The sequence below is a fragment of the Podarcis cretensis genome (assembly GCF_951804945.1).
Source record: "Podarcis cretensis genome assembly, chromosome: 12".
NCBI lineage: Eukaryota > Metazoa > Chordata > Lepidosauria > Squamata > Lacertidae > Podarcis > Podarcis cretensis.
The window spans coordinates 37,724,350-37,848,284 of NC_137181.1; the positions used below are offsets into that span (position 1 = coordinate 37,724,350).

At 42.5% G+C, this 123,935-nt stretch overlaps 1 protein-coding gene across 1 annotated transcript; it reads right to left on the bottom strand.

Moving 5' to 3' along the window:
* Positions 1-45,096: 45,096 nt before the first annotated feature.
* On the bottom strand, positions 45,097-117,693 carry HIBADH (3-hydroxyisobutyrate dehydrogenase). The gene is made up of 8 exons (XM_079948086.1): positions 117,541-117,693; positions 112,223-112,383; positions 110,610-110,719; positions 107,928-108,049; positions 66,760-66,893; positions 64,074-64,150; positions 48,283-48,439; positions 45,097-45,982 (listed from the first exon to the last, which is right to left on the bottom strand). Exons 1-8 carry the CDS (start codon positions 117,620-117,622, stop codon positions 45,824-45,826), a joined length of 1,002 nt encoding a protein of 333 aa, XP_079804212.1. The 5' UTR covers positions 117,623-117,693; the 3' UTR covers positions 45,097-45,823.
* Positions 117,694-123,935: the final 6,242 nt, after the last annotated feature.

Sequence of the window (123,935 nt, forward strand, 5' to 3'; positions counted from 1 at the left end):
GCCAGAACTTACCACAAATGCCTCCTTTCAGGTGTGCCAACTTGAATAAAATATTGGGGGGGGGGCAAGATAAGCCCCAGACTGGATAATTTATCACATGATGCAGTGCATGAACACCATTTGAATGGTAATGCCCTTTAACTTGGGAAGGGGGCTGGCCCCCTCCAATATTTTATTGGGGGGGGGGAGAAGACCCCTTAGCTCCTAGGAGTTGGTTCCTATGCCTCCCTTGATCTTATAATGGCAATGGCGTCCACCTGAGAGGTGCTGGAACTGAGTTCCTGTGAGTTCCAGCCCTGGTACGAGGTATGATGGCTATATACTTCTGACAGGTTCAGAAGAACCATGTTTCAGAATACCATTGTTGAGGAACAACAACAGGTGAAGGCTCTTTTCATCAAGCATGTGAGCCTTCCATACGTTTGCCACAGGAGGCTGGACAAGACAGGTCTGTGGCTGAATCTGGCTCTTCTTGTTTTCCTCAGTCTGACGCCCTATCCTACGTTATATGATGTGTGACCTAAATCTGATTGTGGGCAGACATATGAATAAAAAACCAAACAACTGAACAGAGAACTGGTTTTATTGCTTCAAAGATTGTGTGGGTGAAAATGTGAGCTTCCGAAAGCAGTTTTTTCCTCAGCGTAAGCATACAGAACAAATTAGGATGGATTACAATATTGAGTTCAAATAGCTTAACGAGAAGATAAAATAGCTTACGCAAAAGTTAAATCCCCAGCAATGAAGTTAACTCGTGTGTGTGTGTTGAACTATGGTTTACATTCGCCAAGAGGATTTTGAAGCTCAAATGATACGATAGATAATGGCCTTGCCTTAGTCCTGATGTTGTAATTCCAAAGAGAAACTATATTTCTTATTCATTGCCTTGTCTCTGGAGGTGGTTTTGTAATTTCACCTTCAAGACATATTTATAATCTAATTAACAGTAGCTTTAACTAATTTCCTGACTAATCTAATTAATTAACATGAACTAATTTTCTGCTTCTTTGTTCTGAATACTGGCAGGTGTGATTAGGCAAAAACGTGTAACAATACAATGTTGGTCTGCTTTTCCTTTTAAAATAAATCATGTCAGAGATAAGTCCAAAGAAGAGCCCTGTGTCATCTCAAAGCGATCTTACAGTATTTTAAACCCATAAAACACAGACTCCAAGAAAGCTATATTTTCTTGCTCTGAAATTCCTTAAGATGTCCTTCAAAAAGGGTTATCTTGTTGTTGTGTTTGCTTGGAAAATTTTCAGACCATTCCACAAACACATTGTACTTACTTCTGAAACACCTGAGTTTCCAGGTGTCCTTACTCAGGACATCCAGAGCCACAAGTACAAAATTTCCTATGATTCCCAAACACTGCCACAGTTTCATACAGGGCCAAGACAGGAAACCTGACGTCCTTCAGAAGCTGCTGGACTCCAACTCCCAGCATCCTTGACCAGTGGCCATGCTGGTTAGGGCTGATGGGAGTTGAAGTCAGAGGCAGATTTAGAGCAGCACAAGTAGTGCAGCCACACTGGGCATGCAGCTGAGGAGGACGCCTTCTCAAACCCTGATAAGCACTTGCTCAGCATTGAAAAGGAGACATGAAGGCTCTAACAGGGTCCAAGAGTTCTCCTTAGGTAAAGGTAAAGGGACTGCTGACCATTAGGTCCAGTCGTGGCCGACTCTGGGGTTGCGGCGCTCATCTCGCTTTATTGGCAAGGGAGCCGGCGTACAGCTTCCGGGTCATGTGGCCAGCATGACTAAGCCGTTTCTGGTGAACCAGAGCGGCACACGGAAACACCGTTTACCTTCCTGCCGGAGCGGTACCTATTTATCTACTTGCACTGGTGTGCTTTCAAACTGCTAGGTTGGCAGGAGCAGGGACCGAGCAATGGGAGCTCACCCTGTCACGGGGATTCGAACCGCCAACCTTCTGATCAGCAAGTCCTAGGCTCTGTGGTTTAACCCACAGTGCCACCCACGTCCCTCAGAGTTCTCCTTACTCTTACCCAAAACCGGGCAAGTGCTTACTGGGCTTTGGCAAGGAGGTGGGAGGGCTCTAGGACCCTGCCAGAGCACCGTGACCCCTTGTCAGGGATTGGCTGGATGAGAAGAGTGGTGGGAGATGCCAGTCCAAGAACCTCTCCAGGGATGACACAGAGGAAGAAGACTTAGACTCAGGACAGTGGAGGTGGGGCACTGAGGACCAGTCTGTGGAAGCAACAAGCTGCGAGGTGATAGAAGCAGGAGGTTTGAGTGAACAGACAAAGCCGGTCAAGGACAGGGTGGGTGCTGAGGGTCTCAGAGTGGACTTTCTTTAGAAACAGCATCTTTCTCCATATAATTTTGCCCAAGGTTTGAGGTCAGCAAGGGAGGCCGCTCTGGCAGTGCCATTGTTGCTGAAGATAAGAAGATCTTCTCAGTACTGTAATACCAATCTGTTTATCAAACATCCATCACTTTGAACGTTGGCTGGCACCAACTTTGGTACTTTTATGGCAACAGCTGAAGACTCTCCCCTTTTGCCAGGGCTTCTGGGCGGGTTGCTATGTGCCCAAGAGGTACTTGGCTGTGTTAAAAGGTGGAGATTAAAAATATATATTTTATGGATGCTTTTATTTTATTTTTTATTGTACTTTAAATTTCTGTAGCTTGTGTGATGAAGGGCAGGATATAGACAGATGATAGATAGATAGATAGATAGATAGATAGATAGATAGATAGATAGACAGACAGACAGACAGACAGACAGACAGACAGACAGATGATAGATCTGGCTGCCAGCTTGACAGGTCCATACAATTGCTCATAATGTCTTTTCGGCTGCTCTGTATTTCTTTAAGTATATTAATAATGTCAATCAATAATCTGTAGATTCTTTGTCCAAGAGAAAATTAGTTGCCATTTTAGATGCAAGACCAAGTAGTGCAATCCTGTATTGATACAGAGAGAGAGAGAGAGAGAGAGGGAGAGAGAGATGGTAATTAGGGGTGCAAAATTAAAAATAATGGTTATAATTTAAGTAGAATGCAATGCATTTCAATGTACTGGGGAAGACTGTGACCCAGAGACTGAGTGTCTGCTCAGTCTGCTATCCAAGTGCTCACAGCCCCCTTTCATTTAGTTCTTTACTATTATCTATTGTTAGACTGAATTTGGTCTGACTGTTAGACCAAATTTAAATTAGACTGCTTTGCAAACAGAGGATCCCTTCAAACAGAGCACTGGCCTCTGCAGAGGAGGACACCCTCACACTATAACATTTCTGCTCTATGCCTGTTTTATTCATGCTCACTTCCACCACAACCTTAAGAAAGGAAACTCTTTGACATATGATTTTAGAAATCACATTTCATTTATTGCATGCTGATGAACACTGACAACCTTTCCCTGAATTGCAACGTCTTGTAATCATCTCTTGATAAATCAGTTGTCTTGTCCACATTATCCTTCAAATGCTGAGAAGTATTTTACCACTTTTCTGCAACTGACCAAGTCTAAGGATGTGGCGGGGATGACCTCACCTCTTGGTCAGCTTTCCAGTAGTTATATGAACATTCTAGCATCTTCCTTTTTCATAAAATGGTTCTTTGCATTTGCTCATTGTCTTGCCCAAGGTTTAAGGTAGGCATAGGGAAGCTTTAGCACACTAGATGTTGGTGAACTACAACTCCCACCAGACCCAGCAAGCATGGCCAGGGGCCAGGGGTGATGGGAGTTGTAGTTCACTAACATCTTAAGGGCCAAATGTTCCCCACACTTGATTGAAGACATGGACAAGGATCAAGTTCTCTGAAAACTAAGCTAAAAATCCATTTTCTTATTATTTGTATACCACTTAATAACAAAAACCTCTAAGATGCTTACATAAAATATAAAATTTACATTACAATTATGGATAAAGGCCAGAAGGTTGCCTATAAAATTATGTATTAAAATACGTGTCAGCTTTGCATATTTGGGTAGGCATGCCAAAACAAAAAAGACATTGTTAGCAGGTGCCAAAACCAGTACAGCAAAAGCACCTACGTAATGTCAATAGGCAGGGAGTTCCAGTGTGCACGTGCCACCGTGCTACTAGACTGATTACTTACAGCTGAACTGATATTAATTGGCATTTGTGAGTTCTGCAGACTGAAGTGGTTGAATGAGCATGTAGGAGGTAAGACAATCCTTCAAGTAAATGAGGTTTGGTTTGGGGATAGATAACTAGTAAGCAGTAATAAAAGTGTGCAGTCTATAGACCGTTAAGGGTGCATGGATAAGAATTCTCCTTCCAGCCATCTCATAAATGAAATGTGATTTGTGAAGTGCCAGGGGCTCCCTTTCCCAATTAAGAATATCTGTAGAACAAATGTGGTTGAATTAGGAATCACTTCAACCATTGAAATGTAACAACAATGAAATAAACAGCCACAAGCTTTAAATTCAAAAGAGCTTATTTACATTTTGGAGAAGTTGCCTTTTCAAAGGAAGACCTGTTCATTTAAAACGTGTAACATCATTATCTTCCCTTTGGCTGTTTCCCCCTTCTCCTTTTTTAATTGGTGATTGGAAAATTGCAGCTTTGCAATCCACAGAGCTTCATTCCCTTGTCCTTTCAGAAGAGAAGGCTGCAACTCAATTAATATATATTTAGGCAATGAGTGTTGTTGTTGTTGTTGCTGTTATTTTGCAGCCCAAGGCTTACAGCACTCTCATTTGCTTTCAGTGGTACTTCAGACCCAGTGACTGCCATCAGCAAAAGAATAAATTTTGCAAGCGTTACGGATGCATCCATTTGGGAAGCAAAAAAACCCTAAAAAACAAATATGCTGTAGACCCAGCTTTTGTCATAGATAAATAGTTCTTTATGTAGCAAGCCCAGGAGTATTTAGAGCATTGCTGCAAAGTCCAATGAAGTGTCAGCTTAAGACGGCAGTGTTATCATTTATTGTCAGCTAGGACCTTCATCACTTACAGCCATCATCGGAAATATTGCTGATGATTGATACTGATGGCAATGATGATTACTCTTGCAATAAGCTTAATTAAAATAATGAAGTACTGTTGCACATAAGTTGGTTGGTGCACAGTCAGGATAATGTATAAACAGCACAAGGAAGTCACAAGCTCATAGAGCGCTCATCTTTTAAAACTGACACGGCTGAGGAGCCAATAAGACGCCACACATTATTTCCATCCATTCCCCCATATGCATACATGTAAACATAATTGCAGAGAGAGGCACAGCAGCAGGAATCGCTTGGATATTAATCTTATGGCAACAAAGTCTATATTGCTGTGGACCTAGCGACAGTCTGCAGGTTCTCTGGAGAGTTCCTAAGTAGGTGTCATATTTGTGGCAGTTTAAAGGTAGGTTTATTTATTGCTGTTAGAAAACCAACTTGCAACAGTTGCCAGGCGCTTGTTTAAGAGATTGTTGTTGTTTTTTAAAAAAGTGCAGGTAAAGGACCCCTGGATGGTTAAGGCCAGTCAAAGGCGACTATGGGGTTGCGATGCTCATCTCACTTTCAGGCCGAGGGAGCCGGCGTTTGTCCACAGACAGCTTTCCAGGTCATGTGGCCAGCAGGACTAAACCACTTCTGGCACAATGGAACACCATGATGGAAACCAGAGCGCATGGAAATGCTGTTTACCCCCGCCATAACAGTACCTGTTTATCTATTTGCACTGGCGTGCTTTCGAACTGGATGCAATGCTAATTGTGCGAAAGCAATTAGCATGACATGTTTTTCCCAGTGTAAACATTGTTCTAGTAATGGTGCCAAGCACATCCAAGCAAGCCGCACTGCAAGTCAGTGGTTTGATTTAATATCCAGTTCAAAGAGAAGGGTGAGTTGTTGCAGATAGTTTGCTTCCCCTCTCCTCTGTTTTCTTCCTCATGCAAAGAGAGGGGTGGGCATTGCTCTCCTATCCAAAGAGGTCTGAAACACTTCTTACAAAATTACTGTATATGGCAGAGGGAGTGGAATTATAATGGCAAGCCCTGCCTCCCTAACACACACATGCTGAGTAGACTGCATGAGTCCTACAGGCATACAAACAGTATGTCTAGTTATTGATGGTGCATACTACTCTACTGAGCCTGTGTAGGACAGGGGCAAGGCTTGCGACCCACTCTTCCACCCGCACACCCCCAGACATGTTCGCTGTATACATGATGATCATGTGAAACGTGCTTAGCCACACTGGGAGATACTGTGTTTTGTCGCTATATCTGCCGTGCAGTGGTAATGGCTCCTGAATCTTTGGTTCCAGATGCATAGTCCAGGTGGTTCACACTCACAGCTTGGCTACATGTACATCATGCAACAACAACAACAACAACAACAACAATTTTATTATTTATTATATTTTTAGACCATAGCTTCAACCAAGTTTCACAGGCTGGTATATAAAGGGCAATAGTTTATAGAAATGAGTCTGCTGAAAAATAAATTAAACAAGAGTAGCTGAGCAATATTTCATTCTGTATTTATATACTTCATGATTTAAGCATGTGTCTTAAATCGCTTTTGTGCTTACATAATTTAGAGAATCTGAGCCAAGACATATGGTGGAAAAAGGATTTGTGGCCAATATGTATATTTACGTATAGCAGGCCATCAGCCTAAACAGCATCTGGTTACAAAAATCCATATGCTACACTTCGAAATTATGCACATTGGAGCATCATATAGGGGGCTATGAATCCAAGACTTGCATGTTTCAATTAACAAGATGTGCATGGATTTTGACAGCCATAGAAAATCTGGTAAAAGAACTGATGCAATAGCAATATTTAAACAGAAAAATACAATTAATGTACAAAACTGTAGACTTCTTGGCCTGATAGTTCTGTTAGGCTAAATAACGGAATAGCCAATATGAGAACTGACACAAATAATTAAGGGATTGAAATGCAATTAACGGCAATCAGCACGGCAACATGGCTGAATACGAATCAGACAGATTTATAATCTCAGAAAATAACATCTTATTTGATAGTTTCAAGCAAATAGATAATATGAACGTACAAAATTCATGGCATCATCTATCCTACCACCTGCTTGGCATTGATTCTCCAGGTTTCCAGGTAGAAGTCTTTAGGAGCTCTACCTGGAGATGCCAGTGTCAGGGACTGGACTGAGGGTGACGAGACTGAGGAGGAATGGTGGAGACCACCTCCCTCCTCCTGAACCTTCCAGAGAAGAGGAAGGCAGTATTGAATTACAGCAGGGGTTTGAGGAAGGTCACAGCTCAGAGACAGGTGAAGAGAAGAGTTGGGAGGTGTTGGGAGAAGAGAAGGGGAAGACAGAGACAGAGACAGAGCAGTCAGCTGACACGTTATCACTGGAGAGCATTTCTGACCCCCCTTCTCCCAGAACCCGGCATGCATTGAAAGTGGGAGAGCAAAGGACTTAGAGACAATTAGCCCCTGGCAGCCACAGTAAGGGGAAGGGCTATTGCTAGGAAGGGAGTGGGGGGAGCTCATTTGGAGCAACATAATTAATCTAAGAGGCAGTGTACATGAGCCTCTCGCTGTGAATTACTGAATACTCGGTAAGAGCTTCCTTTTCTACTTCCTTGACTGTCTGATGTGAGAGGGGGGAGGATCAGAATTCACTGAAGCCTGATGGCTGGGGAACCTTCTGATGCAAGCAATGCTCTACCACTGACCTATGGTCCTTTCTCATACTTTCTAATATTTAAATCATACTAAGGCAGGAGGGAGCGCAAACACTTTGTGGATTTCTTAATTCTTGTACTTGCCTTGTGGTAAATTAAAGTAAAGGTAAAGGGACCCCTGACCATTAGGTCCAGTCGTGACCGACTCTGGGGTTGTGGCACTCATCTCGCTTTATTGGCCGAGGGAGCCAGCGTACAGCTTCCGGGTCATGTGGCCAGCATGACTAAGCCGCTTCTGGCGAACCAGAGCAGCACACGGAAATGCCATTTACCTTCCCGCCGGAGCGGTACCTATTTATCTACTTGCACTTTGACGTGCTTTCAAACTGCTAGGTTGGCAGGAGCAGGGACCGAACAACGGGAGCTCACCTCGTTGCGGGTATTCGAACCGCTGACCTTCTGATCGGCAAGTCCTAGGCTCTGGGTTTAACCCACAGCGCCACCCGCATCCCTGTGGTAAATTAGGAACAAATAAATTCAAAGAGAGATTGATGAGCATGTAGCTGCCTCTCAATAGAGAGAATACATACAATGTTAAATCAGGGCTAGATGTTCCATTTCATGACTTGTAGCCAATAACGGGTTTTAAGAGCATTCCTGTCCACTTTTATTGGACTAATCAGAAGGCCAGAGAAAGAAGACAGTGTCTACATTACTGCAGCAGGATTCCTTCCTCCATGTGAGTTTTTTTTGTTGTTGTTGTGTCCTTAAAACTGCCGGGATCAGATCAAATCTATGGAAAGATCATTGAAGAGTTCAATCTCATTTTTGAAATATAGATTAGTCAGGAGAATAGCCTGAATTCAGCACTTCTAAGTAATGCTGTTTCATTGATTCTTTAGGCCAGCTGGACTTCATTTTAGACAGATACTTAAAAAACAAGTTTTAAAACTTTACTGGGTTTTTTTTTAACAACCCTTTTAAAAACCTGTCAGAAAATTAGGTAGGAGAGTTTTCCCCTCCCTTGGTATTAAGGAACAGGTTTCAGTGAGGGAGGGGGAATGTTTTTGCTAAAGAACAAACTTTTTTACACCACCCCGGAAAATAATTTTTTAATGTTATTGTTTTATTATGCTTTTATATGTGTAAGAAACCACCCAGAGTGGCTGGGGCAACCCAGCCAGATGGATGGTGTATAAATAATAAAATTATTAGTATTACATTATTATTATGAAGGGCATGGAAGGAATGCTTTAAAGGAATAAAAATGCACAAAATAAACTAGCTATGCAACCGGTGGCCCTCCAAGTATTGTAGGATTCCAGTTCTCATTAGCCCCGGCCAGCAGGGCCAACGATGATAGTTGCAGTACAGCAACATCTGTAAGGCCAGAGGCTGGCCACCTGTGCTACATGTAATCCAGTTCTGGAGAACATTCAGATCAACATTGCATCAAATATTAAGTGGGACAATATGCAGTAGTGTGTGTGGTCCACTGTTATGGAGAAGCACAACAAAACCAGATTTTGGTACTGAGCACAGATTTCAGCATTTGGTTAGTCCCAGAGTTTATTTTTTAAAAAAATTAATTTAAAAAATCACAAAGGCCTGAGGTATGGCTGTCATCTTGGACGGCTTTAAAAAGGGATAAGAGAGTGACTAGTAGCCTGACATGGACTGGCACGACAACAGGGAGGAGAAAGAGGATCCCGCTGCTGAGGGGTTCAGCCGTGACTGGGAGCCACTAGGGCAAGCTGGGGATGGGAAAGAAGAGGTTGGGGTTGTGGAAGGACAGACAGGATGGCAGAGGACGATGAGGGGATGGGGGTCAGTGTGCAGGGACCAGAAGACCAGGACCCCCATCAGAGCCAGAGAGGCCCCTGTCTCCATGAACAAGGCAGGTTCTGAGGCATAGGGAGCAGTGGGAGGTATGCTCTGGGACGCTGAAGCAGGCAAGGACCCACAACACAGGTGGGGCTTGTTAACTCAGGGAGGATGTGTTTGATTCTTCAGGGCATGGGACCCTCACCTCAGAACAGGTGAGGGTCACATGCCCTGTCAAGCCCAGATGCTGCAGTCAACATGCAAGGTATAAAAGCTGAGGTGCTGTGTCTGCTCAACTGCCCATGGTAAGGGACCTTGGCTTGAACGCTCCAGGACTGCTTTGGGTTTGACTCTGGACTGGGTTTCCTGTGTGTGTGTGTGAAATATTTTATTTATTTATATTACAGATACAAAATTATAACAAACCAAATGCATATTCATATATAGAGATTACGCTGAATCTCACAACTTCCCCCCACCCCTTCCACGGGTCTTATTCTCAACTTTTATAACTACATATTATTCCATAATCTATATTTTATATCAATCCATATTATCCATAGTATTTGTTACATTACAAGCAAGATTAAAATCCTGCTAATGTTTCCATCTGCTTGTAGTGGTCTCCTAAATAACTTATAAAATTTTCCCATTCTTTTTAAAAATCTTCTAGGTTCCTGAGTTTTCCAGTCAGCTTTGCCATTTCAGCATAGTTCATCAGCTTGACTTGCCATTCAGCTCTGGTAGGCACTTTTTTTTGACAAAGGTTATTTTAAACAATTTTTTCATTTCATTATATATCATCTCCCAGAAAGCTTTTATTACCTTACACAACCACCACATATGATAAAAGGTACTTATTTTTCTTTACATTTTCAGCACCTATTTGTTCTTGTTCTGTACATTTTTGCTAACTTACAGTGGTACCTCAGGTTGAGTACTTAATTCGTTCCGGAGGTCCGTTCTTAACCTGAAACTGTTCTTAACCTGAAGCACCACTTTAGCTAATGGGGCCTCCTGCTGCTGCCGCGCTGCCGGAGCCCGGTTTCTGTTCCTATCCTGAAGCAAAGTTCTTAACCTGAAGCACTATTTCTGGGTTAGCGGAGTGTGTAACCTGAAGCGTATGTAACCTGTTACCACTGTACTGTGTTTCCTGACTGCTGGGCTTTGGACTTTGCTTCTGTGGCTTGACCCCTGGACTGTTGAACTTTGGACTTGACATACTGTATAGTCAATGGGACTTGCTGCCGGGTAGGCCGGGGGTACAGGACATAGTCATGACAGCTATGTTCTTCTTCCACTGTTGGAGTCAATAAGTGTCTGAATACCAGATGCTGGAAATCATAAGTGGGGAGATCAGGTTCGGCTTGTGGGCCTCCCATGGCGATCTAATTGGCCACTGTGACAACAAGATGCTGGACCAGATGGGCCGTTGATCTGGTCTTCTTACAGTCTTATGCTCCACCTCAAACTATGGAAGGAGAAAACCATGTACACTGGAACCTTGGTTCTAGAACGGCTTAGTTGATGAACAAATAGGCTCCCAAACACCGAAAATCCAGAAGTAAGTGTTCTGTTTTTTGAATATTTTTCGGAAGCCAAACGTCCGACGCAGTTTCTGCTTGGCTGCAGGAAGCTCCTGCAGCCAATCAGAAGCCACACCTTGGTTTTAGAACATTTCGGAAGCCAAACAGACTTCAAGAACCAAGGTACCACTGTATACCACCTTGAGCTCCTTGGAGTAAAGATGGTCTATAAAACACTGAATCATATGTAATGTAAGGTAAAGGTAAAGGTACCCCTGCCCGTACGGGCCAGTCTTGACAGACTCTGGGGTTGTGCGCCCATCTCACTTAAGAGGCCAGGGGCCAGCGCTGTCCGGAGACACTTCCGGGTCACGTGGCCAGCGTGACATCGCTGCTCTGGCGAGCCAGAGCTGCACACGGAAACGCCATTTACCTTCCCGCTGGTAAGCGGTCCCTATTTATCTACTTGCACCCGGAGGTGCTTTCGAACTGCTAGGTTGGCAGGCGCTGGGACCGAGCAGCGGGAGCGCACCCCGCCGCAGGGATTCGAAACGCCGACCTTTCGATCGGCAAGTCCTAGGCGCTGAGGCTTTAACCCACAGCGCCACCTGCGTCCCCATATGTAATGTAACAATCCATAAATTAAATAAAATCTCAAATGAGAGTTAAGCACTGCTACCTTATGCATGCTGACTCAAAAGTAAGTGCCATTCTAATCCCAGGAAAATGTGCATCTGGGTTGCATCCTAAAGATCTTCATCAAGGTGACATTGAATAACCAGCTGAGAAAGATGTGAAGCTTAGAAAGCAACGTACAGTTTATGGTGGAGTGAAGGGCAGAGTGAATCCAAAGTGTGTCTGTCTCTTAAAAGATCAATATGTTTGTGCCACCAGACATGATACAGCACAGCCTGATTGAATAAAAACTGCAGGTCACAGGCAGCTGAATCTAAAATAAATGTGGATGGTGATGGGTTTAGCCTCGGGGATGCAGGAATTAAATTGTTTGCCTGGCTGCACTGGGATGGGAGGGGTGCTGGAAGCCATAGCTGTTCCTTACTTTCACAATAGTGAGTCACACACAGAGAGAGCAGGGGGTGGAGTGGGGAGGTCTAACACAGCCACTTGCCCCTTTGGTTTACCTTGCAGGAGGCTGACAAAAAATGCTTCATTGCCACTTCCTGCCCACCTGCCTAGTTCTTTCAGAAGCCAGAACTCCATTAAACCAGGAGGTATTCCCAGTCGGAAAATTTAGCCCTAATATAAGCCATTACAAAGTCATCTAGATTTCTCCCAGTCCTCCAGCCCCCCCAATAATAGGTGCAAACCATGACATTCTTCTACAATAAGTCACACTGATGGTGACCATAAATGCTGCTCTTTGCGGAGGAGGAAGGGCCACATTCACAAATGGTGCAAAGTGACATTGCTTTGATAAAGCCAGGTGGATTTCCTCCTTCTAAAGCTCTATTGTGCACGCTCTCTCTCTCTCTCTCTCTCTCTCTCTCTCTCTCTCTCTCATTGTGGCTTTAATAATTCATGTGCCTTGTTCGCCTTACAAGAGAGGCTGTGCTTTGCAAGTGGTACAGGGTGATTAAAGTACCTTTCAAGATCTTGTTGGCAAGATCTCCTGAAAGTGTTTAAATTTTAAAGAGATATTCTTAACCCAATATTGTTGCTGTGCATGATGGGAAATTGGCTTCCTTTCCCAGAGCCTATCTAGGCCAATGTCACTGAAGAATGGTTTAATTGGTTAATCATATAAATTACATTCACTTAATCATTTTAATCACCAGCAACCAATTATCGCAAAGTTATGGGAACTGAGATAACACTTATGCAAATGTTTGCTCCAACACAAGCTACTAAGAGCTTGGGGGGGGGGGGGGAATCAACTTGACAGTGACTGATTTTAAGAGGAACGCAAAGGAAAGCAATCATTTGTTGGCCAGGACCTTTGGTTTAATAAGCCCATTTAGCATTCTGTATTCTGAACTTTGATAAAAATGGGTGTGAAATTTAATAAACATGTTCAGCACACAATTCTATATTTTAAGGTCAAATACCACATCTCCTACCCCTTTTCTAAACGGGAGAAAGGAAATGCAAGGTTGTGTGGGCAAACCAGTTGTGCTCCCTTAAATCTGCCTCTGAGATGATGCACCCAAAGTTTTATGTTGAGTCTTGAATCCAGGTTTCCCCCAAATCTCAGCCCAACACTCCATTCAGACCAGTCTGAAAACAGTGAACAAGGTACTTGCTTTCCTGACTGCAACTCTTTGTGTTGCACCAGCCCACCAAACCTAAGATCATTTAATGCCTGATGCTTCCCTGTAGAATAGCCATACATATGCTATAAATATACTTTTACTACGAAGGGCATAAAGGGAATTATACATCATGTGGAAAGGAAGGGACTAGCGAGTTACCATTTTTGATAGCTCGCCTCCCAGTAACTGTGCTTACAGAGTCAAGTGCTGTTTAATTGGTGGGTAAATAAAGACAAAAATCACACTTGTGTTGCAGAAGAAAATTAGAAAGAGGAGTGATACAGTTCAATTAACAGGGGTGTTTTGTTGTTAAGACCTGGCAAAAAAGGAATACAAGACTGGCCTGGGCAATGAACGTTAAATGCTGCAATAAATAGGTAACGTTAAAAGTATGAAAGGACCATTATAAAACTTCTAATTTGGTTTTCTTAATAAAATGTGAAAGTTGTCATTGCCTTTAGCAGGGAACACATGAAAAGTTGGGCCTGTGTTAGTACAGGGGGTCTAGTGTGAATGAGGGAGCAGAGGTGAAACAAGAACCAAACCTGGAACAGACAGGTGTGATTTTCTGCACATGTTGAGTTTGACTTATTACTGTTTGCAATGAAAGGAAAGCAATGAACATTCTTCTTACAGCTAGTTCTTAATATAAGCCAGGGCTTCATTCAAGCTAACACACTAGCATCCTAGCTTTCTCACAACCGAGGGGCTTTTGATGCGGGGAGCATTCACACATGTAACCCACCCACTCCTGATGTGCAGATGAGCACACATGCATTCCGAATTAGCACAATTTTTACCATTGGTTCTCGAGAAACTATTTGCTGCTGATATTACTTATAGAACTGAAAGGCAAAAGAACATCACTCATGTAATAGGGTCCTGATGCAGTTGCAAATGCCGCACACATTCTGAATTTTCTTTTAAAGGAAATGGGACTAAACAAGAGATATTAGATAAGCACTGTATTGACAGTTTTGGTTCTTGGAAAACCTAGGATTTCCACAAATAAAAGATGACAAGGCCAGAGGTGGATTTAGGGCAATTCAACTGGTTCTGCCACACTGGGCACCGAGCCTAAGGGTGCTGCAGGGCGTTTAAACTATAAGGTAGTGATCTTAGCAGAATGGAAGGTGAGTGGTGGGGGCAGGGGTGCCAAATTTTGGCCTCGCACAGGGCACTGCTGGAATTTGAAAGACCAAAGTCCAACCTGATGGGGAAAAGCAAACCAAAAAATCTACAGTGGTACCCCGGGTTAAGAACTTAATTTGTTCCGGAGGTTCGTTCTTAATCTGAAACTGTTCTTAACCTGAAGCACCACTTTAGTTAATGGGGCCTCCTGCTGCTGCTGCCCCACCACTGTGCGATTTCTGTTCTCATCCTGAAGCAAAGTTCTTAACCCGAGGTACTATTTATGGGTTAGCAGAGTCTGTAACCTGAAGCATCTGTAACCTGAAGTGCCTGTAACCCAAGGTACCACAGTATTTCCCAGTCTTCTATCCATTGGCTGTTATTACTATTATTAAAAGATCAACTGTAGATCTGAGGTGGCTGGTTCAGGAGTCTAATGTACCCCTAAGCAATTTTCGTGACTGCCCCAAGACCCCGCCAATTTTGGAGATGGCAAAAGGGAGGGAAATCAAAGCAGACACAGTTGATGGAGCCCAAAAGTATGACCAGGATGAAAATCACTGCCTCCCTAGTCATCAGATTGATCATTGGATGAGTAGAGAGGTGGCAATAACTCCTCGGCTTAGTTGACCTGCATAGACCAGCTGGAGGGGGTGGGGCTGTGTACAGGCAAGGGTGTGTGATAGCCACAGCCATGGCTGACATGCATTCCCCGAGGGTTGGACATAACTGAATGCAGGTTAGCCACTCCTGTTCTAGATAACACTGGGCAACAATTTTTTACTTTTTAATGTTGTCTAAATTTCTACAACTGATTTAGGGTATTTTTGCACTGCTGAATCAGGAAATGGCATCCGCTTCTCTCCATCAGGTCAGGTTTACTGTAAACTGAATGGTGGGCATTGATAAAGGTAAGTACACGTAAATTGCATGTTGCTTCACCATTTTTCAAACTTCAGGGCTTGATCTTCCGTTTCTTGGAACTCCTGGAATGCTCAGCGGCAGGGAGGTCTCTCTTCAGAGTCCAACAGTAGTCAGCCATCATGACTGCGTCCCAGCGACCCTGATACCTGGTCTCCATCTCTTTCATGTCCTGATGGAATCTCTCCCCCTGCTCATCACTCATTGAACCCAGGTTCTCAGGAAACCGGTCCATATGTGAAAATAGGTAGTGCAACGCTCATGTTGCAGCCCAGGTTTCTGAAAGCACTCAGCATGTTGCTGACAAGTTCTGCGTAGTTTCTGGCCTTATTGTTGCCAAGAAAGTTCTTCACTACCAGAACAAATGCCTTCCACACTTCCAGTTCCACTTCGTTCATTGAGTTTCCGAACTCTGGATCTCTGATGAGCTGACGGATATGAGGACCGTCAAAGATGCCAGCTTTCAACTTCTCCATGGTCAATCCTGGAAAAGGCTGGCACAAGTAAGTGAAGCAGTCACCATCCTTGTCCAGAGCCTTGGTGAACTGCTTGATAAAGCCGAGCTTGATGTGCAGCGGTGGGAAGAGTATTCTGTCTCTGTCTACCAGAGGGTCGTTGATGACGTTCCTTTCTTTGCAAGGCACCAATTCCTCCCGCACAGGCCAGTCCTTCTTCGTGTAATGCTGAGCACGGTCCCTACTATCCCACATGCACAGAAAACATGGGTACTTGGTGAAGCCAGACTGTTGTCCCAACAAAAAGTTCACCATCTTCAGGTCAACACAAATAAACCACTTATGCTGATCATAACCAATTTTCTCCAGCACATACTTCACCGCTTCATAGTTCTCCTTCAGTGTAGTCGAGTGAGCCAGGGGTATAGAGGCAAACTGGTTGCCGTTGTGTAGCAGAACACATTTCAGTGATCGCTTGCTGCTGTCAATGAACAGTCTCCAATCTTTTGGTTCATCCTGTGGCACTCCAAGCTTAAGCAGAAGCTGCGTAATATCTGCACAGTACACCAAGTCCTTCTCTTCCGAGAAAAAACGGAAGTACTCTTGATGCCTGTTGCGGAAGAAGCTGATGCGAGCACTGTCAGAGAGGAGGTTTTTTTCCTTCAATCTGGATGCCAACAGTTCGGCAGAGTCCTTTGACAAGCTGAGGTCGCAAACTAGATCATTCAACTCCTTTTGGGAAAATGGATGTGGAGCATCATCTTCAAGAACCACTTCTTCTTCTTCATATCCTTCAACACTGGAGCATCTTCGTCACTAATGTCAGGAAGTTCTCCGAAGATAGGCACTGGAATTCCATCACAATGAGCTACAGGACAATGTGCTGATTGAAGATCAGGATACTTGAGGCTGCTCCGGTTCTTTCTGTTGATCCCAGCCGCACCAATTTATGGAAGATTTCGAGGTTTTATGACTTCAAACTGATCCCTTTTCGACATAATCACCCAGAACTATCGGACCTGAATACTTCTTGTCATTAAAATAATCATTTCCAATCAAAACAATTATTCGACATGGCATTTTACCCCCACCAACTTCTTCTAAAATGCTCCACACAAGCGTACATGTGAACAAAAACGTTAAAAAAAAGCATGTGGCCATAGCTCAAAAACTTGACCTAATTGAGCAAAACCAATGTCATTTTTGGATTCAGCACATCAGATTCGTCCTAAATCAACTGAAAAAATGCAGACAACAAATTTGTTGTTGACCAGTGTAATCAGGCATTCCAATGCGTATCAGACATTTAAGCTTATATGCCTAATATGCTTCTCTGATGTAGCAAACTGGGATTTCATATTTAGCAAGAAAGATGAAATACTCTAAGCCTCTTGGGGTGTGTGTGTGTGTGTGTGTGTGTGTGTGTGTGTAAGCTATAGGAGCTATGGAAATGAATGGGGATGCTAACCTTGCAAAATGGCTGAGTAGCAGTGGCAAAGGCAGTTCACACAGATAGCTGCCTTTCAGGTGAGTTAAGTAATTGTCTGGTCTCTCTTGCAAATTTCATTAGGCCATTTTTGGATTAATGCAAATGATTGGATTTGTTACCCACCAGGCTGGCCTCTGGGGATTCAGGGAAAGCTGCCGTTTCTTCCACAAGAATTGCTGCTTTCACTTTGGCAGCAGTGAATCCAGATTTATGGTATTCCATTACGGAGGAATGCATTAAACTCTGCAACTGTCACCGCCACCTTGATGTCAACGGAAGTGCACTGCCTAGCTTTGCTGACTTGATTGATGGGAAAAGAGTATATCACGCTAACCTCTCTCTCTCTCTCTCTCTCTCTCTCTCTCTCTCACACACACACACACACACACACACACACACACACACACACAGAGAGAGAGAGAGAGAGAGATAAGTAAGGCAAGTAGCCTGGACCCCAGCTCAAAGCAAGCTCAGTTTTGCACTCTTAGCTAATTTTCCTGCATTATTGGTCACCAGCCCCCAAAACCCCACGTCTGCAAACGAGTGTCTGGTTTGGAAATGCCAGCTTTTTTTTACATTGGTCCTGCTTGAGCAACAAACCATAACCTGGAACAATTTGGATCCAGTGGTAACGACAAATTTCAAGTCAACTGCCCATGCTACAATGTCCCATGCCATTATCCCAATGGCCATTTCTCCTTTCATTATTCATTCATCTTTCCCAGGCTAAAGGCAACAAACAACAACAACAATTTATTATGCCCTGCCCATCTGGCCGGGCCTCCTCAGCCACTTTGGACGGCTCCCAACAGAATATTAAAATACAATAGTCTATTAAACATTTAAAGCTTCCCTAAACAGGGCTGCCTTCAGATGTCTTCTAAAAGTCAGGTAGTTGTTTATTTCTTTGACATTTGATGATAGAGCGTTCCACAGGGCGGGTGCCACCACCGAGAAGGCCCTTTGCCTGGTTCCCTGTAACCTCACTTCCTGCAGTGAAGGAACCACCAGAAGGCCCTTGGCGCTGGACCTCAGTGTCCGGGCTGAACGATGGGAGTGGAAACACTCATTCAGGTATACTGAGCCGAGGCTGCTTAGGACTTTAAAGGTAAGCACCAACACTTTGAATTGTGCTCAGAAACATACTGGGAGCCAATGTAGGTCTTTCAGGAGCAGTGTTATGTGGTCTCGGCGGCCACTCCTAGTCACCAGTCTAGCTGCCGCATTCTGGATTAATTGTAGTTTTTGGGTCACCTTCAAAGGTAGCAGACAAAAACAATCAACCAGACAACAGTTTGGCAGTCTAGGAAAAAACATTCTCAATGGATGAACACACATGCTGCCTCCATTCAAGCTGATGGGGAAGCTATTGTGGATGGGGAGCTCTTTATTTACATGATGCATCACTTTTCTGTCTCATCAGAAAGAGAATTCACAATTCAACCTTCTTTGCAGTTGTTGCTTACCATTTATCTCAAAAGCCAGCCCCAAACTCTTGCTTTATACAGGCCTTTCCTGAAACAATTCATTCAGGCAGAGTGGGTGAGGGCATCTTATATTGCTAAGCACTCAGCTTTAAGGATCGTCCATAGGGAAGCAGCTCATGCACCTGTTTGGGGTAATAAAGGAGCCTTTGCTCCTGGGTCATCACTGTTCAGACTAGCTATCTCAAGCTGGTCCATCCATGGTCCTTGTCAGCTTGTGGACAAGGCAATAGGATTCTTTGTATGCCCTTGGTACAGATGCACATCATGATGGCATCTGTCCCTGAGAGCTAGTGTGATTAGTTGCCAGAGGGTTGAACAAGGAAGAACAGCCTTCAGAACCCTGCTCAGTTATGAAATGACAAATCACCATTTCTCAGTGTAGCCCACCTGACAAGGGGTGTGTGAGGGTGATGGGCAAACCTTGTGCATTCCACCCCATTCCACACCTTGGAGGATATAAAAAAAACCAAGAACATCTGAAGGAACTGCTTGCACAAAGTGTTCTATGAAGTCCACAGCATTCTTTTTCCATTTTTATTGGGGCATTGTCCTAGTAGACCAGGGGTCAGCAAACTTTTTCAGCGGGTGGCTGGTCCACTGTCCCTCAGACCTTGTGGGGGGCCGGACTATATTTTGGAAAAAAATATGAACGAATTCCTATGCCCCACAAATAACCCAGAGATGCATTTTAAATAAAAGCACACATTCTATGCATGTAAAAACACCATGCAGGCCTCACAAATAACTCAGAGATACATTTTAAATAAAAGGATACATTCTACTCATGTAAAAACACGCTGATTCCCGGACCTTAGTTTGCCTACCCATGACCTAATTCACAAGCCGTCACTAATAGGCTATCTGAAAATAGATGCAGTCAATGAACGAAGTGGTGGGAGATCGCTGTTCTCTTCCTGCATGTGTTTGGACAATAATGCATGTAGCATTGTTCACCCTGCGAAAAAAAAAGGTCTGGTTTGTGGCCATGGATCTATCAACTTTCCTTGAAAGAATAAAGCAGAAGCAAATACTTGACACTTCAGCTGTTTGTTTCTAAATAGTCTATACATTTTGCCTTCAGTTTCAATTTGTGTGAAGATTCCCATGAGCTCAGTGGTATCATTTGCTTGCTTGCTGCATGGAAAGATTAAATAATGGCTTTAGAAATAGAGATTAAGAGATAGAGCTGATGCACTGATGCTCCTCCAAATTCAACTATCTTACTAGAGAGGATTTGCCATGTGGAATGAATTTGCTTATCTAGTGAAGTATTTACATGGCACCTCACCATGATATCTGAGTGCCGGAGAGTCTGAAAACACTGGATTCGGTTGTCTGCAGGGTAAAATGTGCAGCAAAATGTGATTTGTAGTGCTGTTGTGTAATTGATAATTATTCTATAACAATGGGAAAGCCATTTTGGCTGGCAGGCTTCCCTACTGACTATGGGAAAATGGTGAGACAACAGTTTTCGGTGGATGGAGTAAGGAACCTAAAAAGTGAGCTGAAGTGTGGTTCTGTATTGCAAAATGAAGATTTCCCACACTGTCTCCATTGCTAGCAATCTACAAGACTGAGCTTAAATTCTAAAGTTGTCCTTTCACAAACTTATAGAAATTATAGATTAAAAAAACCTGCTGCATATTTCGTTATAAGCTGTCCCGAGGCACAGTTTGTAAATAAAACGTGCCTCCACTTTGCTCCAGCTTTTGTGCATTGAGAAAATACATAGATAGACCTCTTCCTCTTTGCAGAACTTGGCTTCTTTCCTTCTGAAGTCACTACACATTATCAGCACCATCTCTCACAGGAGAAGGGAACCTGTGGCCCTCCAACCATCTCATCCTCTGTTGTCCCCTTCTCCTTGTGCCCTCAATCTTCCCCAACATCAGGGTCTTTTCCAGGGAGTCTTCTCTTCTCATGAGGTGGCCACAGTATTGGAGCCTCAGCTTCAGGATCTGTTCTTCCAGTGCGCACTCAGGGATGATTTCCTTAAGAATGGATCGGTTTGATCTTCTTGCAGTCCATGGGACTCTCAAGAGTCTCCTCCAGCACCACAATTCAAAGCATCAATTCTTCGGCGATCAGCCTTCTTTATGGTCCTACTCTCACTTCCATACATCACTGCTGGGAAACTATAGCTTTAACTACATGGATTTTTGTCGGCAAGGTGATGTCTCTGCTTTTTAAGATGCCCGTCTAGGTTTGTCATTGCTTTTCTCCCAAGAAGCAGGCGTCTTTTAATTTTGTGGCTGCTCTCACCATCTGCAGTGATCATGGAGCCCAAGAAAGTAAAATCTCTCACTGCCTCCATTTCTTCCCCTTCTATTTGCCAGGAGGTGATGGGACCAGTGGCCATGATCTTAGTTTTTTTGATGTTGAGCTTCAGACCATATTCTGCACTCTCCTCTTTCACCCTCATTAATAGGCGTTAGTGTCCTACAACTTTCGGGGGGGGGCGGGCTCTGGTTCCCCATCCCTTATCTATCAAATCACCAAAGGCATGCCTTTATGAAGTGAATGGCAGTAAAAAGCAATTAAGGAATGTGCCAAAGATTTTCAAGAGACAGTTCGAGGTTTAAATCAGTCAGAAGATACCAAGTTTGTCAAGCTACAAAGCCTTGCTATGGAGGCAATCTGATCTGTGCAACTCCCACTGATTTCAGCAGGGCTTACAGGGGGAGAATAGGGACATAGGAAGCTACTTTAGATCAAGTCAGACCAGTAGTCCATCTATCTTGGTGTTGTCAATACTAACTGGCTGCAGCTCTCCAGGCTAGAGTTTCGGACAGAGGACATTCCCATCTGTTATCTGGAGATGCCAGGGATTGAATCTGGGACCTTATGTACACAAAACATATACTCTACTATTGAACTACCACTGCTTTCTGGGTTTTTCTCATTATCTTCCTATATAATTATATTCATAGTGAAGAGTCCATATAATCTGGGGTGGGGGCTTATACTCAGCATGGTGGGGGTGGGGTGGAGGATGCACAGCTTACCTAGCTTCTCAACGTTGTGGGGTCACTGCCTGTTACCAAGAGGGAGAGGCAGTAGGTGGTGGGGAGGTCAGCGTGGTGAGAGCATTAAGGTGGAACCAATCCAGCATTCCTGCTGCTGCACCTGCACTGCACCAGCCTCCTTGCTGCCTCGCCCCTCTCAGAAACAGGCAGGCACTCTAATATTGGGAAGTCAGGTAAGCAGTGTCTTGAGCACCAGCCGCCATGGCTTCCAACTGTGCCCTGATCTATATCAAATCTAGCACAGCTTGAAGCCTTGTGTTCCCAGGACCAAAGCTATATCAGTTACCCCTTTGGAGCAATGCAGTTGCGATTAATCCTTTCATTATAACAATGTGATAACAGAAAGATACTAAAACAGAGAGCGTTTCCTTCAGATAGAAAGGGACCTCCAAGAGGATTTTTCCAAACTGGGTGAGTGAGCATGACAATTGAAAATGCAGTTCAATGCAAGCAAGTGTATTGTAAACCACAAATATGTTAATGACGTCTGCATTGACTGATCAGGAAAATGATCTTGAGTTGTGGTGGACAGTTCAATGGAGATGTTGACCCATCACATGGTAAATTGCATGCTAGGGATCATTAGGAAAGGGATTTAAAATAAAACTGCCAATAATGCCGTTATACAAATCTGTGGTGTGACCACACTTGAAATACCGTGTGCAGTTCTTGTCAGTGCACCTCCATGTTTTTTTCCTGAGAGCTGGAAAATGTACAGAAAAGGGCAACTAAAATCTTCAAGGAGCTTGAGCAACATCCCTGTGAGGAAAGGTTATACATTTGGGGCATTTTAGTTAAGAAAAACAGTGAGTAAGGGGGTATGTGATAGAAGTTTATAAAATCATGCACAGGGCGAAGAAAAGGAATAGAGAGATTTATGCTTTAAATGTATGGTGTGGATGTTCTTGTACCACTTTAAACTGTCATGGCCTCTCTGATAGAATCCTGGGAATTGTAGTTTGAGAAGAGTGCTGAGAATTGTTAGGAGACTCCTATTCCCCTCCCAGACTTACTCACTAGAGTAAGTCTCACCTTGTCGTGGTGAGTGGGCTTGCATGTTCCTCTGATCCTTGTGAGTGAAGCCGTCGGGAGTGTCGTACTCCCAGCAGGGTCACCCAATGCGGTAAGGTCAAGGGGGAGGAGCTTGAAAAAGAATGATCCAAGAAGTCCTCAATGGCAGAACAGGCGGAAGATAACAAGTGGTATGTTTCAATAGCTGTGAAGGCGGATGAAGGCTGCAGCAGATAAGAATCTACTGTTCGTCATGATACTCATGCCATTGGAATATAGCCTTACTGTGAAGACTGTGCATTGGTCAATGTGCACTAATCTACACACATAAAACAAATCCATGCACTGGCGTCTACCCAAACCCAAACCCAAGAAAGTCCCATGGCAATCAACAAATGGTAATAGGAGCAGGACCATGAAATCTGGAAGCCCTTAGTCATGAACTGGTATATGGGCGGTGGATACAGATTCAGTCATTTTGACTCAAGGAATGAGGCAGTTGAGTAGCTTGGCAGCTGTACCCATGACTGAGCAGTCCTATTCAGGATCCACTCTGCTCAATCTTGAAAAGGGGGAGGGGCTAGAAAAGGTGCCCTAAAGATAGCCTGCCTTCCTTTTTCCCTGACTGGATTACCTCACCCAGTGGGGTTACCATCCAGTGGTCGTAAAAGACTATTGAACATCCCCTCCCAGAGCTACCATTTCCAGAGTGCTCTCACAATCAATCCCACTTCAGAGGTAACTCTGGAGATTGTAGCTCTCTGAGGCATATCATTGTGCTTTAAATGTTTAGTGTCAGTGTGAACATAGAGGTGCGAGGCACTGAACCTTTGGTATGCACCCCTTGAGCTACTACATCATTCATCGCATGGCTTCAGCTGAAAATATTTCAGCATTATTTGTTATGTGTTTCCATTCCCCCCTTTTATTTGACACAGGATACCTGTTGCTTCTCCTAAGCCCATTGACCGACAGTCGAATTTCTTTTCATTTCTCTTGCTGAGACATAAACATAAGAGGCGTTGCTGCAGCATCAAGTCCAAATGACTAACACATAAACTTGGATCGATACATTACATTAACAAATTTATTGTTCCTATCCCCTGCTTAATTCCTCAAGTTCCATCAGTAACATAAAATGTGGAGCGAACTATAGATTTCAGATGATAACTGAATTACAGCTGAATGCAGAAGAAACTTAGGCAACCGGTAAAAATCCAAAAGGCACTGTGGAGGCAGGGAAAATATTTATTAGGACTGGCTAAAATGTCACAAAGTAGCTTCAGGTTGGATATCCAGCAAAACGACACTGGGGTGAGACAGAGAAAAACTGATCATACTGCTGTAGGCCCAAAGTCTGCTGTTTGAAACAGTCTTAAGATGGAGTGCAGGGGGAATCAGAAAAACAGCAGAATCCTATATGTGGGTGGTTACTGACATCCCTTGTGATTGGTGGTGCAGAAAGCAGAGGGGCCAAGGATAGGTGGAGCCAGGGCCAATCACAAGCAGAGCCAACTAATTCTAGTTACTCATCCTAATTCTAGTCCTTATCCTCCTCTCTGCTGAATTCTACAGCAGAGCAACACTGAAACAGAGCGGGAGGAAGTTGACAGACAGGGTCCCCCTCTAGACTAGTTGTAAGATGGTAGGGCAGGTGAGAGCTTGCTGAGGGCCGACTGAGGTTGGTAGGACAGTGTCCCTTTTGCCCTAATAAACCAGCCCCGATGGCTGCATATTTCCACTCAGGAATCACTCAATGGGGAGCATTAGGCTGCAAGCCTATTTGCAGTTAGCTGAAAGTAAGTCCTACTGATCTCAATGGGGTAACTTCTGAGTAGAGATATATTGGACTTGGACAAGATGGAATGTTTCAAGGGTTGGCAGCAAGACATATCCAAGTTTATCTGGCAGGGCAAAAAGCCCAGAATAAAATTGAAGATTTTAACTGATGTAAAGGAAAGGGGGGGATTCGCCCTGCCAGATCTGAAACTTTATTATGAATCAGCAGCTTTCTGCTGGTTAAAAGACTGGCTGCTTCTTGAGAACACTGACATTTTAGATTTGGAAGGTTTTAATAATTTTTTGGGGTGGCATGCATATCTGTGGTACGACAAAGTTAAGGCTCATAAAGGTTTTAAAAACCATATTGTTAGGAAAGCACTGTATAATGTTTGGACTAAATATAAAGATTTGTTGGAGAACAAAACTCCAAGGTGGCTGTCACCAATGGAAGCAAAGGCATTGAAAAAGCTTAATATGGAGTCTAAATGGCCAAAATACTGTGAAATCTTGGAACAGGAGGATAATAAGTGGAAATTGCAGAGTTTTGAGAAACTAAAAGATAAAGTGCGAGATTGGCTTCATTATTATCAAATAATGGAGGTTTACAAGTTGGACAGGAAAATTGGCTTTCAGGTGGAAAAGTCAAAATTGGAAACAGAGTTGCTAGAATCCAAAACTAAGAGCTTGTCAAAAATGTATAACTTGCTGCTGAAATGGAATACACAGGATGAAACGGTTAAATCAGCTATGATTAAGTGGGCACAAAATGTTGGGCATAACATTATGTTTGCTGACTGGGAAAGGTTGTGGACCACCGGTATGAAATTTACGGCGTGTAACGCCTTGAGAGAGAATATTATGAAAATGATCTATAGGTGGTACATGACCCCAGTCAAGCTCGCAAAAATTTACCACTTATCAGACAATAAATGTTGGAAATGTAAAGAAAATGAAGGTACATTCTTTCACCTCTGGTGGACATGCCCAAGGATTAAGGCTTTCTGGGAAATGATATATAATGAAATGAAAAAGGTATTTAAATATACCTTCTTGAAGAAACCAGAGGCTTTTCTCCTGGGTATGGTTAGCCATGTGGTGCTAAAGAAGGATAGAACGTTTTTTATGTATGCTACAACAGCAGCAAGGATACTCATCGCAAAGTATTGGAAGACACCAGATCTACCCACTCTGGAAGAATGGCAGATGAAGATGACAGACTACATGGGACTGGCAGAGATGACTGGCAGAATCCGAGACCAGGAGAAAGAGACAGTGGAAGAAGATTGGAATAAATTTAAAGACTATCTTGATAAATATTATAAAATTAATGAAGGCTAGAATTGACATGGGTTTAAAAATTATGTGGTTTTCAGGGGTGTTGACTATGGAAAAAGAATAAAATTATTAAAAAATATGGGAAGTAAGGGAAGGGATTTGCTGATTAGATTACGAAATTAGAATACAGAAGGGGGAGGTGTGAGGAGGTCGGGGAAAGTAGGTTTAAGAAAATAAGGATGGAAATTATACTTGTTTCTTTTTGTTTTTTGTTTGTGTATGTTTTTATTGTTAAACTTTAATAAATATCATTTTTTAAAAAAAGAGATATATTGGACTGCCCTGGTAATTAGATTAGACTCAGTTCAGTGCAAACAGCAATAAATCAAGGAGATTGTAGCTAAATATATTGATCATGTAACCATGATCTTAGGAAAGAAAACAACGTGGACTGTGGCTGCAACCCTGTGCACAAGTGTCACCGAAAACAAGAAGCCGTCTTCTACTGAGTCAAAGCATTGCTCCTCCTTGTTCAGTATTGTCTAGACCAGTGTTTCCCAAACTTGGGTCTCCAGTTGTCGTTGGACTACAACTCCCATCATCCCTAGCTAGCAAGACCAGTGTCAGAGATGATGGGAATTGTAGTCCCCCCAAAAAGCTGGAGACCCACGTTTGGAAAACACTGGTCTAGGCTGACTGGGAGCCGTTCTCCAGGGTTTCAAGCAGGGGTCTCTCCATGCCTACCTGGAGATGCCAGGGATTGCACCTTGGATCTTCTGCATGGCAAACAGTTGCACTACTATTGAGCCACAGCCCTTACCCACCGCTTAGGTATAGCTCTTCTCCGAACTCAGAGAGTCATCTAAATAACCATGCGTATTGTCTATGTTTGCCAAATCAGCAGGCTGACAAGTACAACACTATATCACCAAGGTATTCTACTCAACAACTAAAATATATTTTAGCATGGGATGATAAACATGTTGTTTGGTCAACATAAAATCTAGTAGTAAAAGCTACAATCAACTCAATAAAGTTTATGGAAATTGAGTTAGAAAGCATGCATATTTAACACTCAAGTACCTACTGGTTATATCCAAAATTGGCTTTTTTAATGCTGCAAATGTTTTCTGATGCCACCTAAATCGGTTATCTTAATTGCTATGTATATTGATAAGCATAAAATCATTGGGCTGTTAAGATGCTTCATGCATGGGGCCTTCAGTGGGTTGTGTTGTGTTTATCTAAATTCATTCCTCCCATTCAATTGTTCAAAATTTGAGGGATGATCCATACATTACAATTACAACTTGTTTCCTTCTCCCAATTAATCAAGTGTCCTAGCCATGTGAGCAGTGTAATGTGTAAAGTGACAGAGTGGTGTGGCAATTGGAAATATCTTCTGCTCCTCTGATCATGGAAGCTGCTTCATAATAGTCTGTCAGTTTCTGGTTAACACGTTATACTTAGCTTAGCAGACCATTCGGCTATTCACAAGGGGGAGGGGCAGGAAAATAAAGTGACTGATTAAAACAAAGGAATCAATAGTCTTTAGGATTAACATGTATACGTAGCCACTCCTGATTGTTCTAGTGTGATGATCCTGAGTTGTTCTGGGTCTGTTACCCACCAGGCAAGCAGCATCTCCCAACCAGGAGAGACTCCGAAGGCTACCAGTCTCTCATGCCTGATATAAAGGCATACCCCATGGTCTAGCATCACTGGTTAGTCATTATTGTTGGCAGCCATCTGTCTCAAGAGACAATGGAGTATGTTTGCAGGGGTGAAGTCAACTGCTGCGTTAGCAGCACCAAAGTGGCTATCCATACACATAGCTTGGGCGGTGTGTATGGGGTCCTGGGCTAGCCAGATGCAAAGACCTTCCTCTTGGCCTCATTAATGTGGCCCAAAGAAAAGCTGAGCAATACGTTTGGCACCAGCTTGGCTGCAGGAGTTGCTGAAAGGAGGTTTACAAGGTGCCACCTAACCACCTTAGGGACTGCACTCTGGATTTGTGTAGGGTTTACTCCTGAAGATATCTCACAAGGCAGCAGAAGTTTTGGATCAGAGTTTTCCTTCTCCTACCTTCCCAGGTTGACAATCCCCATCTGCCCTTCACTTCCCTCTGCATTACATGCAGAAACTGCCTTCCTGAATGCTGTACCCACTAATTGTCTCATCTGACCAATCTGCCAGAATCTGCCTTTGCATGTAGGGAAGTCCCTAACTCACAGAGAGCCTGAGACCCATTGGCTACCCTCACCTGGTCTAGCCAGCCAGTTGAAGCCATTCCCATGGTGTGGCCACTGTCACATGCTGACAGCTTCTAGGAACCACAGATGAGAGTTGAGGGGACCAAAGGTAGACAAGCTATCCCAAAAGGTGCACGACGTGTCCCCCACCAGAGGTACTACCCCTCCCTTAAAACCCCATACACCCCAGTTAATGTTACAGAGCAACATTAATCAGAACATTAGTTGAGTACATAGAAGGAGATTGCTTGTCTTTGTGAGATTTCCCTAATATCAACTTTCCTTGGAGCTTATTTCTTCTTCTTTTTGCATTAAACAACAAAAAACAAAAAAGTGTTGCCTAAGTTGCCCGTGTGCAGTGTACAGCCCTGAAAGAAGCTCTTAAACAGCAGCATACTTTGTATATTACAGCACCTTGCAGCCAATTACAGTAAAAGGTGGCTGCTTCCCAAGAATGTGTTTCTGCCTTCTGATTTATGGCCATTCTGTTTCCTGCATTATCTCAGACCACCTCTCTCTTTTGCTCTGGATATGCATTCTAATGCGAGTTCCCAAAACAAGGAAGCCAGTCTTTGGGCTGGTTTGTTGCTGTGTCCTTATATATGGCTAATTAGCCGTCTTGCTGGTAAGTGTAATGGCACTTCATCATTATTTAGATCCGTTCAAATCTGGGTTCAGGCCTAGCCACAGGACTGAGTCTGTTTTGATCGCCCTTTACAGAGAGAAGGGACCTTGCTCTTGCTTCTTTATTTTCCTATGGCTCTCAGGTGTGCTAACTCCCTGGGGCTGAGGCCCCCCAATGTCTGCTGGGATGGGGCTCAGCCCCCCAATCTTGAGGGGGCAGAGAAGGCTGGGTGGGATGTTGGCATGGGCGACACCATGAGGACCAGCACAACCTGGTGGGTGAATGTCTCGTTGGGAGGAGTCCTGCTTGACCTCTCCCGATGCAACCATCACACATGCACTGCACATCACGCGTGACATCACGCACACACACATGTTAGGTTCGCTCCCTGCTGCTCCCCAGTGTCAGGCACAACTTGGTGCCTGTGGTAGCTCTCAGTACCTTTGACCCTGGTATCCTCCTGGACTGGCTCTGTAGAGAAGGGAATTAGGGGCACTGTACTATAGCAGATCTGGTCCTACCTACAGGGCCAAGTCTGGAAAGTAGCATTGGAAGAGCATTTTATGGCCCCTGGTCATTATGCTATGGGGTGCTACAGGGCAATATTTTATCCCCAATGCTATTCAGTATCTCTCTCAAATTACTGGAAGAAGTGGTCATTAGGAGCTTGGGGGCAAGTTACCGTCAGTATTCTGATGACACTCTTCTATTTATCTATACCATCTGAATCAGGAGAGGCCATGTGGTGCCTAAACCTGGATGCAGGGATGGGATGGATGAGGAAAAATAAGAGCAACAAGATGGAGGCAAAGTGGCTGAGTGGTTGCCATGTTTGAGAAATTGGTCAATTGCCCACCCTGGGCAGGGTTGCACTGCTCCTGAAAGGGCAGTTAGGGACCCTGGGGCCGTTTCTGGATCCAGCTTTGTCACTAGAAATGTAGGTGGTCTCCATGTCTAGAAGCACCTTTGACCAGCTGCGATTGGTATGACAGCTACAAATGTACCTGGACTGGGAGTGCTTGACCACCGTTGATTCAGGGATTGGTGACTGGTCTGCTGCAAATGCATTCCGAGTTGGGCTTCTGTTACACATGAACTGAAAACTGTCATTTGGGCAGAATGCTGCAACACGATTGCTAACAGGAGTAAAACACTATCATCTCATGACACCTCTGCTCAGAGATCTGCACTGGTTGCCTGTTTGTTACTGGCCAAATTAAAGGTGTTAACTATTGGTATATAAGGGCCTTAACAGCTTGGGAACAGTTTATTTGCAGGATCACCTTATTCCATACGTGTCAATTTGACCACTTCAATCTGCAGAACTGCCACTGCTACAGGTGCCACATAATGTTCATTCCACAGTTGTAATAAATCAATCTTTTGGTGTGGCAGCGCCAACACTTTGGAATTCCCTGCCTATTCCCTGCATATAAATTACTACTAATGCTGTTGACAACAAGCTGACACCTTCCCTGGGCTCTTTTTGGCGCCTGCCGAAAACATTTTGCTTGGGCAAGCCTATCCAAACACATAGATTCCGACATGTTTTAATCTTTTGTACTGTTTACCTTAACTATCTTTAGATGTTTTTAATTGTTTTAGGTCATCTTATAAAAATAAAGCCACCGATTACCTCAAGTAATGGGGGTGGCCACCTCACCAGCTTGATCAGTAGGTTTGGATTGCTCACATAAGACCCGAAGAAGACCCCTGCTGCATCAGGCCAGGGGCCCATCTAGTCCAGCATTCATTTCTCACAGCAGGAACTGATTGTAACCAATGCCAGATTACCAAATAGGCAGAGCAGGCACCGGCCTATGGGCCCAATGCCTTTTAGGGGCCCTGAGACAATGGATCAAAATAATATTGTGTCAGGCAGCAGAGGAACTAACCCCCACAGCAGGTTGCTAGGAATGGACAAGACAAGGGAAAGCCCTTACCATCTGGTTTTATTCAATATTCACAGAGAGAAGCTTGGGAATGTGGCCTCTTGGAATAATGGCGTTGCTCCGAGTAATTTTCCCGTCCCGTCCCATCCCCTCCTCTCCCACTTCCTCATTCACCATCGCTTCTACGGCTGGCACTGAGAGCCTTTTGCTTCTGAGCCCTTTGCTCTCCTATTTTTAAGGCTCGCTGGGTTCCGAGAGATGGTGGGCCTGGAATGCTTTATAGTGATAAAGTTGTCAGCCAGCTGCTCCAGCTCTGCCTCCTCCTCTTCTCCCATTATTTCCCAACTTTTCACCTCATCTTCCTCTGAGCTGAGATCTCCCTCAAACCTCTGTTGTAATTCTGAACTGTCTTCTTCTTTGGAAGGGTCAGGCTGGGGAGGCAGTCTCCACCATTCCTCCTCTGCCCAGTCCCTGACATACCGATTTAATCTTGAAAGAAAATTACAAGCTGTCTTAGTTCAATGTTATTCCACCAGAGTTGGGGGAGGGCAAGGTTTTGACTGCCTTGGGATTTTAATCCGGCACCGATTGTAACCACAATTGCCCCTTTTGTTTCAGCCTCCTCCCTTTATTCCAGACTGGGACCCTCATCTTACAGTAAAGCAAGTCTGGGGAACCTGTGGCTCTCCAGTTTTTGTAGGGCTGCCTCCTATCACCCTTCACCATTGGCCATGTTGGTTGGGGCTGAAGGGCACTGAGACTGACTGACCTTGGAGTAATGAGGTCACTGGTCCTCTTTCCTTGGAGTAAAAGGAAAAGGAACAGTTTTGTGTACCATAAATTTACAAGTTGACTTCCACCCAATCCAGCTTCAGCTCCAGTGAAACCTGACACATATGTTTCAAGTCTGGCTTGGATGGGATGAAAAATAATGTGGATAATTGGTCGTCCAATCTCATGCTGAACCATTTACCACAGATTTCCGATGTGGGCCTCTAAGGAAGACTAAAAAAAAATTTATACATATCCCCTCTATCCTCCATTGGAATATGGTCTTGCGTTGCTGGCAGATAGAAAGATGAGCTGACACCAAAGGTGGACATCTGGTGTAAAGCTGGAGTAGCGATCTAACCACTAGAGAGGATACACAGGTGAGAACTCATTCCACAGGAACATTTTCTCCCAAAGGTATTCTTTTAAATGGAAGTTGGAAAAGATAATTACCTGGTAATAAGAAACATAATGACAAACTCTTGGCTGGCTGTATTTGAAACAACACCAATATTTATATTAAGTCACTTCTAAACTACATCAAACAATGACCTTGCTTGTAATTTATTTCCCCAGGAGAGCCTAGCTTACTCGCAACATATGGCTTCCAGCAGTTTATCCAGCTCAGGTGAGTGAAACAAGTTAACTTGGATTTCCATAAGGTCACTCAGATGTCTGCCGCTGTGCATGGCGAAAAATCTCCTGTGAGGTAAATTGTGCCCTTAACTCCCAGCCAAAGTTTTAGGTATCATTAAGTGCTTGTCTTGGGTATTGCACAAGACATAACCTCCTGCCAAGATCTCTGATATATTCTCCACATAACAATAGTGCCTACTGGGGCTTGACTGGCTGTGCTATAAAGATGATGAAAACAAAGACCAAAATTCAATCATTTTGCGCTTTTCACCTAATACACAGCCATGAATAAAAAGGTCTGATTTTTCAAAGGCACTGCATAGATGAAAATGCAAAGGCCTCCTCCTGGAATATAGGCTTTCTGGTCAAGGATATCCTGAAACAGAAGAGGGGAGGGTGACCACTTATGCCTCCCCTCAGAAAAAAAGGATATATATAGCCAATAATAAATAAATAAAATTTGGGTGCTGATTTGCATAAAATTTGCATATGGTGATTTACATCCTAGATGCACATTTAGAAATAAATAGAAAAACAGCGCATCTCACCCTAATGAGAATCTGGGGGTGATGGTTCATAGACAACCAGGACCTTGAAAGTTAGAATAATGGTCAGTATATAAATAAGCTGGACGTGGGTGTCGCTGTGGTCTAAACCACTGAGCCTCTTGGGCTTACTGATTGGAAGGTCAGCAGTTTGAATCCGTGCAACAGGGTGAGCTCCCGTTGCTCTGCCCCAGCTTCTGCCAACCTAGCAGTTTGAAAGCATGCCAGTGCAAGTAGATAAATAGGGACCACTGCGGCGGGAAAGTAAATGGCATTTCCATGCCCTCTGGCTTCCACCATGGTGTTCCTTGTGCCAGAAGCGGTTCAGTCATGCTGGCCACATGACTGGAAAGCTGCCTGTGGACAAACACCGACTCCCTCAGCCTGAAAGCAAGATGAGCACCACAACCCCATAGTCTCCTTTGATTGGACTTAACCGTCCAGGGGTCCTTTACCTTTACCTTTTACATTTATATAAGAAAGCAAATGTGGAGTTAGGCCTTACATACAGCTACTCAGGGTGTTTATTATTTTTTATAGAAAGTTTTACTGGATAGAAGAGTTCAAAAATGCTGGGAGGAAGAAAATTGTTTGGGCTTTGTTTGCACACCAGCAATCTGTTCTGATTTTACAGCTATGTTACAGAAATGCTGATCTATGATTACTAGACAAACACAGTTGGGGGCAGAGGAGGAGGAACTCGGGTTTTGTTTTTTCATCCTCCTTAAGAGGTTTCTTTTGCTTCCCTATTTTTAACCTTCACACTTCATCAAACAGCAACTGATTTAGCTAGAAGCCTATTTTAAACATACCTTAATTTCTATGGTCAACCTTTCTGATCTGGATTAGAGGTGAAGGATGAGAGCAATGTCAATCAGCACAGCAAAAGGCTGAGAATTCCACTTTGAAGCTTGCTAGCCTGGTATTTAAACCATAGGACTACTAGGGAGATTCAGCTTCTGTGAAATGTAAAGGAACGAAGAAAGCAAGCTATTGAAAAGCCATTGACTACTAACTATAGCTCTGAGTCTGGGTCCTTTAAAATAATTTTTTATATGCAAAAATGATATGCTTTGAAAGTAAAATGTAACCCAAGCTGCAACCATTACCTGGGAGTAAGTATCACTGAAATGAATGGGGCTTGCTCCCAAGTAGGCCTGTGTAGGATCAAAGTTTTGCTACCAGGAAGCAAAATTAAAATTTAACTTCAACTTTCAAAAGACAAAAGTTCCTGGAATAATGGCCTAACTTTCAATTTACCATGCCAGGTCGCAAGGTAAAGGTAAAGGGACCCCTGACTGTTAGGTCCAGTCGTGGCCAACTCTGGGGCTGCGGCGCTCATCTTGCTTTATTGGCCGAGGGAGCCGGCGTACAGCTTCCGGGTTATGTGGCCAGCATGACTAAGCCGCTTCTGGCGAACCAGAGCAGCACACGGAAACGCCATTTAGCTTCCCGCCAGAGTGGTACCTATTTATCTACTTGCACTTTGATGTGCTTTCGAACTGCTAGGTGGACAGGAACAGGGACCGAGCAACAGGAGCTCACCCCGTTGCAGGGATTCGAACCGCCAACCTTCTGATCAGCAAGCCCTATGCTCTGTGGTTTAACCCACAGCGCCACCCACGTCCCTTGCCAGATAGCAAAGACAATTGTAAATGCTGCCGGAATCAGCTGAAAAGTCATCTGTTTTAAAGTAAAAACACAGGAGTACCAAAAAAGTGGCAAACATTCCTTCTGTCTATAACTTCAATTGAAATCAATAGACCATCCATATATGCAGTAGTAGGCTATCCCATACCGTCCAGTCTGCTCTTTCTCTGTGTCCCATCTAAGTAGAAATATGGTTCAATGTGGGGAGAAAAGGGCCTATTCTGTGGCTGCCCCCAGAATATTACTTAGCCATAGAGGGAGGGTTGCTCCACCACACCTCCTCCTCCTCCTCCTCCTCCTCCTCCTCCTCCTAAATGTGTTTTTATTCCATGAGGCCTTTACTTTATGAGGCAATTTTTATTTTTATTTTTAAATGCCTGGTTCTTCCTTGCAACTTCTGTGCACTGTTAAATTAAATTGTAATGTTTCGTGTTGTGAGCTGCTCTAAACAAACGAATAAGCAAACCTGCCATTTCCACTTCAGAAATTTCCCCACTCTAAAGCAGCTTGCACAAGGCAGCTTGCACAAGGCAGAAAATCCAAACAACGCCCCAACCCAATTCCAGGTGGTGAAATAATAACCTCAATTGACATCTTGATCTCCTCCTAATTGTAGGGCCAGTCTTACACCAAGCTAGATTTTATTACCCCAGGGGAGGACCACAGCACTCTTTTAGCAACTTGTTTACCTTTAAATTAGCCATGACAACTGCATAGTAGATGCAGTGACCTCAGCCACAGATTGCTGGTTTCTATTTCCCTCTCACCTTAGCTCAGGGCATTTTCACAGGGGAGGCTTAAATGGAAAATGTAAGATGCCCATGGGAAGCCAAGGTGCAGTCTGATCCCTGCAAGCATCTTGCATAAATTAATTCAGTCTGCAATCTCCATTTACAGAAAGGGTCTAAATTCCAAGTGCAGCCCTTGCTTTGACCATGATGCCACTCAGACCAAGCCACATATACCTTTAATGTATGGAAGTCAGGATAGGGTTGAAAAGGGATTTGCAGGCATCACTGATCAGTGGTGCCTGCAGAGCCCAGTGCATGGTAACCTATTGAACTCCCTGCTGTGGAATGTAACATAAGCAGTCAAATACAACATTTCCTGTTTGCCTAGAGTGGACATGCAGGGGAATGTTGGTCCAGCCAGTTGAACTTCCTGTTACACCTGGTCTGGAGAATCCTTCCTTTGCCCACTTTCCTTTGTAGGTGGGTGTGACCCTTCCAGACTGTGGGATGTGAAACTTATAGCAGTCAAGCACAACATTCCTACAGTGGACATGTTAAGGGATGTTTTGTACTACTCAGGAGAAAACTTCCTGTTTCCTCCTGAGCTGGGACAGACTTTCACTGCATGTGACTCAAAGAGGGTGTGGCTTCTTCTGGGCAGAGGAGCAGACCTTCCTCCATGTTGTTCTGTTCTTCTTTTTCTCCATTTTTGTGTTCCTAAGAGTTAGGAGAACTGACTGCTGAGTCGCAGTCACTTGAGACTATTTCCCTTATGGGATAGTTCACATAGTTATATGTTGTTCTGTAAATTAAGTCTGCCTTCAGGGATCTTATTGTGAACTGGATGACTGTAAGTAAACTAGTTTTATGTTAACATTAATCAGATGGTCGCGTCTATTCTTTTAGGAGGGATATAAAAAGGGAAAGCAGGAATCCTAATAGTGAGGCTCAGACAAGCCAGCAACTAGCTAACTGCTGTGTAATTTAAAAGGCGGGTTGTTTAAAAACTTTGCTAAGTCATAGAACTTGCTGATGCAAGTTAGGAAGGATAACATAAAATAATATATCCTCTCCTGCCTCCCTAAACATCCCCACATAGACTCCACAAAAGGTCCAGTCACGCAACCACCTCCCTCTTTTCATGCCATTTCTTCTCTTGGACTGCACTATACCCACATGGGGTAAATCCACTCCTTCTACTTATTTGTAGCTCTAAACTAAAGCCTGCCTTCAGGGATCCAGCTGTGAACTGAATGTGAGCAAACTTCTTATTACTTTTAAAAGAAGACTGTTGTATCTTTATTCTTTTAGGAGGGAATCAAAGGGCTCGTATCAGGAATAATAGAACTTAAGAGATTCTAACGAATCTGCAAATAGCTTCCTTGCTGTGTAAAGAGGGGACTGTGCTGTATGAATAAACTCACTAGCGTGAGTTAGGAAGGATAATATTTAATCAATATATCCTTCTCCCGCTGCCCACAACATTCCCACACCTGCAAGCACCTGATCACTGGTGCTTACAAGGAGCTGTCCATGGTGCTTTGAAGCCCCAGCAGTTAGCTAAGAGTTGGGGCTGCAAAGCACCAGGGAGAGCTCTCTTCAAGCCCCAACGGACAGCTGAATGTCACTGCTTGCACTTTGAAGTCTGAGCTCTTAGCTGATGGTTAGAGTTTGAAAGCACCAAACATGCATGCATGTTATCTTAGGTCATTGTGATATTGAGTAACTGACAGGTGTGCAGCAGGGGTAAGCAAACTAAGGCCCGGGGGCTGGATCCGGCCCAATCGCCTTCTAAATCCGGCCCGCGAACAGTCCGGGAATCAGTGTGTTTTTACATGAATAGAATGTGTGCTTTTATTTAAAATGCATCTCTGGGTTATTTGTGGGGCATAGGAATTCATTCATATTCCCCCCCCCCAAAAAAAAAATATAGTCTGGCCCCCCACAAGGTCTGAGGGACAGTGGACCGGCCCCCTGCTGAAAAAGTTTGCTGACCCCTGACTTAGGAGATAAGTTTCTCACTCCAATCGAAAGGAAGACCTCAAGGCCTAATTTTTGAAATTTTACATTGTGTTCCTCACCATCACCACCTGCAATTTGTGCAGAATTAAGCCTGATCAAGAGTTCTGGAAAATGCTAAAGCTTGCTCAATATTTTGTGCTATTTTCTTGGGTCCTAAAATAGGTATTGCTCAACTGTGGATTTTGACAGTTTCCCTGCCCCTCCTTCTGGGTCAAGAGGACTGCCTTTGACCGGCAGAATCCGCGACCAAGAGAAAGAGACTGTGGAAGAAGATTGGAAGAAATTTAAGATGTATCTTAAGAATTATTATAAAACTGAGGAGTGTTAAAATGCTGAGGGAAAAGAAGACGTAGAATTGCAGCGATAATTGGGTTTAAATTTTATGGTGGAATAGAAAAAGAGGATGAATTTATATTTAATTGGGCAAGAAAGGTTGCTGAATAATGGTACTAAATTAAGGATGCAAAAAGGGGAAGGTATGGGGAAGTCCGGGAAAAGAGGGTTATGGAAATAAGGTCAAGAAAATATGAGTTTTTTGTTTGTCTGTTTTTATGTTGTTTTTTTTTTTTGTTAAAAAATTGGAAATTAATAAAAATCTTTATAAAAAACAAAAACAAAAAAAACCAAGAGGACTGCCTTTGTTTTTTACACACCACAAAGTGTTGCCATTTCTCTATATGATGTAGTCCTGGCATGTCCAACTCCCAAGAGACTGCGATCTACCCCCCCATATGAAAAACCTGGCAGTGATCTAACCATTATCATTGGAGGGGAGGGGAGCGTGCGTGGGGTGGGTGGATTGCCCAGAATTGTTGAGCTTCTTTTAGGAGGGAAGTGCCCAGAGTTGTCGAGTTTTTTGGGGGGAGGATTGCACAGGTTTTTTTAGCTCCCCCCCCCCTGTAACCTTTTTGTACATGATAAGGATCCTGCGATCTGTCAGGATCAGCCGGGGATCTACCGGTAGATCATGATCTACTGGTTGGACATCCCTGATTTCAAATAACATAAAAAAACAGCAAGTGGAGAGAGTTAAATTAAGGTTGCTAAGTTTGCTTGCTAAATCATGGCTTGGTTTAGAATTATGTCCTAGCTGAGTTACTGAATGTACCTTCCCAAAAGTGCTGCTCTGTAACCCTAGACCTGTCTGTCTCTGTTTGTTTTTTGGAAGAACTTTCTCTTCCAATAAGACTTTAAAGCTGAGAACTTTACCAGTCTGCATCTATATTGGAATTGTTTTTAATATGTCTTTATTGTTTTGTTGCTTGTTGTTGTTGTTGTTGTTGTTGTTGTTGTTGTTGTTTGCCACCCTGGGCTCCTTTGGGAGGAACAGTGGGATATAAGTTTATTTAATCAATATATAAAAATGAACAAACATGTTTGTGGCACATAATGGCTGACCACCAGAAAGCCAAAATCATACCTGTATTTTTATGAAGCTGGCATCTATTTTCCCATTCAACTAAATGGATGGCAAACAACTCTACTCTTAAAATGACTGCTTTACTGTGCATATAATTATCTCATTGCAATTTCAGGCTCATAGAAACAGGTTTTCTTAAACTTCCAACAAATAAATTTTTGTTGATGCTGGCTATGGTGAACTATACAGTTATACTATGCAAATTGGGGCTGATGAGCACTTACTGGTAACTAATCTGTTTACAAATGAGCACAGCTGGGCAGGTCTCAGCGATTTTCTATCAAAGCAAAGTACCGGCCTTTATGGGCATCTGGTTGTTCCTGAATAGGTAGTTTAAACCTATACTCCCGTCTTCAAAGAAAGATCAAAGAGTTTATTACTTCTCAAAGAGTGCATTATTTCTACTTGGTACTTTCTTGTTTGCAAATTTGCATTATTAATAGCACAGGTGCCAATTTGCTTCTAGGCTGGCTTGCTTCTGGAACGAAGAGGTTCTTTGATAGAATCTGAATATATTTTATAAAACAATACCAGCCTGTTCCATGACTCAGTTAAGGAGATTAACTCTTCCTGAAGTCAGTAGACCTCAAAAGTCGCTTAAATCATAGCATAGCATTTCAGCTACTAGCCTGGTCCACAGCCGAGTTAAACAACATGTACTCTACAGAAGTAGAGAGGAATGCAAGGTACAAAACAGAGAATCTTGTAGGCAAGGTATTTGGAGGGCTAGCCTAAATCTATGTATGAGTATCAAACCCAACCCTTCAGTTTAGAGTAGCATAACTAATACTCTTAACAACTGGTATGGTATCTCATATGCCACTCTCCCTTACTGGACCACACAAGATCAGCTTCAAATGGGGACCACTTTTTGCTTTATTGATTTGCAATTAATATTGTGTTTATCACTGTTTTTATTTGTATTTTTCTTTTGGCGTATCAATAAAACAAAATAAAACAAATGGAAATGAACATGAGCATTTGAATAAAGTAAAGACAGTGCGTGCTTTATGTTATTATTATTTTTTTTAGCATTCTTTTTTTAAAATATATTTTATTAAGGGTTTTCTTGTTTTACAGTGTAAGTGTAATGCCTCGTATTTTTTTTTTTCCCCGTGTAACATTTTTACAAATCCATTTCATTTGTTGAGGCATTAGGGGGAGAAGAAAAAAGAAAAGAAAAAAAAAAGAAGAAAGGAGGGTGGAAGGAGGGGAGATGGATGGGGGTGGGGTGGGGTAGCGGTGTTTCTATTATGCTTAATGTATGTAGTTTGGTGTCAGCGTGCTTGTGTTGTTCACTTGTGTTCCTTTGGTGGTGAGAGAGGTTGGGGTTGGCCTAGGATGTGATTGTTTGTTTGTGATTGGCTGTGTTATGTAAGGGAGAGATGTGCCTGTTATCAGAGGTAGCTTTGCTCTAGTTTTTATACAGTATATGAGAATACTATGTGGTTATCAGTGGCAGACTTTGGATAGCTCAGCTGGTTATAGCATGGTGTTGATAACGCCAAGGATGCTGGTTCAATCCCCGTATGGGGCAATTGCATATTATTCCTGAATTGCAGGGTTTGTGTGGACCAGATTATCCTCAAGGTCCCTTCCAACTCTACCATTCTATGAAATTTCAGCAGCCCCCAGTGTGACACTAAAATATGGTGCCACCTTGTCTCTTGCAATCCATTCTACATCATTCTGCAGCATGGCGCCCAGTGCGGCTGAACCCTAAAAGTGCCTCTGTGGGTATGGAGTTTTTTTTTTAAAAAAAATGCTTCTGGAAACACAACCTGCTGGTGTCTAGCAGTGTCTTAAAATTAAGCTTACACAGAATAAGGCACATCTCTATCTTTCAATGCATGTAAAAGGCACACATACCTTCCAACATTTCTCCAATGAAAATAGGGACATCCTATTCAATAATAATAATAATAATAATAATAATAATAATAATAATAATAATTTTATTATTTGCACCCCACCCATTGGAGTGGGTGGCCTCAGTCACTCTGGACAGATTCCAACATATATAAAAACATAAACATAAAAACTTTCCCTGTACAGGGCTGCCTTCAGATGTCTTCTAAATGGTTGTATAGTTACTCATCGCCTTGGCTCGTGGGCCGCATAACACACACCAAGTACATTTGTACACCCAAGCATTTAAATATCTAGGCTTTACAGGAATCATTAAAGAACAAAGGAAAGAGAGAGCAAGTTCTGAAAATATTGTGGTTTGTTTCCCACTATTGCGGTGCAAGTGGAGCACGTTTTTAACAAGCTTGAAAAGATGTTATGAAAATCGCCAATTCACGATGTTAGTTAAAAGCAGATTGTAAATATATGTGTGCACGATGCACATTAATTACATGGAATTTATTTTGCTTGATGATATCCTAATCTATTTGTAAATTACTTTATAAAAAGGAGAAATTAAATCCTGCGTTTGCAGCAATGCATAAAGCGTTCCCATGCTCCCCCCCCCTCGTTTTTTCTTTTGCTGGAGTCTCTCTTACAAGCCTTGGCAGACACACCACTGCCCCCTCCCACCGCTTCGGCTTACAGCAGATTGAATATCCACCATTACTCTTAGAGTCAGGGCAACATATTAAATATACACTTGTCAGCTCGGTTGTGTACATATGCAAAACAGTAAGATCTAAAAAGCTTAATTCAATCCAAGCTGGAAACCTAGCGCTACATTAGGTCATAAACAAAAGCGGGATGTTAGCAAGGCACCAGGCTCCTGGCAACCAGAGCGAAAGAATCAGGCACTGCTGCCAAAGCAATAGCCTCCAGGGGCCTCTGGAGAGGCAAGACATTTTGGCATGGCCTTTATCGCACAGGCTTCTGTTTTAGTAGGAGGTAGCTTCTGTCTTTCCGACATCTAAACAAGCTCTGTCAATAGTCAGAGCTCTTTGCAGAGCTGTGAAGTTTCTCGCTCTTCAAGTTTGGGTTGCTAGCACTTCTATTGGTTTAGCAAAACAAGGTGAGCAAAAGTGACGTCCGTTACCATACATCACACTTGCAACAGACAAAAATATTACTCTTCTCCTAACAATGGCCACTGAATTGTGGGCAAGGACAAAAAAAATAAGAGTTTTATGGGGTGTATGTGTGTGTGTGCATCTATATTGGTAACTATAGCATGCTGCAGATAAGCTACCTTGTGACTTTTGGACCTACAGTGAAAGCAGTTCAATAAATTTATTGAACTGCTTTGAGGTTTTATTACAATCAAGTGGGAAAGAATGGTTTAATAAATTTAAATAACTCTGGAAGCTACCCAGAGTGGCTGGAGCAACCCAAACAGATGGGTGGGGTACAAATAATAATTATTACATCATCATCATCATCATCATTATTATTATTCTATCAGATAGCTGATGCAGACATTCCACTCTCCATGGTAAATGGCATGAAATACATTGGTAGAAAAAGAATGGACAATGCTAAAGAATGTAATAAAAGCATTTAAGACCCCCAACAAATTCTGGTATCTTCTGTGTGTTGGCTCTACTCCAGCTAACATAAGTGCACTATTAGATTCAGGACACCATCATTTTGAGAAAAGTGGGGTGGGGAGAACCTTTTGTATGTAGAAGTGTATTTCGATTCAAGCTTGTTTAGCCTCGAACACAGCCACAATCTATCATACCCAAACAGTTCTCCAGTTGAGCCAACCTTTAAGAATGAAAATGCACAATACTAGTGCAACAAACTGGTTGCAGCATGCAGTGAGTGTTTCGGTTTAGTGTTCCAGCAACTGCATTCAGTTCCCCTTCCTAACAACCATGTCGGTTTCATGTGTCCGCTGAGCAAACTCAAGTCCGTATGGACATATTTGTGTACACCAAAATTTACATGATCTTTGTGTTGCTAATTTTTTAAAAAATATGGCGTATCGATCAGACAATTTGCACCTACATGCAGAGGTAATATCCAATATCCACAGAGGGAGAAGAACCAATTGCTGCCATTGTGACCCACCCTCCACACATACCTATGCAGAGGGGAGTGGAAAATGGTATCTGCAAAGGGCTGGTCTACCCTCAAAAAGTACAGTAGAACCATTTCTATTTGCTGCTAAATAACATGCTGTGATTCAGCAGTTGGTGACCTTTATCTGTTGTGCGATCAGATAAATTTTGCAAATGCTATGGGATCTGCCACATAAAATGAAAGATCATGTATACTCATTTATTTCCAACTCAAGGGTAAAGCCTGGTGACTAATAGACTATATAGTTACCACACTAACAGTCTTGCCTTCCTGGGAACTTGGCTCAGCAAACCTCAACATTTAACAAGCAGACATAACTAATTACCTCCGACCCCTAAGGAGAAGGAAGATTCTAGGTCACGGTTAAGGAGAATGAGGAACAGCAGCCCCAGTCTTCTCTTTATCTCTATCTACAAAGGGGTTCCATTCAAAATTTGTTCGCAAAAATATGCAGATTTTAGCCTGTGGTATTAAATTAAATACTATTGTCTCAAGAAATTGTAGAGGTCAATCCCCCCCCCCCCCCGCCATCAATGACTCATATCTTTCAACAAACTATTTTCACAAATCATTTCGTAAAGCACACAGGAATATTTGAATCTGTGTTGATCTTTTCTTTAAAAAGGAAAGTGTAGCCTTCATTAGGATTTGTCAACCCTGTCAGAGAAATACCCAGATTTTACTGAGTGATGGCTATTTAAGTGCCAACATCACAATTCAAGTTTTACTTAAAAGGTGGAGAGAATCTTAAAAGAATAAACACTCTCAAAAAGCACAAAAGCCAGCAAGTAGGTTTAAAAATAAAATAAAAAATATCAACAGTCTATTTTATGCAGGACTCGTGATTTGAACATGTCGGTTTCTTAACCCGTTTCCCAACCTGACTTCCATTAGCAGATAACCATTTATGTGTCTGTGCCATCAACTCAATAAAGTTTCTTCAGGACTTCCCACTGTAGTCTACATCATGGTCCATGGTCCATAAACATACACACACTTCTAATTTTTCTGAGTGCTATCAGCTGTTGTGCAACGGAACAGTTTGTAGGTTAGGGAAACACAGTATTTCCTCCTGTGTTTCTTTTTAAGCTGCTCTCATCCCATATATCCACAAACTGCTTTTATAAAAAAAACAGAAGCTTTCAACAGTGGGAGCTGCTGGAGAAGAAAAGCAGAAGTAAAAAATAATGTGTGAATGAGTACTCCATAACAGCAAACGTTTGTGCTACAATTATCATTCCACAAAGCTCTCCGGCCATGAATGAGAGAACCATGAAATGTGTTCTGTGATGTCCTCCTAGGTGCAGCCGTTGGAATGCCACTTCCCCAAACACTTTATTTATTTAAACAGCAAAATTTCAACACCTGTATCCAAAATTTTCTTTCTGTGGGACTTTCCTCCACATCACATCTTGGGGCTTGAGATGTAAAGACTGGGAGAAAGCCCCGATGAACTCAATAAAGCCTCTTTCTGAGTAGACATGTATTGGATTGCAATGTGAATCCATTGATGGAAACAAACAAATATTGACCTTATTCAAAACAACTAATGGGAATATACTTGCACTATACTTATACAGTGGTGCCCCGCAAGATGAATGCCTCGCAAGACGAAAAACCCGCTAGACGAAAGGGTTTTCCGTTTTTCGAGGCGCTTTGCAAGACGAATTTCCCTATGGGCTTGCTTCGCAAGACGAAAACGTCTTGCGAGTTTTTTCCCTCCCCCCCCTTTTTCTAAGCCGCTAAGCCGCTAAGCCGCTAATAGCCGCTAAGCCGCTAATAGCGCTAATCCGCTAAGAGGGATGCTTCGCAAGACGAAAAAACCGCTAGACGAAGAGACTCACGGAACGGATTATTTTCGTCTTGCGAGGCACCACTGTAAAAGGTAAAGGGACCCCTGACCATTAGGTCCAGTCGTGGCCGACTCTGGGGTTGCAGCACTCATCTCTCTTTATTGGCCGAGGGAGCCGGCGTACAGCTTCCAGGTCATGTGGCCAGCATGGAGAACCAGAGCAGCGCATGGAAAAGCCGTTTACCTTCCTGCCGGAGTGGTACCTATTTATCTACTTACACTTTGACATGCTTTTGAACTGCTAGGTTAACAGAAGCAGGGACCGAGCAACGGGAGCTCACCCCGTCACAGGGATTCGAACTGCCGACCTTCTGATCGGCAAGTCCTAGGCTCTGTGGTTTAACCCACAGCGCCACCTGCGTCCCTACACTATACTTATACTTACATACAATTGTCCTATTCAATGGTGCTGCATCATCCAGGATAAACATGTATTAGGGATTCCTAAACAATACAATGGCCCATAGCTTACTGAAACCAATGGTAAATCTCTACTTGGTCCCCACCATTAAGCAGAGATGGGTGTACTTAAAGAGCACAGCAAAATTACACAATGATTTTCTCCTACCCATCCCTGGCCAAAAGCTGTGGTAATTGTCAGCTCTCATTAACAATTTACTTCTCCTCATGAATAGGTTCAGAGGGTTCCTTCGTGTGCAAAATAAAAAGTATACTCACGTGCTACGTTTATTATGTAGAAAGACTAACAGGTCTTATTGCTCTGGACTGTAGTCCTCAATGTTAATACATATGGACTGCAGTGAAAGACGAGGGAAACTTTAAAGAATATAGTCGTCTATAGAGCTTTACACAGATTTTATACAAATACATATATCTGTACACCCAGAGTCCTATAATTAGGGCAGGAAAACAAATGTAATCACACACACAAAAACACATTTAGTGATCATTCACTATCTTGGTTTTTATTTGCCTTCGAAGGCATGGGGTTTATTTATTTAGATTTATAATAATGCAGGATATACCTAAAGCAAATGTGTAACAGTGAGGTTAGTAGACATGAACCTTTCGAAAATATGTGAAAAGGGTAAAAATATATAAATATAAAATCAGATTAGCAAAGATTAATCACACACAGTGTTATTTTAACTATGTCTACCATTTAAAACCGTATAAGCAGCAGCCTTTCAATAAACTCGCAAACCTCTTCTAATATAACTTTCCACCAGCATTTATAATTAGGCCAAAGCGAGATGTAAAAAATATCAGGAAAATTCTTCATGGGAATATTTTTTTTTAAAAGATGAAATGGTTTGTTACTTAGATAGGAAGCTCAGAATCAGTCCCTTAAATCACAGTTACATTTGCACAGTTTAGAACCACGCTCAAGTCATTTTGTATACAAGGATACTGAATTTTATTTAAACCTGATTACAGGTCTTTAATTAAGTCAGTTATGTACCGTAAAGCTAAAACACGCACCAAAACCCTTTCTTTTTATAATATTTCAAAATAAATCCTGGAATCTGCTGTAGCCCAGCAAACTAGAGGTGGGTGAGATCATGATTCATGACCTTCGATTAAACCCATGTATTTGATGAGTAATCGGCAAGAAGGCTCCAAAGACAGTTTGGTTGTTAACAGTGTCCGTTGTCAAAAGAGATTTCACAAGGTCTCCTCTTCACGTAGGAACTGGAACACAGAGGAGAAGTCTTTCTGGGAATAGCCCTTGGCACACATGACCCTGTAGACCTGATGGGCTAGAGAGCCCAGAAGGACTGGCGTCTTGGTGTTGGTAGCGGAAACCTGGGCCAAGCCAAGATCCTGAAAAACAAAACAGAATTGGGGGAAGCAGAGCAAAAAAAAGAAAGAAAGTAAAACAAGAAGTAAAATCCGATTGTTGTTTTTATTATACAGCTTATACAGTGGTACCTCGGGTTACGAACGCTTCAACTTACGTTTTCTCGGGTTACGAACGATTGTAACCCAGAATTAAGTTGTCCAAGCTCTCGGAGGCCTCCCCACTGCATGGAGGCAAACCCGGACATCGGCGGGGCCTACGGAGCTCTCTGAGGCCTCCGCAAATGCCGGGAACCAAGCCCCGACGTCCGCGGTACCTAGAGTGTCTCCGCGAATGCCAGGAGCCGTGCCCTGACGTCCACGGTGCCTGCAGGGCTCCGTGAATGCCGGGAGCCAAGCCCCGATGTCCATGGGGCCTGCAGAGGCTTTGCAACTGGGCTCCAGCCGCAGGAGCTCTCTAAGGCCTCCACGAATGCCAGGAGCCAAGCTGATTGTGATTGTGGAAGAGGACCCTGAGCCCCCTCCAAACAGTGAGTGCACATAAGAAAAGAAATGTTAATTTTTTTATCTAAAATGCTGTCTTATTTATTTTATAGTATAGTACATTGATTATTGCTTTCATTTTATGGATCAATGGTCTCGTGAAACAGTAAAATTCGTGTTAAATTGCTGTTTTAGGGCGTGTTTTTCATCGTCTGGAACGGATCAATCCACTTTCCATTACTTTCAATGGGAAAGTCTGCTTCAGGTTAAGAAGGCTTCAGGTTAAGAACAGACTTCCGGAACCAATTAAGTACTTAACCTGAGGTACCACTGTACACAGAATCTGGCTTGTCAGAACAATCAGCTGTGTTCAGAAACCAAACATTCTTCCAGGAAGGAGTATGGTAGGGGGGAATCCTGCTTAGCGCTGGGTTTGGGTGCACATGAAAACTTCCCACAGAAGGCTCTCTCGCACATCTGGAGCCAGTGACATAGCATGGGTTGCCAGCACGTAGGCATGGGTGAGTGGGAGAGAAATGGACAGAATACACATTCGCATTCAACTGCCTAGTAGTTGCATCCGTGTCACGCAGATGATCGCAACCACAGATATAAGAAAAGGAAGAGCAGTTCCGTCGTCTGGAGAGGTCACTTCCTGGTTCGCATGGAGAAGCTGTTTAGTGACAGAAGCATGAAATCGTATTGAGGCAACGTAGGGTGTTGAAATTTTGCACACAGACCCCAAATGAAAGCTGGAAAAGATATTGTACTTGGGACAGCAACGGAGGGAGGAAAAAAAGAACAAATAACTGGGGGGGGGGAGTAGTCAGCTTTTTAATTTGTATTAATTTGTACTAATCTGGTATAATTTGTTAAAATTCCTGGAAAATCAATAAAATATAAAGAAAGAAATTTTGTGCCCCCTAACAATTTTGCACCTGGGGCAACCACCCCTGTGGCCTCCCCATGCTACGCTACTGTCTGGAGCAAGCAGGATCGTCTTCTCTTTGCATCAGCTGGTGCCGGTACTGGTACCAGTCATGACTGGTAGAAGGCGCTTCTAGCCACTGAGGCCAGCTAGGCCTCTGGTGACAAAGCTGGACCCAGAAGCTCCCTGAGACTGCGTCTCTTCAGGTGGACTGTAACCCCAGGCAAGGTGGGCGATGGATCCGTTTCTTGGACATGGGAACCACTCACCCACAATGCCTCCAGGAGTCCAGCTCAGCTGATTTTCCTTCTTCCATCCAAGAACCAGCCTATGTTTTATATGCATTACATCTTAATTGGTTGGTTTAATGTGTTTTTCCGTGTGATGTTAGCTTTCCCAAGCCCTTAGGATAAATCCTAAGATCAGGGGTCAGCAAACTTTTTCTGCAGGGAGCACCGGTCCACTGTCTGTCAGACCTTTGGGGGGGGGGCGGCTCGGAATATATTTTGAAAATATATATATATGCCCCACAAATAACCCAGAGATGCATTTTAAATAAAAAGACACATTCTACTCATGTAAAAACACCAGGCAGGCCCCACAAATAACCCAGAGATGCATTTTAAATAAAAAGACACATTCTACTCATGTAAAAACACGCTGATTCCCAGATCATCCGCGGGCCGGATCCGGCCCCCAGGCCTTAGTTTGCCTACCCATGATTTAGATGGACGCTGCTTTGAACTGATTTTGTATTTTTCTGTGAAATGCAGGAAAATCTATATACAATAATAGGATATGCTGCTAAAAGTCATGAGCAGGAGAAGGTACTGAAAGAAAACATTTATTCTGTTCAGCAAGAAGGACAAGTAACTTGTCTATATGAGCACATTTTTTCTCCCTATATACGTACCTTGGCCATGAGGTTCGTTCCAAAGCCACCTTGATAATTGTTAGCAGAAGGGACGCCATCCATTACTCCTGGCACTGGGTTGTAAGTATCGCTTGACCAACAACGGCCTGAGCTCATATTTAGGATTTTGGCCAGCAGCTTTGGGTCAAGCCCTAACCTGTCAAAGGTCAAAAGAAGAGAAGTGTTCGTGTCAAAATGCACATGTTATGGGTGACTTATTTTTATATGCAAGGCCCGTGTTGTCATTTCTCTACCTTTATTCCAAGACTTGAAAAATGATCTGGAGCACTGATATGAAGAGAGGGGAGACCCTTCCTTAAATTAAAGGTCATCAATCGTCCATACACTTTTTGCATGCAAATTGTGAGGTGAAAGTAGGAATAATAATAAAAAAACCAGGTGCTTCAGAGCCAGAGGCTCCCTAGAAGATAATATTATATCCTTAAAATTCAAGTGATATTCTTGGAAATGAGGTGAACCATCAACTGCCAAGTTAGAAGCATGGCTGCTATACACACTACAGTATGAGTAATAAGACTAAGAACTTCTTATTATCTTTCTTTTTATTAAATCTTTATTACACTCTCTTGCTCAAGAGGCAAGTCTACACAACACTGTGACATATGCTCTCTATCTATTCAGAGACATGCATTATAGTTCTGGGTCAATTGCTGAGAAGGTTACTGATCCTGATAAAACAAAGCTTGTCCAAGCAGAAACATCATTTGTTCTATCGCCATCACTGAGTTGAAAGAACAAGCCACTATGCAGTGGAGGGTAGTCTATAAAACATAGTGAAAAATATTTTGATACTGCATGCTGGCTGGTTTTGTGTGGTTTTTTAAAAAAAATAGAATCTGGCATGTTCCTGTGGTTGTTGCCGTCAAGCTGCAAAGTGTGATTTTATAGCAGTTATACTAGCAGGTATAATCAGAAACAAAAGCTGTTAAAAGTTAGTTTCACATAAATGCTAGGTATGTAAAAAGGAGAGACTTACAGAGATTTGGTTAACAAGAGAAAGAAAAGTAATGGTTCTAGGAAAGCAAAACATCCACACTTTGTAGTTTTAAAACTCGAAGTTAAGTTAATAAGAGAAAGAGGAACAGAACTTTTTATAACATTAACCCCCTGAAAATGAAAACCTCTCAGGAGTTACTGCTTTTGTTAACAGCATTTATCAAGGACTCTTGTCTGAAAACCATACTAGGCAAAAAACCCCAGAATTGTTTTCCGTGGTACAACAAACAGTGAAAGCAATCAGCAATTCTTGTCTGTAGTATGCCATTTAAGAAACACTAAAGCTCAAGTACTAAAGCAATTCAATCCCCATTCATCCACACAACACATAATGTATTTCTTTGCATTATAAATCTACAAGCTCTGATGCAATTTTCCAAAAGCCTTCTAGAAATTCAATATTTATATATTTTAAATAATTTATCACAGTGCTCCTGATTAACAGTCATCCTCATATTACAGTCAAACCTCGGTTCTTGAACAGATCCGTTTTCAAATGTTTCGGTTGCCTAACACCGAAAACCCAGAAGTAAATGCTCCGGTTTTCGAATGTTTTTCAGAACCTGAATGTCTGACGCGGCTTCTGCTTGAGTGCAAGAAGCTCTTGCACCCAATCGGAAGCCGTGCATCGGTTGTCAAACGTTTTGGAAGTCAAACGGTCTTCCAGAATGGATTACGTTCGACAACCGAGGTTTGACCGCATTAGGATTTTACATCACTCTTCCTTACAGAAATAATCAGGGTGGTATACAAAATGTTAAAAAATATATAGAAGTACCCCCCCCCAAAAGACAACCCCAGCCACCTAAAATTGGCAAAAGCAGTGGAATAAAAGCAGCAGTAAAAAAATGATAATAGATAGTACAAAGTCTGGGAGGAAGAAAAGGCTACCCTTGGTGCTGAAAAGGCACCAGGCGAGGCCTCCTGGGGAGAGAATTTCATAGATGAGGTTTCACAACAGACCCTCTTCACAGTTGCCACCCACCTTAGTAAAGGTAAAGGGACCCCTGACCATTAGGTCCAGTGGTGACTGAGTCTGGGGTTGCGGCACTCATCTTGCTTTATTGGCCGAGCATGGCCAGCATGACTAAGCCTCTTCTGGCGAACCAGAGCAGTGCACGGAATGCCATTTACCTTCCCGCCGGAGCGGTACCTATTTATCTACTTGCACTTTGACGTGCTTTCGAACTGCTAGGTTGGCAGGAGCAGGGACCGAGCAACAGGAGCTCACAGGAGTGGGGATTCGAACTGCCGACCTTCTCATCAGCAAGTCCTAGGCTCTGTGGTTTAACCCACAGCACCACCCGCATCCCACCACCCACCTTACCTCACATCATATACTGGGGGTAATCAGAGAAGGGTTTTCTGAAGATGACTTCAGTGCACAGGGAGCAGAAATTCCTTCTCATATCTCAAAACCATGCACAGCTTTAAAAGGTAAGTGACAGCCCTCTGAATCGCGCTTGGAAACAGACCGTTAGCCAGCAAACCTCTGTCAGAACAGGGAAGATGAACTGACGTTCAGCCCCTGCAGTGGTGGACTCTGGGCTCTCAAATTTCAGCAGTCACCTGTGCGACACTAAAATTCCTCCCCACCCGCCTCTTGTGCTGTTCTAAAGCATTGTTTTGGTGTAAATGGCAGGGCGGCACCCGGTGCGACCACATTGGTTGTGCTACTCTTAAAACCACCCCTGGCGCTGCTAAACTAACCTCCAGTCTAAAGACTGATCCTCAGTCATGTGAAGGATACCTCGTCCATGTTTCCCATTTTAATACAGGAGACTCACTTGACAACGTTTCGTGCATGTGGGGAGTGCATTGAAAATTAAACATGCACGATTAAACATGCAAGGATGATGTAAGTTCTAGTCCACAACATATGGAGGTACCATGTTGGCTACCCCTGTTCTAAAAAAAAAAACTCCCATGCATTCACACCACTCAATTTTAAAAGAAAACTTTAAAAAATCCAGAAAGCCCAATGTTCAAAATGATGTGTTCTCACACACCATGTGGTGCTCTTCAAGCGACTCCTTTCCCTGATCCTTCCCTTTTTATCCCTTGCAGCAAGTATATCATTAAAAGGAGCAAGTTAGAGGTGTTTTGCATTTCATCTTTCCGTGGATTCGTCTACTGGTGCGTAGATAACTGACAGCTAAAATTAGACACGTATTAAAATCAGTTACTGAAGAAGTCCTCTGTCTTCCACTGCGCCCAAAGCTTGTAATGGTCTGAAAGCGGGTAGAATATACAGTAATTGTCATTCAGTAAGAGTCTATCCTAGAAAGTCATGCTTCAGTGGAGAAGACTGAGTTTCCATTTGAAATCAACAAATTAATCCAAGACAGGTATCTGAAAGGGCAAGTTTAATAGGAAGCAGCTACTGGGCTCTCAACCATGATAAAATGTTATTGCTGTTTCCCTGTAAATTGGCTTGGAACATATGATACTTTCTGCATAAGAGCTCTATTGCTGTTCAAGAGATATACTGCTCAAGCTATCAAAACGATGACAGTCTGTCAGTCCCCATAATAACTTGCCACCGGACATAGCGAGAGGATGTGCAACGCACACATGCATTTACAATTGCAAAGGTGTTCCACATTTTGGGCAGGGGGTGAGGAGAGAGAGGGAGAAAAGTACCACATTGTTTGTGCAGCATCCCGTCAATAATTGCAGCAGATAATCCACACGGAAATACTTAAAAGTCTTCAAAAGCTAGCAGGGAGTTCAAGTCTACTGAAGTGCATAACACATCTAGTTTTGTTTGTTAAAGGTAAGTTTGAAACTTTAGTTATCTGACTAGCTAAATCTTGTAGATTTTATTATGCAATTGCAACCTCAATGGTAACCGACTTCTGGTTCATGCTTGGTCTATTCAGGGACATAGCTGTTGGAAAACACCCTGGGGGGTGAGCCTGCAAGCCCATGGAACTCCGAGTGTCCTCAAGTATGCGCAGCTCCAGAGAAGGCATTCTTCCCTAATCTCCAGTGCGCTCAGCGACTTAAACCAGTTGGTATTATGCACACTTGAGACATCGTGGAGCTAATCTACTATTTATTTACACACTATGTACAGACAAAAACATAATGGCGTCTGTCCTCTCCAGCTCCGAGAGAACAAACAGGACAAGTAAAACGTGGGGCTACCTTTGAAGGTGACCCAGAAACTACAACTAATCCAGAATGCGGCAGCTAGACTGGTGACTGGGAGCGGCCGCCGAGACCATATAACACCGGTCTTGAAAGACCTACACTGGCTCCCAGTATGTTTCCGAGCACAATTCAAAGTGTTGGTGCTGACCTTTAAAGCCCTAAACGGCCTCAGTCCAGTATACCTGAAGGAGCATCTCCACCCCCATCGTTCTACCCGGACACTGAGGTCCAGCACCGAGGGCCTTCTGGCAGTTCCTTCATTGCGAGAAGCCAAGTTACAGGGAACCAGGCAGAGGGCCTTCTCGGTAGTGGTGCCCTCCCTGTGGAACGCCCTCCCACCAGATGTCAAAGAGAACAACAACTACCAGACTTTTAGAAGACATCTGAAGGCAGCCCTGTTTAGGGAAGCTTTTAATGTTTAATAGGTTATTGTATTTTAGTGTTTTGTTGGAAGCCGCCCAGAGTGGCTGGGGAAGCCCAGCCAGATGGGCAGGGTATAAATAATAAATTATTATTATTATTAAAGTGAAAGTATATTACAGCAGAAGAAATAAGACTGTCTTCAGCTTCTCACGCTCTTCTCAGACAGGTATGTGATTTACAACAATCTCATCTGCAGCATTGGAGGAATGAAATACTAACAATAGTGTGGGAGGTGCTGGGGGCATGGTGTGGCCAGGTGCACAATTTTTGAGGGGGCACAAACCAGGCGCTCCATGCAGGCAACCCCAGCCCAGCCCAGCGCTCCTCACCACTGCCAAGGGCCTTGTTGGCCGGCCAGACTCCCCCCTGCAGGCAGCTCAGCATGGCCGAGTTTTGCTCTGGAGGGAGTGGGGTTGCTTTGGTGGCGGGGGCTGGGCTGGCGCCCCTGACCGGCACATACGTACACCCTGGGCACCGGCAACTGCTGCTACACCACTGGGTCTATAGTCTGAAGCAAGTTTAAATAGCAGCCACATTCCTAGGTTAGTTTTTGTTATCTCATCCCAGCTAGGAGCAGTGAGAGTGGCAACTTCTTCATGTGCATTTTAAAGGACTACTTGATCCAACAATGTATATAGATCAGGCATGTCCAACTCCCAAGACACTGTGATCTACTCCCACTATAAGAAAAACTGGCAGTGATCTACCCATTGGAGCGGGGAGCCTTCACGTGTGTTTTGGGGGGCAATCAATCAGGATTACGCAATCGACTCCGATCGACCACGGATGACCCATGATCAACCACTTGGACATGCTTGATATAGACTATGGAGAATTGCCTTGTAACTTACAAGGCATGGATTTCTTAGTAGAATAGAGGTAGAGTGAAAAGAAAGGTTTATGGTTGGAAGAGACCTTTCATTTGAGAACCCTTTCCTAGCTTCTCTCACCACTTCATCTCACCTCCTCTTGAGACACATCAAAAGGAACAAAGAAATTGGAAGTTGCTTGATAAGCACTTTCAACATTTCAAAAAATTGTAAAAAAAAATGCAGTGTTACTTTTCTATTCTACCTTTCCTGCAGAGCTCAAGGTTTCCCTCCTCCTAGTTTCGCCCTCACAACAACTCTATGGAGGGTATGTTAGGCTAAGAAATGATGAGCGGCCCAAGGTCATCCAGTGAACTTCATGGATGAGTGGAAATTTGAACCCAGCTCAGGCACTCTAACCACTACATCATAACTTCTGAAGGAGTTAACTGAAACTCTACAGCCAATGTGGGTTAGGGGTTGGGATAGGGGTAGGGGTAGCCAATGTGATGCTTTCTAGATGATGTTGGACTACAATTCCAACCATTCATAGGGCCGTGCGGGTTGGGACTGATGAGAGTTGGGAGTCCAGTCACATTTGGACTCCACATTGGCCACCCTGGGGTTGGAGTTTGGGACTAGGACAGGGGATACTGAGGTTTAAATCCCTGCTCAGCCCACAGGGTAACTTTGGCCCATTCATTAACCTACCTTATAATTTGAAGTTTCATTTCCTCTGCAATCCCACACCCAAGATAAAACTAGGGGTTATACAACTCATTACCATAGTTAAAACATTTTGGCCTGGAATAAAAAGAAACAATACTTCAAGGTACTTAACTGGGACCGAAGTAGCTGAAATATTGAAAGATAGTGTTGAGCTCTCTCAGATTTAGGGGTGCTATCAGGAATAAACAATGCACAAATAATGAGGCAATTGTTTAAACCAGACCAACATTACTAGCGTAGTTTAATTTGCTGCCAATCTTTCAGTGGGGTGATAAAGATCTAAACCCAAACTTTTAAAAAATGCTTTTCAGACTATATGCAACCAATTTGAGAAACCCAAATTGATTAATTTTGGCTGAGTCGTAAGTTTCCTTTATACTTGGATGTGCTATATAAAGAAAAAATTGGCATTACTACCTAAGTAGACAGAAATATCTAAAATGTTGCATTGTACAGAGGTATTAAGACAGGTTTTACACATCATTCTGTAAAATGGCCAGTTTCAGAATAACAGCAACATGCCTACATTCATAAATATTTCAGGGTGTTTATTTTTAAGAGAAATCTTTTTGATTTGAAAGCCAGCCTTCATGTAGCACAAGCCTACTGCATGTTTACTCAGAAGTCAGTCTAACTGAATTCAGTGTGGATAACTCGCAGGTAAATGCTGAGATTCAAAGCACATAAGCTGTGTCACCATTTAATGCTGGAGACGTTCCCATTCCTGTTTCCAGCCCCAGCAATGCCTTCCCTCTCCTGAATAACCTCCCCTCGTCCAATGGGCAGCAGCAGCTTCACTCCATACACCCCACCCTCAAGGGCACGTGGAGGCACTTCCTACTTGTACCCTCTGTGCTTGCTGAGTCCTTCCTACCATATATTATTCCTATGTACTTTATGTTGCCCAAAGTGCATACCCCTTTTCGTCCTCTCTTCTTTGCTCTTAAAAGCAGAAGCCACGGAAAGTAAGATCTGCACACATACATGTGCAAACAGTTCACAAGTCCATCTTCGGCTTGAATAATCTGCTTCTCCGGTGTTCAGAATGAAGAATCCTACAAAACTAGCCTTGTGCTTTAATTAAGCGTTCTAGTGACATAAGCAGAATAACAATGCGTTCCGATCATGATAATGTATTCTTCAGGGGAGAATTTACTACAGAGGGATTTCTACTTGCTGAAACAATTTTCTTTTCCAACCTAGCAAAAGCTCTATAAATTGCAAACACGGTGTGTATTTTATTAGAGAACAATTCTGTCACTTCGAAAAACACACTTGCCAGCCCCAAAGAAATTGATAGCAGACAACATTCATTTTTAGTGGTTCTAAGCTACTTGAAGAATGTTGGTAAGTGCTTACTCGCAGCTATTCACATGCACAGAACTATGCTGCTTTGATTTTGCTAGTAGGGGGACACTGCTGCAAATTTAAGACTATGGCAATTTCCAAAAGTTAGAAGAAAAGTCAATCAGAGCTTAAGATTCAATGTGCATATTTTCCCCACGCTGTTTTGAGGATGGCCGAGTTCCCTGTCATGCAGCACAGTTTCCTTTTTTTTAAAAAAAACTGAGAATCTGAAAACACATTTAAAGTACAGTCAGGTTTATAGTAAATGAGAAAATAATGTTTCAGTATAACATACTATCCTGACCCATCAGTAGTAGAAACGGCGAAGAGTGTAATGGAGTCGTAAAAGGAGAAGAAAAATTAATGCAGGACAGATGCTTGAGTTCTCCAGCCCAAGTCACTGTTTCATATACACAGGCACACACTCATGTATTTTGTAATAGGAGAATGGATGTGCTATTACCTGATACTGTGGGTGGGAGCCAATCCTTCACAATTCTAGCATCACTTCTGTGCACTTTCTGATCTCATGCACACATTAGTGATCCTTCAATGGGTGTGCAGAGCTGTATTCCAGTATCCTTCGCAACTAGCCTAATTTTTGCATTTATTGTTCCTTAGGCAAGGAACCAGCATTCAAAGTTCATAACACTTTACAGGATTTTTTTAAATAACCCCCTCACCCAGCAATATCAACTTTCATTAACAGGCATGAGAACTTCTAAAGAGCAAGATGGATTGCCAAGTGTTCCCAACCAACTGTTACACTTCATTGTGTAGCTTTGCTACAAGACAGTGGACCACCGTTTCTGAACATACATGCAAATGGGCACAGCACATGATGAAATGACTCCATGGTTTAGCAGCCAAGGTTAGAAGGAAACATGCACCATCTTGGACTAGTTGCTAATTAGACCCACTAATAGTTCCAAAGGACAATGCCCAAAATCCAGGGAGTGTTTATGATAAGAATAACTTGACCACTGTTGGCTAGGAAATGGTTTTCACATGCAGATTGGCCAACCGTGAGATCCAGCTGCACCCACATTTGTAAAATGTTTTAGAACAGAAAAGAAAACTGAATGAAAGACACTGTTTGAATACTAAGCAGATTTGGGTTGAACGTTTTCTGGAGGAAGAAAACTCGTGTGCCGTCTTGTAAAATGGAAAGAGCCATGTTCAGTGGTAGAAAATATGCCCTACGTGAAGAAAAAAAAAACCAACCCAGTTCAATCCTGCCATCTTCAGATAAGCCTCGGAAACATTCCTGTCTGTAATCCTGGAAAGCCCCTGCTATAATAATAATTTATTATTTATACCCCGCCCATCTGGCTGGGTTTCCCCAGCCACGCTGGGCGGCTTCCAACAGAATATTGAAATACAACAACCTATTAAACATTAAAAGCTTCCCTAAACAGGGCTGCCTTCAGATGTCTTCTAAATGTCAGGTAGTTGTTTTTCTCTTTGACATCTGGTGGGAGGGCATTCCACAGGGCGGGTGCCATTACCGAGAAGGCCCTCTGCCTGGTTCCCTGCAGCTTGGCTTCTTGCAGCGAGGGAACCGCCAGAAGGCCCTCAGAGCTGGACCTCAGTGTCCGGGCAGAACGGTGACCGAGGCCATTTAGGGCTTTAAAGGTCAGTGCTAGTCAGTGCAAATGAGAGGCAGGGAATTGGCAGCCGGTGGACCAGATTTGACCCACGTGATGGCCTTTTGTAGCAGCCCAACAGCCTCTCCTCAGCCCCCATGCTTCTTCCGGCTTCTATGTTATGACTTGCCCTAGAAGGAAGAGTCTCCTTGGGCTAATTGTAGAGCTCCTGTGCTGCATGCTGAGAAAGAGCTATTTTCAAAACTGCAACCCATGGATAAACAGATTGTTCTTCTCTTTTGCCAGTTCACAGTTGTGTGTGTGTGTGTGTGTGTATGCGTGCATGCATGGTACACATAAGTTGTCCCCACTTGCTTTTGGCTTGGTCCTAAGTGCCGCTGACATGCCCCCTCCCCACATGCTTTTGGTTTGGTCCTAAGTGCCACTGACATGCCCCCTCCCCATCAGAGGGTTGACCACAACAGCTCGCCACACTTGAGCAGATAAAACTGACCTAGATGGACCAATGGTCTGACTCACAATAAAGCTTCTTCCCACATATCCAGAAGTCAAAGTCATTTATATCCTCATAAAATGAAACTTAAACCAAATCTCAATGCTTTCTGTAAGACTTTGCTCACACAGATCTGTTCTATTAGCAGTTGCATCAATTCACTAATTGTGTGTGAACATATATATATATATATATATATATATATATATATATATATATATCTCCCCTTCATGGATCACTGCCTTGTCGTGGCGAAGGGGCTTGAATGAATCCAAGAAGCTATGAGCTATGCTGTGCAGGGCCACCCAAGACGGACAGGTCATAGCCAAGAGTTTAGACTAAATGTGACCCACCTGGCGAAGGAACTGACAAACCACTCCAGTATTTTGCCAAGAAAACTCCATGGACATAAAAAAGGAGAAACTTTGAGAAGAAAGTGAGTTTCTCCAAGGCATGCTCTGGTTCATGGGGTCACGGAGAGTCGAGCACAACTAAGACGACTAAACAACAACACACTCTCTCTCTCTCTATCTATCTATCTACACACACACACACACACACACACACACACACAAACACACAGACACACACCAGACTGATTATATGCATGACCTCCTTCTCTACATGTAGGAAGTAACAAATACCAGCAATATTTCTCTGCTCAGATCCTCTTAGATTTGCATAGACATAGTAGGTAGGGCGGGGGAGATAGCAGGGAAAGGTAAGAAGCAGGACCATTTGGAAGCATAGCTTGTGGACTAGTCTAGTTCTCCCCTCTGGGGGCAGGAGAAAGACACATAGGCGAGAGTGTCACACTCACCATGACTGGGAATGTTGTTGCCTTGAGAAGTCTCTTTCCACCATTTCATTTTCTTCAAGATAGAAATGCTTTCTCTTTATGCAATCTGGCAATAGGGGCAGACATGCTCAGGAGAGGCAGATAATTTAGACTGCAGACAATGCTGCATTGCTAATGATGTGGGCTCATAGAATTCCTTAAACCTGGCATCAATCAAAGCAGTCAGAACCTAAACAGAATCCAAATTTGCACCACAAACCTTAACCTGGAATATGAAAACCCAGAGATACTTGCATGCTACAGTGGCTGCAAAAACCAATTAGGGTTGCATAGCATTATGGTGCCAGATACTTCAGGCTACTGAATATTTTTTATAACAGAAAATGTGAGTTTCTACTTGAACTAAATACAATGAAGTCATAGGTGATTGATTTTTCATTAAGCAAACCATGACTTAAAACTGACTATGATACAGCTTTACAATCCTCAATTACAACAGCACTATACCACCTTATGGGTTTTATTATGGCTTGTTAAAGATACGCTTCCCTATCTTACAGATGCTCAATTTTAAAATGTAAATGGTAGAGGATATTGATAAACCAATTAGCACTGATGCAAAGCAAATTCCTCTTTTATCTCAATTACAACATGACAACTTAATAGGTCAAGATAGTCTAACATCTGAGACAAGGGCAATTCAATAAAACAACTGCATCTTGATATGGTAATTAAGAGGAAATGTGAATCCATTATCCTGCCTTTTGGGTACATGTGTGTGCATGTGTTAATATACATTTACTTATATATATATACAGCTTTGCACACACTCATGTGTTTCTTATTATCTTCGCCAATATCAAAACAGGAATTTATTATTTAGGATCAGGACCCACAAGTATTTACGGGGTACACAGCTCCTAGAGAGCAACTGAAATGACAAATATAAAACAATGTGGTCAAAATTACTGAAACCCTCACACTATTTAGGAACAAAACGGTCAAAGACTGCAAACTTAAATTAAATGTATACTGTTCATAAGGAAGCACATCACTACATACGACATGTAGAGCAGAAAATCATAAATATGTTGACAGGGAATCAATCTCTTAACAACAATAATCTCTCTCAGTTTAATTAATAAACGTCATTCCATGTGGGAGAACATTCGCAAACTGGAACACTCACTTCCAGGTTTGTGGCGTTTGGGAGCCAAAACATTCGACTGCTAAGGTGTTCGTCAACCAAGGTATGACTGTAGTAGCCAGGTTTATGCAACACGCGTGAACGCTATACAATATTAACTTAAGTGTTAGATGCATATTTTGCCGAGTGATTTGATTGTACTGAACCTTACTGGAATCTTGTATATATGCCAATGAAGGTTTGAGAACTGAGAACTGAATTGGCTGGCAAAATCGAGTTTAAGAGGATTGGCTAGATGGTCCAAGGAGTAGCTAATGGCTCACTACAGGAGGGAGTTATGTTTACTGGTATGCAAACTATAAGATCTGGAATACATGGCTAGAAAAAGAGTTAAACACAATAAAAATAATTTTTAAAAGAACAAAACAGAACTGCAGGATAGACATTGAGCATAAGTTTAAATTGCTTTAAACCATCCCTTATGCTGGTTCCAATTCATTTTTTTAGTGTCCTTATTTTTGTACCCCAAACAGCAACAGCTATGCAGTTCAGAGTTTGCAAATCTAAGGGGGAAACCTAGGGAAAAGGTGAGAGAACTCTTCACTGCAAATGGGCCAAGGAGTGCGTGACATGCATAATGCCCATGGAAAAGGTAAAAGGTAAAGGTAAAGGACCCCTGGACAGTTAAGTCCAGTCAAAGGCAACTACGGGGCGTGGTGCTCATCTCACTTTCAGGCCAAGGGAGCTGGCGTTTGTCCGCAGACAGCTTTCTGTGTCATGTGGCCAGCATGACTAAACCGCTTCTGGCACAATGGAACACCATGATGGAAACCAGAGCGTACGGAAACACTGTTTACCTTCCTGCTGCAGTGGTACCTATTTATCTACTTGCAATGGTGTGATTTCGAACTGATAGGTTGGCAGGAGCTGGGACAGAGCAACGGGAGCTCACCCTGTCACAGGGATTTCTGTTCTCATCCTGAAGCAAAGTTCTTAACCTGAGGTACTATTTCTGGGTTAGTGGAGTCTGTAACCTGAAGCCTCTGTAACCCAAGGTTCCACTGTAATGGAAGTGAGAGCTTGCTATAGAAATCAAGGGAGAAATGAAACATCTTGTTGTAGCTTGAACTGGGCACCCATTGTACTTACCCAACATCTCCCAACTCTCCCCTTGGAAACCTCTCTCCCACAAAAAAAAAAAAGTCCAAAGAAAACTGAGCATGCTCAGTACACACTGAACGCTGACTGACAAATTGTGTAGTGGTGGAGGATGGAAAACCATTGCTCTGTTTTGAGCAATGGACTCGGCATGTTCCAGGTGAGGCTTCAGCGGCACCCTGGACAGCTCCATGCAGGGCTCAGGCGGAAGACTATGTAACAGCAGAGCTTGGACATTGTTTCAGTGGTGGCAGTGTTCTCCACACTTTTGATTCAGCTAAAGTAAGCAAACCAAGCAATTATATTTCCCGAGTGCTGAATTAGCAATACCTTACTTGTAGTCTAATTGCTAGCCTCCTTTTCATGGTGTGTGAGGTTTTTTATTAAAGTGTTTTGTATTTCAGGACGTCACATTTTAAATGAGCCAAGATAAAATAAGACAATGAGAAAAGTCAACAGAATGTCCCATCGGTTGCTTTCTAGCCTAGCCACTTTAGAATATGCTTCACAGAAGAGGGAGGAAGCTCATTCTTGGAGTGCAGGAATAGCTAACATAGTGTTCTCCAGATGTTGTCCAACTACAACTCCCACCAACCCTTGCCAGCATGGTGGCCAAGGATGATAGGAGTCAAGGATAACAGGCAATTGCCTACCTTTGTATTAAGGCATAGGAATATGTAGGGTCAGTTATTTGTTCTCAAAGCTTTTCGTCATCTCACAGCTTACATTAATGCTCGTGTATGTTGCTCTAAGTCTACACATCCCATAGTTCATGGTGCCAGAGATGTCCCTACTTTTCTAAAACTTCCACACTGATCTACCAACACACTGATCTTCTCCCACAGTACAGCCCTTTAACAAAACTGAGGCACTTCTGCAATCAATTAGATGCAGATTTTTTAAAAGGAAAACAAAATGCATTGTTTCCACATGAGACTTAAGATGACACTATAATCTCCATAAAAAATCCCTTAATGCATCTTGCCCATGGCCAAGATCTTAATATATGTTATTTCCAGATAGCTGAGGCCACAAATGTCATGTTATTTAGTTATTTAGAAAAGTCATGTTTCTTATTTGTAGCACGACCTTTGTGATAATTTTCTTAATTTTGTTTTTTACTATCCTAAACCATGGTATTGTTCAGGTTATAGGAAGAAAACAATTAATTATGGGAATGATTGCTGTGGCCAGCAATTATCAGGACATTATTAAAGGCCCAGTATCAGAGAAATGTTTCAATGGTACTTAACCAGCCCATACTGGACAGTCTGTCCAGTCAAAGCAGGTTTTTAAAAATAGGGGAAGACAGCAGGGGAAAAGACTAGATTGCAATGGTATGGCAATGACTTCATCCAGACTCTCCAACTAGTGAATGAATGGCATTAATTCTAGAGAAAATGGCTAGAATGTAAACAACCTCTGTCTCTGTACTTTTTACATGATCAATCATGCTGTGGTGAGATAGATATTTTGCAAGGAGAAACAGACTCCTATATCTCAAGGCAAGATTCTTACTGACTGAGATTCTTATCCGTACTTCTCTATAGATAGGAGCCACCAGAATGGACTGTGATCTACACTTGTCAAAATATTAAAAAACAAGGAATCAACAGCAGCAGCAGCAGCAGCAAGTTTTCCATTTTTCACATCAAACAGAAGTGGGTGCAGATTTGAGACAAGGAAGCATTGTGGCTATTTGCTACTGTGTTGGAATATGGAAGAATATTTAGAAAATTTATAATCCACCTGTTAATCCAATGATCCTCAAAATGGCCTATGACAGCAACCCTCCCTCTCCCAACTCAGCAGCCTTAGAAAAACTTCCCTACAGTTTCTCCTTCTCAGGCCAATGGATGGGTCCAGGTTTATTTTGCTCTTGTCATGAGGATGCAACATCACAGTGACCATTAGTCCTCTGACTAATGTACAGCAGCCAGTGTACTGTAGGCAGTTTTATAAATACAGTGGTACCTCGGTTTTCGAACGTAATCCCTTCTGGAAAACTGTTCGAGTTCCGAAACGTTTGAAAACCAAGGCGCAAAGGGCAGTCTGCAAATTCAAATGAGAAAAGTGAGAAACACACAGCGGAAGATGTTTGACTTCTGAGGCATGTTCGAAAATGAAAGCATTTACTTCCGGGTTTGCAGCGTTCGAGTTCCAAAACGTTCGGGAACCGAGGTACCACTGTACAAACTTAATTCATTCCGGAGGTCTGTTCTTAACCTGCAACCGTTCTTAACCTGAGGTACCACTTTAGCTAATGTAGAGCCTCCTGCTGCCACCGCACAATTTCTGTTTTCATCCTGAGGTAAAGTTCTTAACCCGAGGTACTACTTCCAGCTGTGTGGAGTCTGTAAACCGAAGTGTTTGTAACCCAAGGTGTTTGTAACCCGAGGTACCACTGTAATAAAAAGCAACAAAAGCAACACTAATGCTATGTTGGGAACGAACCTGGGTTTGCTGCGGTTTACAATCACAGGGATGCAACTATTAAATAATATCTATTGTGGTTTTCAGAGTCAAGGATCAAGTAGAAAGAAAGTAAGACAGGAATTCCCACGTCTGGGGCTTCCCAGAAACCTTGCCAGCTTAGTAAGTGCATGCTCAGCAGTTAGTAGATACAGGACATGATGCCACTAAGCATGTTTCAAAATGTGGCAGCTAAATGTCAGAGCTGCATACGGGGGAGTTCACACAACTGCAAACTTCTAGATCACATAATCGTGTGAATAATAATTTAAAAACCCTTTGTCTTTTGCAAGTGGTTGCACCCGTTATTCTTTATCTGTTTCATGTTTCGTCTGAAAATAAGAAAAAGAGCTCCTATATATAACAATATCAAAATGTAATTTCACTTTATGATCTTTATAAATAATGTTCCTTCTTCCTGAAATCCTAGCCTAGATTAACAAACAAGGTTGTCGGGGTTGGGGGTTTTTTCGGGGGGGGGGGGAGAATTGCAATAATGAAATACTACACTTATGCTGCAAACAGCTGTTAAACTACATTTCTGAAACATCATTCTTCCCCCATAGAAGAGTCAGTCAGAAAAACACATAAACACAAACCGATATAAAAAGGATATCATAAAATTCAAACATACCTGATTCCAAGATTCATGGCCTCAGCAGTTCCAATCATACTAATGGCTAATAACATGTTGTTGCAGATTTTTGCAGCCTGAAAAGAAATTCAACACCCCATGAATTTCTGTTATCCAGATAACTATCCAACAGGAACTCAAATTCTATTATGAATGCATTTGCTCCACAGCCAGTCCCTAGAACAGACAGCAACACGTTTTCAGGGGCAATGATATCAAAAGCTGCAAAACAATTTTTGGAACACTTGCACAGTAATTTGATTTGGTATGCCTTAGACATTAACAGATCTGCATTTGCACTTTTAAAAGAACTGTATAAATATTTGTTCTTACTGACAATTTGTTGATGCCACTGTCTAATAACCAACCAGAAAAGTAGAGTTAGCAAAGTGCAACAAATAAGTGCTTATAGGTTTGGAATGTGTAAGCAGAAATCCGCCATAGAATGGACTGAAAAGATGGTAGGTACGTATTCTGTTTTATGCGCCACCTATCACGATATGTTCTTTGTAGGCTTCTTATGTATACTTCTCACTTTGTTAACTGAATAATAAACAAAAATAAGAATATTTGTACCCCACCCATCTGACTGGGTTGCCCCAGCCACTCTGGGTGGCTTCCAGCATTTACAAAAACGTAATAAAACATTAAACATTTAAAACGTTCCTATACAGGGGCTGCCTCCGGACAACTTCTAAAGGTTGTATAGTTATGATCTTCGTAGACAGCTGGATCGAGGCGGGTCAGGGCTGCTGATTCTTCTAGATCTGTCAGCAGCTTTCGACATGGTCGATCACGAACTCCTGGACCACCGCCTTGCCAACGTGGGGATCCAGGGCACAGTCCTTCAATGGCTGCACTCATTTCTCTCTGGTCGGGGACAGAGGGTGGCACTTGGGGGGGAATTGTCATCGCGCCACTCCTTGGTGTGTGGAGTACCTCAGGGTGCGATACTCTCCCTGATGCTTTTCAACATCTTTATGCGCCCCCTCGCCCAGCTTGTCCGGAGTTTTGGGCTGGGTTGCCATCAGTATGCTGATGACACCCAACTCTATCTGCTGATGGATGGCCATCCTGACTCGGCCCCAGACACACTGACCAGATGTTTGGAAGCTGTGGCTGGATGGTTATGTGGGAGCCGGTTGAAGCTAAATCCTTCGAAGACAGAGGTCCTGTGGCTGGGACAGGTCGATATGGGATTGGGGGGGCAACTCCCAACTCTTGCGGGGGCACAATTAGTGCCAGCACCGTCCGTTAAGAGTTTGGGTGTAATCTTTGACACCTCCCTTTCCACGGAGGCTCAGATTGCAGCTATAACAAAGGCGGCATTTTTCCATCTCTGCCAAGCTAAGCAGTTGGCTCCTTACCTCTCTCGCCCTGACCTAGCCACTGTGATCCACACAATGGTCACCTCCAGACTAGATTATTGTAACTTGCTCTACGTGGGGCTGCCCTTGAGACTGACCCAGAAACTCCAGGGGGTACAGAATGCTGCAGCAAGACTCCTTACGGGATCTTCGCTGTGAGATCACATTCACCCGGTGCTATACCAGCTGCACTGGCTCCCGGTGGAGTACAGGATCAGGTTTAAGGTGCTGGTTTTAACCTTTAAAGCCCTATACGGCCTAGGACCCTCGTACCTACGGGACCGCCTCTTTTGGTATGTCCCACAGAGAAACTTACAGTCTTCAAAAAAAACATTTTGAAGGTCCCAGGCCACAGAGAGGTTAGGCTGGCCTCAACTAGAGCCAGGGCTTTTTCAGCTGTGGCTCTGATCTGGTGGAACACTCTGTCACAAGAGACTAGGGCCCTGCGGGACTTGACATCTTTCCGCAGGGCCTGCAAAACAGAGCTGTTCCACCAGGCCTTTGGCCAGGGCACAACCTGACTCCCTCCCTCGGCAATCTTCACGGAGCTCTGGCCCAATGGTTGCCAGTGGCTTGATTTCAATTAATTTTATAATGAATGATTTTAGAGTGTTGTGTTGTGTTGTACTTTTGTACTGTTTTATTGTTGTTAGCTGCCCTGAGCCCGGCTTCGGCTGGGGAGGGCGGGATATAAATAAAAATTTATTATTATTAATCTTGGTTTATCTTCCACTGTAAACCAATGCATGCATCCCAGGACTTAGACCTTCGCTTATTCTGTGATATACAAATTGATCTAAGAAGCATCTTCATCCTTAATTGGTTATCTTAAAGTCTTCTATACCATTTCCCAGTTAAATGTTGATATAGAGCAGGCTTCCTCAAACTCCGCCCTCCAGATGTTTTGAGACTTCAATTCCCACCATCCCTGACCAGTGGTCCTGCTAGCTAGGGATTATGGGAGTTGTAGGCCAAAAACATCTGGAGGGCCGGTTTTGAGGAAGCCTGATATGGAGAATAAGGTCAAACAAGCCATAAAACCCTACCCCCCCCAAAAAAAAATCACAAACATGACAGGATCAAAAGACAATATGACAACTTAGTAACCAAGGACACATTGAAATAACAACAACAACAACAACAACTTATAGCCCGCCCATCTGGCTGAGTTTCCCCAGCCACCCTGTGAGGCTCCCAACAGAATATTAAACAGAATAAAACACCAAACATTAAAAACTTCCCCAAACAAGGAAAAAGAGAGTCTAAGCCTGTCCGTGGAAAGATGGCAAGAAATGTCTAGGATTTTTTTCAGTCTGTACCTGCCCAGTTCCAACTTCTCCACAGTAGACCACATTGGAACCCATACATGTAAGCAGCTCCTTTGCAGCATCAAACTCTTGCTCTACTCCTCCAACCATGAATGTAAGGTTTCCTGCTCGGGCAGCTCCAACACCTAAAGTTCAAAACAGCAACACATAATGGAGTTTAGCTTCTTTTCAGGTCACTCTATTCGCAGCTAAGATGCAAGAATGTGAAGACACAGAAGTGATGCCATGGAGTTCAATGCAACAAATACAAAGGCACTGATTCGATTTATTGTATTTCTATGTCGCTTTTCATTCAAAGAAACCTCAAAACCGCTTACAAACCATTTAAAAAAATAGAATATCACAAATGCAGCATAAATCGTATAAAATAATTAACAAACCACCAATAAAATAATTACAATTTATTAAGAAAACAGCAGTTGAAAAATAAACTAAACATCACAATTGCAGCAAAAGTCATATTATAGTATTAACAAATCCATGTGGCATTTATAATCTATAAAGCAATATTAAGAACATTGACAAAATGGCAACAAAAAATAAGCTAAGCACTGCTAAGTTTATACACACACTCTCCAAGCCTCAGTGTCTCTATTCAGTTCATTAAAATACACATAAAGTACACATAACACCCATTGTTAAGCCAGCTTGGCCAGATGTTGCATTGACTGGAGTCCTCAGGTAAAGGTAAAGGTAAAGGATCCCTGGATGGTTAAGTCCAGTCGAAGGCAACTATGGGGTTGTTGTGCTCAACTCCTTTTCAGGCCAAGGGAGCCAGCGTTTACTCAACAGTTTTCCGGATCATGTGACCAGCATGACTAAACCACTTCTGGCACAACGGAACACTGTGATGGAAACCAGAGCTCATGGAAACGCCATTTACCTTCCCACCGCAGCGGTGCCTATTTATCTACTTGCACTGGTGTGCTTTCAAACTGCTACGTTGGGGGGAGCTGGGACAGAGCAACAGGAGCTCACTCCGTTAAGGGGATTCAAACCGCCGACCTTCTGATCAGCAAGCCCAAGAGGCTCAGTGGTTTAGACCGCAGTGCCACCAGGGTCCTCAGGTAGAAGGCTCTTGGGCCTACCACCAATGGCACCACTGATGAGGAACTTGTCCATGCCACTCTCAATAAACAGGAGGTCCAGTTCCACTCGAGGAAGTCCAAGACAAGCCTGTCCCTCTGTAGTGGCAAGTTGCGACTGCACTCAGTGTTGAGGCCAACTAGCAGGTCCAACATTGCCTCCACATTTGGGGGCCTCTCGCTGCACCACAGCCTACCACCAGCAGCTGATCCAGCTTCTTCAGCCACACCTTGGCATATTGATATATCGACACAGCCAATGTCAGCCTTTCCAAATTACTATTTGGAAGAGTTTCATCACACATCTCTTTTTTTCTTTTTTCTTTGTCCTTGCTACTAATCCCCTGGCCTGATCTCCAGTGAATTTAAGCCTAGATTTGCCGACAAAAATACAGCACTGTCCATCACAGGTCAAGCTTTCTAATCAGGTTAACAGATTGCTAAATAGCTCCAGAAAATCATTGATAAGCGTAAACGGAATACCAACAATAATTTTCAGCTGGTTAATCTTGGCCAGTCACTCTTTCTCTTGCCCAAATATTTGGGGGAAGTATAGTGACCTAGTTAGGGAAAGAAGATAAGCCCTGGTGTCTGCCTTTGGAAACCTGGCATGTAGTCATGTTCCTCCATGGACTGTGGCAGTTTGGATTATTGCAAAGTACCGTACTTGATGTAGGACTCGCTTGGAAGCACCAGCTGCTACAGAATGTTCAAGCCCAGCATATGAGTCCTGTTTTGGCACTGCTGTACAGACTGCCTATTAGTGCTGAGGCCCTATTCTAAGGGCTTTTCCATTACCTTTCCATTCATTTTATTTCATTTCATAAAATTCATACACCACTTGATAGTAAAAAAATACCAACAATACCACGACCTCAAAGTGGTTTTAAAATCAACAAAAATACATAACAAACTGAGGTTCTGCACCCCTAACAAAAGACCTGCCCTATGGTGCTGGAGGAGACTCTTGAGAGTCCCATGGACTGCAAGAAGATCAAAGCTATCCATTCTGAAGGAAATCAGCCCTGAGTGCTCACTGGAAGGACAGATCCTGAAGCTGAGGCTCCAATACTTTGGCCACCTCATGAGAAGAGAAGACTCCCTGGAAAAGACCCTGATGTTAGGAAAGATGGAGGGCACAAGGAGAAGGGGATGACAGAGGACAAGATGGTTGGACAGTGTTCTCAAAGCTACTAACATGAGTCTGACCAAACTGCGGCAGGCAGTGGAAGACAGGAGTGCCTGGCGTGCTCTGCTCCATGGGGTCACGAAGAGTCGGACACGACTAAACAACAACAAAACTGATTATTTAGAGAGACAGGAGAATTCTCCAAGGCTACTTTTCAAGAATTAGCCAGGGAATTTTCTCAGTTCGGGGGGCGGGGGTGGGGAATAAATTGGATCCAGACTAAGTTTGTTGACCTTGTGTCCTTTTGGGACTCAGTGGTCCAAGTTAGTCATGACTTAGTTTCTGTTGAAATGAGTGGGACTTAAGTTCAGGACAGTTTGTCTGGCTCCAACCTAATAATAAGGGAATAAATTAAATAATTAAATCTAGAAAAGCTTAGAAAGATTTCCCAAGCTATTCTGAAGGTTCGGAAGAATTCTGCACCCCCTAATACTTTGCCATCTTCCTTTTAACTCAAAGAACATGGTGGTGGTGGTGGCAGCAGCAAGTACAGTGCTGGGAAGAAGGAAGTAGGGAGGTTTCTCCCCTCCAACGTCCATCCTTCCTTTGCAACCCAAAAAAGGATTCCAGAGTTTGAAATCTCACCTCTTTTATTAGCAAGCTTGGTGAGCCCCCAAAGTTTTCCTTTGACTCTGGCTTGGGAGAAATTTGCAGATGTCTCTAATTATGTTTATCTTGAATCTACCTTAGAAGGAGATTATGAATGCATAAAGCTCTACCTTATATCTGATTCCTAGAGAATAGCTAGCAGTTACAATCATGCTTTGCAAATACCTCATTACAAACACACTGCACCAATCACTACAGTTTTGAACATAATTTGTTGTTTGAACAAGATCACCAAGGAAAAGGAGGTCAAAGTTTCAGCCCTCTCCAATTTTACATCCTTGATTTTTTATTAAGGAAATTAAAACTCTTCCTGCAGTGCCTCTGGAAGTGCAAGAAAATGGAGGGGTTTTTTTTGCAAATAGGCATTTTAAGGGATTAGCACCCATTGTAGTTTGCTACTATCACCTCGTTGTTTTCGACAATTGTTCTTATGTGACTTTAAAGCCTGGAACATCTCCCCCCTTGAAATTCCTGCTGCATCACAAGAAATATTTTTACCATTTACTTGAGGAAACCAAACTGTAAAATGAATATTAAAAACAAATAAACACTAAGATATAACATGCTAGTTGCTAAAGTTCAAAGTTAGCGATTTAATTATTTCCTATGTATTTGCAAACTATGATATGCAAACATTAACTTTATTCCATTTACAACTGAACCAAATGTGTGTGAAGAGATAGAAATCTTCTTGATTCTAGCACAGGCATACATTTCAGCAGAACAGCACCTTAAAACAGCATTTACGGTTAATTCCACTGAAACCAGTAAATCACTTAATTTACTAAAATGCACTTAAATGTTTTAACCAGTCTACCATCAAATGAGATAAAGAAGAGGACCGAGGGGACCAGGCTGCTATGTGAACTGTCCTTAAAATACAATTGTTTTAATCATTTTCTACAGATGTAGCCTCACAAGGGTCTGCTGTCACAGGGACCATTTACGACTTGTCATGGTGTCTCTATTGTTTACCAGAGACATTCGTGCTAAAAAGGCGACAGCTGGGACAGAAAGCTGCTACTCAACAGAACAATATAATCCCGTGAAAAGTAATCAACAAATTTAAGAGTGTTAATTAACTTTACACTTTATCATGTTCAATTAGTTGCCCTTTCTAGAGAAAAGATTGCCGTGCACAATCGGTTTAGAGCGTGCCATGTTTGATTTGTAAGTGATCACTGTTTCGGTTTTAGAGTCGATGTCAGCTGTTCTCTTGGGTTTTGGTGACACAGATGAATGGCTCTACACATGTTTCAGGGGTGATCTGGTTTAACATAAAGTAGCATAACATAACCTCTTGTTAACATATTGCTGGTTTCACCTAGAAGGGAAAACAGCAGCATATGCACATGCACGCGCGCACACACACACACACACACACACGTATTTCCACAAACAAGCAAGCAAGAGGGCTCTGCAGAAAACAAAATAAAGTTTAATCTTCTTCTGAAACACAAAGACACACTGAAATGAACCATTTTTCACCATTATTTCTCAAGGAAAGTCTTTCCTTTTAGGGGCACGTTAGGATCATTTCCTCACAGCAAGATTTCTGGTTCTACTGCATTATGCACACACAAACTCCTACATTTTACCTAGTGTGCATTGCCTTTAATAAGGGCAGCTGAAATAAATGTTGTGTAGCTGTTCTTAGTACAGGGACATATCTGAAACTACAATGGGACTTTTACACATTTCTGAGATACATTTATAACGGGGGATTCTGTAAGAAAGTTAGATTCATCTACGATTACGATCTATCTTTATTTCCTTTAGGGCAGGTTTTCTGCTTGCTAATGGGACAAGGCAAAACATGATGAAATGACAATGTATTCAGAAGTGCATCTTAATGAACAAATCTGTGTTTCTCAGTCAGCACTGACAAGCAGAGCTCCAGATCAGATTATTTCTTACCTTAGCAATGCAATCAAAACAAAACATAAACAAAAAGCAGGTTTGTCTCAATGCTGTGGGAATGTATCATAAAGAACAGCCACTCATTACTGGAACTCAGTGTACTACAATCAGTGGGAAATGTTTAGAAAATAATTACTTTGTTACTGACTGTTTAAGCAAAGAAAAGGAGAGCTAGCTGACCACACAAATTAAAAGATGGCACTGATATATGCAAAACATTCAAATAGCAAGGAATTATAACTGAATCTGATTCCTAAAAAGAAACAAAGTAAGCTTTTAACTGGGAAAGTTAACTCTGAAAGCTAATAATGGACAAAGTTAAATATTAAGGAGGAAATTATAGGGTAGTTTTACAATAGCTAAAATGACAAAAACACAGCAGCAGAAAACACTACATTTCTGCAGAAGATCTGTAGGGAGAAAAGAAAGCGGTCGATAGATCTTTAAATTGGTAGCAATAGCTGTTCTTCTATCCCGAGTTGGCAGCTGCTACATTTGCAGACCTGGTTCATTATTTACCCATAATGACCATCAAGCTGCAGTCAAAGTCGGATCACAACAACTGTCAGCAGCTCTTTTAATTAGCCTTGTTTGAATTCAGATAAATATCACAATGGCCCAACTTCTGCTGAAAGAGCAACAGAATACCGTAAAAGATGAGCTGATCTGACTTTAGAACTACCCATACGGAGAGGAAGTAGAAAGAACTGTGCTATGCAAGCATATTTAAAAATATACTTGTATATTAATAAGGATTTGTGAACATCAGGCTTCCCACCACCAAAGGCTCTCAGTTTCTGAAAAGATTTTTGCATCAGCCTTTTTTTTCCACTCTGGGATATATTTTAAAGCACAGCTTACTGACACTTTTATTGTTTTCATTCATATACATATACATACACACACACACACACACACACACACACACACACACACTTCTATTTTCTTTGAAAAAGGCGTATTTTAAAGATCATTCCAGAATTAAAACAGATTAGCCTCTCATCCTATTTATCTCCTTTATTTTGTTTAATCTCAAAGATCATAATCTTCCATTGCATTATCAGATCCCTCTCTTTGTGCTCATGTCACTGGAATAATGATCTCCCTACCCAGTGGGGACACAAATCAAACTGAGAGTGTGTCACCAGAGGGACCTACAAAAACCCCCCCACAAATATTTGCATAATATTATTACATAAGCAGAAGAAGAAATGTACGGTAGAGTTTGTGCACACATATGCTTTCAGGAAATTAGCTCACCTTACAAATATTTCCATTCAGAGCTTGATCATTATAGAGGCAGTATACATCTCTATTACAAATAAGTTGTACTAAAACATTTACTATAGAAGCGGAACATTTTTGTTGTCAGCTACTCTGGCTGTAGCCTGTTAGGGGCCAAACTGTGTGCTGCGAACCATCCATTTCTCAGTGTTAAGGATGCTTTGTAGATACCAAGTTGTTGGGAGCAGAAGTAAACGTAAGTTGCATATGGCCCACAGGTCAATGTTTCATTGCTGAGTCTCTGAAGTAGAGATTCTGAGGTCCACTGCTCTAAATCCAGTTATCATTTCCATGTATTCTGAGACACAAACAATAGACTTTTGACAAGGCTGCGTGGAAAAGAAAAAGATTCCCAAGATGTTGCTTTTGTAGTAGCTGCAAGATGCTCTGTCATCCCTTGTTCAGAGGGATGAGGATAAAGAATCAGAGAAAGAGAGTTCTAGAATATTCCAAAGCTGTACACATTCCACATGAAGGCTTCAGAAACAACGAAGTATACTGCTTAGGGTTGAGGAACACTCCTGCTGCAGTTAGAAGCCTACTAATTATTATTATTTTTTATAGTGATGTGACTCAGCATAGGTTTCATTTACTTTTTGCACTCTATGGAAAAAATACGGGATAATTATGACACACTTCAAAGAATCAGGGAATTTGCCTTGCAGTCATCCTACATTGTTTCAGTGTGCCCAGAAAAAAACAAACTGAGAAGTAAAACTTGCCATTCAAGGCAGCTCATACAGGAGACTCAAGGAAACTGCCTGACCCGAACAGAACAATAATGAAAGGATTTATGCTTCAAAAGAAGGTGCTGAGTGGCTATAAGGATTAAAGTGCTTGAACTTGACCATGGACATGAGTGGGAGAAAACAAACAGTAAAACTGCAGAGGAAGTTAGATATATCCTGAAGACAGAAAACAAGCCTAGTAAATGTAATAAAAAAAGTTTGGCCAATAGGGACAAAGATGTTTAAAAGTCGTTAATACACACCATGTATGTCTGTAGGCACCAAAGGATTACGAAAAAAAGAATATAAAGTGACAAGGTATTCTAGCATCAGGAAAAACCAATCCAGCAAGATTAAAGATAGCATGATGCAATTTATAAAGCATGATGCTCTATGCTGGTCACTTATAGCAAAGAAATATGACAGCACTTGAAAAGTTACCAGGTAGGGCGAGACAGGCCAAACCTACAGTGGCAGGCAAGTGTGTAAATTACAATGACATAGCAAAGGAAAAATCTGCCTGCCTAGCATGAGATGCCTCTCTTAGTGTTTAGATCCTGTCCACTCCCCAGTGTCAAAAGTCCCTCTTAAAATATACACCAAAATTGGGATTGGGGCATGATTCCAGAGGCACATGGAAAACTGAACACATCTCCCAAGGTTCTGTTAAAACTATTTCCCACAAATAAAATGGTGGCAAATATTGAGGCTAATGTATTTTTTATAAACATGCAGTGATCCAGATACCCCCAAGCAATAAATCAACAAGCTGATGCTTTCACAATGTGCATTTCTTTCAGTGGTGCAGCCCCTCTCCCCAACTGTTTTTTAAGGGAAATTGACTGCTTTTAAAGGGCTACCTAGGAAAACTTTAGGAAGCAAGTGTTTATTTTACATCCTGCCCTTCAACAAGTTCCAGAATGGTGCACACGTATCACATTTGTTCAATTGCAATCTCAGGCCACAGGACGGGGGATCAGAAATGTGGCTGCGATATCTGTCCTGGCCTGTAAATTCTCTACACAGTGCAGTAAACTCAGAAGGGAGCATGGATTCTTCACATGTCAGGTAGGGAAGACAACACTCACTTGTACCCTGTGATTCCTCTGGCATACACAGAGATCTCAAGCCATCAGTCAGGTTGTTACTTTTTGTAGCCAACATCCACCACAATAGAAATCACATAAACACAAAAGACAATCCAAGAGCAAGTTAAAACATATCAACACAAAAATGCGATGGGAGCAATCGCTCCCAGTTTGCACCAGGCATTGGAAACATTCCAACCATCTCCGAGGCTTGTCACAAAATGAGAAAACCACTTCGGTTCCTACCCCCTAATACTCTCTATGTGTAGTATCAGAGCAGAGGGATTGAGGGAAAGATTGGGAGGACAACCAGAAATGATATCTGGCTACTAAATCAAGACTCTTAATATGACGACTTGTACACATATACTCTAGATTGCTGGTCATTTGTCAGTTTTCCACACATGCAGTATTTTTAAAATATGTGTGAGGTTGTAAAAAAATAAAAAATAAAATAAGGTGTGGATTTCAGAGCAAAGGAAGCTTGTATACATGAATGCTTCACAGTTTTGCTTTTTAGATATTATTTGGGTACTTTTACAAATCACATTTGGGAAAACAGCAAAATGGCACCCTTCAATTTGCAGAACAGAACAATCAATTCACAGTTGGCCAGGTGACCTGGCAGTTATGAATCAATGTCATTAACTTGATAGGTTTATTGACAGATACAATGTTGTATCCATAACAATTGATCTGGTATACCTGTTTCGCTCAACCAAGTCATCACAGGGCGAACAGAGTTGTGAGAACCAGTCCTTTGCAAGAGTCTGTGGCAAAACCCCAGAATCTTCTACTCTGAGCCTAACACTAAGACTCCAGCTACTTAAGACATCTCACAAAACCTAAACTGGCCAGAACAGCCCCATGTTTAAGGAAATGGGGTAAGAGACTTTTGTCTAAACTGTGCAACTTTTACTATCAGTATAACTATGGAAGAGTCCTCTCTGTTTAGTCAAACAGCATCCAATCCCAAAGTGAGGGGCAGTCAATAAAATCTGTAAGCAGATTTTTAAAAACTCATGTTGTTGTTTTTTAATAAAATATATATATATTGCTTTTCAGCCCTGAAAAGTTATCCATGAGGAATATTAGATTTTAAAAATTAAACTAGGCTATCATCTCAAGTGATGTCCATTTAATGACAGTAAACAGCTCCTTTCCTTTGATTACACATAAACTGATCAGTTACCATCATGATAACCATTTTAATGCAATGCTTAATATACATTTTAACATGCAAAACAGAATGCCTGGTCATATTATAACTCAGAAGCTGCTTTAGAAATCAATGCACTTGTTCAAAGATATTGAAATGGTAACTTATTTTGCTATCTAACTCCTAATTAGAGAACTGATTTGATAAAGGTATGGATTTTTGATTAATTTTTTTTTTTTTGAAAAATCCAAACATGGCAGCATTCTACCTAATAAAGCTACAGTAAAGCCTTTTGAAACTTGTATGGAATATTTTGTTTCTGTCCCTTTTCTACAGCTGTAAGGACATGTAATAAAGGATTTTCCAATATGTATCTAAAAGCAAATCTGTATGCTGTGTTTTATATTGTACTCCAACATGCTGTCAGTTTAATGTTTGTGACACACAGGTTTTCCTCCAGCCAAGGTGATAAAAAGGAACCTAAATGGGAATATTAGAAAGTCTCTTTTTTCTAATGTTTTGCCGCAATTATTTAGTTAAGGGTTTATTTTTGTAGCTGGCAAAGGGCTCGCACTTGCTCTGCACAAGAATTGAAAAAGGAGGTCATGCTTCGCCAAAGAGGTCAAAAGAGGACACACACTTATCTGCTTATATGGTATAGATGTACACTTAGAAACTATTATTATAATTTAAGATGAAATGCCACAGTAGGGAGGTTTGTGACAAGGTGACCTGTGCACCTGCTCAGTCTGCTGTTCAGGTACTAGCTGTTGACAGCCAACTTCAAGGCCCCAACTCTCACTTCTTATGGCTCTTGATGATGAAGATGATAATAATAATAATAGTAATAATTTTATTATTTACACCTCAGCCATCTGACTGGGTTGCCCAAACCACTCTGGGCGGCTACCGGCATATACAAAAACATAATAAAGCATTAAACATTAAAACTTCCCTATACAGGGCTGCCTTCAGATGTATCCTAAAGGTTATAAAGTTACTCATCTCCCTGACATCTGATGGGAAGGCGTTCCACAGGAATTGGCTTGCCACATGTCGGGGGGGAGGGGAGGATTTTGCCAAACTGGCAAAATATCAGGGAAAACCTGGATGTATGGCAATATGATACATAGCTTTGGGGGGAGGTTTACCCAAAAAAGCTCAACAATTATGGGGTCTTCCTGAAAAAAGTTCAATAACTCTGCGGCTGTCGGGAATTTTCCTTTTTGAAATATGGCATAACTACACAGGAAGGGTGCCAGTACCAAGAAGGCCCTCTGCCTAGTTCCCTGTAACTTCACTTATCACAGTGAGGGAACTGCCAGAAGGCCCTCGGAGCTGGACCTCAGTTGAACGATGGAAGTGGAGATGTTCCTTCAGGTATCCTGGGCTGAGGCTGTTTAGGGCTTTAAAGGTCAGCACCAACACTTTGAATTGTGCTTGGAAATGTACTGGGAGCCAATGTAGCTCTTTCAGGACAGGTGTTACATGGTGCTATGTTTAAACCACGCTGAAACCAAACAGACATCTCCTTCAAATTGAGAATTATACTCTGTAAAGCAGAACACACAGTTACCTTACTCTGCGCTTATTTTAAAAACGTTCTCCGACATGTGAGAACGCCTTGTGAGGTTTTGCCTAAAAAGGCTAATTGCAAAGAAATCCGAAGTGAAACAATTAATTCACATAGTTGCACATTACTTAAATATTTACTTATAGCAAGATCCAAAATTGCAACAGCAGACACAATCAGATTCCATTCCTGTCCTGCCCCTACACTCCCTCAACCTCCACAGCATTTTTTTGGGGGTGGGTGAAATCTGTACGTTGGAGGGAAGGAATGGCAAATCCCATTTGCAAAGGCAAAGGTCTGTTGGATTTCACCCTTAACATTGATTTAAATAGCTTGAATTACTTATACATACTCCTTGAACACCTATTCTCATGTAGCATCTTTTCTCTAGTTATTTTGGTCAGTCTACTATTGTGGTCATAGTATTAACTCATAGTATAACTCAGTATTTGAAATCAAACACATCTGATCCTCTGTATTTTTTTATTTGAACATTCTCCATTACACGGAAATCAGAATGTGCCTTTTATGTAAAATGCCTTTTGGTGGTAGTATGCATTTTCTTTTGCTGTGAGTAGCATCAAGAGGGTAACAAAGTTAATTATTTCCCATAATAAGTAATTATGATTAGATAAGAGAGTCTTTGGTAATGACCTGTTCTTATGATGGAAGACCTGCATCTCAAGAAATATAATAATACATGAGCATAACTGTGTATGCAAAGTACATAGAACTACTGCCTCAGTTAACTTGTCAGTGAATGATTAAATAGGAATTCATAATTAGAAAAGTCCACAGTGTAATTTATTAGTTTCCTGACAGTTCTGGTTCATTAAAGGTTGATTACCAAAGACTGACCTCTAGTGGCATAGGAGTCGCTCCTACTAGCTTGCTTTTCTTTACAGACAGACAGCATGGAGCTGCCTAGGTTTTAACCTCAGAGTCAGTCAACATTAAGAGTTAAATTTGTATTTTTATGCCAACCACTGAGGTCAGTTCCTGATTTCTACATCACAACCACACAAAGTGTCAAGTGCAACTCAGAAATACAAGTGAACATAAAATAGCACATTGACTAAGTTAGAATTGCACAATTCCACCTGAGACTAAAAATACACCGTAATGTTTTACACAAAAAGTTCTGTATCTGATTTGTGGTTTAAGCTACTTTGGTAGTTTAGCTACAAAGCTTCTTTTACTTGCAGAATTTAAACTGCAATCCAGTATCCACTTCCCTGCAAGTAAGCCCCATTGAAATCAGTGGCCTTTCTGATTCACTTCTGCAAAACATACATATATGAGATTGCACTTTTAAAGGGCCAAGAGATTCCTGTGTGTATTTTAAAACAGCAAGCTACATTTCAAAATCTAGCTTATAAAAATATCAAGACCCCGCTTTGCATTTTCAGATTATATTCCCCATTGTTTTCAACACAAGCGTGAAGCCAACTGAGAAGTTTGCACTTCACTTTTCTTTACAGAAAAATATAAGTGATATGTAGAAAATCCAAATCCAAATAAAAAAGTAAAACGTTATCATAAAAACAGAGATAAAAGCAGGTTCTTGAACTAAGGGCATTCCTACCATTCCTTTATCAGCAAATATATTTATATTCTACTAGAACCAAGGAACACTTAAGGGTAGAGCTAAAAGAGACTTATCCACTTTGCATGCAAGCAAAGCGACATGTAAAAGTTCCAGTTGTTTGTGGTGATGATTTAATATGCTGACTGAATAATGAGCTGTGCTTTCCGCAGCAAGTGAATCACCATTTAATGCTATTATCATCAGTTCATGACCCACCAGCACGAAATGTCAACCTGATTAATCTCATCTCAGTGAAGCTGACCTCAGAGAAGAAAAGCAACCCGGCTGTCCGAATACTGCTGCTAATGGTTGCTTGGCCTTAATTTTTGCCTGCGTCTCTTACACATCTAAAAACCAATGAAGTAGCTATCCAAAAACAAACCAAAACATGCAAAAGGGAATTTTTGGAAATCTATTGCTTTAGTTTCAGTGTTTTCTTAAAATCCTGTAAAGCCATCTGATAGCATATGCTAGGTGTATGTTGGGTGTAATATATAGTATCTGATGAAGCAGTCGTTTTAGAATTGTTGTTCAATTAAAAAAAGGTGAACACTAAATGCTGCCTTCAGAAAGAGATCTCAGAAAGGAGAAAAACATATACGTCACTTTTGTAAAATGACTATACAGTGGTACCTCTGGTTATAAGCTTAATTCGTTCCGGAGGTCCGTCCTTAAGCTGAAACCGTTCTTATCCTGAGGCGCGCTCTTTCACTAATGGGGCCTCCCGTTGCGTGCGCACGTCCGGCACGCAATTTCCGTTCGCATCCTGGGGCAAAGTTCGCAACCAGGAGCAGCTGCTTCCGGGTTAGCGGAGCTCATAACCTGAAGCGTTCGTAACCAGAAGCGTCCATAACCAGAGGTACCACTGTATGTTGTAAATATTAAGATTTTGGTGTTTTCACAGTTGAGTGAATCAAATATGTGGTGGTACATCAATGTCTCACCAAAGATCTCAAAAGCTCCTTTCCATTTGAGGTGTTCCAGAAGATGTCATCATAAAATAAACGCACTGTTACTTTGGCACATTCGAGCACATGTTAAACACAAAGTGTGTTTCCTCGGACCGTGCATACTTCTCTGCAGTGCTGCATAGCTATCAAAAGTTAAAGTAAAAAACAAAAAAAACAGAGTTGCATTTCTCTTGGGCAATAAGCACTTCTGTTCTTGCTAGGGGACAAACAGGGTATTGCATCATTAACCATGAGTTTGGGAATTAGAACACTAAAAATTAAATTTTAAAACAAACAAGACTGTGGTTGTAGATGATAACTAGAAAGATCTTTAGATGTCAGGTAAATGAAGTTGCGTTGATATACACTTCAGTCTCCAGACACAGCAGAAATTTATGGTCTATCCTAAAATTCAGACCTTCTGTTCAGCAAAGTGTAATTATTCCCTCATAGGATATAAGAACCAAGATGATATTTAAGGAGAGCTATGAAAATTATTCTCTATGACTCCTAAAAGAAAGACATTCCAGGCTATATAGCTCATTTGGGTACAGAATACAAAGTGGTACAATAAAACCAGGACAGGGGGAAAGATGGAGAAAAAAATAGTCTTCCCTTTACTTTAATATCATCGTAAGATTTTAATCGCAATACTCAATTAGCTGCAGCAGGACATGTATTTCCTAGATTTGCTTTTATTAACACAACCAACTAATAAAATATTGGCAATTCATATTCATATTCACTTGCCACAAACACAAGAGTGGTTTCACTGAATAACTAAAACAGCTGCAAATATATGACAAGACCAAAATGCTCCCCTTGTATGTAAGAACATGGATTCAGGCATTGATAGCCCAAAGGAAAACTTGTTAGGAATCATGGACAGTACCTTTTACCACTGCTAGGAACGCTATGTCCAATACGATATTATGTATTCTCAAGTCATATATACAGAATAGGGCAAAATATGTTCTTCCATCACACAACCTTTGAAGCAAAAGGAGGTGGGAAAAATACCTTGCCTCTTCAAGGCATAATTTAGGAACGGGTTTTGACTAAATACAGTGGTACCTCAGGTTACATAGGCTTCAGGTTAGATACGCTTCAGGTTACAGACTCCGCTAACCCAGAAATATTACCTCGGGTTAAGAACTTTGCTTCAGGATGAGAACAGAAATCGTGCAGCGGCAGTGGGAGGACCCATTAGCTAAAGTGGTGCTTCAGGTTAAGAACAGTTTCAAGTTAAGAACGGACCTCTGGAACGAATTAAGTACTTAAGCCGAGGTACCACTGTATACAGAATTTACAGGGCAAAATATGTTCTTCCATCACACAACCTTTGAAGCAAAAGCAGTTTGGAAAAATACCTTGCCTCTTGCAGGCCTAATTTAGGAGCAGGTTTTGAATAAATAAGGTCCAAAATTTGCTTCCACTCTGTACAATGGCACTGCTCTACAAGGAAGCATCTCTTGTACATCTAGCTTGGCTTTCAATGCAGGGAAGAGTAGTGGCTAACTGGAGCATGGAGGCAGGGAAGGGAAGGAGCTGAACACACACTGGTTCACATGCACAGGCTTTTATGAGAGAGAGGCTGAGGTGACTTAACCTTTTTTATACAGTCGTACCTCGGGTTAAGAACTTAATTTGTTCTGGAGGCCCGTTCTTAACCTGAAACTGTTAACCTGAAGCACCACTTTAGCTAATGGGGCCTCCTCCTGCTGCTGCTGCGCCGCCGGAGCACAATTTCTGTTCTCATCCTGAAGCAAAGTTCTTAACCCGAGGTACTATTTCTGGGTTAGCGGAGTCTGTAACCTGCAGCGTCTGTAACCTGAAGCGTCTGTAACCCGAGGTACCACTGTATATATAACTGAGACACAGAGTAAGCTAGCACTGGTTAGCTTAGTAAAATCGTAGTATACAAAAGGTGTAAAAACAGATGCTAAATGCTTTAGAGAACATCTGACTGGCCGCCTCCAAGCCATTTAAATGCCACAAAGTGGTTTAGAGCCAGATGGCTGTACATAAATAAGTGAATTAAACATTTGGCAGCAAGTGGAAACCATACATAAATTGGTTTCCACACCCCCACCCTGAACGGCACAAAATGCAGCGTTTTGTTATGTAAGGGAGGCGATGTACATTTTAACCACCCTGGAATCTTCTGCCATAACTACAGATTCTGAGTCAAGTACAAGGGAAGGCCAACATTGCAGCAATCAAATCTCAAAGACACCAATCATTTAATTACTGTGGGCAAGGTCTCCCAGTCCAGGAACCATCAAAGCTGCCATACCAAGCACAGCTGGAAAAATAAGTTCTAGCCACTGACGTTACCTGGGTTTCCAGCGACAAAGCTGGATCCAGAAGCAGTCCCAGACTATGTACCTGCTCCTTAGAAGGAAATGTAATGCCACCTAAGACAGGGAATTGACCAGTTTCTTAGAAATGGGAACCACTAACCCACAATGCCTCCATCTTGCCAGTTTCAGGCTCAACTTATTTCCCTTTGTCAATCACACCATTGAGTCCAGGCATTGGTCGAGGGCCTACATGGCTTCTCCTGATTTGGATGTTACAGAAAAATAGAGCTCTTGCCCCCAAACTCCTAATGACCACTCCCACCCAGTAGCTTCATATACGTGTTAAAATAGCATCAGGGATAAGAGAGTACCCTGAAACACCCCATAATGTAACCACCAGAGGGCCAAAAAGCACTCACCCAATGCTACTCTCTGCTTAGTCTTTTGGGAAGAAGGAGAAGTCATGGTGACTGGCACCAACTCAGTCCCATTGCGAGGCCTGAACCCAGATTGCAATGGATCTGAATATGGATACGGTTTTGGTCTGTGTCAGCTTTGCAAGAAACAGTGCAATTGCCTGAGCACACCCATACCTACATCTGGTATGGCAGAAACCGCTTGAGTTGTACTATCAAATGAAATAATAATAATAATAATAATAATAATTCCATTATGCCACTGTAGATGAATAACATACAAAGTTTTCTTTCCTACGTACAGCAGTTTCCAAAAGTCATCACAGAAACTGAAGAACCATTTTGAAGAATCTGCTTAGGGAGACCATATGCCGTAGGCATGAACTTACTTTGAGAGTTCTCTAATTGTTTTATATGCTCCCTATAAAAATTCTTAAGATCTTTTCAGAAAGCTAGAAAAGAACACCAATTTCAATTTTTATGGGCCTTTAAAAACCTGAGTCAAAAGGGAAAAAAAGGTTTACAGTTGCCTTTAGAAAAAAAAAAGGTCAATCAAATATTTAAAATGATATTATTGAAGAGCAGACTTAAAACAAAAATGTAGGCTGGAATGAAGATTAAAAGTAAGAGAGTCTGACCTATGTACAGATTCTGGTGGTCAGAGAATTGTGGAACTATGGTCTTCAACAAGGCTACACTAAATTTTGGATTTTCATAATCCGGAACTGTAAACGAACACTAGTTACTGGAGAATTAACAGAAATGGTTTAAAAGTGTGTTGGGGGGGGAGGGAGGGAGGGAGGGAGAGAGAACAGGCACATATATTAACATATTATTCAAGTTGTGAATCTTAAACTATATAATATATTCCAAAAGCGCATTGGTATCATAAGGTTGTAATAAAAACAGAAGGAATCTCCTTGACTTTCTTATGCAGTATATCTTAAGGATTTTTTAAAGCAATTTCGCAATAGAAAAGAAACTAAAAACTACTGGTGCATATATAATTCCAAGAGGAAGAGGATTACAGGTAAAATTTATGGAAGTTTGTGTAGTTTGGGAAACATTTTAAAAGTTAATCATAAAGATAAATGGGTTGAAAGTGCTTAACTTCCATTTGGAAGTTGATGAATGGAATGGGATAATAATTTATGCAAGCAGCAGTCCTATTACCTGTAATTTTATAGAAAGTGGTATAAATTTTTGCTTTGATGGAACCTATTATACTACTTCCACATTACCATCTAATAAGCAGTTTTGGAGAAAAATGCAATGCATGAGAAAACCGAGATGATATAATTTAGCTTGTCTCACAATATAAATACACTGCCAGAGTATTAACTAAAAGTGAAAACATTATGTGTATCAAGAATATTGAACACTCCTTCTGGGAATAGGTTTTAGGACTAGCTAATGTAAATATTTCAAATGCTAACACACAAGACTGCAATATATTGTTCCTCCTAGGAATACATACTGCCTCAATAAAGGTATAAAAACCGGTAGAGATTTGTTAGGACTGCTGCTTGTCAAAACAGTTAAGCAGATAGAACTTACTCATTTCAAAATGGGCAAATGTGTGACATCAAAGGGCATATTTTGTGCCTTAAAGGTAAAGGGACCCCTGACCATTAGGTCCAGTCATGGCCGACTCTGGGGTTGCGGCGCTCATCCCGCTTTATTGGCCGAGGGAGTCGGCGTACAGCTTCCGGGTCATGTGGCCAGCATGACTGAGCCGCTTCTGGCAAACCAGAACAGCGCATGGAAACGCCGTTTACCTTCCCGCCAGAGCGGTACCTATTTATCTACTTGAACTTTGATGTGCTTTTGAACTGCTAGGTTGGCAGGAGCAGGAACCGAGCAACGGGAGCTCACCCAGTTGCGGGGATTCGAACCGCCGACCTTCTGATCAGCAAGTCCTAGGCTCTGTGGTTTAACCCACAGCGCCACCAGTGTCCCTATTTTTTTGTGTGTGTGCCTTAAAGTATTTTAAATATTAAATTCTCATGAAGTAAGGTGCAATCAGTTTTGTAAACAGTTTTTAAAAAGTATACATTTTGAAAATGTTTCTTATCCAGTTGCTGACTCTCTCCATAAACCCACCAAAATACTAATGTAACCAGTGCTTTTTTTCTGGGGGTACGCAGACCCCTAAACATTTTGTGAATCGAAGTTTGGCCTCATTGAGGGCCAGTATTTCAATATGAGTAGGAAAATGAGAGTACCCCTAAACATGAAAAGTATATGTGATGTGCAAACAACACTAGTGGGGTTTCAAGAAGCACTGCGAGTCATAAGATGTATTGCTTAAAAGAAATAGAAGTGGGAGGGAAGACAATGGCAATACAAAAATAAGGAATGTGAAATAGAGAGATTGTCAGAGCAGCTGAAGGAAGTCAAAAAAGGATTAATTTGTCAAAATTGGATATAATTATATATTTGAACTGAAAATTAATAAAAAAGTTATTTTTTAAAAAAGTGCAATTCCAAAAAAGAAGAAGAGAGAGAGTACCCCTAAACAAATCTCCAAAGTGCTACATGGTCATAATAAACATATTTATTCTTTATTTATTTTATCAATATGCTGTTAGATAATCCAATACAGGGATTAGCCACAGGCTGCCCACATAGGACCACTGACTTAAATTTATGTGGATGACAAGGAAAGAAAAAATGGGGGGAAATGAGGTGGCAGGGGGAAAGGGCTTAAGGCTCATCCACTGTCAACATGTGGCCCCCAATGGGGGAGGGAAAGGCTCCCCACTATGCTCTCTAATTCATATGCATTTATATGCAAACCTAGAATACCGTGGTACCTCGGGTTAAGTACTTAATTTGTTCCGGAGGTCCGTTCTTAACCTGAAACTGTTCTTAACCTGAAGCACCACTTTAGCTAATGGGGCCTCCCGCTGCTGCTGCACCGCCAGAGCACGATTTCTGTTCTCATCCTAAAGCAAAGTTCTTAACCCGAGGTACTATTTCTGGGTTAGTGGAGTCTGTAACCTGAAGCGTATGTAACCTGAGGTACCATGGAGTCTGTAACCTGAAGCGTATGTAATCCGAGGTAAAAAGGTAAAGGTAAAGGTACCCCTGCCCGTACGGGCCAGTCTTGACAGACTCTGGGGTTGTGCGCCCATCTCACTTAAGAGGCCAGGGGCCAGCGCTGTCCGGAGACACTTCCGGGTCACGTGGCCAGCGTGACATCGCTGCTCTGGCCAGAGCCAGAGCCAGAGCCAGAGCCGCACACGGAAACGCCGTTTACCTTCCCGCTGGTAAGCGGTCCCTATTTATCTACTTGCACCCGGAGGTGCTTTCGAACTGCTAGGTTGGCAGGCGCTGGGACCGAGCACCGGGAGCGCACCCCGCCGCAGGGATTCGAACCGCCGACCTTTCGATCGGCAAGCCCTAGGCGCTGAGGCTTTAACCCAAGCCCTCCTGGATCAGACCAAAGACCCATCTAGTCTGGCCTCCTGTTCTTGCAGTGGTCAATCAGATGTCCTTGGGACAAAACAGGACCTGAGCACAACAGTAATCTCCACACCTGCGATTCTCAGCAACAGGTATTCAGAGGCATGCTGTCTCCAACAGTGGAGGTAGCACATAGCCATCGTGGCTGATAGCAGTTGATATCCTTCTCCTCCATGAATCTGTCTAATCCTCTTTTAAGGTAAAAGTAAAGGCATCCCTGACCATTAAGTCCAGTCGCGGGCGCATCTGGGGTTGCAGCGCTCATCTCACTTTACTGGCCAATGGAGCTGGCGTTTGTTCGCAGACAGCTTACAGGTCATGTGGCCAGCATGACTAAGCCGCTTCTGGAGGACCAGAGCAGCGCATGGAAACGCTGTTTACCTTTCCGCTGGAGAGGTATCTATTTATCTACTTGCACTCTGACGTGCTTTCGAACTGCTAGGTTGGCAGGAGCAGGGACCGAGCAACGGGAACTCACCCCATCACAGGAATTCGAACCGCCTACCTTCTGATTGGCAAGCCCTAGGCTCTGTGGTTTAGACCACAGTACCACCCGCGCTTTTATGGTCATCCAAATGTATGGCCATTGCTACTTCGTGGGGGGCAAATTCCATAGTAAAGCTCAGTGTGGTGTGTGGAGTTCTTTCTTTTGCCTGTCCTGAATCTTCCAACATTCAGCTTCATGACAAGAGGGGGGGGGAAAGCCTGTGTCTGTCCACATTCTCCAAACCATGCTTAATTCCATACATTTCTATCATGCACCCTCCTGCTCACACACCCTTTTTCTAATGTAAAAAGCCTCAAGTCTTGTAGCCTTTCCACCTAAGGGAATTGTTTCAACTGCTTGATCATTTTGGATGTCCTTTTCTTGCAACTGGAATGGCGCACAGAAATTATTATTTTTTTAATGCACAAATTGCAAACACAGATTATAAAACCAATTGCATCCTGTTAATGATATGTTTCTTTATAATTTAGTTGGTCAATCAATCTTTGTTGAAATAAGAGAGATAAATGATTCTACAAAAGTGTTCTCCTAGGTAAGATGGCTATATACGGTACTTCTGACAGGTTCGGGTGAGTTCTGTCTGGGGGAAAAAGCCCTGCTCTTTAACTATGCTGAAGTCTTATATATGAGAGAATAAGCCACAACTCAGTATATAAATTTTCACTTTATACGTAAGGGCTTCCATTTTAAGAAAAGCTTGACCCTTAGCACGCAGTCTGAAGTGGTACAACTCAGAATTTTACCAGTTCATTCTGTATAAATATATAGATCAACTTTCTGTTGGCAAACTTAATAAGTGTAGTGCTCTTTTTTTAAAAAAAAATGCCTCTGATTTCATACCTACCCAGTCAGCCTGCAATCTTCAGTATCATCATCAAAAGGAGAAAGACGAAATGATGCAGTGTTTGGAACAAATTTAATTCCCTTGGTTCAGATGTGTTGGGGGGGGGGAATAGATTTTGTAACATAGGGTTCACGATAAACCACGACCCATACTTAGCACACAAACACAGAAAGGTTTTCATCACCTTTGTTCTAGAGCTGCAAGCATTTCTGAGTGCCTCCAAGCAAAGCAGCATCCACATAGCCAAAGCAGATTTCTAAAGCTTTTTAACTATTCTCAGAGGCGACTTGTTATGTTTGCTGCCAGCAAGTCCCTGCAGGTCCAGTGGGCTGACAAGCAATGTGAAAACTCAGCTAACAGGGACCTAGTCTGTCGGAAGCCACCAGCTGGCCTGCCAGGGCTTTGCAATTGCATGGGGCAGCTGACAGCCTGGGCATTGCTGACCATGCTGAGCAACGTGCCACCCAGCTGCTGCGTGGTCACATCCATCTGGAGATCTCCAGCCAGACAAATCTCTACGCCTGTCAGATCTTTTCAGCAAGCCTTGTTATGCAAATTCAATTACTCAAGTGTACCCCATTACTGCTGGCTAACTGCTCCTTGAACCAATCTCACACTGACAGTCGGCTCACATTTTAACTTACCCAAAGTACCTCATTTATTCCTGCTCAACTGTTCACTTGTATTAATAATGCAGAACAAAGTCCACAGCACTGTAACCTCTCTGCAAGTGGACAATGGTTCACTTACGAGAAAAAGCTTTGAGGGGAGGGAAATATTTTTTTAAAAAAATATATATACATTTTTTAAAAATATTTTTTTTAAAAAAAAACCCAGCACATCTTATCTTAACAAAGACTTTATATCAACACAGTCTCCAGTATCATTTTATTGTTAAAAATGTAGACTTGAAATCACAACCGACCGGCCTAACAAGTTTTTTTCTTTTTTAAAAGATTGAAACAAAACATTATGTGAATATTTCAAATACCCACCTAATCTCGAGTCATCTCCCGTGAAATGACAGCAGCCCTTTTATGTTTGAAAATATATAGACAAGGATACTCACTTTTATTCATTTGCTTTATAAGCATTCGATAGAAAGAAGGAAATCAGTCACAGAACAAAAGTGCCCACTAAAGGATAAAACATTAACAAAACGCCGTTCCTAATCTAGGGAAACAAAATGAGCTGTTCCACCCAAAGCTATGAGGCAATAGTCAACCTCTTTATAAAAGCATGCAATATTTACTACACTAGTAACTTGTGAACATGGAAATCTGAGATGACTACTTCTCAGTAGTCTTGTAAACCTTTGCCTTTGCCTACTGAAAGCGTTCCTCAAACTTTTAAAGACAAACACAGGAAATAATATGAAGAAAAATATAGTGGCGAACACAACATATGGAAACTAGAAACACTTAATCTCAAGATCATTGGTTCAAGCCCCATGTTGGGCAAAATATTCCTGCTGGGGCTGGACTAGATGAGCCTCGCGGTCCCTTACAATTCTATGATTCTATGACTTTTTGGTATGGAAGAATATTCAGATATGTGAGTCCCCATGTCTGAGGTGATATACCCTAGAAACAGGTTTACCTTCTCACCTGATGTTTAAGTAGGCCATAATTTTCTGGGTGGCATTGAGGGTAAATTAATGTAAAATTAACCTGCTGTGAACATGGTTTTAGCTGCAATTATTAAATGAGTAAAAGGTAAAGGTACCCCTGCCCGTACGGGCCAGTCGTGTCCGACTCTAGGGTTGTGCGCCCATCTCACTTAAGAGGCCGGGGGCCAGCACTGTCCGGAGACACTTCTGGGTCACGTGGCCAGCGTGACAAAGCTGCTCTGGTGCGAGCCAGCACCAGCGCAGCACAAGGAAATGCCGTTTACCTTTCCGCTATAAAGCGATACCTATTTATCTACTTGCACTCAGGAGTGCTTTCGAACTGCTAGGTGGGCAGGAGCTGGGACCAAAAGACGGGAGCGCACCCCGCCACGGGGATTCGAACCACCGACCATACGATCGGCAAGTCCCACAGCACCACCCGCGTCCGTTATTAAATCAGTATGTAACCCAAAAATAAAAGAAAAAAAGAGGATGGCGTTCCCACAAACTGGGTACCACCACTAGCTGGGACATCGGACAGGGAATATTCAAATGTACCTCTGAAGGCAACAAGAGGCAAGTAGGGAATCCAATGATAAAAAAAGCAGGCAGGCAGATGTGTGTGGGAGAGGCAGTCCTTCAACTATCCTGGTCCTGGACCATTTAGGCCAACCATTTAAGCCCTCGAAGCCAGTAGAAATGAAGCCCCTTTCTATCCCACCTACATAATAAGTGTATTTAATCTTGATAAAATTATTTACACAATCCGATTGACCACCAGGGCTTGTTAACATCAAATTATCTCAAAGTAGTATCCCATTCCACCTGCGATCAAACTGGATGCTACTCAAGGAGCCAGGCACCGCCATGGATTCAGGAAGGTATCTCTTAGCTTAATAACTGGTTTTTAAATATAAAAAGCAGTGCCAAAGATATGCGGCTAACTAGTGCCTTTAAGAGGAAAACACAAACAGTCCACAGGAAACTGGCAACAGCTGATAGAACTGAGTTGTGCCCCACACAGGGTTGCCAGAATTTCAAGATCCAGTATAAAAGGGGAGAAGGAAGTTCATGGCAAACCCCAATAATGTGTTTTTGAAGTTGAGGCCTCCCTTTGTCTACTATAATTTCAAACTGGATTCCCTTTCTACTTGTGTGGTATTTTTATGCTGGTGTTCAACGTCAGTGGCATAGTGTCTTTATACAATGTGAAACAGACAAACTAGTCTGCTCTCTCTAGCTCTATTCAGTTGATCCCCTGATTCACACAGATTCACTTGAACATCAGTACTTCGTTCTCAAACTTAATCCGTTCCGGAAGTCCGTTTCAAAACCAAAGCGTTCCAAAACCAAGGCGCGCTTTTCCATAGAAAGTAATGCAAAATGGATTAATCCGTTTCAGAGTTTTAAAAACAACCCCTAAAACAGCAATTTCATTGATCCATAAAATGAAAGCAATAAACAACTTACTGCAGTCACTCAATCAATCAATCAGTAGCTGAACTGGGTTCCACACAGTCACAAAAACAAAACAAAAAAGAGCCACAAAAACACAAAATAAATAGCAAAAGCAGACAGACCTCAGCGTAACACTCAAAACGGAGCATGTTCAGCTTTCTGAAAAATGTTCGCAAACTGGAACACTTACTTCCAGGTTTGCAGTGCTTGGGTTCCAAGTTGTTTGAGTACCAAGGCGTTTGAGAACCAAGGTACCACTGGATAGGGTTACAGACGTTTGACATGCAAAGACTAGGGGAAGTAGGTGGCACCTGGCTGATCCTGAATGCAGGTTTTCCAGGAGCATCATCAGATAGTACAATGATTAATTCAATCACTGTCTGACTCCATGCAATTTTGGGTTTGACGGAGGAAATTTAAAAATGCCAGTTCAGAATTTGTGAGATGCAGGTATGGTAAAAAGCTTATTACTCAAGACGAGAATTCTTAAACTTAGCCAAACAGAAGTGAACAAGTCTGGTTATATGATTCTGTTGGTAAATTGATAAAAGTTAATGGTTTCTGCAGGACATTGAGGAGGACGTGGATTTATTAAAACATTCTTGAAGCAGCAGAATCACAAATTGAACATAACTGAAGGTCATCTATTTAAGCCAGGGTTTCCCAAACTTGGGTCTCCAGCTGTTTTTGGATTACAATTCCCATCTCCCCTGACCACTGGTCCTGCTAGCTAGGGATGATGGGAGTTGTAGTCCAACAACAGCTAGAGACCCAAAATTGGAAAATTCTGATTTAAGCCCTCTGTCTTTGACCCATGCCACAGCTGCAGTGTTAGAAGGAAAACAGTGTTTTTAAAAGAGATAAACTCATTTCCCTCAGGCAGTATTTCTGTTAACTGGCTTTTTTAAAAAACGTATGTTTCATTCCTCTTTACATGTGTACCAACCAGAAAATCAGTTTCAGAAAGGAAGTCATATGCATGGTTTGCAAAGTCAGACCTTTCCCATAAACTCCATCAACAGCTACTATATAACTCACAGGCTGTTAACTTCATGACAACTCTTTAATGTAGCGCACTATTTGTTCTTATTTTCATTAAGAGTGGATTCAAAGTCCAGAACAATACTCCAGAACAGGGAATGAGAATCACCGAAACAAGGGTCCGCCTTGGCCAGGGAGCTTTTTATATCTTATTCTGCTTTAGGGATAGGAAGAAATTTCTGTTTACCTTGCCCTGCTGCTTACTTACAAGGTGCTGAGGGTGTTTCCTTATTTTTTTGAATTTTTCTTGCTTTGCGAAAGGGCGTGAAGCTCTCAGGTGGTTGCACTTCCTGCAGCCCAGGCAACACATGAGAGCTTCTTGGTTCTGATGGTTTCCCTCACCCAGCGGCGTAGCGTGGGTTGTCAGCACCCGGGGCAAGGCAAGTAATTTGCGCTCCCTAACCCGGGGCAAGGCAAGTAATTTGCGCCCTCTAACCCCTAACCTGCCGCCGCTGCCAGCTTCTTCTTGCTGCTGCCTGGGCTGGGGTATTTACGGTAAGGTAGCCACGGTGGCGGCGGCGGGTCCGTGTCAGGTGATCTGAGGCGAGTTGCCGCTGGCGCTGCCGCCCAAACGACGCCGCTTGCCCGGAGGAGGAGGGCAGAGAGGCGAGGAAAATGCAACATGGCCCAGCAGCTGCAGCAGCAGCGGCGGCAGCAGGGCTGTGAGGCGGGGCTGCCTGGCGCGCCCTCCGCGGCCCTGACGCACGGGGACCACGTCGAGCGCTGAGAGCCGCTGCCTGCCGGACGCCTTCAGCCCGGACGCGCGCACAGCTCGTCAGTTCCACGAGACATGGGGCTCTGCTACAGCCTGCGCCCGAGGCTCTTCGGCGACTCCGGAGGCGGCAAGTGCGCCCCCCAGATGTTGCGCCCGGTGCGCCCGGCCCCCCCTGCACCCCCCAAGCTACGCCACTGCCCCCACCCTCTCTCTGGTCCAGCAGGGGGAATTATCTCACCCACTTGCCATCCTTTCATCCTGCCTATTTTAGCTGATACCGAAGACTAGAAGGACAACACCTTGGGCGTTTCTTAAAAGAGCAACAACAGGGCTGAAAAACAGGTAATGCTGAGGCCGCAGGCTTAGAAGTCCCGTCTGACAAAGGGAATATGGTCCCTCAGGAGGGGTTAAAAGTTTCACCACTCTACTATAAAAGGGCTCATCTGATTACCTTGGACTATTTGGGGGGACGACCTACCTATGAACTAAAATAAATAAATATAAGTAAATGTAATCCTACACATAGGTCTACTGAGAAACCCCATTGGTTCAAGTTAGTGGATATAGGCCTTTAGGGCTGCTTGCATTCACACTGCCAGAACGGGCTCCAGGATGGAGGGGGTGGAAGAGAACGCACCCTCTGGTACATGGGTAGGCAAATTAAGGCCTGGGGCCCGGATCCGGCCCAATTGCCTTCTATATCTGGCCCACGGACGGTCCTGGAATCAGCGTGTTTTTACATGAGTAGAATGTGTGCTTTTATTTAAAATGCATCTCTGGGTTGTTTGTGGGGCATAGGAATTTGTTCATTACCCCCCCAAAAAATATATATATATATATATTGTCCGGCCCCCCACAAGGTCTGAGGGACAGTGGACCAGCCCCCTGCTGATAAAATTTGCTGACCCCTGCTCTGGTAAGTCCTCCTTCCTCCGTTGGTGCTGGTGGAATTACCTAGTAGCAGTGGTAGGCAGCAGCAGTAGCAATCCAACCTGTGCTGCGTGGCTGTAGTCCAAGATTTAAACTTCCCAGAACACTCTTGATCACATCAGGGATACTGTGGGAAATTAAACTGGCAGCTGCACCAGCCACACAGTGGTGTTCAGAGTGCTGGACCAAGAAATTTTGTTTAAAGGGGGGGGGGTGTCCCAGGACAATCAGCAACAGCAGGACCTGCCAGGGTGCTGATGCGTTGGCGGCTGCCCAGAGATGCTAGATGTTGTTGGTTTCCCTGCAACTATTGCAATGTATAGGGATGCTTTCAATAGGTGGAGCATTGCATCACTTACTAAAAAGAGGAAAAAAATCAGGCACTAAATTAAAATGTCAAATATATGTTATGCTACTAAACAATCTTATTTAAATATATATATGTATATATTTCCGTGTGCGGCTCTGGCTCGCCAGAGCAGCGATGTCACGCTGGCCACGTGACCCGGAAGTGTCTCCGGACAGCGCTGGCCCCTGGCCTCTTAAGTGAGATGGGCGCACAACCCCAGAGTCTGTCAAGACTGGCCCGTACGGGCAGGGGTACCTTTACCTTTTTACCTATGTATATTAATAGTTCATTTGGTAGAGCATGAGACTCTTTAATCTCAAGGTTGTGGGTTTGAGCCCCACACTGGGCAAAATATTACCAGTATTAGACTAGATGCCCCTCGTGGTCCTTTCCAACTCTACAATTCTATGAAACACAACTTATTACTCCTTTAGAGTTAAAACTCATTAGGAAGCCCAGTTAGCCAGCATCCTGCCAATTAATAGTTGTATTTCAGTTTCCCCGTTGTCACAGATACAGGTTGAAAGATAAAAGGGAAAATAATGTCCATACAACAGTGTATCTATAGCATCGAATCATTAATATTGAAATGATACTTTCAAGAAGAAGGGCAGAATCCTACCTGCACAATCCCATATAAATCCCACAGTTTCAGAGAACCACCTTTCAATGCGGCATACAACAGAAAAGTAAGAACGTCAATATAAGCTCACGGATAAAATGGACACAAAGCAAAACAGCAGCACAAAAAAATCAGTGTAAAAATTCAATGGTGGGGATAAAACCTATTTTAGTAACTAATGCACATCCCACGCATGAATGCCTAGACAAATAAAATTATCTTCACCTGGTGTTGAAAAAGGAAAAAGCCGCCAACGCCACAAATGGGGCGACAAGATTAAAAATCCCATCAGCTATCGAACACCAGCTACCCATCTAACTACTAAAGCCCTCTCACAACTGTTAACCTGAAAAGTAATTTCCACACACACACTACAAAGAATACTTGCTAATTTCAAATAAACACAACCTGATCGTTGTTCTAAGAACCCCCCCCCCATTTTAATTTATTTACTAAATATAGACAAAAGCATTCTTAAACATATTGGAAGACTCAGGGAGCAGAAAAAATCGGAAGACATAGATTATTAGACTTCCATTGCAACACATACACATTATGTCAATAGATCATTTAAGCCGACAGCTATTATTCAATTTTTCCTTTAACCGAGGCCTACTTATCTTTCACCTCTATGCAGAGGTTCCCATGGCAACATGCGCTAGTAATAGGTGCCATTCCAAACCGAACTAGAGGAGAATCTACTGTATAGTTATGATTTAAGTGGCTTTATTTGTTGTAACTTGCGGGATCCCCCCCCCCAACCCAGCGACCATTATTTTTAATGAGACCAGTTTACTTTGAGAATCTTTAGCAGAAAAACACTCATTTACTCCAGACCTAAAGCAATGCCTGTTTAAAAAAGAAAAGTGGGAAAACACAAAGATTACATGCAATGTAAAAATCTGCATGTGCATGTCATTACTCCACAACATCATTAAGTGCTCCGAGAAAAAGGCCCAAGCTGTTATGTGTGTTAATGAATTGGGCAGTTACTCAAGCACAGTCTCTGCTGTATCAGATTTGATAAAGACTAGTGTGTTAGCTAAAGTCTTGCTTATTAAGGGCTCTGGTGAGAAAATCTGAAACATTAAACCAAGCAAGGTTTCAGGGACAGCAGGAGGCAATTCCAGAGCACAGGCAACATCTATAAAGGCAAACTGCCACAGCTTTTTGATGTTAAATAAGTAGCAACATCGCACACAACAACAAAGCTTAGAAACAGACCGTTGTATCAGGTTTAAAAGTGTAACATGGAGGGTCAAAAGTCACAATTACCGTATACTGCTGCTGTTTACCAATAAATGTGTCTGTTCAAAAACCCATATATGTAAATTATAACATGACATCTCTTTTTCTCAACACTTTGGGGATTTCAGATATAAAATATTCAAGCTGCTCTTTGAACAAGTAGGCCATAAGATATATACTCGGTCCGAGGACAAGGTGGGAGGTCATAGACATTCACTTTGAAAGCATATACATTTCTCAACAGATTATACACATTAAATACTTGAAGAGAAAGAGTAATGGTGTAAGATGAATGGCACTTCATAAAGCTGTTGATAAATTATCACCTCCATGAATTAGGCAAGGATAATACATGGAAAGGGTAAAATACTATTACGAGGAGAAACAAAGTTGCCATTTTCCAGTTTGATTTAGTAAGATGTGATTTTTCAGAAGATGGCATTTTAAAAAAAATAAAAAAATTAAATTTGTTCTATAAAAATTCCCCAAGTATATTTTAAGAACTAATGTTCTGCCTAATGCATGTTGGGGGGAAAATAACCATACTTTGAAAGGGTAATAATCTTAATTTTAGAAAATATAAGAAGAGTAAACATTAAGATGGATTTTCTGAAAAAAGGCTTATTCTGTGGGAGAAATGCACTTTTTTCAGAGAGGACGTTTCTCTGCATCCAACCTAGTTATCCAGGTTTCTATGGGATGGGCTGGAGTGGGGAAAACCCCATCACAGAGATTGTAAAGATTCCCTCTCAACCGAACCAGTCGGTGTAATGGATTTCCAACGCTCAAAACATCTATTCCAGCTATGATGCAAAGATAGCTGCATGCAACAACTTGTTACATACAACTAGTGACAGTCATACAACCATTATTCACAGAACAGCCATGTCTGAATACCATGTTCACTAAATATGTGATAAAAGCTCTACTCCCCTCATTGTTGTTTTCATTGCTCGCTATGGGTTCAAGGGCAACTATGTGAAATAATGAGCCTCCAGTACTCATGAAGTACTCATCACGTATTTTGTGAACATGGCGGTGGAACACCTGCATCAGGCTGAAATTATTTCCAAGCATGTACTATGTATTTCAATGGGGACCAAAGTGGCTGTCTAGCATGTGCACTGTTTTCAACACAATCCACATCCAGCCCCATCCAACTGGCACCTCTTTCTGCACACATCAGTTTAACCACATCCAGAGTTGAAGACTCCTCTAGATCCACTTTTTCTTCATTGCTTGCCATAGGATCCGGGGGCACCTGAAACAACTGCTCTGGGTGAACAGACCCCCCCCCCCTCAATGCATGCCTAAAATCAGGGGTCAGCAAACTTTTTCAGCAAGGGGCCGGTCCACTGTCCCTCAGACCTTGTGGGGGGGCTGGACTATATTTTTCTTTTTTTGGGGGGGGGGAAATGAATGAATTCCTATGCCCCACAAATAACCAAGAGATGCATTTTAAATAAAAGCACACATTGTATTCATGTTAAAAACATGCTGATTCCCAGACCATCCACAGGTCAGATTTAGAAGGCAATTGGGCCGCATCCAGCCCCTGGGCCTTAGTTTGCCTACCCACGCCTAAAATGCTTGCTAGATTAGGTGAAAGGGTTTTAAAGAGATGGGTGAATAAGCTGCCTTGAAGACTTCCTTTTGGAAAAGTTTCAAATAAATAAAACAGCAAATTTCAAAATTCCTTTCTCACAGCTGAACTAAAAGATAAATCAGTACACAGCTGATTCATATCAACAAAGGATGAATCATCATTTCATAGCAAAGCACTTTGACGGATCATTTAGCTTTCCACTCTAACAACCATTCACTTCTATTCTCTTCATATTGTACCATCCTCTCTTGAAGCTCAAAAACCTGACTTCCTAAGACATCCTAAGCAGCTACTACTTTTCTTTATAAAACAAAAAAAAGAAGTTTTGAAAATGGAAGATTTTCTTTAAAAAAACAAAACAAAGTATGATACTCTTCTGCCCAAATACTTCCAAATGCACCCGCCAACTATTTTGAAATCATGCTTGGTTGCAATGCCACCTGGTGGTGCGGAAAATGAATGGATTCCTTTGAAGAGATCGAAAGGTTTTTGGGGAGGTGGGGAAAACACCCAGCGTTCTTAAGAATTTTCCCTGCGCTAGGTATCTATAGCTGCATCTGTTAACAGAGCTTCAAAAAGACTTTTATCCTCTGTGCACAACCTAGTAAAGTGTTTAAAATTTACACATATAGCAGAAACTGAAACTAGGATTTCCCCAGTTGTTTCAAGTCTTTGTAAGTTGAACGCCTGGATCAGTTTATGTACACATCAGGCTTCTTGACATTAAATAAAAACTGTTTTCTCTCCCCCCCCCCCACCAGTTCCAACTTTCTGAAGAAGAAGAATAAAATGTTGCTGAAGCCTTAAAAGAAGGGTTAGTGAACTGCTTTGTAAAATTACACTGTATAATTAATTCCATAGTAAGAATGTTTTTATGGCGTGTTTTGGTGACCCTTTATTACCATCAAGTTCACAATGCTGGTGGGCTGCCTTTTAATCCCTCCGCAGACAAAGACCCTAAATAAACACAGATCCCTTCCTGGGAAAGAAGTCCACTCTGGTTAAATGGTAAGGAAATGAGTAAATCATTAGTAATCTTTAAAGCCAAAGCTATAAACTCAAGTTACCTTAAGTTAAAATGAAAGTGTCCTGTAAGAGTTTCAAAGTTCTGTCACAGATAGAAATCTCCAGCTCTTGACTCCAGACTAGGCGCCAGCTGATAAACAAACAATTTAAGTCAAGAACTGGAGAATTCCCAGCTTTTTGGTTTAATGGGTTTGGCCAACAGTATTTATTGCCTTCAGTTTTATTCTCACTTAGCTCTAAGAGGAAATTTAAACTCATCATTATCTTAAAGCTCCATATGGGCATCAGTCAACTCACCTGATATACCTCCTTTTACTCTGAGGGAATTTTAGTCCTCAGCAGAAGTGAGGTAATAGTGTAAACTAATTAACTGCAGTTTAAGGTTGACTTTTTAATAGGTTAAATAAATTTTGTTCAGAATGGTTTATAATCTCTCTTGGGCCAGTGTCAATGCTGAAGAGTATAGCTTTACCATTTCCAGTCTGAAGTACTAGTAGCATATACCCATAAAAACACTCAACCAGTGTGGTGAAGTGAAGTAGACAGTATTGGACTTTGGAGAGATCTGGGTTCAAAGAGACACTTGGCCATAAAGCTCATTGGGTGGCCATGGGTGAGTCTCTTTCCTCCTCTCTCTCAAACCAGCCTACCTCACCGGGTTGTTACAGGGATAAAACAAAGAGATGGAAACCCAAGTATGATGCTCAGAGCTCCTTGGCAGAAAACAGGATACTACCCTTCGATACTAGTGAGACGCCACAGTCAACCACTTCTTAGCTGCCTTAGTATGTATTAAAATGTTTGTATCCTACCTTTCCACTGGCCAACAACGCGGCCTACAATCAACATAGTTAAAATTGTAACACGATGCAAAATAAGATAAAACCAGAAAGGGCAGAGGGGACTGGCAAATCAGGGTCCAAAATGTTCAAATGAGTTAATCATCATCATCATATATTATTATTTATACCCCACCCATCTGGCTTGGTTTCCTTAGCTACTCTGGGCAGCTCCCAACAGAATATTAAAAACACGATAAAACATCAAACATTAAAAACTTCCCTAAACAGGGCTGCCTTCAGATGTCTTCTAAAAGTCAGACAGTTGTTTATTTCCTTGACATCTGATGGGAGGGCGTTCTACAGGGTGGGTGCCACCACCGAGAAGGCCTTCTGCCTGGTTCCCTGTAACCTCACTTCTCAAAGAAAGGGAACTGCCAGAAGGCCCTCGGCGCTGGACCTCAGTGAACGATGGGGGTGGAGACGCTCCTTCTCACGATTGTTGAAATGAAATGTCATCAGAAAAGGAGACAGGTGGATCTCCTGGGGCAGACAGTTCCAAAATCTGGGTATTGCAATAGAGAAAGCCCTCAGCTGTTTACCCAATAATTGAAATTCTGGTGAGGGTGGGACTCAGAGAACCTTTCCTAGTGACCTTAGCAGGATCATGCAGCACAAGGTCCTTCAGATTACCTAGTCCAAAACCATTGGCCCAACTGCCTCATTACAGCAACAGACGAGGCTGTGGTCAAGTTTGGAGAGGCACCACATAACCTCACCCATCCAGTAAGCATAGTACTGCTGCACATATTTCTGTGGATTCCAGAGCAAATAACTATGCAGTGAGTCAGAAGTGGGAAAGCACTCTTTTTCCCCCAGTGTATGACAGAAGCCACAAGTTCCACATGTTGGAACATTACGAACGCTGCAATCCTACATCTAATTCCAAGTAAACTCAGTGGGACTTCCTTCTGAGCAGAAATGTAGAATATTGGATTATGGAAGTTACATGCCATTACAAAGGATCAATAATAGGCACTGCTGTTTGGCAGCCCCTCCTGAGACTGGCTCACTATAGACTTTTAACCGCCCCCCCCCCCCAAAAAAAAGAGGTCACAGGTGTACTTAGTCAGGAACCCTCAGCATTCAGGAAGTACCTACCATATGTGTGGATAAATTCTGCTCCAGATATTGATGCTTTAAAACCCCATTGTTGCTTGTTAACAGTTAGTGCAGTATGCATTTATGCTGATTTTTTTGCCATTTTTCTTCTGATCTGTGGTGCAATTTACAGTTCTAGCCAACTGTCACCTTTTAAAATACCTGAAGCAAAATAATTATTCTAATAATCTGGAAAACCTTGCAAGATGAGAGCTGATGTTAGTTTTTATAGTGTGATTTTATTGCTTTTAAAAGAATTTTGATTTATATAGCAGGTCTTCCTGTGGAAATATGAATGTTGACTTAATTGCAATTTTCCTGCCATTTGCTAAACCAGCTATTTGGCAGACAATCAAATGACCTTAACCTTAATGTGAAGCAAGTCCTTCCCCCATTTTTCAAAAAGAGCTACATTAGTTCAAGTTCTCTGCTGAGAGCTTAGGATGGTAATAATGCATGCATTATTATACCAAATGAGATAGTGGAAATGAGTTCACTCAAATGTAAGAGGTGGGTGGAATAAACTGCAGACTTAGAGTAGATTCAGAAAAATATTTTTTCCACTATATAATTATTACTTTTAAAAATAATCACTGGTAGGGAACTAGGCTCTCCAAAGGGTTGGATGTGATCTCACCAGTCAGGATTATGCTAGGAAATCATGTCATCTTACAGTGTATATGTAACTTATGTAAACTTACTCTGCAAGAGGGCCCAGAATCTATATAATTTCTAGGTCCTGTTGCATCTGATCTGTCATCCACAAAGACTTATGCCTTTGTCCTCCCATCAGATGTCAAGGAAATAAACAACTATCTGACTTTTAGAAGACATCTGAAGGCAGCCCTGTCTAGGGAAGTTTTTAACATTTGATGTTTTATCGTGTTTTTAATATTCTGTTGGGAGCCGCCCAGAGTGGCTGGGGAAATAATAATAAATTATTATTATTGTTAGTCTTTAAGGTGCCACAAGTCTCTTCATAGGAATCTATAAGCAACCACACAGCTGAAATCCCTAGAATTCTCTTAGGGCAAGCTGTGTTTGAACCAGTTCTTAAAAACTACTTCTCTGAAAATGCCCTCTGGCATTGCTCTTTATAGCAAATGTTGATATTCTATCTGGCAAAATCTAGGGGTAAGACTCTGCATGGTTGAAGATTATGGATCGCTGTTGTAACTGCAAGAAGAGACAAGGTCGCAAACATTTGAAGAGCTAATTACGTGGTTTCTGGTCATTCATTTACTCCGAATGATACAAGTGCCTCCCATTCTTTATGATGGCATGACACTACAAATTTGTTACTAAGTTTGCCACAATCCTCAGGGAGGATGCTAACCATTTTCTACCTCTGAACAACATTTTAATCATGTGGTTGTTGCTGTTCCTAGTGACACAAAGGCCAGGATGCAGGGGCCTCTTTGTTTGAACAAATGGCACTTCTGCTCACAGAAGTGAGGGTGGGGGCAGTCTCCAGTTTTTGCCAATTCCCTCCCCTCCATTCACAGATCGTAGCACCTGACATGACATTACTCTCCACAGTGGCTTTTGTGCAAGAAGCTGCAGTGGGAAAGTCCTTTTGTACAGATGGAACTCTGCCTACCGTTCTCTACATTCTGTCCACAATTTTCCTGAGATGCTTCAGCTTAAATGACTGCTATTGCCAACACCAAAAAGTTACCTACCTTTGATTTTAGAAGTCCAGATACCTCTATTCCATCTTGTAATAGCACTCTCACCTGAATCATGCATTTCAGCAATCAAAATAATCTTTTCTGTGTTATATTGAATGTACACCACTTAAGGATGATCGTAGTTTAGCGACATATTAAAGAATCAAATCAGCTGTGGGATATAAGTACTCCAGAAGAAATAGTATTTAAACAAACCCTGCAACCGTTCCTCGTTCCAGCTAGCTATGCGAGAGTTAATTCCTAATGAGAAGGCTGCTTGTAATGTACAAAATGGAGGGGTTTTGTTTTTGAAATGTTAAGAACACTGCTACTAGCAATATATCACAGCTTCTATAGCCTACATCAGGGGTCAGCAACCTTTTTCACCGGTGTGCCGGTCCACCGTCCCTCAGACCATGTGGTGGGCCGAACTATATTTTTTTTTTGGGGGGGGGGGAATGAATGAATTTCAATGCCCCACAAATAACCCAGAGATTCATTTTAAATAAAAGGTCACATTCTACTCATGTAAAAACACACTGATTCCTTGAGCATTCGCGGGCCAGATTGAGAAGGCGATTGGGCCGCATCCGGCCCCCAGGCCTTAGGTTGCCTACCCCTGGCCTACATATAGTAGGGGTATTTAAAATGAGAGTCATCATAGCAATCTGTAGTTAAAAGTAGAAGTCGGAAAATATATCCTCTTTTTTGCTCTTCAGAATATGGCAACTTTTCATCCTATTTCCACCCTCCCTCTCTTTCTTTTGCAAATGCTGTTCCCATCCCCACTTTGTTCACTGGAAGCAAGGGAATGCCCTTATCTGAGGCTGAATGCTGGATCCTACCCTTAGTGGGGGCCAAGAGCTTTAAGGCTCTGTTATATTCAACAACGGTTCCTGGTGACTCATGAGTGGCACAGGCTGGGGACGAGATGCAAAATCCATAACCACAACCTAATGCAAGACCAGCTGTGTAAACAGTAGCATGAGGTTTAAGAACAAAACACGCAATATTTTGACTAACCTTTGTAGGTTTTCGCCTGGAATTCTAGCTCTGCTCCGTGGCCAAAGCCATAAAGCAATAAAATGCTGCATTCTCATTTTGAGATATATTTTAGCCTGTTTCCACCAAAAAAAGTACCTTGCAGCTAACAAATGTTCCTCTCCTCGCAACAACGCTTATATTTTCAGGGGGTTGTTTATTACTGCGTATATTCAACATGAGAATGGAATGGGGGGTATTCCTTTCCACTTTTATCAGCGGATGGGAAAGATATTTAAAGTTGTTAACACCATAAAACGTCAAGAATGCCATTTGTTTCTAGAACTGAGTTTTCATTGGAAACAGTAGTTGTCAGCTCCAGCCCAAACAGCTGTGGAAGAGTGGGGAGAGAAGAATGTGCCTCTATCAGTGAGCTGGGCAGCTAGGGAATCAACTGAAACTGAGCCGATGGCTGAAGAGCAATTGTCTGATACAATGAGCTGTAAACAGCATCACCATATTCCCCCCCCACACACACACACAAAAAATGCACACAGAGATCACTCAGATTTTCTTTTTTCAAAATTCAACAAATCCATCCTGTAACATCATAGTAGTTCTGCTTCTCCATCCCACAATGAATTACAGTGTACGCTCGGGTTGTGAACGTGATCCATGCGGGATGCACGTTCGCAACCTACAGCGTTCACAACCTGCAGCGGCGCGTCTCTGCATGCGTGGGTTGCGATTCGGCACTTCTGCGCATGCGCAAAGCGCGATTTAGCACTTCTGCACATGCGTGCCCCCCAAAACCCGGGCGTAAACCATTCCAGTACTTCTGGGTTTCGGCGGATCCATAACCTGAAAAAATGCAACCTGAACCCGAGGTATGACTGTAATTTGAATCATTTCCTGGCATCTCCCAATCTCAAGTCAGGACTGGCTTCAGAACTTGGCCAAAGCACATGCTTCGGATTGAAAAGGTTGCGGGTTCAATGTCTGGTTTCTGTAGGTAGGGCTTGCCAGGAGTCACTGCCAATCAGTATTGACAACAGCAAGCCTGATGGACCAATGGTCTGACACGGTATAAGACAATTTTCTGCCCTCTGGAAGTGTCCACTGCTTTGGATTTTTTTTTCTGGCCCAGCATGCTGAACAGCATCAAGTAGCTGGGTCAAGTCACAGCTTAATTTCCCCCCACAGTACAGTATGACACAATATCAAGGGCACCACAAACAACCAAAATGGCAGCTAGACCCAGCCAACAAGCACTGTTTGGCACAGCTTACAAGGGTCCACTGATGGAGGAGGTGGCCTGTCAAGAGGTGGCCTCTATGCAGGGTCCCCTCACAACTGGAGCTGACCTTGTCTTAAACATACAGAATCCTTTTCTCAGGCACACCAATGGAAACAAGGATTTGTAAACTAAGGACAAGGGAAGATGACAGGCCACAAGACTAAAGAAGGGGGGTAATGTGAGCAGTGTGAGCCCTTCTAGTGAAAGAGCTTTGCGAGTACCAAAAATTCAACTCACATGGCAACTGCGCAAGACCAGAAAACTGCTTCTCATCCAATTGGACTCTCACATGCAGTCTGAACTGGTAACTGTAATGAAAAATTCACACAATCTACTAGCTGCCCCCCTTTTCTTGAGCTATCCTTTCCTACCAGTTTACTAATGCTAAATGATGCTGCCTTCATTTAGACACAGAAGAGGAAAAATACAAACTGATTTCAAACGGGGAGGGAGGGATTTAGAAAAGGAGGAATCATGAGTCTGATAAACATGGGTTCATACATCCACAGACTATTTTTGTGGGTTTTTAAATATTTATCCTATTAAATGTGCACTGCTGACTGTTAAGACCTCTCAATGAAAAGACTGGAATGTAGAGCACTATGCCAAAAAAACAAAATTGCACCTAAAACTGTTGCATGTATACTTGTGCCATTTAGTAAATAATAATAAAGAGTTTGTAAAGTTCCTTTAAAATCCACTATTATTTTATTTCACTACAGTTTGGGCCATATACCATTCTCAAAACTCTAGCTTGCAGTACTAGTTGTGAAACATAAATAAGTGGCACAAGCTTATTTAAATGATTTTTTATATATATTAAAAAAACACCCAATTGTGCTTGGACAGAAAACAGCATGTTTAGAGCCTGAAGCAAAGTAAAAATGCCAAGTTATAAACTTGTCCTAGGGAGGATTTATAATGGAAATGCCAACAGACTCTTAACTACAGTGGTGCCGTTTTGTGCCAACATATAAATAATTTTAGTTTTTGTGGTCACGTCATAAATTAGACACAGCACCAGTGGAAACAGTAGGGTTCTGATTCAGTAAATAGAAAGAGCAAGAGTGTATGTTTGTATTTTTAAAAAAGACAAGCACTGTACAGACTTGATGCTGGCTCTGAAACGAAGTCTATATGAGGGTTTCGATTAAAAAAAAAAAAGGAGTCAAGCCATATTCTGAATTCTTTAAAGCTTGTAAAATAAGAAGTCTTTAACAAGCTCCGCTGCCTACTGTTTCAATCTTCTAGAAAGCATTTATACAAGTTAGTAAAAACGACTCTATTCAACATATGTTATTTTCTCCAATGAGGAAAAAAATGCACACAGATGCACTCATGCATGCACATATATATATATATACACTCTTAAGATTCCTTAAAGGACACATTCGTTTGACACAAGCAACTGCTGCAAATGCCACATTAGTAGCATGATGTGTACAAAGAAGCTCTTATGCACACAAGGCCATAGAGGAGTCACTTTCTTCGTTCTCAGTTTACACTTGTCACTACAGTGTCAATAAATGACTTAACATATTCCAGTTTCCCTTCAGGCAGGCGAGATGCAATTGGAGGGGAACCTATCCAGGCAATATGGAGAACTTCAAATTACATTCACCTACAGAGGTCAGCTGCTTGTACAAGGGAAGATGGTGGAACGTACCAATGGAAAATAAAGACAGAAATAATGGAGACCAGCGTACAAACATAGCTCTCTCTTGAATAGGGCAAGTCAATGGTGTATTAGCATAGTGTTACATTGTGGGAAATGCAAATATAAGAAACTGGATTTTCTCCTACAGATTGAGCCACAACATGGCTATCTGCCCTCTCTCTCTTTTTTCTAGGTTTGCGCTGAATAAATGCCTTTTTCCTGTACCTTTCTTGTCTCTCCACCATTACTGTAATCAGCTACTTGGGTTGGCAGCTTGCCACACTGCTGCTAGCCTATATTTTCTTATATTGATGCTACTCCTGTTCATACTCTGACCTTAATCCAGGTTCAGCCAGATACCCATACCTTCTCCACTATCCTTTTAAAATCCAGTTAGGCTAAATACCTTTATTAGAACCAACCAAAATGTCACCAAGCCATAAACAAGCTATTTAGTTTTCCGGCTTGCAGAGGTTTATCTAGAAGCGGGACATCATGTAACCCCACCCCACCTGCCACAAAATAAAAGTCCAATTTTCAGGCGGTCGAAAGTAATCTTCCGGTTTGGATATCATCTGTGGCATGGGTAGGCAAAGTAAGGCCCGGGGGCCGGATCCGGCCCAATCGCCTTCTATATCTGGCCCACAGACGCTCCAGGAATCAGCATGTTTTTACATGAGTAGAATGTGTGCTTTTATTTAAAATGCATCTCTGGGTTATTTGTGGGGCATAGGAATTTGTTCATCCCCCCCCAAAAAAAATATAGCTCGGCCCCCAAAAGGTCTGAGGGACAGTGGACTGCTGAAAAAGTTTGCTGACCCCTGATCTATGGCTAAACTTAGTATCCTCTAAGATACACAAAAAGCAGGGCAAGTTGTGTTAGAATAAATTAAAAATTTAGTCAGACAATTATTCAGGGGCGACCGTAGCTCAGTGGTAGAGCTATGGGTCCCTGGTTCACTTCCCGGTACTAGGATGGGAATTTCCCATCTGAAATAATGGAGAGCTGTTGCAAGTCAGAGTAGGTAATACTATATGGACCAATACTGAGCCTCTACGTCTACAGAAGCTTCCTATATTCCTAGGACTAACCAAAATGTCACAAACAGAAGAGTTCCAAAACTTTTCTTCAAGTTGAAGGGTAAGAAAAAGTGTGGAGGAGAAGAGCTGGCTTGACAGTGAAGCCATAAAGCCAGTAAATTGTTCAAAAGCACTGGTTACGAACATATACTATCCTTTTCATAGATTCATTTGCCTTCCAACCTGGTCAGTGGCGTGACCTATTATGCTCTTCTGTGTAAGACAAGCAGTTAAAGTGGTACCTTGTTTACTGTAGAATTTCAAAAGTACATTGACATCTGCAAATATCAAAGGTTTCACCAAGGCAAATTGAACAGACAATAACTTTCAACCAAAAAGGAGGTATCACTGGACAACCCTCAGTGAGATACTTCTATTGTTAAACCTCCAGCTTGAGGAATCCAGTATACCCAAAACATCAATTTTTGTTGAATCCATCAATCTTTTGCTGAATTTGCTGGATTCTAAGTCTAGAGAGCTCCCATTGCTCAGTCCCTGCTCCTGCCCACCTAGCAGTTCAAAAGCATGTCAAAGTGCAAGTAGATAAATAGGTACCGCTCCAGCGGGAAGGTAAATGGTGTTTCCGTGCACTGCTCTGGTTCGCCAGAAGAGGCTTAGTCATGCTAGCCACATGACCCGGAAGCTGTATGCCGGCTCCCTCGGCCAATAAAGCAAGATGAGCACTGTAACCCCAGAGTCGGTCACGACTGGACCTAATGGTCAGGGGTCCCTTTTACCTTTACGTCTAGAGAAATAATCCTTTTTAATAGTACATTCAAATTCCATGTTTCATATTGCTGACCCTCTACTTTACAAGCTTCCAATATACTAAGTAGAAAATTACCAACTTGATAATTTGAAGAGAGAGAAAATACAAAATATGTAGTATGAGGACCCACAGAACTTGTCCTATGCATCTGATGATTTACGCTTGTTTTCAGTGAATTCCAGCTCCCCTTGCCGCATGGCAAATTTCTTTTCAAACAGAGGGGACTATTAAAAGTAGTTTGTAATGTGGTGATCAGGTCAACAGAGACAGCAATTGTTTCACTCGGCTAGCATGAGCCCCTCTGCATGAGCCTACATATCTTTATGAATCTTAGATATGAAAATTCAGAGTTCTTCTTTATTTTTTCCTAATGAGTAGTACGTATATAGGCCAGCCTTCCCTAACCTCCAACATCAGGGAAAACACAAGTTTAGGGGGGGAAAGCTTACCACCAGAAACAGGGGCATCCATAAAAACAGCTCCCATTTTTTCAGCTTCTTTAGCTAGATCTTTTGAAACTGCAGGATCAATAGTACTGGAGTCTATTAGCAAAGAACCTTTCTTCACTTTCCTGAAGAAGAAAAAGAAGAAGCAAAAGACAAATAAGACAGAGAGCTTTGTAGATATGTAAAAAAGTCAACAAAATTAGCTTAATTTTTTTACTGATACCATCTGGCCTAGAGGCAACACAGCTTGAGTACAGAAGCTGGCACAATCAAATGAAGATCATAGCAGATATTAAAAAAAAGTATCAATGAGATCTTCAATACGGATATGCTATTTCATAAATTCACATTGGTAATTGGCTATAACACAATTTACCAGGGCATTCTGCCACTGACCTTAGGTGCCCATACTTGGAACAAAGGAATTTCTAAGAGATGCTCCTGTGTGAATCTTCTAAATTACAATTTATCAAGATGGTCAACTCTGTCTGAATAGAGACAATGGTTTTCTTTCCTACTGCAGATGTTAATCAAAATAATAAGCTTGGCAATGCTGTTATCACTGCTGTTGTGAAGGGCCAGTGCTTCTCTTGCATATCTTCTGGCCTGGTACACACAAAGTTTTACTTAATTATAAACTATGGTTTAATGTGAATGATCAGCACACTGACGCAGCTCAAACATCCCCACTTCTCTCCCTCCTTCCCTCCCTCCCGCCATGAGCACAAAACAAACCAACAGCTGGTGTCACGCTACATGTGAACCAGAGCAGCTTCACAAACAGGAAGCCAGCCTATGGTTTGTTTCCTGCCTGACATGGCCAATTCAGCATAAGTGAAGCAGAGACTGTTGAGCAGCACGCACGCACACTGTTCATTCGTGTTAAATCAGGCAGTTTTAACTATGGTTTAAAGTTAAGTGTAAACTGAATTCTTACCATCTACACTTCCTGCATTTAATTTCCTTTGCATTTCATTCACTTCTGAGTCCACGGTTTACAACTCTTTCCTCCTCTTTTATAACCATGTGTTATACACCTGCAACTGAGGATTATGCTTCATGTATCTGATGAAATGAACTCTAGTATAGTGGTACCTCGGAAGTCGAACGGGAATCCATTCCGGAAGTCCGTTTGAATTCTAAAATGTTCGGAAATGAAAGCACGGCTGCGGATTGGCTGCAGCCAATCGGAAGCCGTGGAAGCCCCATCAGACATCCGGGTTCCAAAGAACGTTCGCAAACCGGAACACTCACTTCCAGGTTTGTGGCATTTGGGAGCCAAAACGTCTGAGTACAAGGTGTTCGGGATCCAAGGTATGACTGTATATGAAAGCTTATGCCATGGTAACACTTGCATCTGATGTACAAGATGTGACCGAGAGGCGATATAAATAAAAGAGTAAAAAAAAAAAAGTCCAGTAGCACCTTAGAGACCAACTAAGTTTGTTCTGCGTATAAGCTTTCGTGTCTCTAAGGTGCTACTGGACAGTTTTTTTTTATTTTGACTGCGTCAGACCAACACGGCTACCTACCTGAATCAAGAGGTGATATGATAGACATCTTAAAATATTTTGTGAACAGCCCTGAGATCTACAGGAATAGGGCAGTACAGTCATACCTGAAGTTACGTTTGTTTCATGATACGTTTTTTTCAGGTTGCGTCCCGCGGCAACCCAGAAGTACTGGAAAGGGTTACTTCCGGGTTTCACCACTCGTGCATGCGCCAATGCACAAAATGAAATCACGTGCATGTGCAGAAGCGGCGAATCACGACCTGCGCAGGCGCAGATGTGCCACTGCAGGTTGCGTTCTATTCATGTTGCGAACGGGCCTCAGGAAGGGATCCTGTTCGCAACCAGAGGTACCACTGTATACAAATTTAACAAATAAAAATATCCTAAATACTATTACATGGAAGATGGAGCAAGCTTGTTTTTTTGCTGCTCCGGAGGGCAGGACCCAAACCAATGGATTCAAATTACATGAAAGGAGGCTGTGCCTAACCATTAGGAAAAGCTTTCTGATGGTAAGAGCTGTTTGACAGTGGAATAGACTACCTCAGAACATGGTGGACTCGCCTTCATCAGAGGTTTTTAAACAGAGGCCAGATGGCCATCTGTCAGTGATTCCTGCAATGCAGATGGTTGGACCGGATGACCCTTTGGGTCCCTTCCAAGCCGACAATTCTGTACTTTTGCTGCAGCAGCCTAAGATGGCTACCCCTGGCTCTGAACAATTTTTTCAAAGTCATCAAAATATCAACTTGTGTTCTTAGAAATTCCTTACAATCTCCCCTTTGAGTTTCAACAGGGAAAAACACACACATGAAGGATTAAGATACAGTAATGGACTTCTAGCTATTATTTCTTTCCAGAGTACCGCAAGAGCAGCAAGATGTTGCATTTATATACTAATGGGGATTAGTGCTCAAGTTTGGGGACAGACATGCATCTCTAGGAGTAAAAGTCTATTGCCAAATGCAGTTTGTTGCCATAGGTGCAGCAGGGAATTGTTTGCACACACGGATAGCTGATAGACGCTATGTGCTTAGCAATGTTTTAATTCAGCAGGCAAGTAGAAAATGAATGCAAATAACACTCTAGGCAGAATGTAGCATAAAATGCTTTATTTTATTATTAAGCTTAGAAATGGGGGAGAGGAGGGAAGATAAGAGGAAATTCTCACTTCAGAATTCCATTGGAGCCTACGTAGACTTCTATTGCATTAGCATTAGATGGAAGCATCGTAATAATCCTGTCAGCTTTGTCCGCTACATCTGCTGGGGAATCTGTCACCTTTCAAGAAAGAGGGCGTAAGAAAAAGATCAGTGTTCTGTTGCCTATTGAAACAGAAGTTATCCTTTCATGTTTTATCGTTTCAACCTTTTAAGCAAGTATTACAAGTACTTCAGTAGAACGGAAACAGCACCGTGTAGCTAAGCCACAGAATCAGATGCGACAATGGAAGGGTGAAATCTTGCCGTATCCTCCCGCTCCTATGAATTTTAACAAGAGACAGCACAAAGATGTAACAGCTGATTGGTTAGAAGGAGGGCATCATGGGTCCAGGCAGAGTACAAGTGACAGTACGAACCCTTTATTTCAGGCATAGGCAAACTCGGCCCTCCGGATGTTTTGGGACTACAACTCCCATCATCCCTGACCACTGCTCCTGTTAGCTAGGGATGATGGGAGTTGTAGTACCAAAACATCTGGAGGGCCGAGTTTGCCTATGTCTGTTTTATTTGTTCCATGATGCTAATTACTTCACAACCAAATCATCATTACCATATATGGTGCCAGCATTTCCCAAAATAGGCACATACATTTCATCTTAAGACATTCTAGTCAACTACAGCTTATCCATATAGTTATAAAAGAGGGGAAATAATGGGTTTAACCATCCAGGTGGGGAGCCTGTGACCTTCAATGGCCAAAGGTTATGGGGGCTGTAGTCCAACAATTAGAGGCGTAGGGTAAGCAGGTCAGGATCAGAGCCCACTTGACCCTACTCAAGCCTTTATCCCTCTCTTGCTTGTGCACATCAGGTGGAGAGTGAACTATTACTATTCTGAATTGAGAAATTATACCTGAACTTCACAAACCACAGCTTGAGTCTACAGTGGTACCTCTGTTTAAGAACAGCCTTGTTTACGAATGATTTGGTTTACGAACTCTGCAAAACCAGAAGTAGTGTCCCAGTTTGCAAACTCTACCTTGGTGTAAGAATGGAATCTGAACGGTGGAAGGGCACCAGCAGCGGGAGGCCTCATTAGGGAAAGCGCACCTCGGTTTAAGAACGGTTTTGGTTTAAGAACAGACTTCCAGAACGGATTAGGTTTGTGAACCGAGGTGCCACTGGTTGTTTTTTTAACTAGCCATGGGTGCCCATGATGTCTGAACCAGGGCACAATCACACCCAACACATAGGAAGCACATATCACTCAGCCCAGACACTGGGATCCAGCACCAAAGGTTTTCTGGCAGTTCCCTCACTACGAGAAGTGAGGTGACAGGGAACCGAGTAGAGGGCCTTCTTGGTAATTGTGCCTGCCCTGTGGAACACCCTCCTAGCAGATGTCAAGGAGATAAATAACTATACAGTTTTCAGAAGACATTTGAAGACAGCCCTGTATAAAGAAGTTTTTAATGTTTGATGTCTTACTGTGTTTTAACTTGTTGGAAGCTGCCCAGAGTGGACTTTTTTTAATAACAATTCCTATCTTGAGATGGAATTAATGGAATTTCACAGCCCCCTTATGAAGTAAGATTCTTAAAATAAGATACCAACTACTATACCTGTGAGCCCAAGTCTTGAAATTCTTTACACGCTTCTGGAAATACATCATATGCTATTACAGGGTACCCATGTTTTACAAGGTTTTTCGCCATTGGATTTCCCATGTTGCCCAAACCAATGAATCCTACAGCAGTTTTGGAAGCCATTGCCCTAGAAGAGACTAAAGACAGTTCCAAGAGTTTCAGCATTAGTAAATGATCTTGAAATACATTTCCATAACAAAAACAGATTGTACGGTTATTTGTGACCATTTACAGTAGCAATTTGATGCTGTTGTTCATTTCTGAGTTTGTAATAATAATTTATTATTTGTACCCCGCCCATCTGGCTGGGTTTCCCCAGCCACTCTGGGCGGCTTCCACAGAGACCAAAAATACACTAAAATGTATTGTTAATTATTATGTCATATATTATTAGTGCTATGTTTTGTCCCAGCTTCTCTGGTGCCTGCCATGGCAAGAGTTTTTATCTGCTACTAATATGCAATTGAAGACATCTGTACTATTCCTGTGTTTTATAATAGCCACTGTACCACGCACAGATAAAATCTATTTATGTTGTATTTCAGAATTTAAACTTGCTTGAACTTGTTCTTGCCATTTTTTTCATCTTTAAGAAAACTTTAATAAACACAGTATTTTTTTCTTATTCTTTAACAAATGTTTATCCTGGTTTATCTATATAAACTCGGAACACCCAATAAATAATATTAATTTGTAATGGTTACCATTTTGAGTAATCTCATGTAAAAAAGAGATGCAAAATTATTTTAAGGTGTGCTTTGCGTGTTGCCTTTAACTCTCAGTTGCAGGGGCGTTTCTGCTTAAATTTTGTCATGTGAATGTAGTAATTCTAAAACACTTCCACTTGGTTACCCATCGTTCCTGGGTTACAGGGCAAAGAGAATGAGTTCAACCTTAATATGGACTGGCAGGAAAGATTGTACAAATTCCACGCATAGCTGATCCCTTTTCTTTTCCTGACTGCCAATCCAGCCAGTTAGTATCAGCTGTAATTCAAGACACAAACAGCTGTCCACCAGATGTTGAGATGTGCAAACTACTATCATATGGCAGTTTGTCTGCATGGACTAAAGATGCATTTTTAAAAAAGCATAATGGAGAACTTTCACACCACAGTAATTTAATGCCTTTCCCCAGCAGTCTGAAAGCTATCCTCTGGTGTTAGTAGGACATTCATGAAAATTAGGTAAATGACGGACACTCAAATGCCAAGAGTAGCCATCAACAGAATGAGAACCTGTAGCACTACAGGGCTATAGATGTAATTCAGAAAAAGTGTATTCAAGACCCACTGAAAAAAATCTTAGAGGCACTCAACTCTCAGTATTGCACTGTGCAGTCGTAACATAAGCGCTAGCTACTAGGCATACATGAACAGAGAATGTTAGGCAACAGGATAAACAATAATTTCCTTTTCTAAATGAATACAATCCTAGCTTAGAGCCTGAATGCCATCTGTTCTCAGTTTGACTGCCAATTGTAAGAAACGTTGACTTAAAGCAAAATAAAATGGAGTAGAATCATACCAGGCATCATTATGAATGAATATCAAGCTTACATGAAATTTACCAAACTGCTCAACCTCAACAGTGTATGTAAAGAAAAATAGCATTCATATTGAAAAATCAGTGACAAGAGTAAATTGGAAGTGTTCCTTCTTAGATCAGTAGCATCTGAGTTATTAGTCTTCGGATGTTAAGCTCTTTCTCAGCCCCAACAGAAGACAGATGCAGCTGCTCTCCACACGATATTGTTGGTGCCTTGATTAATACACCAACATCTTGTATCAGACTTCCTGATCACAGTCCTAACCAGTTACCTCTGACAACTATCAAGCCAGCAGAAGATGTGCAAGCTGAGACAAACTGTTCTCTAACCATAGAAAGTTACCTGGAAGAAGTATTATTATAAATATTTTTAATAAATAGGGGTACAACAGTTTAGCAACAATACACAAGGCTTCTATTTCACACCTCGTTTCACACAGATAGGGGACCTGTAGCTCTTCACACGTTACTGGACTCCAACTTCCATCAGTCCCAGCTAGTATGGCTAATAGATAGGGTTAATGGGAGCTGTGGTCTAACTATAGCTGGAGGACCACATGCTCTCTACCTGCTTAATAGGGGGTTTGTGATGATAAAATGGGAAACAAGAAATCTGGTTTCCAGTCCTGTCACACAAAGATGCTGAAGTGTCGTCCCCCCCGCCCCCCCAGATATGGGGACGGGATAGTGAAAATCAGGAAACCAAACCTTCTATGTCACATGTTAAATCAGTAGCCATACAGACAAAGGGGCATACACAACAGAGATGCAGGCTCTGTTCCAGATTTTGAGGGACTACATCTTCCATCATCCCTTGCTAACTAAAACTAATGGGAATTGCAATCAAACATCTAGAGGGTTATAGATTCCCTAGGTAAAGGTAAAGGGACCCCTGACAATTAGGTCCAGTTGTGACCGACTCTGGGGTTGCGGTGCTCATCTCACTTTACCGGCCGAGGGAGCCGGCGTACAGCTTCTGGGTCATGTGGCCAGCATGACTAAGCCGCTTCTGGCGAACCAGAGCAGCGCACGGAAACGCCATTTACCTTCCTGCCGGAGCGGTCCCTATTTATCTACTTGCACTTTGACGTGCTTTCGAACTGCTAGGTTGGCAGGAGCAGGGACCAAGCAACGGGAGCTCACCCCGTCGCAGGGATTCGAACCGCCGACCTTCTGATCGGCAAGTTCTAGGCTCTGTGGTTTAACCCACAGCGCCACCCGTGCCCCATATGGATTCCCTACCCCTGCAATATATCAAATAGTGCCAAACATGATTTGTGGAGAGGTTGATATCAAGGTCTTAGAGGGGGAAAGAGAAGAACAAGCCCTGCTGAATAACAGCTGTTATGGCTCCTGCAGGTGCAAATCCTGTCTCATTAACCTACACTGTCTATAGTGACTAGCAGCAGGTTTTCACGATTTCAGACAGCTCTTCTAACACTATATAGCACTATATAGGGGTGCTATAGATTCAGCCTAAGACCTCTTACATGCTGTCTATCCCTGAGCTACAGCAACTGATGGCTCCCGCATTTTAAAAAAAATGTAGTATTATTTATGTAATCGTGTGACTTGGTCACAGAACAGCCAAGGATGACTTACAAAGGACAAAACAAAAAAAAATTTTTTTCCTTCCAGTAGCACCTTAAAGACCAACTAAGTTAGCTCTTGGTATGAGCTTTCGTGTGCATGCACACTTCTTCAGATACGTGTGCATGCACACGAAAGCTCATACCAAGAACTAACTTAGTTGGTCTTTAAGGTGCTACTGGAAGGAAAAAAATTTTTTTTTGTTTTGACTATGGCAGACCAACACGGCTACCTATCTGTAATTACAAAGGACAGTAAACATAAGGAACGAGTTTATTTCCACAGACAAGAAGTCTAATTACCTTCATGTCATAAAGCTACTAGGAAATGAATGATGTGCGGCACCAATCCTATTCATGTTTACTTAAAAGTAAATACCACCACTGTGCTCTTTGGGGCTTGCTCATGAGCAACCATGTTTAGGATTTCAACTTTAATGCCATAAGCATAATAAGCAAGCGAAGGAATTTCACACTGCTGAACAATCCAACAACTGTGTAAAGTGTGTGGATTTATGTGTGCATAAATACAGTATATAGCTCAGTTGTTAGAGCATGGGACTCTTAATCTTGGGGTCTTGGCTTTGAGACCCACATGGGGCAAAAGATTCCTGCGTCGCAGGAGAGAGTTGGACTAGATTACCCTCAGGGTCCCTTCCAATTCTACAATTCTAACATGACCAAAGACTTATTGACACATGATGGCAACAATATATAATATACATGCAAGCAGTGCTCAAAGCGCTCAGTGTATATTTTCCTGGTAATCCATAAAACAACCCTGTAAAGCAAGCCAGCTTTATTATTATCATATTACAGATCTGGAGATGGGATGAGAAATGTTTTCCCTAAAGTCAGTGCATGAGTTCATGACAGAGGGGTGTTTTGAATTAAGGACTTTTGCACTCATAGGGCACACTTTTAATGATACAGAACTTCTATACACGTTCTACTAAGAACCCATTTAATTTATTGAAATTCACTATTATGCAGTCACATGTTATTCTATTCAAAGACACTAGGAATTGAAGTCATTTGGGAAGTTAAACAAGCACCACTGTATATTGGATGTCAATAGCTTCACCCAATAAAACAAGCTGGTTTATACAAAGCCAGGCTTTTGCTAGTAAGACAGCATGCAAGCCTTTTGAGAGCACAGAGCTCCTTATCAAAAAGAATGGAAAAATACACACAGAGATTGATTAAGGACAAACGAGAGGGTTTTAAAACATTTTCTTTTATATTATTTGGCGTTACTAATAACTAAGGCAGACAAGTAAAAGCATTCAATTAAACTTGCTCCTTTAAAGATGAGAAAGTACCCTGCAATCCTAGATACTATACACTTATCTCAGAGCAAACTCAGACGTTGGCTTGTGCTGCAGTATGAATATCGCTTGTGCAAACCCACAAGGCTATGGCTAACACTAACCACACCTGTACCAAGTTTTACATGTATGTATAAAACTGTCCAGGATCACAGCAATTAATAAAATGCCTAGTTCTCTGCGAGAAAATAATCAGTATTATGTGAAAAGCAAATGTGAGCAGATTATAAATACCATTAACTTGATACGTTAGGTCACTAGCGTCACATAAACTTTTGTGGCCTGTTTTAAACACGGTGCATGTTATTTTAAGTAAACATGTTAAAGTATTTATTACACCGGCCTTCTCTTCAGCCGACCGTACGTTCTGATATTAGCCCAATATAATTTTACAGTTTGTGTGGGTTTTAACAGCGCGGGTACAATACTTGTAAAGGGCGCAAAATGCAAGTCATACAACCTTGCCTTTCCTTCTGATCAGCACCTTGCAAGCCTATGCAAACTTTAGACCAGGAGGTTGGGGGGGGGGAGCAAAAATAAAAGCAGGCTAGCTCTGGAGAAGCAAGACCCAGATGTCATCGTTAAGGAAGGCTGCATTTCTAACGCACCATTTCTTTGCACCTGATTTACTGCCTATGCAGTTGCCAATAAGTTTGGGCAAAGGGCTGTCAGACCCCTGGACCTGGTGACAAGGCGAGGGGCTGTGGGGTGGAGGGGGAAACAGTAGCCCTTCCTTAGGAAGAGGCCAGGCCCTTCTGCTGCTGCTGCTCCTCTGCAAGGATCCGCCAGCAGCTCAGCCGAGCTCATCCCCGCAGCCCGGCGCTCCTTACCCATCGCCACGCTGCCCGCGCAGACCCTCCTCTGCCTGCGCAACCAACTGGCGGAGCCTCTCAGCACCAGAGCCGCTGCCATGCTGCCTGCCCGCCTCCGCGCCGCCGCGACCTCCAGCTCAGGCGCCGCCCACCTCCGCCCGCCGCTCCCCTTCGCTCTCACTCGCGGCCGCCGAGCACGGGAGGAGGCGGGCGGCGGGAGTGGCGGCCTCGCCAGCCAACCGCCGCGTCCCACGGGAGGTCGAGCGCCAATCGGAGCCAAGCTGCGCCTGGCTGTGACCCGCCGGGGCTACACCCACCCAGACCCAAGCAGAGGCAGCAGAGCAGCCCCCCCCCCCCTTAGAGGCAGGGATCGCCCTGCTGGGAGGATCTGGCCTGGATCCCTCCCTTAGCGGGATGAACCTCCTCTTTGCAGGCAGCGATCCCTTGTTTTGATGCAAGACCTGCCTCCTATCACCTCACTCTCTGATGAGGCTTTGCTCTGGGACAGCTGTCAGTCAAAAGGGGATATTCCCCCCCCCCCTTGCAGCTGCAAATTTCAATTCGAAGAACACTTACTTGGGGGGTGGAAATCGGCGGGACATGCGCGAGATGGGGCTGCACGTTTTGTGGTCTTCTGCACCCCCCTATGCATGTTTATTTGCAGGTCTCTCCGGGTTCACTTTCTGTGTGTGCCTAAACTAGGCGCTGAGTCTCACTGAATTCAATAGTTAGTGGGTGTAGGATGGCGGCCTTACTCCCAGGTAAGTGCGGGTGACTTGCTAACTTGGGAGTAACGCCTGGTGTGGAATTTGCAGCGCTGTCCTAATAATTGTTGTTTAGTCGTGTCCGACTCTTCGTGACCCCATGGACCAGAGCAGCCAGGCACTCCTGTCCTCCACTGCCTCCCGCAGTTTGGTCAGACTCATGTTGGTAGCTTCAAGAACATTGTCCAGCCATCTCGACCTCTGTGTCCCCTTCTCCTTGTGCCCTCCATCTTTCCCAACATCAGGGTCTTTTCCAGGGAGTCTTCTCTTCTCATGAGGTGGCCAAAGTATTGGAGCCTCAGCTTCAGGATCTGCCCTTCCAGTGAGCACTCAGGGCTGATTTCCTTCAGAATGGTGAGGTGTGATCTTCTTGCAGTCCATAGAACTCTCAAGAATCTCCTCCAGCACCATAATTCAAAAGCATCAATTCTTCAGCGATCAGCCTTCTTTATGGTCCAGCTCTCACTTCCATACATCACTACTGGGAAAACTATAGCTTTAACTATACGGACCTTTGTTGGCAAGGTGATGCTCGGAATTAAGTCACGTTGAGTTCAGTGGTGCTTACTCCCAGCCTCGGGTTTGAATAAACCTATTCCGTCAGTGATGCTTCCCTGCTTTCTTGTGTAACGCTAGCTCAGTGTGGCTGTGTTCAGTTTAGAGAACTGCTGCACCAGATAAGGGGATCTGGCTGTAGGTATTTCCAACTTTAAAACTGCTTCACTGGTCTATTGAGTATTTTAAACTATGGACATTGGCTTGCAGAGAATATTCACACAAGATGGATACGATTCAAAACATCATCAGAAAGTTGCATAACAAACAATGGAAAGAAATGTATCATCTGTATCAATGAAAGGAAGAACTATCTCCTCCCAGAGCCAGTCTTCCTTGAGGATATTGTGCTTGTGACCTGGAAAATGAAGTTTCTGATTGTAGTTGTTTGCAAATTACAACTACAAATCAGGTATTCATTAAATTTTATTTCGAATTCCCATGATAATCTGTTTCAGCATTGACAGGTAATAAGATGATGTGTGAGAAATTAGCACAAAGCCTAGTATATTGCATATTGGGTATTAATGAATTATAAAGATTTTGCAGGCTTTCTGTTTTTTTGTTTCAACAGTTGTGAAAGCTTACTACTGTGTTAAACTGCCTTTTTTTAAATGCTCCAAAGGGGTCCATAGAGCCACAGTATTGATAGAGTTGCCATTAATAATACAGACACTCAAACAGATTTGTGTATATTTTCAGAAACTGAAGGATATTTAAAATGTAAACAGGCATTAACTGCTTGTTAACTGCATAGCTTATTTCTACACACTATAACATTTTTGTCTCCCCTGTATTAAATATATGGGTGCCCATAACATTTAAAATACCTTTCAATATGAAAGCAAAGGCTAAAAATGTCTGTAAAAATGAGATTTCAAAATACTCATAAGCATTAAATAGGCTTTTTAGAAATGCACGATTATACTGAAAACTGTGTAACAAAAATGAACTGTTAACAAGCATTACTTTGCCTGTAGTAGGATGGCTGCCAAACTTTAATTGGCTTAAAAGCTATTCTTCAATCAATGGAGCATTGTGTCTTAAAGGCAATAATACTAGCTTTATGGTTTTAGCGTTAAATGGTTTTTTGTGGGGGGAACCCTTGGTAAATACAATATGGAACATATTTTCTCTACCTCACCACCAATGTATTTGCTATCTTTAAATATATATTAAGACTGCAGAGATGAGAGAGTGAAGTACAGGTAACTACCGTATTTTTCGCACCATAGGACCCACCGGACAATAGGACGCACCTTGTTTTAGAGGGGGGAGAACAAGAAAAAAAAAATCTCCCCCTCTCGGCAGGAGGCGCTGCGCAGAGAGGGGGAGAATTTTCCCCCTCTTGTTTTTCTGCTGTAAAACAAGGTGCCGTTCAGGCGGCTACCTTGGAAGCCTGGAGAGCGAGAGGGGTTGGTGTGCACAGACCCCTCTTACTCTCCAGGCTTCAGGTTCCTTTCGACCTGCTCTTTGGGGCTGGCGGGGGAAGCCCACCACCAGCCCCAAAGAGCAGGTCAGGGAGCAGCGGAAAGGCGCAGCGGAGAGGCTGCTGCCATAGTTGCGCGTCACCTCTCCAGCTGGGAGAGGGTCGTGGGGCTATGGCTTCTTTAGCCCCTCACGCGCTCTCCCAGCTGGAGAGGTGGCGCGCGGCTAAAGAGGATCCTGCCATAGCCGCGCGTCACCTGTCCAGCCGGGAAAGGGTCGCGGGGGGCATCTTTTGCCCCGTGCGCGCTCTCCCGGCTGGAGTGGTGACGCGCGGTTATAGAGGCTCCAGCCATAGCCGTGCGTCACCTCTCCAGCCGGGAGAGGGTCGCGGGGGGCTTCTTTAGCCCCGTGACCCTCTCCCGGCTGGAGAGGTGACGCGCGGCTATAGAGGCTCCTTCCATAGCCGTGCGTCACCTCTCCAGCCGGGAGAGGGTCACGGGGCTATGGCGTCTTCGCTCCATAGGACGCACACACATTTCCCCTTCATTTTTGAAGGGGGAAAAGTGTGTCCTATAGAGCGAAAAATACTATATGTCCTATAGAGCGAAAAATAGATTGGATAATTCAGTAAATATCAATACTGTATTGCTTTTTTTTTCTTTTTTCTTTTTTGTAACAAAAGAGGTGCTGATACTCATGTCTTGTTCCAAAAGAGCTTGTTCTTAACATGTCACAAAAGGTGCCAGAAAGCCAAGTGAGACTCTTTAGGGAAGCAATGCGGAAATTGTGGGCTTCAAGATGACCTCAACAGATTGGAGAAGTGGGCCAAAACTAAGAAAATGAATTTCAATAGGGACAAAGCTATGGTTCCGCACTTATGCAGGAACAACCAGCTGCACAAATATAAGATGAAGGGCACCTGGCTTACCAGTAGTACATGTGAAAAGGATCTAGGAGTCTTAGTAGACTATAAGCTTAACAGGAATAAACAGTGATGCAACAGCGAAAAAGCTACTGATATTCTAGGCTGCATCAACAGAAGTATAGCAATCCAGTTAGATGGGTGGAGAATAAGTAATAAATTATTATTATTATCAAGGGAAGTAATAGTGCTACTCTATTCTGCCTTGGTCAGACCATACCTGGAGTACTGTGTCCAGTTCTGAGCACCACAATTTAAGAAGGATATTGACAAACTGGAATGTGTGCAGAGAAGGGTGACAAGATGACAAAGGGTCTGGAAACCAAGCCTTATGAGGAACAATTGAGGGAGTTGGGTATGTTAAAGCTGGTAGAGGCGACTATGAGGAGCCATGAAAGCCATCTTCAAATATCTAAAGGGCTGCTACATGGAGGATGGAGCTAGCTTGGTTATTCTGCTCCATAGGCTAGGACCCAAACCAATGGATTCAAGTTACAAGAAAGGAGTTACTGACTAAACACCAGTAAGAACTTTCTGACAGTGGAACAGACTCCCACAAGAGGTAGTGGACTCTCCTTCCTTACAGGTTTTAAGCAGAGGTTGGTTGGCCATCTATCATAGATGCTTTAGCTGAGATTTCTGTGTTGGACTAAATGACCCTCAGAGTCCCTTCCAACTTTACAATTCTTTGATTTGGACCCCTCCAACTGAGCATTGGTCATAGTCGCCGAGGCTGATGGGAGCTGACATCTAGCAGTGTTTGGAGGACCACAGGTTCCTACTTCTGCCTTAGTGAGAAGGGGCCATGATGAAAAGGACTGTGGAGTATGAGTCTGCATATGTGTACAGTGGTACTTCAGGTTAAGTACTTAATTCATTCTGGAGGTCTGTTCTTAACCTGAAGCACCATTTTAGCTAATGGGGCCTCCTGCTGCTGCGCTGCCGGAGCACAATTTCTGTTCTCATCCTGAAGCAAAGTTCTTAACCCGAGGTATGTAACCTGAAGCATATGTAACCCAATGTACCACTGTATATATCACATATACATGGTATGAGAAGAAGGGGCTTTTTAATTACCTAGGTCTGAGGCTTTAAAAGTACAGTAGTACCTCAGGTTACATACGCTTCAGGTTACATGCGCTTCAGGTTACAGACTCCGCTAACCCAGAAATAGTGCTTCAGGTTAAGAACTTTGCTTCAGGATGAGAACAGAAATCGTGCTCCAGCGGTGCGGCAGCAGCAGGAGGCCCCATTAGCTAAAGTGGTGCTTCAGGTTAAGAACAGTTTCAGGTTAAGAACGGACCTCCGGAACGAATTAAGTACTTAACCTGAGGTACCACTGTAATCTCCTTTTTCATGTTTCTGTAAGGAATGAGGATTTACAAAGAAAGCATATTGTTTTGACTTGCAGTATTTCTAAGCTCAGTATTAACATGGGTGGGTAACCCCCGGCTATTAACCTCAGGAGCTAGGAAGTACCGGTAAAGGCAGTGGGCACATATCTCAGGAAGAGCAATTGACAAGATTAGAGCTGTGATTTGCCCAGTCATTGGCATCTTCTATGTTTGAAACATTCCTTCTATGGCCTTGTCAACTGCATTCCTCTGACAGAGATGAAAGTAAGCATAACATTTGCATTCACAGCAGTTTCAAGATACTACATGAAATAGCAGAACCAAACAACAGCTCCTCTACACATGACAGTGACTCCCTTGATAAGGCTGTGATTAACTGAAGTTCCACTAAGGCTCGCTTGTTTTTCTCCCTAGAAGACAAAACACACCCCTCCCACCATGTCAAGATGCTTAACACCCAAAGCTGCCAGGCTAGTTTGGCATCTAAGGCAGAAAATCCCACAAGCACTTATTCCTGCTCCCTGGCATTAAAAATATAATAATGAATTAAATAACCAAAACTGTGCTGCAGCTGCCTGGAGCCTAAATATAGGGTGGGCCTTGGGTGAGCATAAGATTGCAAGATACAAAACAGTGATCTGCAAACTCTGCCTGCCCCCAGCAGACTACTGGAAAATTAACGTGCATTTTAGACCACTTAAACTTGTTAAAAAACAACAAACAAATCCAAACATGTGTAACACATTTTAATATTTTGTATTTTAACTTGCATATGTTTTAAAGTATGGTTGTGATTTTTTCTCAGTTTTACTGTTTTATCTTTTGTAAACAATTTTGAGGGTGTGTTGGTTTTTTTTACAATCAAGTGGTGCATAAATTTTATGAAATAAATAAAATACACAATTTTAAAATAAATGTATTCTTGACTTTCTAAAGTGCTTATGTTCATGGTTTTAAGAAGCAGGAAAAGGAAAAGGACCCCTGGACCGTTTACTCCAGTCATCTCGCTTCAGGCCAAGCAGCCAATGTTTTTCCACAGACACCTTTCTGGGTCATGTGGCCAGCATGACTAAACCGCTTCTGGCACAACGGAACACTGTGATGGAAGAAGCCATTTACCTTCCTGCTGCAGCAGTACCTATTTATCTACTTGCACTGGTGTGCTTTCGAACTGCTAGGTTGGCAGGAGCTGGGACAAAGCAATGGGAGCTCATCACCATCAAGCAGATTCAAACTGCCAACCTTCTGATAGGCAAGCCCAAGAAGCCCAGTGGTTTAGACCACAGCACCACCCACGTTCCTTTACCTTTTTAGGAAGTACAGTACAGCGGTACCTTGGGTTACAGACACTTCAGGTTACAGACTTCGCTAACCCAGAAATAGTACCTT

Excerpts from the sequence above, each read along its gene's own strand:
- HIBADH (XM_079948086.1), bottom strand. The coding sequence starts at position 117,622 with ATGGCAGCGGCTCTGGTGCTGAGAGGCTCCGCCAGTTGGTTGCGCAGG. Across the intron at positions 64,151-66,759 it reads GAGAAGTTGGAACTGGGCAG|GCTGCAAAAATCTGCAACAA; the intron begins GTACAGACTGAA and ends ATTTCTTTTCAG. Across the intron at positions 45,983-48,282 it reads GAACGAACCTCATGGCCAAG|GATCTTGGCTTGGCCCAGGT; the intron begins GTACGTATATAG and ends TTTGTTTTTCAG.